Below are 144,179 nucleotides of genomic sequence, written 5' to 3' on the forward strand. Positions count from 1 at the left end.
TCAAGGTGAAAAGATGTGGATTATCCTTATTTAAATAGTTTCTCAGAATTCTATTCACATCTACCATTGAGTATGGTGTTTATCTAGTTGGCCAAATTTTACATGTCTTATTCGAGATGACTTCAGGGAAGAGCTTTACCCAGGCTTCTAAACCTAGTGATAGAAGCAAAGTCAGGGGCTGGTGAAGTGGTAGAATTCATGGAACTCCAGGATGCCCACCCCTCAATTCAACTAGAACAGCTCCCTTTCTGTTCTCCATATTGGGTTTCCACGTAATGTTATATTTGAAAAAAGCCATACAGTTTTGTTTTTTTTTTTAAGTTTGAAAATCACTCTTCCAATTTAATCTACTCATTCAGGAAATACAAAACTGCAGTGCAGAAAAGTCAAGTAACTTTCCCAAGATTGCACAGGTAGGTACTAATATAATCTCTGGACTTAAATCCCAGACTTACAGATCAGCACACTTTCCTAAGACAAGCTATTTGAAGCATTTTCTTTAAAATATGCACCTGTTATCTTCATGACTACCATGGTAAACATCAACAAACACTATTGGCATCTACTGACTATGAGTATATGGCATTGTATTTGGCACTTGGAGCTTAGAGGGCAGAGTATAGGGGTAATATCAGGGAAGGCTTCCAGAACAAAGTTTTGAATAGTGTGTGTTAGTTTTAAAAACCAGAAACCAGTTGCCATTGAGTCAGTTCCAATTCAGGTGACCCCATGTGTGCAGAGTAGAACTACACTCCATATGATTTTCAAGGCCATGACCTTTCAGAAGCAGATCGCCAGGTGTTTCTTCCTAGGCACTTCTGGGTGTATTTGAACTGCGAACCTTACACTTAGTAGTTGAGCACTTAACTATTATGCCACTCAGGGACTCCTACATATGAATTTGCCAGGTAGAAATGAAGCATTCCGAACATTAAAACTCTTTGAGGTTAAGAACCATGTTATAAATATAAAGTATATTATTCTTAACAAATTATCATGTGTGTCAGTCAGAGTCCAGTCAGGAAATAAGAAACATACTAGTTATTTAAAACAGGCAGGACTAAATCCAGGAAACTACTTACAAAGTGTTAGAAATGCAAAAAAAAAAAAAAAAATAGAGAAAGGTGAGGTAGCCCAGAAACTAGTAAGTGCAGAGATCAGCTACCACTCCTAGGGCTAAACAAGAGAGGATGAGAGACTGTTACCACCCAAGCCCAGGAATTCACTTACGGAAGGACCACTGTGAGTGCCAGAAAGGATGATGGAACCACCGAGGAAAGGCCACCAGGTCAGTATAGGACCAAAAGGAAGGGTTCATCCAGGCTGGTGCTGAGCTATTATAGCTGAAGTTGGAATTGTCAAAAATGCCAACACGTCCAGAGAGAGAGAACTGTGCCTTCTCACCTCCTCCACCTTCCCATCTCCTACCAATGCTTCCCATTAGCTGAACCTACCATAAGTCGGCTGGTAAGTGGGAACTGTGGTTTCAGGAGTCTAGCCCCGTGATATAGAGAAGAGCATGAAAAGGCAGGGATTGTGCTGAGGGAAAACAAGAAAATAACCAGCATACAGTGCTCCTCCCAGCAATTTTCCCATAGTTCTCAAAGCCAAGGTCTGCCCTCCCTCACATCCTCCACAACACACATCCTCACACTAACATACCGATAATGACAGCAAGTCCAGAACAACCCGGTAGTGAATATTTATAATTTTTTGCCTACTCAGCACCTGACATACAATTCCCCATCATACAAGAGTAAAACTCCAGATCCTTGCTTTCCCATTTTCCCATGCAGGTAGGCGGTAGCACATGACCTAGGCTCCACCCCTCAGATATATTTGCCCCTGGACTTGGAATCAAGTGCTAGTGACCCAAAGAAATAGAGACAGAGAGGTTCCATCCTGATGGAGGAGTAGCCACACCCAGGTTCCAACGGCCATGATGGCGGCCATATCAGTGGCTGCATCTGGTGTTCAGCGGCATCAAATGACTGCACCCAATGACTGTGACAACCAGGCCCTTATTGTACTGGTTCCATCATATGATTCAGCCCTTATTCTCTAGCCTTCCCAGATTTTGCAAATTACCCAAATCTTTTCAGTAATTTCATTTTCTGCTTAAACCATCTAGAGTAATTGTCAGTTGCTTGCAACCAAGAATGTTGACTAGTATAAACTCCTTCTCTGATTTGTACCAGGGATCTTATATCTTGAGTCTTGCACTTATGGTTGCCCAAGGGCTTTAGGGAGCGTCATCTCCTTCCATATTTAAAAGAAATAGGCAATGGCAGAATGGCAGATGAGCATCCAGAAGTCCCAAGGTACTGGGATGTGCTGCCTGCCTCAGGTATTTCATTATAAATCTAGGGATTTGGGAATACGCTATTTCTAGCTATGATCACAGGGATGGGGTACTTGCCTTAAAGCTTGAGCTCAAACCCAATGGCAGGGGTTAGCTGGTCTTTCCTGATTCTCCCACAGGGATTTGCCCTTTCCAGGAAGCCCTTGGCTCTGTTGCATCTCCTGCTCTCTCCCAGGCCATAACCGGCCTTGAGAAGCACTGTCATAAATTACTGAACTCCCTTGCAAATTCAGAACCTCTGACCTTCTTCCAATATCAGCCAGGATCCTCCAAGGGTCAGGATACTTGCTCTGCTCCTCCCATTCTAAGCTCTCACTGTCTTACTTATCTGTTGTATAACAAATCAACTCAAACTTAGTGGCTTAAAACAACACTAGTCATTTATTACTTCTGATAGTTTCTGTGGGTCTGGAATTCAGGGTTAGAGGAAGACTCATTAACAACTTGCAATATGCATATGATTCAATCTTGCTTTCTGAGACTGAAGAGGACTTGAAGCACTCACTGATGAAGATCAAAGACTACAACTTTTAGTACGGATTTCACCTCAACATAAAGAAAATAAAAATCCTGACAACTGGATCAACACAACATCATAATAAAAGATTGAAGTTGTCAAGGATTTCATTTTACTTGGATCCACAATCAATGTCCATGGAAGCAGAAGTCAAGAAATCAAATGACATATTGCATTGGGCAAATCTGCTGCAAAAGACTTCTTTAAAGTGTTGAGAAGCAAAGATATCACTTTGAGGACTAAGGTGCGCCTGACCCAAGCCATGATATTTTCAATCACCTCATATGCTTGTGAAAGCTGGGCAATGAATAAGGAAGACTGAAGAAGAATTGACGCCTTTGAATTGTGGCCTTGGCGAAGAATATTGATTATACCATGGACTGCCAAAAGAATGAACAAATCTGTCTTGGAAGAAGTGGGGCCAGAATGCTCCTTAGAGGCAAGGATGGCGAGACTGCGTCTTACATGCTTTGGACATGTTATCAAAAGGGGTCAGTCCCTGGAGAAGGACATCATGCTTGGTAAAGTAGAGGGTCGGCAAAAAAGAAGGATTGACACAGTAGCTGCAAAAATGCACTCAAGCATAACAACAATTGTGAGGATGGTACAGGGCCCAGCAGTGTTTGGTTCTATCGTACACAGGGTCGCTATGAGTCAGAACCAACTCGACAGCACCTAAAAACAACAACGTACTAGGCACCGCTCCCGTCTGCTCCACAATGTCTGGGGCCTCAGCTAGAAGACTCAGAGGCTGGAAGCTGGAATCATTCATTCACATGTCTAGTGGTTGATGCCAGCTGTTGGCTGGAGATCTAGCTTGGGCCATTGATGGAAACACATATACCTAGTCTCTCCACGTGCCTGGGCTTCCTTATATCACAGTGGCTGAGTATCTAGAGCCAGAAAGAAGTTGTATTGCCTTTTATGCATTCTATTACTCAAGGTAGTTGCAAAGGTCTGCCCCATTTCAAAGGGAGGGAATATAGACCTCCCCCAATTCTCAGTGAGTGTCAAAGTCACATTGTAAGAAGAACCTGTTGGATAGGATATACACTGATGTGACCATCTTTAGAAAATACTCTCTACTATAGCCACCTTCAATAATTCCCAGATTTAAAAAGTCCTCTTTGGACTCTCAGTCCTTGGACCAACTTACTCAGGACCTGCTCTTCTAAGTACACCCCCCCGCAGTGGGCCCAGTACACTTTACCCCCACTCATTTTCAAGAGGGAGGCTGCACTCAGTGAATCCCAGATGGTCTTCTGGCTCCTTCTGAAGAAAAAACAAAATAAATAAACACAAATGTCTTCTCAAGAGGCCTCCCTCCCTGGGATAAAAGTTAATCCGAAGATGCTAATTTCAATAACCCCTCAAAGCTATGTACTGCTTTATCATTCACAGGGCGTTTTTGCTTGCACAGTCTCATTTAATCAATAAACTCCAACATGACTTCTCTGATGAAAAGAGTATATAAATAAAACCACACAGTGTTAAGTACAAACGTAGCTCAAAATCGCTCACGCTTACACTTCCCCAGCTCAACTTCTGCCTACTTGAATTGTATTCATTAAGACCCAGCCCCTCAGGGGCTGACACCTCAGCATGAAATATGGTTCCACATCAGCAACCTTGTTAAGGTGGGAGAGGAAACCTGGTAAGAAGGTGGCTTACACAATCAGGAAGGCGAGGCTCCAGCAAGCATGAGTTAATGTTCCCAAGCGAAGGATCCTACAGAAGCTGGATAATTTGGAGGTGGAAAGGCACCAAATAAATGGGCTGTGCTTTTAACCCTCAGGCAAAGCATCAGTGATTCATTGCTGAAAATTGTCATAACACCCTCCTGCAGCCCTGCTTCCTCATTTCTTCAGCTGGAGGCCAAGACTGACTCGTGTGAGGCAAGGGCAAAGTCATGTTCAAGGAGCCGGAGGTGGGTGCAAACTCCAGACTGCTCCACTGTTGTAAAGATTCTAGACCCCATGTTTGCAAAGTAGAACTGCTACATAGGATTTTCAAGGCTGTGTCCTTTCAGAAGCAGATCACCAGGTCTTTTTTCTGAGGTGCCTCTGGGTATGTTTGAACCGCTAACCTTTTGTCTAGCAGTCCAGCGCTTAACCCTTTGCACCACCCAGGACCTTGATTTTGGTGGGGAAGAATCCTTTTAAGTTTCTACTATGACTGTAGCATAGGACTAGCTTGTACCTCTGAGGAAACTTGAGTTATCTTTGCCAAAATGTGAAAGGGGCTCCCCATAGTGATGAAAATAATTGTTACCTGTTGAAAGAGCTTGGTTGATGCCACTCATTGAACTAAGAGCTTTAAAGGTATTATTTAATTTTGGTTAATTAATCAAGCCATCACTACTGAGTACCTACCGTGATCTTCCAGAGCTTATATTCTCTGAGTTAAGTACTGTTAGACCTGTGACTTCGAAATAAGCTTTGTGGAGCTCCAGATCCTGACGCATTAACTGTGAAGCCATACAACCCCATGGGACTAACTTGTCTATCTACCGTGACCTGAGGGCTTGGCACCCGATGGCCAAGGGTTCACTTTGGGCTGCTAAGCTAAGAATATGGTGTATCTTTGGAATTTTATAGAGGCAACTCAAAGAAGGAAATTTGGAGCGGCTCTAACAAACCAGGCTAGATAGAGAGGATGTCAGAAGATCACCTGGAGGTAGCCATGCCTGGGTTTGAATCCCAGCTCTACCACTTAGGAGCTGTGTGACCTTGGATGAGTTACGTCATCTCTCTGTAAAAAGGGGTAAAACAAATTATGATATAATGAGCTTAAACACAACAGCTGACCTGTAGGAAATGAGTATGCAATGTTTAGTAAGGTCACAAAGATGAGGATGAGAATGCAGCTTAGTAGGATGGTCTCCAAATGACACCCAGCACCTGGAAAGCCAGGAATGATTGTTGAGTATGTTTCAAAGCAAAGTAGAGAGCAAGAGACACACACTAACATCTCTGAGATGAAGACCAAGGGTTAGAGCAAGCCAGGAAGAAGAAAGAAGTTTATGTCATGAAAGATGCAATTCATTCTTTCTTTCAGTCACCCATCCACTCAAGCACTCAGTAAATATTTCCCAGGCCCCTGCTATGTGCAAGATGCTCCGTCATGCCAAAGGGAGGCATACAGGAGCCCGTGCTTTGAGAAAACTGGGAAGAGAGGCAGCCAGGGGCACACATGTCATCAAAAGGCTTCCCAAAATACCAGTCCAGAGATTTGGGGGCTGCACAGGCAGGTCAGGAAGCAGACAGGGAGCTTGCAGTCTTCCCCCACTGTTCAAATATCCTCACAGGCATTGAATCTGTCACCAGGTTCTAGGAGTTTAAGAGGCACTGGATTGGAAAAGCCTCTCTGAATGGTCCTGTCCAGTCTACACCATCCAGAGTAAATCTAATCACTTTTGGTTCCAAGCCAAGGATCTCAAGGGTCTCACGCTAGCCCTACACATGGCCAGAATAGAGTCGATTTCAACTCACAGACATCCTGTAGCTAGCCAAAATCAGTCCTTCCTTCTGCGTCCCCACGTGACTTACTAAACTGGCAGAAACTCTCTCAGTGGAGCCCAGCCATAGTGGCCCACTGGGAGACACAACACAATGACTCCACACATGTACTGAGTGCCTACCACGTACCAGTCTTTAAAGCCTAAACCAACACCAAAACCAAACCCACTGCGGTCAAGTCAATTCTGATTCATAGCGACCCTTTAGGACAGAGTAGAAGTGCCCCATACAGCTTCCAAGGCTATAAATCTTTTCGGAAGTAGACTGCCATTTTAGTCTCTAGTCTAGACCTGGAAACAGCATTAGCAAAACAAGCCCTCTTGTGATTTATGTTCTAGTTGAGAAAACAAACAACTTATCTGAAGTCCACAATCCCTTATCTGAAACCCTTGTTGCCAAAGATTTTTCAGGATACAGAACTGTCCGATTTTAGAAAAGTAAAGCAGTTCAAATACCATATAATGTTACACCCCACAGAGTTCAGGCCAGCACCTCCTAGTCAAACACTTTAACACTTCCGTGGGCACACATGTAAATATTTACACTAAGAGGGATAAATTAAGAAGGCAAATAGTTTCACGTTGATTCAAGTCAGGTTTTGCTACAAAAGTGCAAATTTATGAGTGCCAGATTTTTTTTTTTTTAATCTGAGTTTCTCAGCCTTTGGGAGGGGTTCTGAGGTCAATCTTGGGTAAGTCCCTTGCCCAGATCATGGAGGCATCTCAAGTGAAACCTCCCCTACCCCAAGGGCTCTGTGGCCCTTTGCAACTCCTGGAGCAGGTGATTCTTCTTTTACCTTTCCTGGTCCACATTCTACCCACCCTTCACAAGGCCCAACTCAAACACTAACTCCCCTCAGCTTTGATGTGGTTAACCTCCCTCCAAGGAGCCCTGATGGTGCAATGATTAACAACTCAGCTGCTGATTTAAAGGTCAGGTGTTGGAACACCCAGGGGCTCCATGGAAGAAAAGACCTGGCAATCTGCTGCCATGAAGATAATAGCCTAGGAAACCCTATGTCATATAGAGTCACTATGAGTCAAAATTGACTCAGGGGCACACAACAACAACAATACTTCTCTGCTTTCTCATTGCATTTTGTTTTTTGCCTGCACACATTCTCACAAACATCATAGTGACTTGTGCTGCTGAACTAGATAATAAACATTGAGAACAGGAATGCAGTCTTACTAATCTTTGTAGCCTTTCAAGAGCCTGGCATCATGTCTTACACACAGGAGGCACTCAAATTACAATTGTGTAATTTGGATCTCCACAGATAGTCTAAAATACAATTTGTCACAGAAAAGAAAAGATTTGAAAGAGAGTGACTTTATCTGATGGAAAGAAATTTCCATGTCCTCTACCCCTTCCTAACTCACTGAAAAATACCTGAGCTTGGAAGAAGGGGGAAGGGAAAGGGAATGAAGTAGGGAGAGAAAAGTTGGAGTATATGCCCTGATAGGGAACACAACAGAGAATCCCTGATGGAGCAGGAGAAGAGTGGGATGTACATCTCAAATTCTCATAAAAAGACCAGACTTAATGGCCTGACTGAGTCTAGAGGGACTCTGGAGGTCATGTTCCCCACACCCTTTGTTAGCCCAAGACTGGAACTGTTACCAAAGCCAACTCTTCAGACTGGGATTGAACTGGACTATAAGAAAATTATACCGATGAGGAGCGAGCTTCTTGGATCAAGTAGACACATGAGACGATGTGGGCAACTCCTGTCTGGAGGCGAGATGAGAAGGCAGAGGACAAGAGTTGGTTGAATGGACTTGGGGAGTACAGGGTGGAGAGCAGGAATGTGCTGTCTCATTAGGGGGAGGGGAGCTAGGATTACATAGCAAGGTGTGTATACTTTTTGTCTGAGAGACTGACTTGATTTGTAAACTTTCACTTAAGGCAAGATAAATATTAAAAAAAAAAAAAAAGTGGCGTATAAGACAAGGGAAATGACCTGGGTGGCAAAAAGTTAGCAAGTCCTAAAGATGAGAAGAAGGGCTTAAAATTTGGTAGAGACATTTTTGTCCTTTTTCATTTTCAATTTTAAGGGCTTTGGGGATTTCAGAATTACAGAGATTGTAAGGAAGACAATTTTAGATAGTGATACAAGCAGTGAAGACAATTAAAGAGGATCATATGTTGGTGAGTAAAGAAAGGACAGAGAAATTTTAGGTAAGATGCCCACCCATAGGAAGTGCCAGGCCAGATCTTCCACACACATCCCCTCAAATCATCCCTCTAGGCCTCTGGGAAGGTTAGAGTTGCCTCTTCCATTTTATAAACAAAAAAAAATGCAGAATTGGTCCGGGAAGAACCTCATTCGAGGTTACCTAGAAACCTCCACCAAACCAGTACCACTAATGGTGTTGCCACATTCACATACCATTTTTGCTGTTAGTTGCTACTGAGTCAGCTCCCAACTCCTGGTGACCCCATTCACAATGGAATAAAACACTGCCCTGTCCTGTGCCATTGTCATGATCAGTTGCTGATCAGACCACTGTGATCCATAGGGTTTTCACTGGCTGATTTTTGAAAGCAGATCACTAGGCCTGAGCCTCCTTTATAGCAAATCAGTTCGTTTAACCTATATCAATTTACTTTTAAAGGAAGTATTATAGAACTATCATAAATGGAAAGACAGTATCTTTGTAATACACATAAAAATACATAGCTGTTAACATTGTTCACTGTTTGCCTCTGCGCCACCTTTGAGACCACATTTTGAGAAATGCTGACTGAGGCCAATAAGTGGAGACCAGGCCTGAGCCTGACACTCTGCCTCTCACAAAGCTCTGCCCTTCTAGATGAGGACCTTCTAGACAAAGACCAACCAGGGCGTAACCAGCTTACTGCATCTCCTGTTGCCATTGAGTTGATTCCGACTCATAGCAACCCTATAGGACAAAATAGAACTGCCCCACAGGGTTTCCAAGAAACAGCTGGTGGATTCGAACTCCCAACCTTTTGGTTAGTAGTTATAGCTCTTAACCACTGCACTACCAGGGCTCCTCACTGCATCTCACACCCATGGAATCTTCACCTTCCAAAGAACTTGTCCTCATCGGATTTGACTCTGAGGGTAGAAGACGAAAAATAACAGCCTCCAAGCACTGCGCTAAGTGCTTAACAAAGGGTGCCTACCTCATTGACTCTTCACAACCTTGAGGTAGATGCCTCACATGATAAAAGAGGAAGCTAAGACTGTTGTTGGTAGGTGCTGTCCAGTCTATTTTTAACTTATAACTACTCTATGTGCTACAGAGCAGAACTGCCACATATGGTTTTCCTGATTGTATTCTTAGAGTTTTCTTGTCTGCAGATCACCACGTCTTTCTCCTGCAGAGCTACCTGGTGGGTTCGAACCTCCAGCCTTTCAGTTAGCAGTCAAGCGCTTAACTGTTGTGCCACCAGAGTTTCTTCAAACTCAGACTAAAAAAAGAGAGAAAACCAAACCCATTACTGTGAAGTTGATTTCAACCCATAACGACACTAGAAGACAGAGTAGAACTGCTCCGTAGGGTTTCCAAGGAGCACCTGATAGGTTCGAACTGCCAACCTTTTAGTTTGCAGCCAAACTCTTAACCATTATGTTATCAGGGTTTCCAAACTAACACCAAGGGAAGCAAAAGTCACACAGCTGTGAGAGGCAGAGCTGGAGTTCAAATTCAGGTCTCTCTGCCTCCAAAGCTTGCTGTTCTCATTTAGGACTGCAGCCTTCCTTAATATCATTCTCATCATTATCCCTGGGGCACCAAGAGCTCTCTGCTCTACAACGGTATGTTTGCAGCTACTGTTGATGTATCTGCTTCAGCCCCCAAGTTGAGAGCTCCTAGAAGGCAGGGCCATGGCTTTATGCTCCAAACAGGCTGTAAGGTCTATGAAAGCAGGCATCATTTCTGTCTTGTTCAACTCTGTGTCCTCATCACATACTACAGTGCCTGATACTCATGGTCAGTGCTCAATAAAATTTTGTTGAATGAATGGTTGGATGAAAGCATGGATGGATATCCTCCCATACATCTTGCTATTCCCAAAGTCTAGCTCAGTGCTTGGCACATAGAAGGATCTCAATAAACATTTGCTAGATCAATAAATTACCCTCTTATTACTTAAAGATTAAGCATAACTGTCATTGTTATTAGGTGCCCTCAAGTCAACTTCAACTCATAATGACCTCATGTGACAGAGTAGAACTCCCCCGTCGGGTTTTCTAGGCTGTAATCTTTATAGGGGAGCCCTGGTGGCTCAGTGGCTATGAGATCAGCTGCTAACCAAAAAAGGCCAACAGTTCAAATCCACCAGCTGCTCCTTAGAAATCCTATGGGGCCATTCTACTCTGTCTTATAGAGTGGCTATGAGTCAGAATCAACTAGACAGCAACGGGTTTGGTAATCTTTACAGGGGCAGATCTCCAGATCTTTCTCCCATGGAGTCGCTGCGTGGGTTTGAACCACTAACCTTTCAGTTAGCAGCCAAATGCTTAACCACTGTACCACCAGGGGTCCTTAAGCTGAACTAAGGTTTGGTAATTTATTTTCTAGAATTCAAACAAGTTCAAATGAAATTTTTTCTATTAAAAAACAAAGGCCCCATATTCTCATAAAAAGACCAGACTTAATGGTCTGACTGAGACTAGAAGAATCCCGGCGGTCATGGTCCCCAAGCCTTCTGTTGGCCCAGGACAGGAACCATTCCCGAAGACTACTCATCAGACATGGAAGGGACTGGACAATGGGTTGAAGAGAGATGCTGATGAAGAGTGAGCTACTTGTATCAGTTGGACACTTGAGACTGTATTGGCATCTGGAGGGGAGATGGGAGGGTAGAGAGGGTTAGAAACTGGCAAAACAGTCATGAAAGGAGAGACTGGAAGGAGGGAGCAGGCTGACTCATTAGGGGGAGAGTAAGTGGGAGTATGGAGTAAGGTGTATATAAGTTTATATGTGACAGACTGACTTGATTTGTAAACTTTCACTTAAAGCACGATAAAAATTATTTAAAAAATAAATAAAGGCACCGATAGGCAATGGAAGAAGAGAGAACACTTTCCCATTCAGTTACTCAAGATCGATTTAGGCAAACTTAAAATTTTAAAAGCCTTGGATTTGAAACCAAACCTGAGAGGAAGAGGAGCCATATTTGTAGCAATGCATTCCCACAAGTATGCCTGCTGTAATTCCCAGCTTTTGTGTCAATTCCCCAGAGATTGAGGGCACCGACTAATTTTAAGTGATTGAGTACGTTCCTGGAATTCTCAAGTGTTCCTCCTGATTCAGATGGAAGGTTGTGTGCTTGGGAGGAGAGAGGAGACACTTGAACATCTATTGTTTGGTGAATGTGGATGTGGAAGGAGTGGGGAGGAAGGAGAGGGGCATAAAAAAAAGACCCTTATTTTTCAGGATTTGGAAACCAAAAATGATGTGAAACCAATTGCATGTTGAAGAGCCCATTAGGTCCTCTATCAAATCCATTCTTGTCTTTCTATATGATCATCTCAGGTAACATACTCATCAGCCGTGCTCCAGTGGAATCTCAAATGCAACAGTCTCCTTGACAAAACTCTCAAAAACAAAGAGTACTGCCCGGCGCAGAGGAGAAAACACTCCTTCTTTTTCCAAGTCACCAAGACATGCAGAGGCAGGATCATTATACACACTCAATGAGATAAAGTGTGAAAATGCCTAACCCAGGGCCTGACACGTCAGAATACATGAATTATTTTCCACAAGGACAAAAGAGCTGCATTTAACTAAATTCTGCTCTATTGTTGTGTGGATAGTAGAACTGCTCCAAAGGGTTTTCAAGGCTATATCCTTTCAGAAGCAGATTGCCAGCCCTTTTTCTCCAAGGTGCCTCTGGGCAGGTTCAAACTGCCAGCCTTTCAGCTTAACTGTTTGCACCACTCAAACCAAAACCAAACCAAACCCATTGCCCTCAAGTCGGTACCAACTCGTAACAATCCTATAGGACAGAGTAGAGCTCCCCCATGGGGTTTCCAAAGAGTGGCTGGTAGATTCGAACTGCCAATCTTTTGGTTAGCAGCCTAGCTCTTAACCACTGTGCCACCCAGAGACTCCTAAATTCTGCCCTGGCCCTGAATAATTGTTTAAATAATACGGAACAATTTGAAAACTGCCTGCACATGTTTTCTCATTTTTCCTCCCCAGTAACACTTTGAGGCCAATTGGCAATGACTCTATTAACTCCACTCAACACAGAAGGAAATCAAGGCTCTGGCAACCAAGTAACTGGCCCAAGGTCCTGTAGCAGGGAGGGGCAGAGCTGGGATGGAACTGCAGCTTTTCAAACTCCTGGGATCGGTCCTTGGATCCTCTGCCTCTCCCACTGGCTGACTTGGCCACATCTAGGACTAGCCCCACCCACAAATGACACTGGAACCCATCTAGGTAGAGTGATTTTTTAACTTTAGCTGCCCCAAAAAATGTCTCCTAAATGGCCTTTCAAGGTTCCTGGAATCCATACCCACTTCTCTTCAAGGTCAAACGCCAACTACCCATTCCCCATAGAGTTGTCCATTTTAAAAAGGCAACCAAAGGTATGACTCCAGAAGACACTGAGTCTTCAAGAGAGCCCTGGCCTGTCCTTGGTGAACCATTTGAGTCCAGGTTTTGCTTCTGGAATCCCAGTGCCTTCATCTGTAAAATGAAGAGTCTGGATCAGATGATCTTGAAAGTTGCTTCTTGCTGGGACATTCTCTGTCATGCTGACTTAAGCAGACATCTAACAAGTTTGGCCACCTCTGCTTTGTCCACTTATAAAGGACCCAAAAACATGATAAGGACAAGGGACACTAGAACCTGAAAAGAAATGTTCCTGCCAGAGGCTGGCATGCCTGAGAGCTCAGGGGCTGGAGTAGCTCCCGATTCTAATGCCATAAAGCTAATAACACTCACTCCCCACTCTCTCCCGCTCTCTCTCCTTCCCTGTCTCCTCACCCTGCCTGGCCAGGAAGGCAAACCATGAGTAGAAAAGTCCTGGCCAAGGCTCTTCTGTGGTTATCTCTGCTGGATCTGCTGGTGATTTCACTTAAAGAAAACAGTAGTGCTGGGTGTCTATGGTCCTGCTAAAAGTGTTTGGCTGTTTCTGGAATGCCAGCAAGAACTCTCAGACTGCCCCTTTTGACCTTGACATCACTACTATCCCACAAGTTCATTGGTTTTCTATGAACACAGAGGTGGTGTGGGAGGAGAAAAAAGAAAGACAGCAAGAGAGAGATGGAAGAGATTGACGCGTGAAATAAACATAAGGCATGAGGGCAAAGAGAAATATCCTTCCTGGATTTTAAAAGCCACTGAGTCACAGGACATGATTCCCAGAAGAGGGGGTGTGTGTGTGTATGTGTGCATGTGTGTGGGTTAACAAAAACTCTGATAAACATCTAATTCTCAACAATACTCAGCAATTTGCATCTTTGATTTGTGTTGCTAAACTAGGTGTCAGATTGAGAATATAGACATAAGGGGTATTAGTACATCAAGCACACATTTATATATTCCAACAGGTGGTTTTTAACCCTTTATTATTATTTTAAAATACTCGTCATTGACCGTTTGTAAGATATTGTCACTGTCTAAGGACTTTACCTGCATTATCTCATCTAATCCTTAAAATATTCTATGAAGTTGCCATGGCAGCATTGACTGTCTTGTTTGGGGATTTTATTACCACCTGCCCTGATGGTGCAGTGGTTAAGAGTTCAGGCTACTAAACCAAAGGTTGGCAGTTCAAATCTACCAGCCACTCCTTGGAAATCTATGGGGAAATTCTATTCTGTCCTATTAGGGCCACTAAGAGTCAGAATCAACTCAATGACAGTGGGTATAGGATGCTATGTTCAGTGAATAGAAACTAAGGTAGAGGCTTGCGGTGGGGTGTATTCTGAAGACAGATTTTAGCTCCTCACTTTAGAAAAGGAAGGCAAATCAATTTTAGCTTATGTGATAGCTACTGTTGAAAACTTACGAGTACCTAGAGTGTTGGGTTGAGAAAGATTCTGAGGTTAAGTCTGGGCTCAGTGAGAGTGATACAATTGATTGGCAATGCATGTCATGGTGCTGGGCGAAGTATCACCACAATGAATTCCAGATCCATTCTCCAGTGCAGGACTCCTGTGTATGCCCACAGGAGTTTGTGCACTACTCAACTCGGAGGGTGCCATTCATATAGATTATGATATAAGTGGAACCTCTGTAGTTATGCAGTCCATAGCCTGCACAACCATACTGAAAGCCCTGCTCCTATGATCCCTCCTGCAACTGATATAGGAGATGGTGAACTGTAGCAATGGGTCCTTAAAGGGTATGTGCTTCAGTGCAAAGAGCTCCAAATGGGAAGGAAAGAGCCCTTGGTGCTGCTATTAATTTGTTGTGTGTTCTGGGACAAGCCCTTTCCCCTTTCTAGTTGCCAGTTTTATACTTTGTGAAATGAGCCGTTTAGACCACATGGTCCCTGAAATCCCTACCAAATGTGTGTGGGGTGGACTCTGTTGTTTTTGCCACCCAGCGTCTCCTTCCCCTCTTGAGGCATCATACCCCAATTTTGTTTTGCGAAGCTGCTCTCTCCACCCTCCACTTACAAGCTTCACTCCAGGAGTAAGACACGACTAAGCTAAACCCACTGCTGTGTCTCATTTACACCCTCCCACCCTAGCTACCACAACTGGTTCAGAGCCAGATCCACAACCCAACCAGAGCCAATGAGTCTCTAGTCCAGGGACTCTTTTTTTTTTTTAACACTTTTTTTTAATTGTACTTTAGATGAAGATTTACAGAACAAACTAGTTTCTTGTTAAACAGTACACATATTGTTTTATGACATTGGTTAATAACCCCACATGTCAACACTCTCCCTTCTCAACCTTAGGTTCCCTATTACCAGCTTTCCTGTCCCCTCCTGCCTTCTAGTCCTTGCCCCAGGGCTGGTGTGCCTTTACTCTTGTTTTGTTTTATGGGCCTGTCCAATCTTTGGCTGAAGGGTAAACCTCAGGAGTAACTTCATTACTGAGCTGATGGGGTGTACGGAGACCATACTCTCAGGGTTTCCCCAGTGTCTGCAGGCCAGTAAGTCTGGTCTTTATTTTTGAGTTAGAATTTTGTTCTACATTTTTCCTCATTTTTGTCCAGGACCCTCTATTGTGATCCCAGTCAGTGGTAGTAGCCTGGCACCACATAGTTGTACTGGACTCAGTCTGGTGGAGGCCATGGTATATGTGTTCCATTAGTCCTTTGGACTAATCTTTCCCTTATATCTTCAGTTTTCTTCATTATTCCTTGCTCCTGAAGGGGTGAGACCAGTGGAGCATCCTAGATGGCCGCTCACACTTTTGAGACCCCAGATGCTACTCACTAAAGTAGAATGTAGAATTTTTTTTTATAACCTATGTTATGCCAATTGAGCTAGATGTTCCCCTAGACCGTGGTCCCCACAGCCCAGCAATTCCATCCCTCAGGGAGTTTGGATATGTCTATGGAGCTTCCACGACCTTGCCTTGTATAAGTTGTGCTGGCTTCCCCAGTATTATGTACTGTCTTACTCTTCACCAAAGTTACCACTTGTCTATTATCTCTTTAGTGTTTTTTCATCCCCATCCATCCCCTCCCTCGTAACCATCGAAGATTGTTCCTTTTTGTGAGTAAACCTTTTCATGAATTTTTACAGTAGTGGTCTCACATAATATTTGTCCTTTTGTGATTGACTTATTTCACTCAGCATGATGCCATCTAGATTCATCCATGTTATGAGATGCTTCACAGATTCATTGTTGTTCTTCATCGTTGAGTAATACTCCACTGTGCCCTTTATTTGTGGATTTCTTTTTCATTTTCTTTGTTTTTGTAGATTTTATTTTTATTGAGACTTTGTTTTCCTTCTTTATTTTGACGAGTAGGTTTAACTTTCTTTGTGGTTAACTTGAAATTTACCCTTATTTTCCTAGTTTTGAACCAGTCTATTATTACTTGATATCACCTTGCCTTCCTCTCCGTTACAAAGTTCTATACCTACACTGTTTATCCCTTCTTTTACTGTCTTGACATTGTGGTCATTTACAGATTAACCTCTTTGGTTCCTGGTTGTATTTCTTTTGATTTTGGATAGTTCTTGAGAGTTCATTTCCTAAGTTGGTAGTTGGCTGGTACAGTCTTGCATCTAAGATTCGGGCTGTGATCTGATGTTGTTTGTTCTCAGACCAAAGGACTCCCTTTAATAATTTTTGTAAGCTTGGTTTAGTTTTTACTTAGTCCCTTAACTTCTGTTTATCTGGAAATGTCCTAATTTCACCATGATATTTGAATGAGAGTTTTGCAGGATATATTATTCTTGGTTGACAATTCTTTTCTTTCATGGTTTTATATGTCATCCCATCGCCTTCTTGCCTACATGGTTTCTGCCAAATAATCAGAGCTTAGTCTTATTGTTTCTCCTCCGTATGTGACTCCTTGTCCAATGGGCAGGTCCAGCTGATCAGCTATGGTGCAGCAGGGCAGGTCCAGATGAAAGGGAGGGGCTTGGATTGGTTGTTTGTGGCACACACTAGGACCGACAGGGCTGGCCAGGAATCAGTGCTGTACAGATTCCGGTAGGCCATGACTGTGCTTCTCAGGGGTGTGATGTTCAGTGCATGGTGAAGGTAGGCGGGAAGGAGGGGGAAAGATGTGTGCAGCTAATATGGCTATGGGAAAGAGGAGAGAGAAACAGGAGCCGAAAACAAACAAACAAAAAGAGTTGTAAGGGTGCTTGCTGTTGGAGTGGAGAGATGAGAAACCAAGAAATGGAGAAAAAAGGAAAAGGGAAAAAGAAAAAAAATAATAACTATGCAAAAATTTAAAAAAAAGAAAAGCCTCCAGGGGTCCCACCAGTGTTGCTGCAAAGACCAGTGAGTGACTCCCAGGCTGCATATTATAGCCTGGCTAGAGGGGGTATAGATGTCACACAGTGCCAGGTATTCAGGAGACAGGAAAAGAAGGTAAGTATAGAGAGACAAGAACTGAGAAATGAAGAAAGACAGAAAGGAAAAAAGAAAAAAGAGATGTCCCCAGGGATCCCACTGACTGGGGAAGTAGCTCCTAAGACATGCAGTGCAGCCCAGCTAGAAGGGGCTCCAAAATCTTGAAAAGAAAAAGAAAAGAAACCAACAAATAGAACAAAACAAAGGAAAAAATAATAAAAGCCCTGGGGATCCCACCATCATGGCATCTCAGTCCAGGGGAGTGGTTCCCTATTCAAGTAGTACTTCACAGCCTTCCAACAAGAGGCAAAGATGGCACATAGAGCCAGATGTTTGAGAGGAAGGTGGGGGAGGTGGTGGGAGGCAGGGAAAAAAAAAAAAGAAATGGAAAAAAGCAACATTAGCAACTGACAAATGGCACCCAGTCCAAGGAGGGTGGGATGAATCCAAGTGGCCCAGGGCAGAAACAGTTGCCTCCTGGCCAAGAGACTGCATCTGGCAGGGAGCAGAGGAGGCAAGGTGGTGGAAGGAAGAGGAGTGGGGTTTAGGGAAGTGTATATCACTGGTTACTGGGTGCTCTGTCTCTTGCTGGGAGCTTTGTGAAACTGCTTCCCCATACACCCTGTCTGCAGATCTCCAAAGTAGGTGGAGTGAATCCAAGCAGCACGGAAGCTGCACTTCCCGGCCAGCAGAGCCACTGCTGCCAGCCAGGAAGGTGGAGGAAGAGCAGCAGGGAGAGGATGGGGACTAGAAAAGCATGTATCACTGGTTACCAGGTGCTCTATATCCTGCTGGGAGCTCCACCACGAACTTTTTTTTAAAGCTATCATAGAAGAGCCCTGGTGGCTTAGTGGTTAAGAGCTTGGCTGCCAACCAAAAGGACAGCAGCTCAAATCCACTATTGGACTACTGACACCTTAGAACCCCTATGGGGCAGTTCTACTTTGTCATATGTGGTCACAGTAAGTCAGGACAGCAATAGGCTTGGCTTTTGGAAACTCAGATTACATAATGGTTAGCGCTATGGCTGCTAACCAAAAGGTTGGCAGTTCAAATCCACCAGGCATTCCTTGGAAACCGTATGGGGCAGTTCTACTCTGTCCTGTAAGGTCACTATGAGTCACAATGGGTTTGGTTTTTTGTTTTTTTAATCATAGAAGTGGGTTTCATCTTTCCCACTGGACATGAACCTGGAAGAATGTAGCCTCAAGAGGTACTGGAGGAAATTCAGAGGCCAAGAAGAGAAACCCTATTTGAAAATAGAGTCCTTACCAAAGAAGCAAAGCCAAAAAGTAGAAAAGCCATTTTCTGGTTGTACTGTTGAACCCTGTATCAAGCTTTACCTGAAGACAGACATTCTCTGACATGAGCCAATAAAGCGTTTTTGCTTTAGTTTGGGGTGGATTTTCTACTAATCCTAACTGAAAAATGTATGAATGTAAAGAACGAATTTTGCACCATCTAACTCTGGCCAAGAGTCTCTGAGTGGTGCAAATGGTTAATGTGCTCACTGTTAACCAAAAGATTGGAGGTTCAAGTCCACCCAGAGGCACCTTGGAAGAAAAGCCTAGAGATCTACTTCCAAAAAATCGGCTACTGAAAACCCTATGGAATCTAAGTTACATCTATTGGTCCCATCCCACCCAGAGCAAAGGAAAATGAAGAAAGCCAAAGACACAAAGAAAATATTAGCCCAAAGAACTAAAGGGCCACATGAACCACAGCCTCCACCAGCCTGAGACCAGAAGAAATAGATGGTGCTTGGCTACCACTACCAACCACTCTGATAGGGATCACAATAGAGTCCCAGACAGAGCAGGAGAAAAATGTAGAAAAAATTTGAACCCACAAAAAAGACCAGACTTAATGGCCTGACAGAGATTGAAGGAACCCCCAAGACTATGGCCCCCTGACACTCTGCTAACTCAGAACTGAAGCCACCCCTGAAGCCCATTTTTCAGACAAAGATTAGACAGGCCTATAAAACAAACAATAACACATGTGAGGAAAGTTCTTCTTAGATCAGCCAAATATATGAGATCAAATGGTCAACACTTGCCCAAAAGTAAGATGAGAAGGCAAGAAGGGACAGGAAACCCAGACAAATGGACAAGGGGAACCCAGGGTGGAAAAGGGGAGAGTGCTATCACATTGTGGGGATTGCAACTAATGTTATAAAACAACATGTACGTAAATTTTTTGATTGAGACACTAATTTGAGCTGTAAACTTTCACCTAAAGCACAATAAATTAAAAAAAAAAAGAAAACCCTAAGAAGTACAGTTCTACTCTGACACATGGGTTCACTGTGAGTGAGGATCAACTCAGTGACAACTGTTTTTTTTTAACTCTGACCAAAACTGGTCTTGTGTCACTGACGACAGCCCAACAGAAATGGAAAGCCTGTAAGTGGTGCTTATGAGAAGCTGCCCAATATGCACCCCAGATTCCACGTAAGTACTTCTCCCACACACATACATAATGGGGCTGAGGAAATGAAATGAGTGATTACCCTGCTTACCAGGCTTTCCATTTTCAGACGAGCACCATGATCAAAGCAGTCACCTAGGGAGGAAGGCTGTGGATTTTTTTTTTTTTCCTGACTTCAAAAATGCTTCTGTACTCCTTTTTGAAGGCCTGCAAGATTCAGTTTGCAAAACTCCTAGAGATGACAATCTAGATTACAATTAAAATCTAACTTTACTGACCACCTGTCTTAGTTATCTAGTGCCACTATAACAGAAATACCACAACAGGATGGCTTCAACAAACAGAAGTTTATTCTCTCACAGTCTAGTAGGCTACAAGTCCAAATTCAGAACATCAGCTCCAGGAGAAGGCTTTCTCTCTCTCTGTCAGCTCTGGAGGAAGGTACTTATCATCAGTCGTCCCCTAGACTAGGAGTTTCTCAGTGCAGGGACTCCAAATCCAAAAGATGCCCTCTTCTTCTGGCACTACTTTCTTGGTGGTATGAGGTCTCCCTGTCTTTCTGCTCACTTCTCTCTTTTATATCTCAAAAGAGATTGGCTTAAGGCACAACCTAAACTTCTAGGTTGAGTCCACCTCATTAACATAACTTCCACTAGTCCCACCTCATTAAAAAAAACAGGATAGAAATAAGATTTACAACACATAGGAAAATCGCATCAGATGACAAAATCATGGACAATCACACAATACTGGGATTTGTGGCCTAGCCAGGTTGACAGATATTTTTGGAGGACACAATTCAATCCATGACACCACCTATTAGGTGTAAAGCCAAACTACACCCATTGCTGTCAAGTCGATTTCAACTCATAGCGATCCTATAGGACAGAGCAGAACTGCCCCATAGGGTTTCCAAGAAGTGACTAGTGGATTTGAACTGCCGACATTTTGGTTAACAGCCAAAGCTCTTAATCACTGTGTCACCGGGGCTCCAGAAGACAAGCCCCCCCAAAAAAAGTGTCCAGAACCTCAAAGCATTCATATTTAGAAGAAACAAGAAGGCAGGTATCCAATCCGCCCAAACAGTACACTCCTTCTGGCTCATAAAAATAATCTTCAAGTGATAAGTGGTTTTCTAGGCCAACTCTAAGGCTTCTCTGTCCTCCATCCCATTTGCATCTTCATGTACTCTGCAGTGAACACCTATGAAATGGTCTGACCAGCGTTGTTTTTTGTCCCTCCTCTTTTCTATATGGTCACCATGGAAGCAATGACTCCTTTGCCTCGCCAAGTTTAATTGGTCCAGGGCTAGCCACATGCCCTAGCTGAGCCAGTCATAGAATAGATTGCCTAGCGACTGTCAGTTGGTCCAAGCGTAAGCACCTGACCCAGCCAGGCCCACTTGAGCCCTTCCATGGGAGTTTTGGGACAGGACTGATGTAAAAGAGTCAGGCTTTTAGTGGCTACCTGCATCCCAAGATGTAAAAACTGGGAATTTGTTGTGCTCTTGTTTCTTATCATGTGAATCAGAAGAAGAGAGGATTTTACTCTATGTTAAGAAGAGAAGAAAGAAGCAAAGACGTGAGATGGCATGTGAGAAGGAGTCCAGAGAGCCTTAGATCCCTACTTCCCACTGTTATTGAAGCCCAGTTACATCCCAGGTTTTGAACTTCTTAGTATATAGTACTCAACTTACTTATAATAAATTGTCACTTTTGCTAAACTAGTTAGAATTGATTTTCTATCACCTAGAATCAAGAGTCCACACAAACACATAGCTCTTACGTGACCAGAGACAGGTCTTACGTCTCTGGTTCCAGTTTAAATCCCAATCCTGGGTACCCACCTATCCAGTTTAGGCCCCTCCCTTATTCCTTTGGACTTCCCTGGGTGGCACAAATGGTTTCTCCTGGTTACTAAACGAAAGGTTGGCACTTTTAATCTACCCAGCAGCACCATGGAAGAAAGGCCTGGCAATCCGCTTCCATAAAGATTACAGCCAAGAAGACCCTTTGGAACATAGTTCTACTCTGAGGCACCTGGGGTCAAAATCAACTCATCTACAGTTTTGTTTTCTTACTCTTGAACTTGGACCTGTGCATTGTCAGCCTTGAGCTTCCCCACCCCCACCCCAACTTGACACCTTGCCACCCTGATTCAACTCAGAAAATCCCACCTGGATTCCCTTGTGACATGAGGGAAATAGAACACGAAGCTCACAGGAAACCAGGCACACAGCCACAAGGGTAAAGCCATGGTAGATCTGGGTCCATGGTGCTGTGGGGGTTCTAGGAGCAGCAGTCAAACCCTAGTGCCAGTACAGGGAGTGACTCACAGGGTCTTAGCTAAGTCTTAAAGGCTGGTAGGATTTTAATAGGTGGAGAGGATTGGGGCTATTAGGAGGAAGTTAGTTTGGATTTTGGAAAAGTATTTCTAGCAGAAGAAACAAAACAGGCAGAACAGTTTGTGGAAGAATGGATAAGTGCGGCTTTAGTAGACCTCTAAATAAAATGCTTCCCATCTTGATTCCTACAGTATTTAGCAGACTGGACTAAAATTGACTTTGCCCTTCCAAAATGAATTCATCTGGGAAAGGGAAATGGTTGATTATATGTTTATTGTGTAAAAAAAGAAAAGAAAAACTGTTAGAAAATATGGAAAAGTATAAAATCACCTATACTCAGACATAGTACTCAACTAAGATTTTTGTATATGTTATTATCTCTTTTTAAAAGCATCTCAACATTGGTACAGTATAAAAGTAGATTTTAATTATTCATGTAGTTTGGCATCCTGACTTTTTTCAATTTACAATATTTTATGGACAGATTTTAATGTTGTTAAATATACATCATGATTTTCCATCATTGTCATTTAAATGGCTGCATACTGTTGTCTAGATGGCTATAATGTCTTAACCAGTTCCCCGTTAAGAGAAAGTTAGGCTGCTTCCAATTATGTGTGTATGTGCGTGTGTGCATATTTGCTTTTATATCAAAACTGTGGCAAACAGGCATTTGTGCATTGCTTATTTTCCTAGGGTAAACTGCAAGAAATGGGATTGCTTTTTTAAAGGATATACATATTTTTGAGTCTTTTGACACGTATTGTCAAAAACACTTCAAAAATGTACCAATTTACAATCCTACCAACACTTCATGAGATGATCAATTTTCTCTCACCCTATTCAAACAGTTTTGTTCCTTCTTTTCTGCCCAGTATGATTTTAAAAAAAAAAAAAGTATCACTTGTTTAATTTGCATTTATTTTATTATTACACAATTTTTTTTTTGATTATTGACCATCCATACATGTTATTTAAGAATTATCCGGGGGGGGGGGGCAAGACGGCAGAGTAGTCAAACACTTCCTGTGGTCCCTTTTACAACAAAGACCAAAAAAACAAGTGAATTGATTATATATGACAATCTAGGAGTCCTGAACATCAAAAGTAAAGTTGAATAATCAGACTGAGCAGCAGGGGGGAGGGAGAGGTGATTCAGAAACAGCGAGGAGCTGCCAGATTTGACCCAGCAGGTGCTGGCACCCTGCAGGCTGGATCTGCTGTGCACGGTGAGGCAAGCAGTGGCTCTTGGGGCGCATTTTCCACATCCCAAGAGACTGAGCGGTGGAGAGTCTGCTCAACCCTCCAGAACCAGTGAAAATCAGTGCTCAATTGGCAAAAGATAAGTACATGAGTCTAACGTGCCTCTCAGATCAAAAAACACCACTTTGGGAAAAACCTCTCTCCCATTTACCTGCCCCTTCCCCACCCTTCGCTGAGTTCAGGGCTGGCTTCAGAGATTGCAACATCCCCTGGGCCAGAAGTAGGACCCATCACTCTTGCTGAGCCATTCTTCCAGCCTTGGAGAGGGAACAAATTAACAAACAGGAAAAAATAATCTGTCTACTCCCCTAAGTTGGGAACTAAGGGCAGGCACAGCTCCTTTGCCTAGGAACAGGCATAACGGGTCCACAGACTTTGAATGCCCCTTACCCCTGCATATACCTGTGTGGGCCCATTTCAAAACATAGGCCCTCATTAGCACCATACAATAGGGTATATACCTGAAGCATAACGTCAGTTATATTAGCTATATATAGTGGCAGGTTTGTGAAATTTGACACCACTCTGCCCATTAAGCAGGGCCCTCACCTACACACATCAGGGACCTGAGAATGGGTGGCTCCACCCATGCAACCTAGCCACCCTCAACAGGGGTCCAAAAATAAGTGGGGCCTCCTAGTCCTTATAGCCAACATCATTGGGTGCCCATTGTCTGGCTGCCAAAACCTACCCACCTACACACTCTAGGGAACAGGGATATACTTTCATCCCAGACACTCAAGGGCAGCTATTAGCCTCCTGCCTTGCTCAGCATGTGACCCCCTACTGCAGCCAGATACCTGTGCCTACACCAATCTCCCCTGCCCGTCTAGGACTCTAGGTGAGAGTCTACACCACGCACTCAGTGACCGACTGCCTAGACACTTCAGCTGAATCCAGACAAGAGAAGTAAACAGAGTCCTTGGCTCACATACCTAGTCACAGATCTAATCACCTGGTGACAAGATGTGAGAGCTTCAAAGTCACCAATAATCATACTAGCTTACATGAGCAGCCTATTTGGGCATATCAAAACAACACAAATAAACAAACAAAAAACAAGATACTAGGACACAGTAAGCAAACACAAAATAAATAAATATAATAACTTATTGATGGCTCGGAGACAACAGTCAACATCAAATCACATAAAGAGGCAGATCGCGACAGCTTCAGAAAGCTCCCAAAACAAAGAATTAAGAAATCTTCTGGAGGAAGATAATTTATTGGAATTAGCAGAGGAAGAATACAAAAGATTAATATACAGAATTCTTCAAGAGATCAGGAAGGAGATCAGGCAAAACGCAGAACAGACAAAGCAATAGAGGAACTTGAGAAGATTATAAAAGAGCATAATGACAAATTTAACAGGACTCGAGAATCCATAGAGAGACAGCAAACAGAAATTCAGAAGATTAACAATAAAATGTCAGAATTAGACAACTCAATAGAAAGTCATAGGAGCAAAATTGAGGCAATGGAAGTCAGAATTAATGAGATTGAAGACAAACCATATGATACCAACTTATTTGAGGAAAAATCAAATAAAAGAATTTTTTTAAAGTGAAGAAACCTAAGAATTATGTGGGACTCTGTCAAGAGGAATACCCTACAAGTGATTGGAGTGCCAGAATGGGGTGGGGGGGTGGTGATAACATAAAATACAGAGAGAATTGTTGAAGATTTGTTGGCAGAAAACTTCCCTGATATCATGAAAGACGAGAAGAGATCTATCCAACATGCTCATCGAACCCCACACAAGGTAGACCCCAAAATAAAGTCCTTTTATAAGACATATTATAATCAAACTTGCCAAAACCAAAGATAAAGAGAAAATTTTAAGAGCAGCTAGGGATAAAGGAAAAGTCACCTACAAAGGAGAGTCAATAAGACTAAGTTCAGAATCATCAGCAGAAACCATGCAGGCAAGAAGGCAATGGGATAACATATATAAAGCCTTGAAGAAAAAAAATTGCCAGCCAAGAATAATATATCTAGCAAAACTGCCTCTCAAATATGATGGTGAAATTAGGGCATTTTCCAGATAAACAGAAGTTTAGGGAATTTGTAAAAACAAAACCAAAATTACAAGAAATACTGAAGGTAGTCCTCCAGTTAGAAAATCAGTAACACCAGATAACAACCCAAGACTAGAACACAAGACAGAGCAACCCGATAACAACCCAGATAGGGAAGTCACAAATATAAATCAAAGATAAAACACTGAAAATAGGGAAACAGAGATGCCAATATGTAAAAGATGACAGCATTAAGACAAAAAAGAGAGACTAAAAAATGTATTCACAGATCTTTCATGTGGGGAGGAATTCAAGGTGATATAAAAAATAAAAGATTGGTTTACAACTTAGAAAAAAGGGTAAATATTAAGGTAACCACAAAGGAAACTAAAAATCCTACACATCAAAATAAAAAACAAGAAAAACATAAAGACTCAGAAAATACAAAATTGAAAACACAAAAGGAAAAATGACTCAGCACAGAAAATTAAGTGGAACAAAGAAATCCTCAGAAACACACACACAAAAAAAAGACATCAAAATGACAGCACTAAACTAATTCCTATCAATAATTATACTGAATGTAAAAAGACTAAATGCACAAAAAAAAGAGACAGAGAGTGGCAGAATGGATTAAAAAAAGAAAAAAGATCAGTCTATATACTGCCTACAAGAGACACGCCTTAGACTTAAACACGTAACAACAACAACAAAAAAAAAACTCAAAGGATGGAAAAAATATATCAAGCAAACAACAATCAAAAAAAAGCATGAGTGGCAATACTAATCTCTGACAAAATACACTTTAAAGTAAAATCCACCACAAAGGATGAGGAAGGACACTATATAACTATTAAAGGATCAATACACCAGGAAGACATAACCATAATAAATATTTATGCATCCAACAACAGGGCTCCAAAATAAACAAAACAAACTCTAACAGCATTTGAAAGAGAGACAGACAGTTTCACAATAATAGCAGGAGACTTCAACACACTGCTTCTGGTAAAGGACAGAATATACAGAAAGAAGCTCAATAAAGACAGGGACAATCTAAATGCCACAATCAACCAACTTGAACTCAGAGACATATACAGAACACTCCACCCAATATCAGCCAAGTATACTTTCTCTTCCAATGCACATGAAACATCCTCCAGAATAGACCACATATTAGGCCACAAAGCAAACCTTAACAGAATCCAAAGCATCGGAATATTACAAAGCATCTTTTCTGTCCATAAAGCCATAAAAATAGAAATCAATAACACAAAAAGCAAGGGAAAAAAAATCAAACACATGGAAACTGAACAACACCGTGCTCAAAAACTACTGGGTTATAGAAGAAAATAAGGATGGAATAAAAAAAAAAAATCAACAGAATCAAATGAGAATGAAAACACATCCTACCTTTGGGACACAGCAAAAGCAGTGGTCAGAGGTCAATACATAGCAATAAATGAACGCACCCAAAAGGAAGAAAGGGCCAAAATCAAAACATTAACCCTACAACTCAAACAAATAGAGCTGCAAAAGAAGCCCTCAGGCACCAGAAGAAAGGAAATAATAAAAATTAGAGCAGAATTAAGGAAATAGAAAAACAATTGAAATTAACTGGTTCTTCAAAAATTAAGCTGGTTCTTTGAAAAGATCAACAAAATCGATAAACCATTGGCCAAACTGATAAAGGAAAAATAGGAGAGGAAGCAAATAATCCAAATAAGAAATGAAATGGCTATATCACAACAGACTCAACTGAAATTAAAGGAATCATAATACTATGAAAAATTGCACTCTAACAAATTTAAAAACCTAGAGGAAATGGACAAATTTCTAGAAACACACTAGCTACCTAAACTAACACAGAGGTAGAACAACTAAATAAATCAAAACAAAAGAAGTGATTGAAAAGGTAATTAAAAAGCTCCCAACAACAACAAAAAAAGCCCTGGCCCTGACAGTTTTACTGGAGAATTCTACCAAACTTTCAGAGAAGAGTTAACACCACTACTACTAAAGGTATTTCAGAGCATAGAAAAGGATGGAATACTCCCACACTCATTCTATGAAACCAGCATATCCCTGATACCAAAACCACGTTAAGACACCACAAAAAAAGAAAATTACAGAACAATATCCCTCATGAACATAGACAAAAAAAATACTCAACAAAACTCTAGCCAATAGAATTCAACAACATATTAAAAAAATTATTGATCATGACCAAGTGGGACTCATACCAGATATTCAGGGATGGTTCAACATTAGAAAAACAATGTAATCCATCACATAAATAAAACAAGTCAAGAACCACATGATCTTATCAATTGATGCAGAAAAGGCATTTGACAAAGTCCAACACCCATTCCTGATAAAAACTCTCAGCAAAATAGGAATAGAAGGAAAATTCCTAAACATAATAAAGGGCACTTATACAAAGCCAACAGCCAACGTCATCCTAAATGGAGAGAGTCTGAAAGTATTTCCACTGAGAATGGGAACCAAACAAGGATGCCCTTTATCACCACTCTTATTCAACATCATGCTGCAGGTCCTAGCCAGAGCAATTAGGCTAAAAAAAGAAATAAAGGGCATCCAGATAGGTACGGAAGAAGTAAAAGTATCTCTACTTGCAGATGATATGATCTTATACACAGAAAACCCTAAAGAATCCACAAGAAAACTACTGGAACTAATAGAAGAGCTCAGCAAAGTATCAGGATACAAGATAAACATGCAAAAATCAATCGGATTCCTCTACACCAACAAAGAGAACTTCAAAGAAGAAATTACCAAATCAATACCATTTACAATATCCCCCAAGAAGATAAAATACTTAGGAACAAGTCTAACCAGAGGCATAAAAGACCTATACAAAGAAACTACAAGACACTACTGCAACAAACCAAAAGGGACCTACAAAAGCGGAAAAACATACCTTGCTCATAGATAGGAAGACTCAACATTGTAAAAATGTCTATTCTACCCAAACCAATCTATACACACAATGCAATCCCGATCCAAATTCCAAGAACATTTATTAATGAAATGGAGAAAAAAATCACCAACTTCATATGGATGGAAAAGAGGCCCTGGCTAACTAAAGCACTAGTGAAAAAGAAGAACAAAGTGGGAGGCCTCACACTACCCGATTTTAGAACATATTATACCACCACAGTAGTCAAAACAACCAGGTACTGGTACAACAGATACATAGAACAATGGAACAGAATTGAGAATCCCGACATAAACCCACCCATATATGAGCAGTTGATATTTGACAAAGGTCCAAAGTCTGTTAAATGGGGAAAAGACAGTCTCTTTAACAAATGGGGCTGGCATAGCAGGATATCCATCTGCAAAAAAAAAAAAATGAAACAAAACCCATACCTCACACCATGCACAAAAACTAACTCAAAATGGATCAAAGATCAAATATAAAACCTAAAACGATAAAGATCATGGAAATAAACATAGAGACACAAGTAAGAGCCCTAATACATGGCATAAATAAAATACACACCATAACTAATAGTGCACAAACACCAGAAAAGAAACTAGATAACTGGGAGCTCCTAAAAATCAAACACATGCTTATCAAAAGACTTCGCCAAAATAATAAAAAGACAACCTACAGACTGGGAAAAAATTTTGGGGTGTGACAAATCCAATCAGGGTCTAATCTCTAAAATCTATAAGATACTGCTAAACCTCAACAACAAAAAGACAACTGAATTTAAAAAATGGGCAAAGGATATGAACACGCACTTCACCAAAGAAGACAGTCAGGTGGCTAACACATACATGAGGAAATGTTCACGATCATTAGCCATTAGAGAAATGCAAATCAAAACTACAATGAGATACCATCTGACCCCAACAAGGCTAGCATTAATTCAAAAAAACACAAAATAATGAATGTTGGACAGGTTGTGGAGAGACTGGACTTTTGCACTGCTGGTGGGAATACAAAATGGTACAACCACTTTGGAAATAGATTTGCCACTTCCTTAAAAAGCTAGAAATAGAAGTACCATACAATCCAGCAATCCTACTCCTTGGAATATATCCTAAAGAAATAAGAGCTGTCACACAAATAGATATATGCACACCCATGTTCATTGCAGCCCTGTTCACAAAAGCAAAAAGATGGAAACAACTTAGGTGCCTATCAGTGGATGAATGGATAAACAAATTATGGAATCTTCACACAAAGGAATACTACGCAATGATAAAGAACAACGATGAATCTGCGAAACATCTCATAACATGGATGAATTTGGAAGGTATTATGCTGAGTAAAATTAGTCAATGGCAAAAAAGACAAATGTTGTATGAGACCCCTATTACACAAACTCAAGAAAACATTTAATCATAGAAGAAAACATTTGTTGATGGTTATAAAGGTGGGGAGGGAGGGAGAGGAGTATTCACTAACTAGAAAGTAGACAAGAATTATCTTAGGTGAAGGGAAGGACAACACACAATACAGGGGAAGCCAGCACAACTGGACTAAACCAAAAGCTAAGAAGCTTCCTGAATACAACCAAACACTTCGAGGGACAGAGAATAGCAGGGGCGGGGTCCTGGGGACCATGGTTTCAGGGGACATCTAGGTCAATTGGCATAACAAATTTTATTAAGAAAATGTTCTTCATCCCACTTTGGTGAGTGGCGTCTGGCGTCTTAAAAGCTAGCAAGCGGCCATCTACGATGCATCAATTGGTTCCAACACACCTGGAGCAAAGGAGGATGAAGAACATCAAAGACACAAGAGACAGAAAGGGCCACATAAACCAGAGACTCCATCAGTCTGAGACCAGAACTAGATGGTGCGCGGTTACCACCAATGACCGCACTGACAGGGAATACAACAGAGAGTCCCTGACGGAGCAGGAGAAAAGTGGGGTGCAGAACTCAAATTCTAGTAAAAAGACCAGAGTTAATGGTCCGACTGAGACTGGAGGAACCCCAGAAGACATGGCCCCCAGACTCTGTTAACCCAAAACTAAAACCATTCCCAAAGCCAACTCTTCAGACAAAGATTAGACTGGACTGTAAGACATAAAATGATACTGATACTCCTGAAGAGTGGGCTTCTTAGCTCAAGTAGATACATGAGACTAAATGGGAGCTCTTGTCTGGAGTCAAGATTAGAAGGCAGAAAGGGCCAGCGGCTGGTTGAATGGACACGGGAAATCTAGGGTGGAAAAGAAGAGTGTGCTGTTACATTACAGGGAGAGCAACTAGGGTCACATAACAATGTGTGTATAAATTTTTATATGAGAAACTAAGTTGAACTGTAAACTTTCACTTAGAGTAGGATTTAAAAAAAAAAGAATTATCCCATTCATGTTCTGTTCACATTTTTATTCAGATGTTATTCATCCTTTTGTGATTGGTTTATAGGGACTTTTTAAATATCTAGCATATTAATTGGAGCCTGGTGGTGCAATGGTTAAAGCACTCGGCTGCTAACCAAAAGATCGGGGCTTGAACTTACCAACTGTTCCTCGGGAGAAAAATGTGGCAGTCTGCTTCTGTAAAGATTTACAGCCTTGGAAACCCTATGGGGCAGTTCTACCCTGTCCTATAGGGTCACTATGAGTTGGAATTGACTCAATGGCAGTGGGTTTGGGTTTTTTTGTTTGTTTGTTTAGCATATTAACTATTAGTCATGTATGTTGAATATATGCTGAAAATATATTTTCAATATATCTTTTGTCTTTTAGGAAACCCTGCTGGTGTAGTGGTTAAGTGCTACAGCTGCTAACCAAAGGGTCGGCAGTTCGAATCCATCAGGCACTCCTTGGAAACTCTATGGGGCAGTTCTACTCTGTCCTATAGGGCCTCTATGAGTCAGAATCGATTCAACGGCACTGGGTTTGGGTTTTTTGTCTTTTAATTTGGTAGTGCAGGGATTTTTGCCACATAAGATGTTCATTTTTATATTCATGATTATTTCTTTTATGGCTCTTTTATTTATTTTTTTAATGGTATTTGTCTTAGGCTGAGTTCTCTAGAGAAGCAAACCCAGTAAAGCATATAAATATAGAGAGAGAGAGAGATTTATATCAAAGAAACAGGTCATACAATTACAGAGGGTGGAATATCCCAAATCTGTGGATTAGGATAGAGACTTTTTCCTATTCACACAGCTGCAGGGGCTGGTGAACCCAAGGTCAGCAGGTTGGAAAGCAGGGCTCTTGCTTGCAGGCTGTGAATATGGATGAATCCCAGGATTGGCAGGCAAGACCGCAAGGCTTCTCCCGATTCACATAGCTGCAGGGATGGGCAAAAAAGGATCGGCAGGTCAGAGGACAGGGCTCTGCTCACAGGCCGTGAAGATCAACAAATCCCAAGGTTGGCAGATAAGCTGATAGCTCAAGTCCCAAGAACCAGAGGTTAGACCAACATGAGGCAGCCACAGGATACAGAGCCGGCAAAAAGCCAGTCTATTCATATTCTGATTCAAGCCACACCCCCAAAGAAATTCCCTTTCAACTAATTGGCTACTCACAGTAGATTCAACCATGGGAGTGATCACATAAAAAAACTGAGAATCGTGGCCCAGCCAAGTTGACACGCAATCTTAACCGTCAGAGCATTGATACTATTGTTAAAAAGAACTTCCTCAACCTCAAAAAGCTAAAAATAGGCACTTATGGTTTCGTCTAATACTTTTATAATTTAGACGTTAAATCTTTAATTTATCTGAAATTTATAGAGATTTTAAGGTGGGAAGTAGGACTTTAATTTCATTTCTTCCAAATATCCAAAATTCACACCCTTTATGAAGAATGGAAGTGCCATCTTAATCACATATTAATTCTTCTCCATAGTTGGGTCTGGTTTTAGATGGCCTGTTAGCCCTGGTGGTTCAATGGTTAAAGCACTCAGCTGCTAAACAAAAGGTCAGCAGTTCAAACCCACCAGTCACTCCATGGGAGAAAAATGTGGCAGTCTGCTTCCATAAAGTTCACAGGTTTGGAAACTCTATAGGGCCGTTCTACTCTGTTCTGTAGGGCCAATATGCATCAGAACTGACTCGATGGCAATGGATTTTTGGTATTCTACTCCAATGACCAGCCAGCCTAATCCTGTACCAGCAGCATTCTGTTTTACCTACCATCACATATTTAAGTATTTTAACATATAGTAGGGCAATTCCCTCCACATAACACTTTTTCTCAATTTTCTTGGCTATTCTTATGCATAAACTCTTTCAGAAGTACTTTAGAATCATTTTGTAAAGTTCCTTCCAAATCCCATTGGTATTTTTTATGGAATCAAATTAAATTAAGAGATTACATTGTAGGACATTGACATCTTCACAATACTTCCAGAAGCATGATACATCCTTCTGTTTATTCAATTTCCCTTTTATGTCTTTCAGTGAAGTTTAGTCCCTGGGTGGCACTAAAAATTCAGTGCTTGACTACTCGCTGAAAAGTTGGTGATTCAAACTCACGTAGAGATGTCTTAGAAGACAAGCCTGGCAATATGCTTCTGAAAGGTCACAGCCTTGAAAAACCCTATGGAGCAGTCCTACTCTGCACACATGGGGTCACCATGAGTCAGAATCAACATGACGGCAACTAACAACAAAAAAGTTTTGTCATTTTCTTCATGTAGGTCTTACACACTTCTTGTTAAAGTTATTCATGGGTATTATATATTTGGTTGATATTGTAAATGGAATATTTTTCTATTATATTTTATAGCAATTTCATGCTGGTACATAGCAAGCCATTGATTTTTTAACATATGTTTATACTATTGAAACTGCCTGGCAGGAACAGGACCTATGAAAGTGATGAGCCTCTACCAGAAACAGCCCCAAAGAGGTATCCAGAGAGAGAACAAAAAAACTCGTTGCTGTCGAATCGATTCCAACTCAAAGCGATCCTATAGGGTCATAGAACTGCCCCATAGGGTTTCCAACCACTGATTCTTTTGGTTAATAACCAAGCTCTTAACCACTACACCAACAAGGCTCCAAGAGAGAGACGGGAAGAAATGTCCTGATTCTTTCTCTCTCCTATATCCTGCCACCACACCCCACTGGCAAAACCCAGCTGGAAGCCAGATGACAGGGAGGTCTTGGAACAGCAGCCTGGTGGTTGGGTAGACTCCCGCCAGCCACACAGAGCAACACAGTGGGTGCATGGAATGAATTTGGGCAAACAAACCAAGAACCCATGCAGGGTGTCTTCATAAGGACTACTAACCACATCTAAAAGTCACGTCTGCTCCCAAACAATGATTGTTGGACTCCACCCTGATGGTCACAAGGATATGCATTGATCTGAGAATAATATTGAAGAAGAGAGAAAATGGTTTTAACAGGATTATTGAAATAAGATCACAACTTCCTGAGGTGACTACTCTGAAGGGGAAAGCCTGGATATGGATGCATTGCTTTTTTTTTTTGAAGAAGGCACATTATCTTGAAATTATTCATGAATTATATGCATGTCACTCCAACAGGCTCCCAAGGAGCAGAGACCAAAGACAGTTCACTCTCTGGAAGAACACAGCAAGATCTTATTTTCTTTCCTCCACCTTAGCACAATATGCTCACCTTCCTCAGAAGGTAAAGGGAGAGGGAGCAGTGAGAGGCTTCTCAGCAGGTGCACCCCCTCACAGCTCCAGCACAGGCCAGATAGATGCAATGGGATCCCAATAGGATAGGATCAAAAAAAAAAAAAAAAAGATCCTACCCAATCTGGAGCAAAGGAGAATGAAGAAAACCGAAGACACAAGGGAAAGATTAGCCCAAAAGACTAATGGACCACAACTACGACAGCCTCCACCACACTGAGTCCAGCACAGCTAGATGGTGCCTGGCTACCACCACCAACTGCTCTGACAGGGATCACCATAGAGGGTCCCAGACAGAGCGGGAGAAAAAAGTGGAACAAAATTCAAACTTGCAAAAGAAGACCAGACTTTACTGGTCTGACAGAGACTGGAGAAACCTCAAAAGAATGGCCCCAGACACCCTTCTAACTCAGTATTGAAGTCACTCCTGAAGTTCTGCCTTCAGTTAAACAGGCCTATAAAACAAGCAATAACACACGTACTTCAGCCATGTATACAATGAGCTAAATGGGTACACCAGCCCAAATGCAAAGACAAGAAGGCAGGAAAACTAAATGAATGGAAATGGGAAACCCAAGGTCGAGAAGGGGAGAGTGCTGACACACTGCATGGTTGGCAACCAGTGTCACAAAACAATTTGTGTATTAATGAGAGAGTAATTTGCTCTGTAAACTTTCACCTAAAGCACAATTTTAAAAAAATGACTTGCTAAATACCAACATGAACTAATGAATCTGCTATAAAAAGTAATTCCAATTCTGTATTATTCAAATTCCTCATAACCAAGTAGATATGTTGTTAGGTGTTGTTGAGACAGTTCCAACTCACAGCGACCCTATGTATAATAGAACCAAGTACTGACTGGTCCTGCACCATCCTCACAATTGTTGCTATGCTTGAGTACATTGTTGCAGCCACTGTGTCAATCCATGTCCTTGAGAGTCTTCCTCTTTTTCTCGGACCCTCTACTTTACCAAGCATGACGTCCTTCTCCAGGGACTGGCCCCTTTTGGTAACATGTCCAAAACATGTGAGATGAAGTTTCACCAGCCTTGCTTCCAAGGAACATTCTGGCTGTACTTCTTCCAAGACAGATTTGTTCATTCTTCTGACAGTCCATGGTATATTCAATATTCTTTACCAACACCATAATTGAAAGGCATCTATTCTTCTTTGGTCTTCCTTTTTCATTGTCCAGCTTTCACATGCATATGAGGCGACTGAAAGCAACATGGCTTGGGTCAAGTGCATCATGATCCTTAAAGTGACATCTTTGCTTTTTAACACTTTAAAGAGGCCTTTTGCAGCAGATTTGCCCAATGCAATGGGTCTTTTGATTTCTTGACTGCTGCTTCCATGGGTATTGATTGTGGATCCAAGTAAAATGAAATCCTTAACAACTTCGATCTTTTCTCCATTTATCATGATGTTGTTTACTGGTCCAGTTGTGAGGATTTTTGTTTTCTTTATGCTGAGGTGCAACTCATACTGATAATCATCAATAAGCGCTTCAAGTCCTCTTCACTTTCAGCAAGCAACGTTGTGTCATCTCCATATTGCAAGCTGTTTATAAGTCTTCCTTTAATCCTGATGCCCATTCCTCTTCATATAGTCCAACTTCTCAGATTATTTTCTCAGCATATATGTTATCTTGAGAAAAATCCCAAAAACCTTCCTAAAAGCTTCTTTAGGGATTTCTTATTCATCTCAGCTGTCCTCAGCACTTAGAAGTAGATGCTCAAAGAATGTTTGACGTGAAGTGAACCTATTCAAACTCAAACAATGGACATATTAACCCTTGGGGTCCTCTCCCAATTCAAATTTCCATCCTGGTATAGTTCCACGTTTCCATGCTATATTCCCCCCTGCCCCACCACCACCACCACCACTAAGCCAATAGCACTGTTGATGGCAGAGTCTGTGTTTTACCCATGTTTGGTTCTCCCACACAGTCTAACACGATACCTGGCGCAAGGCCACTGCTTAACAAACGCTCACGGAATAAATGAAGGAGTGAATGGCATGGGGCCTCAGTTCTCATCTATAAAATGGGAGCCTTGAACATTTGTGATTTTAGCAGTCTGTGCAGTAGAGGAACTCCTCTAGGTCCCTTTGCTTGTAGGAGGTAAGAACATGGGGGTTTTCCTTCCTCGTGCACCACCAGCAGTCTGCCTGTTCCCCTTCCGATGAGTCATCTGGGAGCCAGACACGATCACCCTTGGACAGATCACGTCAGGTAGTTGCTCAGGAGCAGTGGGCCCATAAATCTTGGCTGTGTCCTCCATGGTTACCTAGGGAACTCTGGAACACAGCCAGGAGTGGGGTGCTGCAGACAGAGGGCTCTGGCCAGTGTCCCAGCCTCTCACTCAACAGCCCTACAGTAGCTCCCACAATGCCCCCTGTGAAGGACACAGATATCCCTCAGCCAGAGTCCCTGCATAGCACACTGATCCCATACCAAATGCTCAAAGAGGCAGAAGGAATCAGTCAACAAAACGATTGCACCAGCAATCAGGGGATCTGAGACTTGGTCCTGCCTCTCAGACCTTTGCCGTTACACGGGCAATCATAAGCAGATCCCTCATCCACTCTCCGCCTCAGTTTTCTCATCTGTCAAATGACAATCACCTAAGACAATGGGTGTGGAACCACAGACCTAGAATTATATGTCAGTGTCTGAGCTCAAATCCTGGTCCTGCCTCTGACTGCTGTGTGCCCTTGGAAGCCCCAAATCAACCCTCCTTTCTGTTCTGTTTCCACACCTGCAAAAGAGTACTTTAGCCCTACTTCTCTCATTCATTGTCTCATTTATTGACCAGGGCTGATGTGAAGATTAAATGAGATAACATATTAAACCAATTTACCTAAGTCCTCGCATATTGTTATTGCTAGGTGCCGTCCAGTCATTTTTGACTCATAGTGACCCCAGGTGACAGAGCAGAACTGCCTCGTAAGGTTTTCTCGTCTGTTATCTTTATGGAAGCAGGTCGCCAGGTCTTTCTCCCACAGAACCACTGAGTGGGTTCGAACCACCAACATTTCGGTTAGCAGTGATCCCTTAACTGTTTGCACAACAATAAATAGAGGCAGCTGTTAATTTAATGATTGTCATTATTCTTATTGTCCACACTACTGTCCACCAAGTATTAAGCCCATTTTATAAATGAGGAGAAAGGACTTGCTCAAGGTCCCTCACCTAAGAAGTAGATCCACTAACAACAGCCAACCAGCCACATTACAAGATAGGATAATTGCAGTAATTCCTGTCGGAGTGTGTGGCAAGGATAGCTGATATCTCTCAGTTCCATTCGGCTCCACACGGAGACAGGCTCCCCACTGTGGTTGCATGATGGCCGGAAGCCCTCCAGACCTTGCTCCAGACCTTACATCATCTTCACATCCCATGGCAAGAGGGTGCCTGGGCACTCATTGGCTCTGATTAGGTTGTGTCCACCCCTGGAGCTGGAGCGGAGGGTCGGCCTGGGCCTGAGAGGTGAGGAACTCAGGGACAGCTACAGATACAAAGAGAGGCTGATGAATAATATGCTCTCATGCATGTGTATGAAAAGTCTAGAAGACATTTGCCAATATGGTAACAGTGATGTTCTCTCTGGATAGTAGAATGCAGGATGCTTTTCCTTTTCTATAATTTTCCGTAGTTCTACCATAACATAATTTACTTGATGAATTTTTAAAGCTATTTTCTTTTGTCTAGCATTCAAATAATGAAAATAATATGTATTTATTTTTAGTATATTTCTTTTAAGAGTTTCAGGCTGGGAATCAGAAGATTCTGTCTGGTTCTGTCTCTGAGTGGCCTTCAGGAAGTCACTTGTCTGGCCTGTCTCCCATCTATGACATGAGGGAAAGGCTACACAACTTCTAATGTCCCTTTCAGCTCAGATTCTCAATGCATATCTCCTTCTATGTACATACAGCAAGTAAAAAAGTGTGGCTAACCTGGGTCCTAAGGGACCTGCTTTAATGTAAAGAGAATAATTGTTCCTAAATAGAAATCCATTCTGAGTGCAAATGAGTACATTTATGGAGTTGAAAAATTTCTTCACAAGCCTCAAAGAAAGCATTCTTCTTTAGTGGAGACCAGCCAACCCACTCTACAATAGGAAAATCTTTTCCTCCTTATAGGGAAGAAAAATTAACATTACTGTGTAGGCCCACTATGTACCAGGCCCAGTATAAAGTCCATTATACACATGGCCTAATTTAAACTCATAACAGTTGTTGCCATCATTTGTTTGGCAAGAAACTAGATAATGAACTCTCCTGAAATGTTATTTAGCTGCCATGCCATTATTGAATGTGAATTCATGACTTAACACCCCATAAAGATTCTTGGGAGGAAGAAATGCTTTTTATTCATCTTTGTATGTCCCTCAGACCCTAACAACAGTGCTCAGTAAAGTGTTTTGATCATTAGAATCCTCCTCCTACCATCAGTGGTTTTTGGGCTCCGTAGAGGATGATCCCTAATAGCAAGGGCTTGACCAGCTCATTGGAACACACACTTTTGGTTAAGGAAGTGACGACCTTAGTTCAAATAAGAAAGGCAGGGGGAGGAGAAACAACAGATTAGGCCATAATCCATTGTTGGCAGAAATCCATCACTTTGAAGAGTTCGTAACACTCACCAGACCTTGAGGAAATAGGACATTAGACTGGTATACTTTGACAAGGAACAGAAGGTTAGAAAAGGTCAGGATTTAGGGGTCACTGGAGGCAACATGAGAGCATTGGGGTCTTGGGGAAGGGCTAAGTTCAAAATCAGAAAAGATCACATAGAAGGGAATGGATCTCTAACACAAAATTCACTACAAAAACAGAAAGATGGTAGGTAGGTGGGTGGGTGGGTGGGAGGGTGGATGGATGGATGGATGGACGGACAGATAGACAGATAGATGATAGAGAGATGATAGATGGACGGACAGATGGACAGACAGATGATAGAGAGACAGATAGATAGACAGACAGATAGATAGACAGACAGACAGATAGACAGACAGAGACACAATCAAAGCAAATTTCCTCTTACGTGATTTTGCCTGTGGGACGCTCTGGTTTTAGAAATGGGCTGGGCATTTGGAATCAAATAGGCTAAGTCAAAATGAAGAAGCAAAAAAAAAAAAAAGTCAAAAAAGAGAAAGTAAGACGGAAGACAAAAGTCTAACAAATGTTATCCCTTTCATTCATTCATTCACCCAATAAATATTTACTGAGCACCTGTTATTGTCTGACACCCTGCTTGGCCCTTGGTTTAGCAAAAAGAAACACTGTCCCTGGACTCATTTAGCCTGAAGTCTAGGGAGGAAGGCAGATATTAATCAAATAGTCACACGGACAAACGTGTAACCACAAAGTGAGATAAATGTTGTGAAGGAGAGGAACATGGTTTTCTGGGACGAGAGAACAAAGGAACCTCACCGAAACTGGGGTAGGGATGTAGCAAGACAGCCTTCCCAAAGAGAGTGACCCTTGAGCTGAGGTGTGAAAGCGGGAAGGGACTGGGCAAGGAATATGCCACAGCAAGTGGAGGCCAAAGCTATTTTTAATGACACCAGTGGGGGCAAGACTGGCAGGACTGGAAGTCGGATAACCTGAGTTCAATAACTGGATTCTGTCAGAATCCTCTCTATGAGACATTCGGCCAAGTCATTTGCACTTTAGGGCCTCCATTTGATCATCTGTAAAATGGAAATGTCGGACTACAATAAAGTTTCTCAAAATGAAGTCTGCAGCTCTCCTGCAACAGAGTGACTTGTAAAAAAATACTTTCCCCTGTTCCTTACCTCAGATCTACTGAATAAGAATAACCAGTGGGCATTTTAAGGCCCACTTTCGGTGACTCATACCCAATAAAGTTGACTTTTACAGGCTCAACGGCTCCATGTTCCCTCCTTTCTAAATTCCTGGGTTCTCGATGGAGCAGCACCGAGAAGGAATAAAGTGGGCAGTTCCCCAGATTGAACAAAGGAACATCTTGAAGATTCTGGGTGACACCAAAGAGTTGAACTCTCACAACTGGAGCTTGACCAACTGTTTTAGGGATAAGTCTCCAAGCTCGACTTGAAAGAAACCAGCTCCACATTGAATTCTTTTCACTACTAGATTCAGCCACTAGAATTTAATTGAAAAATACATATTCATTGTAATTTGTTCCCTGTCTTTTCCCTGCTCCTCCTCTTCATCTCTCATGGACCTGGTCCTCTCTGCAGTATCTGGGAGCAGGCGGCAATTCTTGTTTCCCTGCACTTCTAGGGCACAAATGGTCTGCCTCTGGTGCAATAGTTTGTGAGCCTCTTTGGTCTAATACACAGGAAAATTACTGTTGATACTACAATACGAGTACCCAAGAATTACAGGCTGAGTGGCCACTGCCCTGCCTCTGGACCAAGGTTGGTTTCTCTTTCTCTCTTCACACCAAACTCATTGGATCAACTACTTACTGCATCCCACTCTCCAAGCCCACCAACACCCATACTGGCTTGGTCTCCAACCTCACTGGGAGTCTCTGTGTATAGAAACATTTCCAGCAAGCCCTGGGCTTTCCAGGTATGATAGAGCAAATCTCAGAAGTTGCATCTCGGAAGCCAGATATATTATTTCTGCTACCTGATAGGACTCTTGTGTTCAAATGAAATAATGCATGTAAAGCACGTAACACGAGGCCTAGCACACAGTAAGCTCTCAATAAGTGGTAGCTATTATTTTTATTCTTCTAGCCACTGTTTTTTCTGTTTTTTCAGAGCTATTTATAACAGGGGGAAAAAAAGAGTTACATCAACTGGCAAGTGAAAGATTGGAAGGATCCCTGAGAGATCAATCAGGAAAATCTATAAATACTCTAGATGCTGATAAATCTGTTTTATGTTTTTAAAATTATACAAAATATCAACAATAACTAATATTGATTGAGAGCTTTCTAGGTGCCAGGCACAGTGCCATTTAATCTTCACAACTCTACGTGGCAAATACTATAAACAGCCCCTTATTACAAATACGTAGACAGAAGCTAGGAAGTGCCAGGAGCTAGGATTTGATCTGCCTGGATAAAACCAGTCTGTTGTTTAATAAGCTGCTCCTTAGAGCTAACTGGCATCTCTCATGCTGTCTTTGGAGTCTATATGTGTTTTCTGTCTTAAACAAAGGTGGGTAACAGTTGGCTGCCATCATGGGATCAATAACCTTTCCAGATTTAAAGACAATTATTCAATCAGGTCTCCCCAACCTTCTCTTTCGAAGAGTTGAGACAGTAGGCTGATACAAACTCTTGAGCTTACTTGAGGTTTCCAGGGAGGGGTTAGGAGGAGAAATTTAGTTCTGGGAACTGACCACACAGAAGAGCCCATGTTTCTGTTGTGCACCCACTCTAAAACAGCTTCTGCCTCCCTGGATCCTGGTCCCCAGCCTGCTGAGGTGTGTTTATAAGGTCCTGTAGTTTTGTTTAGAAGTAAGGCCAGCCTGCAGCCAAATTTAGGGCATCTGGGAGGTGAAAAGTATTAGCTGTAGGGTCAGGCTGCCTCTGCTCTAATCCCATCTCTGGGTCATTTTAGGCAAATTAATTAATCTCTTTTATCCTCAGTCTCCTCACTTGTAAATTAGAGCCAACAATATCTACAACGAAAGTGTTGTTTGGAGGATTATATGAGATGATGCATGTGAATTCGCTTGGCACAAACCTAGTGCCTAACAGCACTCAGTTTGACACAGCTCATTAAAACAGGGCCAGAGGGAGAGGGCAATGCTTACCTCTAAAAGTATAACACTCCAAAGGGCAGGGGAGATATCTGGGCCTCCCAGGGGTTTACAGTTCGTGCCATGCAGCCAACTGCCATAATACCAGGTTGCTCCTGTCTAGAAGTTTCCACAAATCCTTCCACATTCCCTACTCCCAAGCATTCCCCAGGGCAGTCCCACAAGAGGCAGAAAGACCAAGGAGTCTCCTTTTCCCCTCATCTTTTCAGGACTCCCAAGGCAACCTTCTAAATCTGTCTGTTTGGCCTTCAGTAAAGAGCTGAGAAACGCTGGGCATTTCCTGTCCCAGCATTCCTCATTACCCGATAGAGATGGGCAAAGAAAACTGCCTCTTTCTCAGCCTCCTCCCACTCCACCATGCCCATGGGGCCCAGAGTGATGCCATATCCCATTTCCCAAGCATGCCCGCCCCCTCCCAGGGTCCTACGCTGCCACCTCTTCCAGTGAATGGAGATGAGAAAGTAAAAACTATCCTATGTCTTCACATCCTTGTCTTGGTCCCTAAGGGCCTAGTCTGTCCCCTCCTAAGCTGGGCTCTAACAATTTGTCCAGATACAATTTTTAGATGCCCCCAAGGAAAAGGTTCCCACCACTTCCTTCAGGTCTTTCTGAATTTGGTGCCACTACAAGTGAAAATCCTCCAGAAGGATTGGATGGTTTGGTTCAGAGAGTATAAAAGAGGAAGGATAGGGAAATTTGAACCCCATGTCATTTATTTATGTTTCCTCATTTAACTCACTTCTCTGTCCAATGTCAGACACAGTTCTCTACACCTCTTCAGACGCACATTCCCATTATTCGTCTTAGACTGTAAACTCCGGGAGGACAAGCGAAGCCAATGTCAATTCATTTTATTCAATTCAAGTTCGGCTCCATGATAAATGGTAAAACACTGGGTTAGTTCTGCTGCCCAAGAGTGAAAGAAGATACGCCTAGAGACAGAGAATTGCAATAAGAGGAGTTCGGCAAACAAATAAGAAGTAACAGGATGCAGATCAATCAATCAAGGAGCTCTGGCGGAACTTGGCACTGAGAAAGCCCCCAATAAAAAATTCAGGAAAAGTTGGGGGAAAGGCAGCGTCCCCAGCTTTCAGCCAATTCTCATTAAAGCCTAAGACACAAAAAGTTTAAGAACTGCTGGTAAGGAATAGCACTTTCCCTTAAGAAATTTGGAGTTGGCGAGATAAGATTAATACATACAAAGCTGCAGAGGACATCCATGTAATTGTAGCAACTGCCTTTTGTTGAATGTTTTTTTTGAGCCAGGTCCTACCTAGCCTAAGCATTACAGGCTATGTTGCTGTGGATGTTGTTGCTTTTGTTGTTGTTGTTGTTAGTTGCTGTCAAGTTGACTCCAACTCATGGCAACCTACGTACAACACAGCGAAGCATTGTCCAGTCCTGTGCCATCTTCATGATCACTGGTATGTTTGAGTGCATTGTTGCAGCTATTACGTCAATCCATCTCAATGCGGGTTTCCCTCATTTTCATTGGCCCTCTGCTTTACCAAAATATGATTTTTTCTTCAACAGTTGGTCTTTCCTGATGAAGTACTCTGTTTTTGTCATACTGTGGTGGTTTGCATGTTGCTATGATGCTGGAAGCTATACCACTGGTATTTCAAATACCAGTAGGGTCACCCATGGTGGATGGGTTTCAAGAGGGCTCCTGCTAAGACTAAAACAGACGAGGAAGAAAGGCCAGGCCATCTACTCTCAAGAATTAGCCAATGAAAATCCTATGGATTACAGACTATATACTTAAAGTCACCTTGTATTTATATTAGATCTCAAAAAGTAGAAAAGCATTATATCCAGGTCATAGATGAAAAAGTGAGGGCTAAAAGAGTTTTTTTTAAAGAGTTTGCATAATTTGCCCAAGGTCACACATCTGGTCAGCCGAAGTCAGAATTCAAACTCAGGTCTCTGACTCCAGAGCCTATGCCATGCTGCAGAACTAGATGGCAGCAGAGAGAGTGGCAGAAAAGAGCCATGGGCGTAGAGTCAAATCACCCATCTACTGATGCTAGTTTACTCACAGAGCATTTGTACTCAGGCAAATCCCTTTCCTTTTCTGGGTTTCAGTGTCCCCACGTGTAAAATAAGAGAGTTTGACTACATCAGGGATCAGCAAACTTTTTCTACAAAGGACCAGAGTAACTATTTCAGGGTTTGCAGGACAGATGATGCCTGTAGAAACTACTCAGTGCTGCCCTTATAGCGTGAAAGCAGCCATAGACAATACGTATTCAAGTGAGCAAAGACGTGTTCCAATAAAACTTTATTTATAAAAACAAGCCAGGCTGTGTTTAGCCCACAGGCTGTAGTTTGCTGACCCCTGGACTAGATGATCGCTAGGCTCTTCTGCTTTTGACATTTCAGAAGCCTGTGATTCTGACTTGAGGCAATGGAGCACAGAGGGGCTAGCACCTTGAAAAGCAGCTGTGAGGAATCTGTTTCCTTAAGCTCTTTTTTTTTTTTTTAACCTTTGATGGTTTCAGTGAATGTGGTTAAAAAATAAATATCTGGCTGTGGCAATGCCAAGGCATCTTGGGAAGGCATTAAGAAAACAGTTGCCCTTGAGGTGACTCCAACTCATGGTGACACCAACTGTGTCAGAGTAGAGCTGTGCTCCACAGGGCTTCAGTGGTTGATTTTTCAGAAGTAGATCACCAGGCCTTTCTTTTGAGGCACATCTGGGTAAACTCAAACTTCCAAGCTTTTGGTTGCAGCTGAGCGAGTTAATTACTTGCTCACCCACGGACTCCTGGGAGGATGTTGGCCCCAGTAAATCTCTAACATCTCCTTACCATCCGTCTTTAATAAGGGCAAGTGACATCTCACTCTTGGGGAAACCATAAAACCAAACCAAATCCATTGCCATCGAATCAATTCCAACTTGCACATCCACCTTTAAACCTTTTAACGGAAATTCTGGAGCCATCGCGGTTCCTAGGCAAAGCGATGGAGGTAAGCCCACAGTCAGAAAGGAACAGCCAGAGTCGTTCAAGAAAACAGCACACACACCCCTAGGACCTCAACTCTGCAGCGTTTGGGGTTGGTGTTGGCAACCTGTTTATCCCATCCCACCAGAGTAGCTTCCTGGGGCACAGGGAGAACAAAACGGTTCTCCAGTTCCAGAAAAGGCAGAGCTTTCAGATTCCACACTCCAGGACTCCACGCCCACCCACCCTCGCACCCAAATCAGGGCTTCTGGGCTCTCCGCAAACATGTGATGTGAATTCAGCCCCTGGATGACTTGGCAATTAATCTCCGCCAGCCCACTGCAAAGGATAGCTGCTGAGCTCTCTCTACCCCACCAGGGAATGCTGTGTGACTAAGTTCGGGGTTAGGGGGGTCCTTGCTCATCAGTGAGTGTTGTAATTACCAGAGAGAAAAGCAGTTTTGCCAAGAGGGAACTAAAGTCCCTCACTGCTGGGAACCTCTCACCTGCTGCCTTTGGTGGCAAAAGAAGTGCCTCTGCTCCAGTAGTTGTCCCTTGCCCAAAAGAAAGGGTGCTTCTCATCACTTCCCACCTGGGCTAAAGAAGGGCAAAAATTTTCCTTCAACCCAGAGTACCTCATGAACCAGCTCTCTTTTTTTTTTTTTTTTTTATTTTAGCCTCATTTATTGGGTGCTTTGCTTTCCAGCTGTGCCACCTGCTAGGCAAGGGACCTTGGGAAAGTTATTTAACCATTCTGGGCCTCAGTTTCCACATCTATAAAAAGGCCATAATAATAGCATCCACTTCATAGGATTATTATAAAGGTGAGATGGAACAATATATATAAGGTACTTTTGGCACATTGCCTAGTGTATAGGATGGACTCAATAACTCTTGGCTGTTATTACTACTATTATTTCTCTGTGCTAGGCACTTTACCATATTCTCACATTTAATCTTTACCACAGCCCTGTGAGGTAGAGACTACTATTATCTTCATTTCACAGGTAAGGAAACTTTGCCCCAGAGTGGTTAAGTGACAAGCCCAAAGACACACAGCTAATAAATTAGCGGAACTGGGACATAAGCCCAGGTCTGTTTTATGCCAGAGCTCAGGCTCTTAATCACTTTACTATCCTTCCTGAGGTCACATTAAACCAAAACCAAAAAACCAAACACATTTCTTTTGAGTCAATTCTGACTCATAGCAACATTGTTGTTGTTAGATGCTGTCGAGTAAAGTTCCACTCATAGTGACAAAGTAGAACTGCCCCATAGGGTTTTCTAGGCTTTAATCTGGATGGGAGCAGCTGCTAGGTCTTTCCCCCACAGAGCGACATTAGTAGCTGTCAAATGATGGTAACAGGATTAGAATCCAAGTCTGTTCTCAACTCCTCAGCAGACCAAGTGCTGACTGGGGAGGCAAGGAAGCCTGACCTAAGGAGCCTGTCTATGGAACCTTCTCTCCTGAACAGCTCTGCCTTGCCCTCCCTGACCTACCTCACCCCACCCAGGATCCTGATCACATTCTGTCTCTCTGTAATTTCCTTCAGGGCTGAAGCTGAGTCTCCTGCTGCCCTTTTTTTTTTTTTTTCAATCTCAGCGTGGTGCAGAAGGATGCATGCTGTAGAGGCAGATGGGGTTGCTCTGAATACCAGTGCTGCTGACTTACCCAAAGAAAGGCCTTGGGCATATCATGGAACCTCTCTGAACCTCAGTTTCCTCTCTGTAAAAATGGGGGGCATTTTTACCTTGCGTTGTTGTGAGTATTTGAGTAGATGCACACTTAGTGCCTAGCACAGTGCCTGGCCCATTTATCGTCATCTCCCACAGCACCTAGCTCAGTGCTAGGTTATTGCATGCTTAATGTAATTCATCTTTGATTCCCTCTCAGCGCTAGTCTGACGCCTTACATACACCTTGATGCTCCTATATATGGCTGGTTGAATGGAAAACTAGAGAGAGCTAGAAAGAAAGAATGGTGCAAAACGGCATGAGCACAGGTGAGAGACTTCCTGTCATAGACCCCCTTAAGGAGATCCCTCAGCCTCCCAGAGCCTCAGTTTCCCCACAGGTCAAACTCAGTGGCAGCTTCTCCTAGAGGGCTCACAGAAATAGGAGCTTGCAACATCAGAGGTTTCTAATGTAATCAGATGGATAATGAAAAGATTCTTCTTCCCCAAGCCTCGAGTGAGTCAGAGCTCTCTGCTTGGCTTGGCCCCAGGGAGTACCGAGAAAATGAAATATCGTCGGTATCCTCATGACACCTAAACAAATGGTCAATTCCACGGGTCAGATATCAGCCAGAGGGGTTAAGAGGCATCTCCAGTGACCGAAGGGGAAGAGCAGCCAGAAAAGGACCATTAGCAAAGGTTCCTCCGTGGGGTCCTGGTACATGACTGCTATTAGGCTAATACCTGTTTTACCTCATGGTGGGATGTTTGCTTTGTCTCCATGAAAGACACTGGTAAATGGCAACATGTCTGAAAACTGCAGAGATTTTGAACCTCTCTATCGGGCTCAATAATCTCTTTCACATCCATACACCTGAATTAAGACATAAATTCTCATCTAGGTAACAAACTACTCTCATAACAAATATAAACCAACACTAAGTCTCAGATTTGCTTTTTGTTGTTGCTTTCGTTTGTTTGTTTTCCTGGCCTTTTACCACCACAGAAAAATGTCCGATGGGCTGAGTTTTCACATTGCAGCTGGTCACTGTGATTATGTAGACACACAAAAAAAAACTCTAAATTCAATGGTGTATTGCTGCCTGTTCAATAGCTGGTGAAATTAATGCCCAGGGAAGTGGGAAATGGGCCACCACCATCGAAATGTGGACTTGGAACTTGCTCTTCATTCTGCCCTGCCCTCCCCCTCCCCACCTCCCTGTCTTTCTGCCAGTTTACTGGCATTCTCTTCCTCTTCCCAATTCCCATTGGGAGTGAACCAGTCCAAGAGAAGTGCCATCATCCCAGACTTGAAGATATAACAGAAACGATGGGAAATAAGTGTACGCCACCCACCTCTCTCCCCCACTAGGGAAGATTTGTGGGAAGAGGGATAGTGGGAAGGGGGGCAGAAAGGTTGCCTACAGGGGCCACTTTATCCAGCACAGGAAAGCTGAACCACCCGGAGCTTGTTCCTGGTGATCCGATACACAATGCAATGAAATACCCCAGTCCTGCACCATCTCCATAATTGGTTGCAGAACAGACCTTTATGATCCACAGTGTTTCAATAGCTGATTTTTGGAAGCAGATTGACAGGCTTTTCCTCCTAGTCCATCTTGATCCGGAAGCTCCCCTGAAACCTGGAGCTAGCTAGAGGTCTTTAAGAGTACATTCTGGTCCAGGCCCCTGTCTCCATTCAGGATGAAGGACAGCCTCTCTTCTTCATAAAGACCCCTGGCGGAGGACTGCCCAAGTTTTCCTGATCTCAAATCACACTGTTTAAGAACTCCTGGTCTCGTGAGTGGCTTCTGTCTTCGGCAGAGGAAGGAGGACTGGTCTGCGAAGCAGGGAAACTGAGCCTGAAAATCAGCTCTGCACCAAACTGACTCTGTGAACTTGCCAATTCCCTTCGCCTCCTGGGCCACCCCCAAATGGGAAGATGGGCAAGCTAGGGCTCTGAGAACTCTTAAATATTTAAATCGCTATAAACTTGTGAATTTCTTATTTTTAAATCTTCAAATACAATTGAGATAACAAAACCCAGACCAAACCCGTTGTGGTCAAGTCCATTCTGACTCACAGAAACCCCATAGGACAGAGTGGAACTGTCCCATAGGGTTTCCGAGGAACAGCTCGTAGCTTTAAACTGCCAACATTTTCGTTAGTGGCCTGAGCTCTTTAACCACTGCACCACCATCAGTTTTCAGGGGCGTCTCTACCACAAGATTTTTCGGAGAACTAGAAATTGTGAATTTGGTGCAACTGGGAGTGTGCATGTTTTGGCAGGAGAAAATCCATACTTTCATCAAATTTTTAAATAGATGTGTGATAACCACCTGCCTCCCCCCAAATAAAAAGAGGTTAAGAGCCTAGACTGAGGAGCTTAGATGTAAATCACCCTGCATGACCATCTCATCCCTACCCCTGAATCTCAGGTAGCTGTGATTACCAAGAGCACCAGAGGGCAGGGTGATGGAAGACCAAGATGCAGCCTTGGGGACAGGAATGCAAAGAGGAACTGGGCTTTATTTTTCCATCTCCCACTGTCACTGCCCATTGCTATGCCAGGGTCTATTAGCCATTTGACCTCAGGAATGTAATAACTTTCTCTGAACCACAGTTTTCTCAGCTGTCAATGGAGAATGGTTATGCCTTTCTCAAAGGATTGTTGTGAAGAGTAAAAGAAAACGAGCAGATGCTCAGCTATCACTGGGAGCTCAATAAACATGAGCTCCCTCCCACCAATAGTTTGGGCTCCAGAACTTACTACTTGGAATATAGCTCCATCGGTAACAGTCCATCCCCTACCTTGCCCCTAGGGGAAACCGTGGCACTGCGGTTAAATGCTCAACTTTGGAATAGACCCGCAGTTGAGTTCAATTCCCAGCTCCTCTACGTGATGGCCGTGTGGACTTAGGCAAAGAATTAAACTTCCTGTACCTCGGTGTCCTATCCACAAAATGGGAATGATGGTAATAATAGGTTTCTCTCTCTCAGGGTCTTGAGGAAATGCAAAGGGAACTTGGCACAGAGTCTAGGACATAAGAAATCTTGAATAAATGTTAACTAACATAAGGTTTTCCTCCACTTTTGGGGGCCAAACAAGGTTTTCCTCCACTTTGGGGGGCCAAGCCTTTTCTCCTAGGAGTCCCTGGGTAAGGCAGACAGTTAACTCACTCAGATGTTAATGAAAAGGTCAAAGGTTCTATAGCCCACCCTGAAGCACCTTGGAAGAAAGGCCTGGCGATCTACTTCTGAAAAATCAGCCATTGAAAACCCTGTGGAGCACAGTTCTACTCTGATACACATGGGGTCACCATGAGTTGGAGTTGACTTGGCGGCAACTGGGCAAGTTTCTCTCCTAAATACCATTCACCTGATTCCGGAGTGTGTCCTTGTAGCTGAATGTGCAACATAGTTGTCAGTCAAACGAACAAACAAACAAGATCCCCCAGATCCCTTCCCCTGATGCTTGGAGGTCTCTGACCCACTCTGCAACCTCACCCCCAGATAGTCAACTAACTCATTACCTCTTTTCCTTCAGATCCTGACTCAAATATCACTTTCACATCACCCTGAGCACCCCATTTTAAATGTCTATTTTCCCCACGCACACCACTCCGTTTCCCCCTCCTTGCTTTATTTTCTTTGTAACACCTATCATCATAAGGCACCTTTCATATTTACTTATTTAAAGGGCAGGTGTCTTTGTCTACTTGACCACAGTGCCTAGAACAGAACATTTGGCATGCAGTGGGTACTCAGTAACAATGTGTTCATGACTAGATGAGTCAATGAATGAATGATTGGACAAATGAACGAATGAAAGCCTCGAGGCTTTATTATGATGCGGCCAGAGAGATTTCAGGTGGGAGAAAAGGAGTGGGGATTGATTTGATTTGAATCAAGTCCCTCTCTCCTGTCTAACCCTGGAATTCTTCCTCTTTATTTTAGGTTCTAGAAAAGTTGCACGTCTCCCTAAATCTGGGGGCTTATTCCAGGACCCCCTGTTAGAGGTAAGCACCCTCACTCCACTTTTGAAACTGAAGAGTGTCTAGGAGGAGATATAATCCCAGCGGGCCACCTTGGGGTGTAGAAAGGGGATCCTCACGCCCAGGTCGCTCCTCCATCCCCAAAGGGTTTGCCCTGAGGGCGGCGGGGCGCGGCTGGCCTCCAGCTGACCAGGTTGGCGGCGTCGGGGCTGCAGCGCCTTCGCTGGACCCGCATTGCCCCCTAGTGCCGCGCGGAGTCAGGGCGCCGGGCTCCCCCGCCTGATGTCACCGCCGTGCAGTCAGCCCAGAGGCGGCTCATTGAAAGCAGACCCTCCTCGGCGCTGGGCGGAGGAGGCGCCGCTGTCCGCCGAGCCGCCGCGGGCCGGGCCGAGCCGGGTGCCCCCCTCCGTGCCGCCCCCTCCTCCCCGGCGCTCCCCGCCAGCCCGGCCCGGCGCGCCTGACGTGGACCATTAAACTTGGAGCTGCCGCCTCGTCCCCTCTCTCCTCCTCTCCTCCTCCCTCTGGCAGGCGAGCAGGCGAGCGAGTGGCTCGGTGCAGGCAGGAGACGTGCGGCCGGGCTGGGCTGCCCGGGGGAGATGACTTCTGGCCAGGAGGGCGCCTCTGGGAAGCAGACCACGGTGGCAGTAAAGTTTCAGGGCAGCTGAGGAGCCTCCACCGCAGCCCTTCCAGCCCAATCACCCCCTGGCTATGGAGGGCGGACTCTAAAATGAATCCCAATCTGGACACCGGCCACAATACATCAGCACCTGCCCACTGGGGAGAGTTGAAAAATGCCAACTTCACTGGCCCCAACCAGACCTCGAGCAACTCCACACTGCCCCAGCTGGACATCACCAGGGCCATCTCTGTGGGCCTGGTGCTGGGCGCCTTCATCCTCTTTGCCATCGTGGGCAACATCCTCGTCATCTTGTCTGTGGCCTGCAACCGGCACCTGCGGACGCCCACCAACTACTTCATCGTCAACCTGGCGATTGCCGACCTGCTGTTAAGCTTCACCGTCCTGCCCTTCTCAGCTGCCCTCGAGATTCTTGGCTATTGGGTACTGGGGCGGATCTTCTGTGACATCTGGGCGGCCGTGGACGTCTTGTGCTGCACAGCGTCCATTCTGAGCCTGTGCGCCATCTCCATCGATCGCTACATTGGGGTGCGCTACTCTCTGCAGTATCCCACACTGGTCACCCGCAGGAAGGCCATCTTGGCGCTCCTGAGTGTGTGGGTGCTGTCCACGGTCATCTCCATCGGGCCTCTTCTTGGATGGAAGGAGCCAGCGCCCAACGATGACAAGGAATGTGGGGTCACTGAAGAACCCTTCTACGCCCTCTTCTCCTCCCTGGGCTCCTTCTACATCCCTCTGGCGGTCATTCTGGTCATGTACTGCCGGGTCTACATCGTTGCTAAGAGGACCACTAAGAACCTGGAAGCGGGAGTCATGAAGGAGATGTCCAACTCCAAGGAGCTCACCCTGAGGATTCACTCCAAGAACTTTCACGAGGACCCCCTTAGCAGTAGCAAGGCCAAGGGCCACAACCCCAGGAGTTCCATAGCTGTCAAACTTTTTAAATTCTCCAGGGAAAAGAAAGCAGCCAAGACCTTGGGCATTGTGGTCGGTATGTTCATCTTGTGTTGGCTACCCTTCTTCATCGCTCTACCACTTGGTAAGCTGGGAACTGGCAGAGGGGAACTGAGCATTTTGGAATCTTGGGTTGACCAATGAGCTTTAAGTTTTGTGTGTGTGTGGTTTTTTAGTTTTGTTTATTTTTTAATGTATTCTGTGTGTGTTTAGAGTTTGGATAATATTGTTTGTTCTGCAAAGGCTTTGCAGATTGGGTAGCTGGCTAAGAACCAACTCAGGTGTTAGTGAAACGCACTAAGGTATGCTTAGCCACTTGAAATAGAAGCATGGGAGGAAAATCTGCTATGTGGGAAGACTCACTCAGCGGCCTTGGTTTAATCATTAAAAAGGACACTGGGCTTGAACATCATACCAGCGTCCTTTCAGTAGTAATGATGTGTCTGCTAAGCCAGCGTCACTAATGCAGCATACAAAATAGTTTGTAGTTACTGCAGACGCGGCATTCAGGAAGCAGGGAGGCAGCTCGTACACAGAAAGGCAGTTTTCATTCAGCATTTCCAGGGCTCTTGCAGAGACCCAAGCGTCTGATGAGCTTTGCAGAGGCAGCGTTCTCCCCCTCCTGCCTTCACCGCTTGCTACCACCTCAGTGCACTCCCTTCATTATCAGTTAATAAGAGCATTTTAATTTTACAACGGCACCAGCCTTTAAGTTAACTAAAGCTGGAAATTTCAAAGAGAAGATGACCAGAGGGTCACACATTCTCAGTTTTCATCCAGAAATGTTCCTAACTCTGATGGTTCATGGGATGCCCCAGAATTAAATTATAGTTATCCCTTAGCTTCACCTGCCAGATGCAAAATGCTGGTAAGATGGAATTAGGTGGATCCCTCCTGCCTATAAACAAATGTATCTATCGTTTTTGGTTTGGTGGTCCTACTAATAGCTGAATGGTTGAAAAGGTTCCCTGATTTTTCCTACAGAAGCCACAGTCTGATTAGGAAATAAACCTAGAGGAGGGAACAGTGATGTGCTGTCCGCATGGCTTGGGAAACCCTAGTCCCTTCTCCGAGGCAATGATCTGCTTTGATGTCTTCCATATCCCTGGGAGACACCACAGAAAATGAATGGAGGGAAGTGGTCATAACACAGTTGTGTGCTATGATATCAGGAGAAGCAACAGCTGGTACATTCCCTGGACCACATATGCCTGCAGTCACACCAGCATCTCAGTCAAAACTGAACAGAACCAAATCCCACAAGTAACCGGCATTCAAGAAAAAAAAGACAAGTGGAAAGAAAGCAAATTATTATCAAGAGTTTCCCTTTTTAAAAAAAAGTAGAAAAAGAAAGAAAAAAAGGCTGTTTGACCTACTCTCTGTGTCATCTTTTCTAAGGCAGGCTTCCAGGCTAATGCTTTCCTGAAATATTTTCAATGGTGTTACATTGAAAAGGCTTTGAAGCTCTACCCCCCGAGGCGGGATCAAATCCCATTGCATAGAAGCTGCCTTTTCTTTCCCAAGCTTTCTGTTTCCTTTTGCAGGCTTGTTGGGGTTAAAGTGGACGAAAGTTCACACTGCACTGGGGCCATTACAAAGATTGGGGTTGTTGTACACAAGTGATTTGGCCACTTACTAGTCATGCGACTTCAGGCAAATGACTGCTCCCCTGTGAGCCTCAGTTTCTCCATCTGCAAATGGAGTTAATTAATAATTTGCTGCTTGGAATTTGCACTGATTCATGGAAGGCACTTAGCACAGAGTCTGGTGCACACCAAATGCTCCATCGAAGTTAGCCATAAGGATGCAAAACCAAACCCCAATCACCCGTAGGGTATAGCTCTGTGTTTTTCTCCTTCTCCACTAAGTTATCAATCCTACACCTATTACTAAAGACCCAGAAGAGAACCAAGTGTTTCCCATTTCTTCCTTCTCCCCCCCCTCCCCCCCAGCCTGCAGAGGCTGTGACCAGAGCATCGTCAGGAAGGATCTCTCAGCTCTCCTAGACTCCAGCATCCTGGATGCCAGAGCTGTAAATACTTCAAGGCTTAGACCTTCCCCAGCCACATGGTGGTGTGGCATGATGTGGCTTCTCTCGGGATCCTGCTCTTCAAATCATCACCACCACCAGTTGCCTTTGGGTCAGCTCTGACTCATGGCAACCCCACATGTGTCAGTGTAGAACTGTGCTCCATAGAGTTTTCAGTGGCTAATTTTTGGTAAGTAGATCCCCAGACCTTTCTTCTAAGGCATCATTGCATGGGCTCAAACCTTCAACCTTCTGATTAGTAGCAGAATGCATTAACCATTGGACCACCTAGGGACTCCTTCAAGTCATCAAGCTCTCCTTATTTTCTTCCCACCCAACACTCTCACTCATACTCTCTCTACTTCTTCTCTCCTTTCTGTCCACATCCTTCTGTGCTCTTGTCCTCCTGGCATCTCAGGTCCTTGGCTTCCACGCATGAAAAGCAAGATCTCTTACCACCCTGATGCTATCAGAGCTTGCCTCTCCTATCCTTGCAATGAAAACCTTCTGACCACCAAGTCATGGTCTCCTAGAGACCTCCATCCCTATCCTTCTTCCCTGGAAACCCAACCGCTGCCAGGTGAGGAATATGAACTCCAGGCAGGTAGGACTGCCTTGGTTTTGGGATGGACTCTGAAAGATTCCTGGGAGCTTCCAAACAGAGAAGGTGCTTAATTAATGCTTTCTTAATAATTAATTGAGGAAAAGTTTCTCAGCAAAGCGAAGATGTGAGTTTCACCTTCCTGATTTCAAATAATTCCCAAATAGAACCAAATGGTAGTAACATGGTAGAGAACAATAACTCCTTTGGAATCTGAAGAAGGTTCCAAATTCTAAATTTTTCATGAAAGGCTTTTTGCTCATAAAGGGAGAAAGTGGAGCTGGGTGAGACAGTGCTTGGCAAACGGAGAAGTGCAGGTAGGAGTAACTTCCTGTTGGAAGTAGACTTCCAGGTGCCTGGATGGCACCAGATTAGCTGTGTTTATTTTCTCCATGGGAGAAAAGGCTTGAGATTCCCCCTAGGAAAGAGGGAAAATAACCATGCCCACCACAGGATCCTGTTCAGGGCCCCCTTTGTTTTCTTTCCTCCCTTATTTTTATTTTCAGGAGTATGGTCAGGCTACCTGTGGAGCTGGGCCTCTTGTTTCCCGCTGGGCCCTCCCGACCAGTATCACTCACCCAACCTCCTCCCCATGGTTTCTCTGTGGCCTCAGACCAAGTTGGGCCAGGGACCAGTGCTCACTTATTCGGTAGCAGGATGGACTCCATCAAACAAGAACCTCTTTATTTGTCCCCTGGAATCAGGCCAGGGAGGGACAGGAAATAATTAGAATATAATATAGCAACATTTCTACTCGATGGGTCATGGACAAGATGTCCAAGAGAATGTTCAGCTGCCTGTCCGCCCGGGGGAGACCTGGTCAGGGTCTCCAGAAGTGGCTGGATATTGAGGGATGTGCAGTGCCGTGGAGGGAGACGGGGAGCAGGAAGTCCTGGGCAGCCAACTGGTAGCTGGACTTAGTGAGTTGTTTAGAAAACACTGGAAACTTGCCTCACTCCAAATCTTTCTTCCGTCTTTTAAAATGCTGAAAGGCACCAGGAAGCCATTATTGAACTAACTGCTTTCCCCTCCAAATAAATGAAGGTCAATTTTCAAAGAAACAGTTGTGCTGTCTATAGAGTACTGGAACCAAACAGGAATCCCTCTCTCCATTGATTCGTCTCTCCAGGCCTTTCATTCAGATTGGGGCTGATGAATTTCCACCTCCAGGAATCGAAAAGGGAGAGAGAGGGAGGGTCTCAAAATTGACTCAACACAGAGCCACCCCCACAAACATACATGCTAAGGCTCCAGCTCTGAGATTTCAAAGCACAAAAATTTGAGTTGCCTACAAGGAAACCAACTGGTTTGAGTACTCAATTTTTGTACACAGGGAAGCCTTTCCGGAAGACGGAAATTGTACTGAAGAAGGAAAATACATCCAACCGTTTATTAAATCATTAATATAGGGGCTTTCTAAAGCACCTATTGGAGTCCCTGGATGGTGCCAACAGTAAAAAACTCAGCTGCTAACTAAAAGGTTGGAAGTTCGGGTCCACCCAGAGGCACCTTCAAAGGCAGGATTGATGATCTGCTTCTAAAAAATCAGCCATTAAAAACCCTATGGAGCACAGCTCTAGTCTGACTCACATGGGATTTCCATGAGTCGAAATCAACTTGACAACAGTTGATTAAAGCACTTACTATGTGCTGGGTATTGTACTAGATGCTGGCTTATTGAGCCAAAAACCAATGTGGCCCCTGCTTGCAGGAGGCTTACAGCCTAGTAAGATCTTATCATTATTGAACATATACTACGTACTAGACACTCTCCTAGGCCCTCTACAGATATCTCATTAATCCTCAAAAAAAAAAAAAAAGTTGCTGTCCAGTCAATTCCAACTCATAGTGACTCTATAGCCCTGGTGGTGTAGTGGTTAAGACCTAGGCTGCAAACCAAAAGGTCACCAGTTCCAATCCCCGAGCTACTCCACGGAAACCTTATGGGGCAGTTCTACACTGTCCTATAGGGTCGCTATGAGTTGGAACTGACTCAACGGCACCTAACAACAACAATCCTCACAAATACACTGCCAGGGGAGAGTAACTGCTCCCTCTTTACAGATGAATATATTGACACTCAGCAAGGATAGACTACTTGCTCAAGGTCACACAGCAAGTAAGAGATAGAGCTTAGAGTTGAACCCAAGTCTGTCAGAATAGGCCAAAAGCTGTTCCACTGTTCCAAGGAGATGTCCGGCCTTTTTGGTGTCTGGTCCCAACCTTCTTCCATAGCAAATGCTCTCCAGGAACCCAGAGCCATCCTCACAAGGGTTATTGTGCTACTGTTGCAAGACCCGGCCTGTCTTCCACTCCCCACTCACCCTAATAAAGAGCCCACCCATGAAACGACGAGGAGGACCATCCACATTGTAGCTCGGGGCTAGAATTTCTCCACACCTCCCGCACTATAATGTGGATCCCTCGAGGTTGGGCACTTTTGTCAGTCACCACAGCCATTAGGAAAAACATTCTTTGCCCTTCATCTATGGACCTGGCTCCCTATTTTTATCACTCATTCACTGAATAAATACGTATTTCTTGAGTGCCTATTACGTCCAGGCCTTTGCTGGGTGCTGGAGATGAGGTGGAAACCCTGGTGGCGTAGTGGTTAAAGTGCTACGGCTGCTAACCAAGAGGTCAGCAGTTCAAATCCACCAGGCACTCCTTGGAAACTATCGGGCAGTTCTACTGTGTCCTATAGGGTCGCTATGAGTTGGAGTTGACTCGACGGCAGTGGGTGGGTGGTGGTGGTGGTGGGTGGAGATGGTGTGAGAGATAAACAGCCATGCTCCGTGCTCTCATAGAATTTAGTCCTAGTGGGAAACCCAGAGATTCTGAAAAGCACAGGTGCACAAATAAACATGAATGTAAATTGTGATGAGTGACTTAAAGGAAAGGGATGAGAAGCTACATAAGTATATAGCAGGGATCACTATATTTAGGCAGAATCCTGAACAGTTTGGAGATAATTCAGTGAAGGGGGGAGATTGAAGAAGACGGACCTGGTCAGAAGAAAGGTCAAGCCTGACCATCCTGAGGCAGGAGATAGTGAGGAACTAACAGAGGCTGACAAATGGAGAGGAGGCTGGTGCAAGCTGAAGCCAAAGGGGTGGGCAGAGGCCAGGCCATGCAGGGGCTTTCAGGCCACATTAAGGACTTTAGGTTTTATCTTAAGTGCACTGGCCACTATGAAGGGTTTGAAGCAGACGAGATATACTATCTGAATTATATCTTTGGAAGATGACTCGGGCTGCTGTGTGGGACACAGACTAAAGACATGACAATTAGGAGGCCTCGCAATCACAATGAAAGATGGCAGTGACTTAGATCAGGGTGGTGGCAGCGGAGGTGGGAAGAAGTAGAAAATTGAAGGACTTGGGGATGGATGGGTTGGCTGTGGTGTAGGAGAGTCAGTGAGAGAAATGTGTCCAGAATGATCTCCTGGTTTCTGGATGGAGCCACTTGGGTGAGTGGAGGCACCGTTGATAGAGAAGGCCAAGACATGAGCATGAGTTAAATCTAGCCAGGAGGATTCCTCTAGGCTTTTCCTCAGACCCATTCGTCAGGGCTTACAAGATGCCATCCAGGGATGATCTGACAGACACTCTCGTACATTGAGCAGGCAGAAATGTCACCGCTGAAAACCCAGGAGACGTAGGCAAACCTAGCTGCTCATCACAACATCTGCACCAGGGGGTGGGGAGGTTCTGATCTTAAAAACTTAAATCCCTGAGCCTCACCTATTGTATCAGAATTTCTAGTGATGGGGCTGAGAATCTCTATATTTTTAATAAGCTTCCCAAGTAAGTCTTCTGCAGCTGGCACAGCACCAGTCCTCTGGTGCCTGGGAACCCCTGGAATATGTACCCCCACAGAGAGCTCAGAAAACTTGGATAAACTTCCCTGAATGCATCCAGTCCTGCCCAGTCCCTTGGGCCAGTTCATGTGGAGGAAGGGCAGGTAGGCTGGCAGGAGGGAAGGTGATTTCTTTGAACTAGAGCTGCCCTAGAGGAGGATAAGAGAATGAGCACTGTAGAAGCACCTTCAACATAACAGGTACGCTGCTTTATACTTAATACAGCAACTTTGCAGAGCAAGCATCATCACCCCTGTCTTTAGAGTGAGAGAACCATAGTTCAGGGAGGTTCAGTAACTTGCCCCAGGCGACACAGTTAGTAAATGATAGAGCCTATCTGACTCCACATACGACATTAAATAAACATTAGCTATATTTTTTTTTATATTACTCCTGCTGCTATTGTAGTGTTCCCAAATGTTGGTCTTAAGTCTGGAGCTCAAGTGTGACAAAGTTTTCACTGGTTCATGGTAAAATGAGTAAAACAAATACAAAAAGGCTGCATTTTTTTAATTAAATATATTCAATATAAACGACTCTCCTTTTATTCTAAAGACTGTTGTTATTGTCATTGTTAGGTACCATCGAGTTGGTTCTGACATATAGCCACCCTATGTACAACAGAACCAAACACGGCTAGGTCCTGCACCATCCTCACAATCATTGTCATGCTTAAGCCCATTGTTGTAGCCACTGTGTCAGCCCATCTCATTGAGGGTCTTCTTCTTTTTTGATGACCCTCTGCTTTACTAAGCATGATGTCTTTCTCCAAGGACTGGTTCTTCCTCGTAACACGCCCAAAATACATGAGATAAAGTCTCACCATCCTCGCTTCTAAGGAGCATCCTAGCTGTACTTCTTCCAAGATAGATCTGTTCGTTCTTCTGGCAGTCCATGGTATATTTAGCGTTCTTCTCCAGCACCATCAAGTCCTGGAAACTTGTTTTTCGCCAATGCCTTCAGTGCAACTTGGGCTTCTTCCTTTAGTACCATCTGTTCTTGATCATATGCTACCTCTTGAAATGGATGACCAATCTCTTTTGGTACAGTGGCCGTGTATATTCTTTCCATCTTCTTTTGATGCTGCCTGTGTCTTTCAGTATTTTGCCTATAGAATCGTTCACTATTGCAATTCGAGGCTTGAATTTTTCTTCAGTTCTTTCAGCATGAGAAATGCCGAGTACGTTCTTCCCTTTTGTTTTTCTGACTCCAAGTCTTTGCACATTTCCATATAATACTTTACTTTGTCTTCTAGAGCTGCCCTTTGAAATCTTCCGTTCAGCTCTTTTACTTCATCATTTCATCCTTTCGCTTTAGCTACTCTATGTTCAAAAGCAAGTTTCAGAGTCTCTTCTGACATCCATTTTGGTCTTTTCTTTCTCTCTGTCTTTTTCAAACCTTTTGCTTTCTTTCTGTATGATGTCCTTGATGTCATCCTACAATTAATCTGGTCTTCCTTCAGTCCTTAGTGTTCAATGCGCCAAATCTATTCTTGAGATGGCCTCTAAATTCATGTGGGATATACTCAAGGCCGAACTTTGGCTCTCATGGACTTGTTTTCATTTTCTTTAGCCTCAACTTGAACTCGCATATGAGCAACTGATGGTCTGTTCCACAGTCAGCCCCTGGTCTTGTTCTGACTGATGATATTGAGCTTCTCCTTGTTCTCATTCCAGAGATGTAGTCGATTTGATTCCTGTATATTCCACTGGCGAGGTCAACATGTATAGTCGCTGTTAGTGTAGTAGAAAAAAGGTATTTGCAATGAACAAGCCATTGGTCTTGCAAAATTCTATCATGTGATCTCTGGTGTCATTTCTTTCACCAAGGCCATATTTTTCAACTACTGATCTTTCTTTTTTGTTTCCATCTTTCACATTCCATTCACCAGTAATTATCAATGCATGTTTGATCAATTTCAGACTGCAGAAGTTGGTAAAATCTTCAATTTCCTCATCTTTGGCATTTATAATTGCTGTGTAAATTTATTAATAGTCATAATAATGATAGTAGTTTGTGGTTTTTCTGTTTTAATGCCCTACTTGTTAAAATAAAAAATTGGTAGCCCTATGCCAATCTCTGCCAAAAGTCTTTTTTTTTATTTTAGTGTGAGTCTCTTAAAAAGTCTTAGGATCAAGGAAGACCATGGTGGCTAGACACAGTAAATATTTATGGGGAAAGAAGGAATGAAGGAAGGAGGCAGGCAGGGAAGGAGGGAGAGGGAGAGAGATGCAGAAGTAAGTCAGCCTCAGCTTTGCTGTGAGACCTCAGCAGACGGGGGCAGAGGGGTAGGGAGGGAACAGGATGGTGTGTGAAGGGTTATATCTGTCAGGTACCACAGGATGGGGAGTCGGCACCCATACCTGCTGAGGCAAAACAAGCTGCAGAAATGCCAGAAGGTGCTTGTGTAGCTGCAAAGCCATCACAGATGGGCCTATTAAGATCTATTATGCAGGAGATGCCCTTTACCTGAGTATGTGTGTGGCTCATAAAAATAACTGATGGCCACTGGCCCGCACTGGGAAATTGGTTTCTTCCATATATGCAGGATTTTTCTGCAGCCACTGTGCTCTCTGACCATGTCTGATAAGCATAATGCTAATAAAAAAAAATGCTAATAGCTACCATTTATTAGATCTTGCCAGGTGCCAGGCTTACTGTGCTACACCGTGCTGGGGGTACTCTCTATGCATTCTCTCCTTTCCTCCCTCCAAAAGTTTATGTAGTGGGCACTGTTATTGTCTCCATTGTACAAATGAGGAAATGGAAGGTCAGAGAGCTTGGCATGCCTCAGGCCATCCAGGTGATTTGACTGGTGACAGGACCTGGATTAGAATCTAGGCAGTCAATAATGCTGACGGACTTACCACTCGGGACACCCTAAATGTGGTTCTCTGAGCCTCAATTTAAGGAAGTGTAAGGAGGAACCAAAGCCTATTCTGACAAGGAGGAAAGGAAGGGCAGGTAACTGCCTATCACGCAACGGCCAAGAGGCACCTTATCCTGGTGAGAATATAAAGAGTATAAAGATAATTCAGTCTTTCCTCTGACAAGATAGGGCAAAAGTTCTCATTGATTATTGATAATTTGAAAGAGTTTCAGCCTCACAATTTGTTATGGGTAACGCCACATATATTTTAAGGTTTTTGTTATATTTGGGAAAACACAAAACTTTTGGAGGACTTTTCCATGGTTTAGCTTCTGGCTGAATACTTTCCAAACCTTGATTCTGCTCCACCACCCACATGTGTGGTGCCAGCACCATTGGGCACACTCCCATCACAGATCAGCCTCTGGCCCTGCTTCTTGATGCCATGGGCCAGGTGAGTTGGCACTATAAGTGAGGATGTATTTCTAGAGCCATTTTTCTACCTTGCAGTGAAGCTGGCTAGCAACAACCTAATTATACAGAGAAAAAGGGCTGCAAATTATTACATATATACAATAAGAACTCACACGAAATGTATCTTAACTCCTTCTTTACCGGCCCCCAAAAATGCCTCTTCTTGTTGTCGTTAGCTGTCTTCAAGTTGGCCCCTGACTCATGGTGACCCCATACGTTACAGGGTACAACTTCTCCATAGAGTTTTCTTAGCTGTAATCCTTACATGGTGGCTACAACAATGGGCTCAAACATAGCAACAATTGTGAGGACAGTGCAGGACTGGGCAGTGTTTTGTTCTGTTATGCATGGGGTCACTGCGAGTCAGAACCAACTCATTGGCACCTAACAACAACAATCTTTACAGAGGCAACTTCCAAGCCTTTTCTTCTTATGGAGCCTTGGTCATGCAGTGTTAAGCACTTGGCTGCTAATTGAAAGATAGGCAGTTGGAACACACCAGCTGCTCTGTGGGAGAAAGACGTGGAAGTCTGCTTCCATAAAGATTTACAACTTTGGAAACCCTGTGTATAGTTCTACTCTGTCCTATAGGGTTGCTATCCATCAGAATCAGGTCTAGGTTTTTTGGTTTTGCTTCCCCGGAGCTACCAGGTGGGTTCGAACCTCCAACCTTTTGGTTAGCAGCTGATTGCACACCACTTGCACCACCCAGGTTCCCTCAGAAATGCTAATGGCCCTTATAGCACCTCTCACATGAGGAGAAATATGGCAGAGGGAAGTCAGAGTGGAAAAAGTCAGTGATCTTAACCAATTGCAGTTAATGTATCTTACTTTGGAAAACCTTATGAAGTTGTCTAACTGTAAGAAAACATTGAAGGGGCTCCTGCAAGAGGGGAACACTGAGGCTAAGTAGGTGCCTTTCATCCACACCCAAATATGCTGATGATGGCTCTCTCTAGCAACCTCGTAACTGGTCTACTTACCTTTCTCCTCTACAAACTATAAACTTGTAAGTTGTGACCAAGTTGTTCCCCTCCGCCTAACATAGGTGTTTACAGAAGTTGAATAAAAAAAGTGAATGAGCAGCTCTGAGTTCCACAGAAGAATTAGGAGTGTACTGTAACCAAACAGAAGGGCTCTCCATTCCCCAGACACGCCTTGCACTGTCCTTCCACCGAGCATTTGCTTATAGTCTTCTCCCATCAGTAATGCTCTTCCCGTGCCCTCTAAATAGCCAGGTCCTACCTACCTGTGGAACTGGGTTTTGTTGACACCTCTCTCATAAAGCGTCCCCTGGTTACCACCTCTTAAAGGTGAGGGTTTATGGTGTTTGTCACATTTGCCCACGGGGCTAAGAGCTGATATGCACACCCTTAGCTACCAGACTGCAAACCCCTCAAGGGCAGCGTCCAGGTTTGAATCATCTTCTTGTCCCCCATGCCCAGTTACATATACTTAGCAAATTCTATGTAAAAACAGCACTAACAGCGCCAACTCATACAGTGCATCTGGGGCATGAGCTACTATCTCTACCTCCCAACAGCCCATCAGATGTGTGTTAGCGTTTCACCCATTTTACGAATGATGAAATGGACTTACAGAAGTTCTGTGACTTGTCCCATTCTTTTAAATCACTACAAGTGTGTTCAAAGGAAACTGTGATGGACTATTCTTCTAAAACCAAAATGCCATTAGGGGCCTGGTTATGGGGTCAATGAAGAAAGACTCCGTTGCCATCGAGTCAATTCCGACTCATAGTGACCCTATGGGACAGAGTAGAACTGCCCCCATAGAGTTTCCAAGGAGTGCCTGGTGGATTCAAACCTCTAACCTTTTGGTTAGCAGCCATATCTCTTAACCACTACGCCACCAGCATTTCCGAAGAAAGACTGGATAGGTGAAAACCAGAATGGCCTCAGAATAGGCTCCATTCTTTTCAAAAGGTTGCCATTTCACCTGCCCCTTGGGGAGACGTGCCCATTGCCAATTGACCCCCATTTTCCCTCACCTTACTAGCCCTCATCACCTTCTTGTCACTTCTGGGAGGGATATGGCCAGGGTTTGTCCCCGCAGAAACAGGACAGGAGGAAGCCATTCTGTGACTCTATGGCAAGGCCAGATTAAGGCCTTTAGAGGCCCAAAGTACTGAGAAGTGAATTCTCCCCCACCCTCAAATGTAATTTAAATTCACACACACACATACACAATCTAAAACAAATGTAAGGAAGGCCAACAACATTGTGACTTTTTTCCATGATGGCTACTGTCTTAGTTATCTAGTGTTGCTCTAACAGAAATACCACAAGTGAACGGCTTTAACAAACAGGAATTTATTCTCTCACAGTTTAGGAGGCTAGAAGTCTGAATTCAGGGTGCCAGCTCCAGGAGAAGCTTTCTCTCTCTGTTGGCTTTGGGGGAAGGTCCTTGTCATCAATCTTCCCCTGGTCTAGGAGCTTCTCAGCATAGGAAACCTGGGTCCAAAAGATGCACTCTGCTCCTGGCACTTCTTTCTGGGTCCCTCTTCCCTCTGCTCAATTCTTTTTTTTCTATCTCAAAAAATTTTGACTCAACTATAACCTAATCCTATAGATTGAGTCCTGGCTCATTAACATAACTGCCTCTAATCCTGTTTCATTAACATTATAGTGGTTAAAAACCAAAACTTGTTGCCTTCGTGTCGATTCCGACTCATAATGAGTCTACAGGGCAGAGTAGAACTACCCCATAGAGCACCTGGTGGATTTGAACTGCTGACCTTTTGGTTAGCAGCCCTAGCATTTAACCACTACACCACCCAGGTTTCTATCACAGAGGTTAGGATTTACAAAACATAGGATAATCACATCAGATGACAAAATAGTAGATAATCACACAATACTGGAAATCATGGCAAGCCAAGTTGACACATTTTGGGGGGATACAATTCAATCCATAACTGCCACTTTGATTTTTTTAATATTAAATTATTTCCCAAAAGAGTGGAAGTGCTCCAGTTTTGCTAATGCCTTAATGACACACTGGGTTTGTTTGCTGGACAATGTGGCACTCTACCCTATAAGGGGGTAACCATAGAGCCCAGTTTGTCTCACATAGTCCCTGTTTATGCCTGTTATTAAAGCATAATTATTATTAAGACCAACCAGTGGCCGTCGAGTTGACTCCGACTTATGGTGACCCCATGTATGCCACGGTAGAACCGTGCTCCACAGGGTATTCAATGGCTGATTTTTTGGAAGTAGATTGCCAGGGCTTTCTTCCAATGTGCTCTCTGGGTGGACTCAAACCTCCAACATCTTGGTTAGCAATCAAGTGTGTTAGCCATTTGCACCACCCATTTGCATAACCCCCTTTTATTCTCAAAAATGCCTCAATTTGAACAATAAGTGTCTCCTTTTAAAATCTGGAGGAAGGCTGTTTATATATTGCTAGTACCTCAGTTTCATATCAGAGCCTGACATGGGTGAGGAGAGAGAAACTGACACCTACAGCCTTTCAGAAAAATTAATAATTTAGATCAATTTAAGGAGGAAAGAGGCAACTTAATGTCTGAGTATTTTACAATCACAAATGTTGATTTGAGATTTTTAAATAAAGTGTTCTTCGTTTAGTTAACTTGCCCAGGTTACACAAGTGAGTGGCTGAGCTGGGATTTGAATCCACAGCTGGATGGCTCTAAAGGCTTAGTGAATGGGTCAATGAAGGAATGCATCCATTTCGGCACAAGACAAATGGTGTTCTATGAATGACGGGTGTTTTGGGAATTTAGAAGAGACAGAAGGGTGGGCTAAAATAAGATTTAGGGGGAGGAAAAGGAAAGTGAGCTGTGGCTTAAGGACTTATAAGGCTGAAATAACTGCAGGCAGAAGGACACCTTTGCCCCATCCAGCATGCGCTCCACCTGGTGCATCAGCCCAGGATACATTAGGATCTGTCCTTGGCTGGCAAGCCTGTGATCTTAGGATCTGTCAACGGCACACTTTTGGCTACACCCACCCACCATCAGCACATCTGAGCCCCCTTTGAACACGAAGTGCCCCTTTGTGGTATGGGCACACAAACTATGCTATAAAAGTCACACAAATGAGAGTTCAGGTCACACTGTTCCGAAACAGAATGTTCTAGCACATGCGACTGGACCTTTCCTCACAGAATTCCATTAACTTTTTCCAGGGGTGTCTGCCATGGTGTCTTGCACCCCCCTAAGCTTTCTCACCTACCGGGATGTGTTTGGGGTTTTGAATGCCTTTTTAAATTCTTCTTCAAAATAGAGTTTCCTGCCAGGCTAACGTGCATGGCTTTGAGGCTGAGCTCAGCACCCTGGCTGTGCCCCAGAAGGAGGTTAAAATGGGACCAAGGGCAAGCCAGGCTCACTGTCATTGCAGGCATCTGCCCCAGGGCTCACACCACCAGTACTGGGCCGGGCGGACATCCAGGGAGGCAGCTGGTGGGGGAGGAGAAAGTTCCACCAACTGGAACAACGAAAAAAATATTACATCCAATTCATATATTCAGGCCATCATTTGCCCTCCGGCATCAAGAGAAAGTGGCAGGGCCCCATTCCCTTCTTTCAAGCACACCTCTCAAAGCCCATTTGTAAGTACTCGTCCCTGACCCTACAGAATTTACCTTCACATGACGGTTCTTGGGCTTTTTTGTTCCGTGAACCCCTTTGGCAATCCGGTAAAGCCCCTTCTCACGATAGACACATAAAACCAAAGACATAGGAAATCATAGAAAGCCAATTACAGTGAAATACAGTTATTATAATGTCAAAAAAAAACAAATTTATTATAGAGCAATAAAAGTCCTTCTTTATTAATGTATTAAATAAACAAGATCTAGCAGCAAGTCAAATCACTACTATAATTTTGGAATAGTGACAAGTAAAAGTAATATTTCAAGATCTCTGCAACAAATGCAATGTCATATTACAAATCTGATTTCTGCTGGTGACAAATCCTGCTGATTCTACCGTGGCTTGTGGCCTGCATTCCTACCAAAGAACTTTCAGTCAAAGGTTAATTTTTTTTTTTTTAAAGTAGTTTTTTTCCATCCAATTTCACATACCCCCTCATCCAGGTTAAGAACACTGCCTTAGGGTATTATGAAGGTGCAGTGGTTAAGAGCTATGGCTGCTAACCAAAAGTTTGCCAGTTCAAATCTACCAGCCATTCCTGGGAAACCCTATGAGACCGTCCTACTCTGTCCTCTAGGGTTGCTATGAGTTGGACTTGATGGCAATGTTGTTTTGTTTTGTTTTGTTTTGTTTCGGGATGTGAGGTTTTCTGTAACTTTCTCTTTACAAAAAATACTATCTCAGTACCACCTGGAACTTGGACTGTGCCATCATGCTTTGAAACTATTTTGTATGATTATTTGTGGTAACTTTCTAATCAACTGGTTTCTTTATTTAAGGAGCCCTGGTAGGGCAGTGGTTAAAGCAATCCACTGCTGACCAAAATGTCAATGGTTCTGAAACCTCCAGGAGCTCCACGGGAGAAAGATGTGGCAGTCTGCTTTTGTAAAGATTTACAGCCTTGGAAACCCTATAGGATCACTGTGAGACGGAATCAACTCAGCAACAGTGGGTTTGGTTTTGGTTTGCAGTTTCCTTATTTAAAAAAAAAAAAGAAAAGAAAAATACACAGACTTTTATTTAAATCAAAAAGAACAAAAAAGTAAACAATGAAAAAAATTTTTTCTGTCCACACCAGACCCCAAGTCCACCTCTACCCCAAATCCTCAGTCTTTTTCACCAGAAGCAAACACTATTACCATATTTTTGTATATGCATCTAGAAATATTCTATTTATTTGTAAGCATACATATGCATACATTTGTAAACATACATGTATCTGAGCATTTGCATGTATGTAGAAGGACTGTGTTTTTTTACCCTGTGTATAATTATAAATGGTGTCATTTATAAACATCATAGTGAAGGTGGAGCCCTGGTGGCATGGTGGTTAAGAGCTCGGCTGCTAACCAAAAGGTCAGCCGTTTGAATCCACTAGCCACTCCTTGGAAATCCTATGAGGCAGTTCTACTCTACCCTGTAGGGTCGCAATGAGTTGAAATCCACTTTATGGCAATGGGTTTGTTTTGGGGTTTTGTTTTGTTTTAATAGTTAAGGTTACATTTTTCACTCAACACATCTTGGACATATTTCTATGTCAGGTTGTATAGAGTTACTGGCTTTATATTTGTGGCTGCATAGTAATCCATTTTATTATCTTATTTTACTTTCAGTTTCCCATTTGATTGATACTTAGGTTATTTTGGGTCTTTTGCTATGACTCTTGCAATGAATACTCTTTTCCATACATCTGTGCCCACATATTCAGGATAAATTCCTAGAAATGGAATTGCTAGGGCAAGGGACATTTGGTGTGTTAGGCTTGCCCTGATTATGTTTAATTTTATTAAATAAGGGATTTAAAATATAGTAAAATGTAAAGTAATGTTAAAAAGTAAGATCTACATCTACTGATCTGTCATTTAGGAGGGATGTTCATGTAGCTTATATTAAAAAGGCAAATCTCAGAGTAACGTGTAATCTCATTATTTAAAGTTCTCAGCTTGGTGACCTCCAGGGATAGGATCGGGTGAGGAGAAGTGAAATGTTAACTTTCTTATATCCCTCTGTATTATTTCACATATTGTCATGATCAAAGATTTTATTTGTGATTAAGAAAATTAAATTAAGAAATGTGATAGCACACAAACTGGGTTTCAATAGGATTCTAACGGGAACTATTTCTCATTGGTAAATGCAGCTTTTTATAATTTTAGGAGAAAAAATTATCAAGGTTGTCTTTCTTAGTCATTTTTAATCTAATTTTACCTGTTTAAAATAAATAAATGTGTGTGTGTGTGTGTGGCTGTGCGTGTGTTACTGTGTGTTGGTGGGGGGTGTATCCCACTCTGTGATCTCCCATCCTTCAACACTTAGAAATTACTTTGGCCTCTTCCTCTACTGTGTACAGTCCTGCCCACTTTCTCAGTACAAAAATATGTTGTAACGTTGTTTGTTGATTTTTTATTTTGTTTTGTTTTTCAAAATGAGAAGAACATTCTCTCTCAGCAGCAAAAAATAATTCAGACACAACAGCAAGGTATAGAAAGGAAAGGAAAAGTCACCCGTCATCCTACCATCTATACAACCATGTTGAATATTTTCCTACAAAACTTTCCAGGAAAACATTGTATTTTTATATTATATATTGTATATTTTTGCATATAGCATATGCAAACTGGATCACCCAGTGCTTTTTTCACTAAGTCAAGCATGGACCTATTACCATATCAATAAATCTAAATCTTTTCACTTTTCTATTTCTTTATTTTTCACATATTTTTTAATACTTCATTGCATCCTATAATAGAAGTTACCATAATGTACTTAACCAATCCACTTATGTAAGAGATTACTTAAATAGATAAGACATGTATAAAAGATCACATTCACAGAGTGAAAAGAATGTCCCTTTTACTTCCCTGGCCCCAGCCATCCAATTATCCTTCCTGGAGGCAACCACTGCAACCCATTACTTGTATATCCTTTCAGAGATACATAGAAAAATATATTTATACATTCTTTTGCATGGAAATGATAGCATGCTATAAACACTGCTCTGCGCCTTGCTGTTTTTGCTGAACAATAAATAGATCTTGGGGATCTTTCCACTTCAGTACATAAGAAGTGCCTCATTCTTTTTAATAGCTGTATAGTATTCAATTGTATTTTTTATCCCAACTAGGCCCCTATGGAAGGATATTTAGGTTGTTTCCAGTCTTCTGTTATTACAAGACATACTGCAGTAAATATCCTTATACTTCACCATTTCCACATGAGTAAATATACCTGTAAGAGAAAATCCTGAAAGTGGATGACTCTGAACAAATTTTTATAAATATTGCCAAATCGTCTTCCATAGAGATGGCACCAATTTACATTTCCACCATTAACATATGAGAGGGTCCACACGCTCACCAATACAATAACGTGTTACCTAACTTTCTGATCTTTGCCCGTTTCATACCTAAAATTTTTGTACATGAAGTTCCGCATCCGTCCATATGTTTAAGATAACCCACCCCCTTTTGATGTACATTTAAGTTGTTTTTCATTTCTACCTGCTATCGATATTATCATATACATATTTTTCCTTTAATAAATCTTTCCTGTATTTGCTCTTTGTTACCTTAGGGTAAAGAGCACTTTGAATTGCTAGATCATAAGGTAGGCGCATATGAAAGGCCTCAGATGCATTTTGTCAAATTACCCTCTAGGCCAGGTAATTTGCACTCCTACTAAAGGTGTTTGACATAGCTGAAGAAACTGCTTTATATAATGGATCAGATCGCTTTCCCGGACTGGGGCTCAGGAAGTTTCTGCATGTGGCTCAGGCAACTGCATGACAAGTCGGCTTCCCTTCAGAGGTGATAAGATGGCTTGAAAGCTTCAAATCCTTCTAACTAATTTGGTGTCATCTTCCCAGAGTTCAGTGCTAGCAAGCTATCCTCTTGGAAGGCAGCACCCCATCCATCAGGGCACAGGAGCAGCCAGTGGCCTCAGAATGTGTGTATCTTACCCAGGATCTGAGAACGAAAAGCAGTCACCCATGGTGTGCAAACGGATTTGATCTTTGGTACCGCTGCCAGGCCCACTGCTGTCCACATCAGTGGTTTGAGGCCCCAGGGCTGATGTCCCGATATAAAACCATAACAAAACAAAACTTTGTCACCCCTTGAGGCGCTCAGAGGATGAGTTAATAGGGAAGGATTCCTCTGGGCCTCCAGGCTCGCCCCACCTCGCTGTGGGGGCCTGTGTGGATCCAGGGAACACAGTGGGCAGTCTATATTTAGACAAGGGCATGGCAAATGCACCACATTCCACATTTTATTTGCAAAATTCAAATTGCCCCTAGAAGATGCCAGCCTCACGATTTGGAAATTGAATTGAGCATCATTCAAGAATCAAGCAGGTGGCCTGTTGAGTCCATTTGACCTAATAAAAAAGGCTTTTTGAGAGGGAGTCAGGGTCCCTGGTGAGTGAGGCGTGTCATTTGATCCTGACCTTGAACTGCTGATCTGGAAAGAGAGACAGGGTTATTTTCAGACTATACTAAATCTAGAGGTGTTGGAACCAACAGCTAAGACAGAGCAGGGACAGGGGTGAAGTTTGACCCACTATCCACAGAGGCCAGAGAAAAGCAGATGCTAAGCCAGGTGGTTCTCAGAACCTGACCAGGAAAGCCTTTCCTACCACCTGTCTCTGTCATCCACCCCTCAATTCTGGGTCCCAATGAAGAAAGGTGTCCATCTGCCTAGTCCCTTCTCTGGAACATCCTTGCTGGTTCTTCACGACTCCTGATTCAGTGGCAGCTTAGAGTACTAGAAAGAACCAAACCAAAACAAACCAGTGACCAGCAAATTGATTCTAACTCATAGCAACCCCATGTGTATCAGAGTAAAACTACACTCCACAGGGTTTTCAATGGCTGTGACTTTTTGGAAGTAGATCACCAGGCCTTTCTTCTGAGGTGCTTCTGGGTGGATTTGAACCACCAGCCTTTCAGTTAGTAGCTGAATGACTAACCATTTATGCCATCCAGGGACTCCTACTGGAAGGGACAGGGACATTGGAGTCCTGACTCTGCCATTCATCTCTCTAAGCCTCTGTTAATCCATCTGTAAAATGGGACTAAGGCCGTCTACATCATATAACTATAAACACCCAAAAACCAAACCCGTTGCCATCAAGTCAATTCCGACTCATAGCGACCCTATAAGACAGAGTAGAACTGGCCCGTAGAGTTTCCAAGGAGCACCTGGTGGATTCAGACTGCCAATGTTTTGGTTAACAGCCGTAGCACTTAACCACTACGTCAGCATGGTTTCCCATAGAACTGTCGTGAGGAATAAATTAGAAAATGGATGAAAAATACTCAACTGAGTGCTAAACACTTGTATTTCATAAACTTCAGCTACTAATGTGTGTGAAGCCGAGGTGGATTAACCGGTAAGCAAATTACTCACGGTCTTACATTAAGCAAGGTACACACGGGCTTACTTCTGTTTACTTACTAATTTGTAGGGCTCACTTTCACATGGGTTTCACCATATGAAATTGTGCACTACAGATTAGTAAGTAAGCACAAGTAAGCCCGCATGTACCTTGCTTCTTGGGTCCCTGGTGTGAAGCCACTAATATCCACTTCAGAGGAGATGGGAGCCCTGGCGGCACAGTGGTTACTGCTCGACTGCTAACCGAAAGGTCAGAGATTCAAACCCACCAGCCTACTGTGGCACTCTGCTTCTGTAAAAATGACGGCCTTAGAAACCCTATGGGGCTCTTCTACTCTGTCCTGTAGGTCGCTGTGAGTCAGAATCTGCTTGATGGTGGTGGGTTTGGGTTTTGGTCCAAGGAGGTATCTAATAATTACTTGGTAATATTATCATGATTATGGCTTATTCTGTGAATGGGCTTTATTTTTATGGAAAACAAAAGAGGGACTGATTTCTTCTCACTAAACGATTGAGGATCCCTCTCTTAAGACAGATAAAAAGAGTCAAGAACTAACTAAATAGCGTGTTGGCCATGACGGTGAGATTCTAGGTAAGCATCAGACTTTAACTAGCATTTCTCTCGTGTTTCTCTCCCTCTTTCTAAAATTGTTTTCACAGTCAATTATGAAATATTTGTCATTCTAAAAAGTACAAAAAATAACAGAGACACCCATGAACTCTCCACCCAGATTTAACAAATATTAGCATGCTGCTGAATCTACTGCAGGTCTTCTTTCTTCTTCTAAGAAATAAAATGTTACAAATGCAGCTAAGAAACCCCCTCCCCAGCCTCCCACCCCACCTCAACCACCCCCACACCCCTCACCCTCCCGCATCCCATTCACCTCTCTCCTTCTCAGGGGCAGTGGACTTTCTCTTCTGTACATTCGTGTGTACTCTAAGAAGCAAAGAGAACAGTGGTCAACAGTGAGGCTCTGGATTATGTCAGTTCTGGGTTCAAATCCCACTCTGGCTCCTGTACTAGCTGTGTTATTTTTGACAAATTGTTCAACCTCTCTGTTCCTCCTTTCTCCCCTTCCTAAAATGGTGCAAATAACACCTACTTCACTAGGTTGTTGTGAGGATGAAAGAAGACTATTCAGTTAAGCAGTGGTTCTCCACCAAGGATGGTTTTGCCCCCCAACCAGGGGACATTGGGTAATACCCAGAGACAATTTAGGTTGTCACAAGCGGGGTGTGCTTTGGGCATCTAGTAGGTAGAGGCCAGGGATGCTGCTAAACATTCTACAATATGCAGGACAGCCTCTCACAACAAAGAATTAAGCAGTCCAAAATGTCAATAAAGCAAATTTGGAGAAAGCCTGATTAAGGCGTGCAGTGACTTTCTAAAGGTTCTATAAACATTTACTCAAGAGACATAGTAATTCTAATTGTTACAATTTTATATTTGGAAGACATTGTGTTGGACTTTTCCATACATTATCTCACCAGTATAGTTGGAATCGATTCAACAGCAGTGGGTTTTTGGTTTGGATGCAATGAATTGCCCCTATTTGGTAAAAAAGAGTGGTAGAAGGCAAGCATTGTTTCTTCTGCATGTCTGAGAATATGTTTATCCCAGTGTGAAATCAAAGAGATAATGTTTTTCCAATGTAAAAATTCATGCTAATAGATTGTCAACTTGAAGACTAAGGTGCGCCTGACCCAAGCCATGGTATTTTCAATCACGTCATATGCATGTGAAAGCTGGACAGTGAATGAGGAAGACCAAAGAAGAATTGATGCCTTTGACTTACAGTGTTGGAGAAGAATATTGAATATACCACGGACTGCCAAAAGAACGAACAAATCTGTCTTGAAAGGAGTATGACCAGGATGCTCCTTAGAAGCAAGGATGGCGAGACCGCATCTTACATTCTTTGGACATGTTGTCAGGAAGAATCAGTCCCTGGTGAAGGACATCATGCTTGGTAAAGTACAGGGTCAGCAGAAAAGAGGAAGACCCTCAACGAGGTGGATTGACACAGTGGCTGCAACAATGGACTCAAGCATAACAATTGAAAGGATGGCAGTGTTTTGTTCTGTTGTACATAGGTGTCGCTATGAGTCAGAATCAACTCAATGGCAATGGGTTTGGGGTTTCTTTTATGGTGTTTAGAAGGATTGCCTCTGAAGAGCTCGAGAAACCACTGAAGCAGGGTAGAAAAGCAGGGCAGAGCTCTGCTTCACTGATTCACCCCAGACTTGGGTAGAATATTCTGCCCATGGGCATCCCTGAGATTGGAGCCCCCACCTGTGTTGTCAGAGAGCATCCACAGAGGTGGCCTAACCCAGTAGGTCTCCAAGTCTGGTTTTAGCACAGCAGCATCCACATGACTCGGGAATTTGTTAAAGATGACAGTTCTTGGGCCCCATTCCAGACCTTCTGAATCAGAAACCAGGAGTGCAGCTCAGGTGAACTGGGGTTTACCAAGCCCTCCAGGTGATTCTGAAGCATGCTCAAGTTTGTAAACCAATCACCTAATAAAACCAGATTTTACCTTCCTTGTGTCCATCTTTTGTTCCTCATGTTCCCCTCTCTCCCACACCAATTTAGAAGTAGAAGAGTGACTACTTTCTGGCTCTTCCCTTTTGCCAGGTGCTTTACACATATTCTCAAGCTTTTATGAGATGAATTTAAGGAAGATACTGTTATCCCTTTTTCCAGACGAGAAAACCAAGGCTTAGAGAGTTTAAACAATTTGTCAGGATCACACCTACAGAAAAGACTGGAACCAGGATCCGCACCTGGGTCAGCCCAATGGCAAATCCTGTCTTCTTAATGATGACATCACTCTGTCCCTTGATGATGAAGACAGAGACAGAGTACAAACAGATCAGTCCTGTCTGGGACATACTATGAGCTCTGTCAAGTTCAGTGCCCCTCAGTTGCTTTTCCTGGGGTTCACTTGCCCACAGGTAATCCCAGGAGTGTTCTGATACTGCCCCCCTAGAGGCCAAGGCTCCTCACCCTGCAGTGCTCTAGCTACATCTATTGTTCTGGGACTTCAAACCCCAGTTCTTCCTCTTACTAGCTGTGTGATTTCTAAGCTTACTCAACTCTCTGTTCTCCTATTTTTCATCTGCAAATCAGCTGTAATAATACATGCATATCAGAGTTGGTAAGAGAATTAAATGAAATAATAAATGTGAGGATATCTATCCCAGTGCCTGGTGCATAGGAGAAACTAACTCTTGGTTTTCTTTTCTCCTGTCTTCCTCTACACAGCTGTTGTGTTGTTGGGTGGCATCAAGTCAATTTTCAACTCATAGCAATCCCCTATGACAGAGTAGAACTTCCCCATTGGGTTTTCGAGGCTGTAATCCTCACAGAAGCAGATTGCTAGGTCTTTCTCCCGAGGAGCCCCTGGGTGGGTTCAAACCACCAACCTTTTGGTTAGTAGCTGAGCACTTACCCATTGCACCACCAGGGCTTCTACATGCCTACAACTATCAAAACCTACTCAATCCAGGACTAACTCTTTTAAAATCTTATTTATCAACCAATTAGCTAATATGATGAGCTAATCCTCAGTAAGAAGTTAATTCATAATAATGGTTCCCTATGTTTGCCTCCAAAACAACACTTTGCATTTCAACAGAAGCCCTAGAAATTTTGCAGCCATAGAATGATTATTGGCAGAAATGTTAGAGAATGTGGTAGACCAGTGGGGAGAGATTTTCCAATGGTGAGGGCCTTTCCCCACCTCTCTTATCACCCCAGTACAACACTGGTGGACAGGGAAGCGCTGAGAAATGACTAATGAGGCAAGAAAGGAATGTAAGCCCTCAAGGCTGCACTTGGTTTTGAAGGGGGAAAATAAATCAAAGGCATCTGAATCTCCAGTTAGGTGGGAACGATGCATGAAAGAAGTGAAATCAAAGATTAATGGGTCATTTGCCAACATTTAATACAGTTGCTTGGGATCTGCATGGTTGAATGTAATGAAGCATCATTAAAAAGTAGTTATAACAACTAATAAGACCCTAATTAAATTAGCTTTCACTGGGCAAGCTGCTTGCAAGGTCTTAATTGGGTTATTTGCTGCCATCAGCCTAGCCTGAAAACAAAAGAAAACTCTGTTATGCTTTTCAGTTATGCCTAGAAAGCTAGGTCTCTGGTCATGTGCAAGAAATGCTAAGAGGCTCTAAGTGAGGGGCAGCCAGACCACGATTATCTTAGGTCTCTAAAACACATCGAATGTGGCCAGAGTAAAATCCCTAACCAGGCCTCACAGCTCTTAGGAACCGACAATTTTAAAATGGAGAGGGCATTTAAAGATGGAAACTTCTGGAATTTCATTTTACAGTTCAAAAAACTGAAGCCATGTGAGAAATGATGTGTCCAAGGTCCCCCAGAAAGGAGTAGTGTCCCCCCACAAAACCCTCGTCTACCGTGGTCTAGAATAAGCATAACATTAGGGACTGCTGGGCTGAGGGCAATGGTGGTTCAGTAGTAAAATTCTCACCTTCCACCTGTGAGACCCAGGCTAGCTCCTGGCCAATGCACCTCAAGCAAGCCACCACCCATCTGTCAGTGCAGGCTTGTGTGTTGCTATGATGCTGAACAGGTTTCAGCAGAGCTCCCAGATTAAGACAGACTAGGAAGACAGACGTAGAAATTTACTTCCAAAAAATCAGCCAATGAAAACCTCATGGATCGCAATGGTCCAATCTGCAACTGATCATGGGAATGGCGCAGGACCAGGCAGCGGGGTTACCATGAGTAACTGCAGCTAACAACAACAGGGGCTGCCAGTACAGATTTTCACTTGCAAGTGCTGGATTCCCAGAGGCGCCGTTCTTGAGGAGATGTGTGTGTGTGTGTGTGTTTGTGTGTGTGTGAGAGAGAGATGTGTTGAGCATGGTTCTGCACATTGCAGACTGCTTACCTGCTTTCACTGTGGGTTGCGCTCTTTCCATAACTAACTTTGCGTTGCTGTCACAGTGATATTCCTAAAACACAGATCCGATCAGGCCAGTACCCTACTGAACTACCTGCAGGGTGATGTCTGAACTCCTGTGCCTGGCAGAAGAGTCTTCACAGCAGGGCTCTCATCTACTTTCCAACCTCATCTGTCATGACTGGGCTTTGTGTTCAGGCATATTGGAATCCCAGCTCTGTCCCTCTTCTCTGTGAAGTCTGTGACAAGAGCTAATTAGAAGCTACAAAGTTCAAACAAGAAGGCGGATCACTTCCTGTGCCCTTTACAGCTACCTTTTTGAAAACTGTGAGTTTATGCAGGCAGGAGGGGATAAGTGCCATCCCATGCAGTAGCCAACTGCCACCTAACGCTAATCAAAATTACATTAATTAAAATAAAATTTAAAGTTCAGTTCTTTAGTCACAGTAGTCACATTCTGAGTGTCCAATAGCCACACAAGTCTAGTGGCTATTGTATTAATCAGGACAAATTTAGAACAGTTTCATCATCCCAGAACATTCTGTTGGGCAGCGCTGAGTTAGCATTTCTCAGCTTGCTCCAAACATGGTTGATGATGCCTGGAAAGAATAAGTACACACATTTGCCCCATGAATATGCTCTTTCTTGTTTAAAAAAAAAATTCTCATGGCAATGTAAAATGGCGCATCTGCCTTGGAAATCAGTTTGGCAGTTTCTCAAAAAGTTAAACATAGAGTTACGACATGACCCAGCAAGTCCATTCCTAGGCATATACCCAAAAGAAATGACAACATAAGGCACACAAAACCTTGTATATAAGTGTTCATAAGCAGCATTATTCATAATAGCCAAAAAGTGGAAATAACCCAAATGCCCATCAACTGAAGAATGGATAAACAAAATGTGGTATAGCCATAAAAAAGAAAAAAAAAATGGAATATTAGTCAGCCAAAAAAAAATGATATACTGATTCATGCTACAACATGGATGAAATTTTGAGAACATTATGCTTAGTGAAAGAAGCCAGACATGAAAGGACAAATATTGTATAATTCCATTAATATAAAATGTCCAAAATAGGCAAATCCATACAGACAGAAAGTAGATTAGTAATTGCCAGAGGCTGAGTAGAGGGGAAATGGGAGCAACTGCTAATGGGTACAGGTTTCTTCTGTGGGTGATGAAAATATTCTAGAATTCAATAATGAGGATAATTGCCCAACTCTGTGAATAGACTAAAAGCAAATGAATTATATACTTTAAAAGGGTAAATTTTATGATGATATGAATTATATCTCTATAAAGCTGCTATTCAAAACTATACTCTTCTAATTGGGAAACAACCCAAATGGCCACACAGAGACAAATGAGGAAATAAACACTCGACACATCCATACAGTGGACCACAATGCAGCAGATTGAAAGAATTTATTAGATCTGCATACTAATTAAGAAAGATCAAGACAAATTGTAGAGGGGAGAAAAAAAGCAAGTTTCAGAATGTTACATACAGTATAAGGTGTTATGTATTAAAAAAAAATCCCAAATATTGTATTTTCTAAGGTTATATGTATAAAAGAGGAGCCTTGGTAGCCCAGTGGTTAAGTGCTTGGCTGCTAACCAAAAGGTCCTCGGTTGGAGCCCACCAACTTTTCCACGGGAGGAAGATGTGGCAGTCTGCTTCCATATGGCGTGATTCTACCCTATCCAGTAGGGACACTATGAGTCGGAATTGACTCAACGGCAATGAGTTTGGTTTTAGATATGTACGAAAGCACATTAAAAATAAAAACTGGAAGGTTATGCACCAAAAAGATAATTGTTGTCTCTGAGGTAGAGGCTGGAATTAGGGGGGCGTGATCAAAGGGTATGTTCTTAATTTTTACCAGAAGAGTGTATTCATTTATTGCACGTACAAATAACAATTTTAAAAGCTTTCTTTATTAAAATGAAAACATAAATTAGATAATCCCTGTGATGGATAAAGAGAAATACGGTAAAGAGCAAATTTAAAAGAAACTGCCTAAGTATAAGCAGGTCCCTTATCTGTTTGTTAATTGAGCCCTTATACTCTCCTAGAGAAACAAGCTAACTCTTAAACTTTGCTTAGCCCTGAACTCTCTGGGGCTGAAAACACACCCACAAGGCTGATTCCTCAGGTTTAAGGCTCTGCTGAAATAGCTCCAGAATCCCTGGATGGTGTAAACGGTTAACATGTTTGGCTGTTACCCAAAAGATTGGAGATTCAAGTCCACCCAGAGACACCTTGGGAGAAGGGCCCGGCGATCTACTTCTGAAAAACACTAAAACGCCTTTGGAACACAGTTTTGTGCTGACACACGTGGGGTGGCCATTAGTCAGAGTCAACTGGAGGGCAACTGGTTCAACTGGAAACAGCTTCACACCTGAGTATCCTTCAACTCCCTAGTTCCAAATGATTAAAAGTTGTTAGCCAAATGACATGTTCTCTCTGTCACCTGTCATCCCCTATCACTAACAAGATCTATCAAGGTAACACTTCAAAATTCTTTTATGCCTTTGAATGCCCAGAATGAATAGAATCCTGTAGCCTGAGCCTCTGCCGAGACAATAAAGGATATCACATATGACCTACTTTGGGGGACTTTTTTCCCAGGGATCAGGGAGAGGAAGAGATTTGATTTTCATCTTTTCTTCTCCAGATCATAAGAAAAAAAAAAAAGAAAAGATAAAACACGATGGAACTCTTTCACTTCTCCTATCTAAAATTCTGTGATGATTTTCTTCCAATTAGTATATTCTTACCCGGGTGACTGATTTAATCCACAATTGGCTCCCATTCTCATTCATCCCTTCTCTCTCTCTCTCTCTGTCTTTCTCCAATTTTTATTTTTCTGGGCTCTTCCTTTCAAATCAATAGTTCTTTACCACACATTAAGGTTCTCTACCCAAAAAGATTTACCAGCTTATTTACATCAGCATTTTACAGACACCATTTTTACCCTGAGAACTTAGAGCCTTAAAGTTTCTGCTCCCTTCTGAATTCTTTCAAGCAGTTTGTTTGTTTGTTAAACAAAACCCTTTTAAAGACACCAAATTACTCAGGACACCCCAGGAACAAACGTCCCCATTTGTTACAGCGGAGAGCCTTGGCAATCTGCTTCCCCCACCCCCCCCCCCCGCCACCCTCTCTTGGCCAGAGCTTGGAGCCACCATGTTTTCGTTTATCACATGTCTGGCGATGGCCCAGTATCTGCATGCTGCTCATCCTTCTAGATACAAATTCCATCCACCGTGTCGTTTGAAGAACGATCCCCAGTAACACAAGGTCTCTGTTAATCAGTTAATTATTGTGCAACACGCAGAGAATGGCTAACACGTAGCCAGAAACACATCGGAATAATGCTGGGAAACCTGGTCTCTGGACACACCGTGTTATCGTTTTGTCAAAGTGCCCCTGATAAAAGAGGATTCTTCGCTCATGATAAATGAATCAGAGAGCGCCCTGGAGCAGGGGTCGTAAGATTAACAAAGCCTTGCAATTAGCACCCAGGGAGCACAGCCACCATTCGTACAATGGACCAACCACTGTGCTAAGCCTCTCATACATTATCACCTTTAATCTTTATTATAGACCTGGGGCAGAGGTGCTCTTATTAATAGCCAAAGTTTACAGATGTGGAAATTAGAGTTCAGACATTGAGAAGCTTATGAAGATAACACAGCTGGATATCAAGCACAAACTATGTGTCGGGCACTTCTGTAGGTACTGCGGGTACAAGAGTGAACAAGACAGGTAAAATCCCCATCTTCGCAAAGCTTACAGTCTTGAGCGGATGGACATGGACAATTCATACAGATACAAATATCAAGTAATTGTAAGTACTATGTTATGTTGTTAGTTGCTATCAAGTTGTCAGCTCCAAGTCATGGCAACCTCACGTACAACAGAACAAAATGTGGGATAGTCCTGTACCATCTTCATGATTGTTGGTATCCCATGGTGCATTTTGAGTGCCTTCAAGCCTAGGGGGCTAATCTTCCAGAACTATATCGACAGTATTCTGTTGTGATCCATAAGGCTTTCATTAACTAATTTTCAGAAGTAGATGGCTAGGCCTTTCTTCCTAGCCTGTCTTATTCTGGAAGCTCTACTGAAACCTGTCCACCATGGGTGATCCTGCTGGTATTTGAAATACTGGTGGCATAGCTTCCAGCGTCCCACAACACATAAGCTACCACAGTACAACAAACAGACAGAAGGTTGATGGAGTCAAATTTTACAGATGTGGAAATTGAAGTTGAGATTGAAAAGCTTATAAAGGTCATACAGCTGGATATCTATTCAGTACCTAGTATGTTCCGGGGGCCCTGGTGGCTCAGTGGTTAAAGTGCTTGGCTGCTAACCAGAAGGTTGGTGGTCTGAATCCACCAGCCACCCCTCAGGAGAAAGATGTGGCAATCTGCTTTCATAAAGATTTACATCCTTGGAAACCCTACAGGGCTACTGTGAGTTGGAATCAACTCGACAGCAATTTTGTTTCGGTTTTTCCTTTAATGTGTCAGACACTCTTCTAGAAACTGCAGATACAAGAGTAAATAAGACAGGTAAAGTCCCTGTCTTCACGAAGTTTACAGTCTTGGGGGAACGGACATGGGCAATTCATACATATATAAATGAACAATATATCAGGTAAAAAAAAAAAAAATTTTTTTTTTTTATCAGGTAATAGTAAGTAATATGTTGTTGTTAGGTGCCGTCGAGTCGGTTCTGACTCATAGCAACCCTATATGTACAACGGAACAAAACACTGCCAGACCCTGCACCACCTTCACAATCGTTGCTATGTTTGAGTCCATTGTTGCAGCCACTGTGTCAGTCCATCTCCTTTAGGATCTTCCTCTTTTTCACTGACTGTCTACTCTACCAAGCATGATGTCCTTCTCCAGTGACTGGTCCCTCCTGATAACATGTCCAAAGCATGTGAGACAAAGTCTTGCCATTCTTGCTTCTAAGGAGTATTCTGGCTGTACTTCTTCCAAGACAGATTTGTTCGTTCTTCTGGCAGTCCATGGTATATTCAGTATTCTTCTCCAACACTATAAACCAAAGGCATCAATTCTTTCTTGGTCTTCCTTGTTCATTGCCCAGCTTTCATATGCACATGAGGCAATCAAAAATACCATGGATTGGGTCAGGTACACCTTAGTCCTCAAAGTGAAGTCTTTGCTTTTTAACACTTTAAAGAGGTTTTTTGCAGCAGATTTCCCCAAAGCGATATGTCATTTGACTTCTTGAATGCTGCTTCCATGGGCCCTGATTGTGGATACAAGTAAAACGAAATCCTTGACAACTTCAATCTTTTCTCTGGTGAAGATCAAGAAAAAGCATGAGATGGCAGGAGGGAAGGGCTCTTTGAAAGTTGAGTAACTAGAAGGAGCCAGCCATGCAGGGATCTGGGGGGAAAGCATCCCAGGAAACAGTAACAGTAAATGCAAAAGTCCTGAGGTAGGAAAGTACTTAGCATGGTTGAGGGAGAAAAATGGCAGCCATCATGAAGGAGTGAAGGGAGGGAGGAGGTGAGAGGTGAGAGATGACATTAGGTGGGATGATACCATAGAGATCTTATAAGGCCAAGGAGATCATGGTTAGGAGTTTAGAATTCTCTCTACGTGCAAACAGGAAGCCACTAGAGGGTTTAGGAAAGGGGAAATGATGCCACATGATTTATTTTTATTTGTTTTGCTTTGTTTTGTTTTTATGACAGTAAAAATATATGTAACACAACATTTGCCAATTCAACATTTTTGATAGATACAGTTCGGTGACACAGATTACATTAATCATATTGTGCAACCATCACCAGTATCCATTGCCAAATTTTCCATCACCATTAACAGATATAGCTTCCAAAACAACGACAATCCCTCTCCCCTCTCTGTCCCACCCTGGTAACCACTAATAACTTTGGTCTCTAAAAAGTCATCTATTCTTGTTGTTGTGTCAGAGTAGAACTGCTCCATAAAGCTTTCAAGGCTGTGACCTTCCGGAAGCAGATCACCAGCCCTTTCCTCCAAGGCATCTCTGGGTAGGTTTGAACCTCCAACCTTTCAGCTAGTAGTCAAGTGCTTAACCGTTTGCACCACCCAGGGATTCCTTTGTTCTAGGTAATTCATATAAGTGGAATCATACAATATTTGTCCTTTTGTGACTGCCTTACATCACCCAGCATAATGTTTCAAAATGTAAATTGCAGAACCTTGAAAACATGCTGATGAAGTTTGTAAAGAACTCTGCTGATAACTGGAGAATGGATTGTAGAGACTCGAGAGTGGAGGCAGGGAGGCCAGTTGGGAGGCCATAGTAGTCATCTAGGAGAGGCTGATGGTGACTTGGGATTACAGTCTGCTCTCCCATATAAAATCTAGATGATCCAACATGATTAATGTAATTGGTGGCACTAAATTGAACACATGTAAAACATTGAATTGGAAAATGTTGTTATATATATATATATATATTTATAACAGTAAAAAATTAAAAAAAAAAAAAAGCTGACAAGAAAACGATTTAGACTATCCAGGAGAAAGTGTGATCCAGGAGACTTCCCTGCCTTCCTGAGGAAATTGACATGAGACATCTTGAGGCCTTGTCTCACCTCATACTGAATGTGTACAAAGTTTGTGCCATTTGTTTTTCTTTAGTAAATGTTTTAATTGGAGTGCCACATATATGCAGAAAAGTATACTAATCATGAGCACAGTAATTTCTCACAAAATGAACACATCTCTGTAACCAGCACCCAGAACAAGAAAGAAAAGGTTACCAACATCCCGAAGCCCCCCTCATGCCCCCTTTCAGTCCAACTCTAGCATTTAAAGTGTGTCTGTCACATGATTTACAGAATGACCTTCTGTACATCAATGCTTTCAGTCTTATTTAACCCATGATCCCTTTTTCTAAACTGAAAATCCCATGCCCTCTGCCATCAGAAATTCTCCTACACCACCAGCCAAGGTTTAGTTGTTTGTGTTCTCTAATGGGTATTATGAAAACGGTAGGTTTTTCAAACAAAAATCATAGTATAATATTGAATATGTATTTTTAAAATGACATAAATTCCCACACCCTGATTCTGTTATGCCCCTCCAGACCTCACGTATATGTTGTTGTTACTGCCGTTGAGTCAGCTCCGACTCACAGTGACTTTATATATAACAGAACCAAATGTTGCCTGGTACTGTGCCATCTTCAGGGCCATTAGCATGTTTGAGTCCATTGTTTCGGCTGATATTTCTCTCATTGAGAGTTTCCCTCGTTTTCCCTGACCCTCTGCATTACCAAATATGATGTCCTTGTCTAGTGATTGGTTTTTCCTGATGACGTGCCTAAAGTGAGTCGAAGTCATGCCATTCTGACTTCTAAGGAGCATTATGGTTGTATTTCTTCCAAGTCTGATTTGTTCATTCTTCTGGCAGTTCACGGTATATTTTGTATTCCTCACCAACACCACAGTTCAAATACATCAGTTCTTCTGTCTTCCTTTTTTCATTATCCAGCTTTTTGTTTGCATATGAAGCGATCGAAAAGACCATGGCTGGCGTCAGGCGCGCCTTAGTCATCAAAGTAACTTCTTCGCTTTTGAAAACTTTCAAGAGGGTTTTTGCAGCGGATTTGCCTGATGCAATGCACTGTTTGATTTCTTGACTGCAGCTTTGATGGACATTGATTATTGATCCAAGTAGAATGGAATCATTGACAACTTCAATTTCTTCATTTGTTATGATGTTGCTAGATTCTGGGAAGCCTTCAAGTTACCTTGTCTAGGAGAACAGTCTGGGAATCCAGTGACATACTTCTATGATTCATGAGTCTGTGATACAGAACGGAGACATGATTTGAGAGCTCTGTAAAGGGACAAGACACTTTGGCAGAGAACTAACATTTACTAAGCGCTTATTATGTCCCCAGGACTGAGCTAGAGGTTTCAATATGTTATCTCACTTCATCTTCACTATCCTTTGGGGATGCTATAATTCTCTCCATCACACGAATGAAAAAACCAAGGCTCAGAAAGGTGAAATAATTGGCCCAAGTTCTCAGGGCTCATACGTGGCAGAGCTCGGCTTGGAACCAGCTCAGTCTGACTCGGAATTCCATGCCCATTTAACTCAACTAAAGCAACCTCTCTTTTACTCTTCTTCCTTTAAGCTACACTAAAGAAATTGAAAATCTTGGTGTCAACACTTGGTTATTACAATAAGCCCCATTTCTTCTAATGCTTTCCCTTTTCCATTTTTTTAAAACACACTGACTTTCAAATTAACAGTAAAGCTATTCATAAATGAAATGGACAATCTGGCTATAACTTTGCTCTTTCCAGAAAGCAAAGGCTCTTTCAGCCTGATGGAGTTTAATGCTAGTTCTAAATCCAGGAAAGAAATGAATGAGCACAATTTAAATGGCCCAACCCAGAGCCTGGCCACATGAGGGTCACAGGAGCTACATTGCATCACCATGTTATCCATTGTTGAGAAAAGAGCCAGCAACTAACAAAGCACTCTAGATTAGCCACATTAACATCTTGGGGAGTGTATACAATTCATGCTTTCCGCCTTTCTGGAAGTTCTTCCAAGCTCAAGCTGTCCCTGGGTTCTTTGGCTTTTCGTCATGCAGGGAATTGATTTGGTCAATTACATTGCTGCTCCCGAATTAGTAAGCATGGCCACACTTGACCATCAGTTTCACAGAGATTAAACTAGGGATCCTAACTGCAGACCAATTTTCGTAGCTAAACGTTGCTGTACCTTTCATCCTCAATCCATACTAAATTTCCTGGAATTACTCATAACAGGACTTTAGTCCAGGGCAAGAGGCATGTTTTCGAAGTCTAGACAGTTGGAGTCCTCCTGCATTACAACACAGGGTATTTCGAAAAAGCTCATCAGGTTAACAACCCCTACTTTTTTGCTTTTCCAGGTATCACCCTTCACAAACCACTTAGGCCCTCACACTTTCATCTGAATATCTCAGTATCTTAATAAGTGAAGATGGTACAGCTCTCATTTTAGACACAAGAAAGGAAACTTCACAGAAATAATGAAAGTCACAAAGTGTTTCTGGACTAGCTGTCTAATATTTAAGAAAATATCTTCTATTGAATTGCCTTTGTCTTATTGCAAGAAGCTATACACGGTCATTGTAGAAAACTGAGAAGATACTTCAAAGCAAAAAGAAGGTAATAAAAAGCTGCCCCTCAAACATAACCACTGACATGTTTTATGCATATTTGTCCAGTCATTTTTCTATGGGAGAATATCATACACACCATGTTGTAACCTGTTCTTTGTCATTTGATAGATTATGAGCATTTTTCCAATCATATTCATTAATTTAATCTTTAATGGCTGAATTGTATGGACCATTAAACCAATCACTTATGTTGGATATTTGAGGTTGTTTCCAATTTTTAGTTATGATAAATCACACTGCAATAACATTCTCATATTTAAATAATAATGACCAAGATTTATCATTTATTGTGTCTCAGGCACTGTACTAAGTGTTTTGCATGTTTTATCTTATTTAATCCTCCCCAAAATCCTATGAGTAAATAAAATGATTTCCATTTTACAGGTGAGGAAACTGAAGCTAGGGAAGTTAAATAATTTGCTCATGGTGACACAGGTAGTAAGTGCCAATGCTGAAATTTAACCCCAGGCAGTCTGACTCCAGAGCTAGAACCCTTAACTACTAAGATAAATTCTTAGCTTTGTAATTTCAGGGTAACTAAACACATAAACTTGTAAGACCTTTGAGTCACATTACCTAGTTCCCTTCAGAAAGCATTACCTCCATCGGAGTATGAGTTCCCATCATCACTTGGGTACCCGTCGTTAGCACTGGGGTGCTGAATGAGTACCCACAAGGCACTGTTCATTTTTATTATTCATTTGGGAAACGAAGTCCAGACATCTGAAAGCTTATCCATGCTCTTTACCGCAAGCATGCGACCCAGTTCCTAACTGAAACAATGATTTTCTGTAAATCAGTGCTCCTTATCCTTTTTTTTGGTACATGGGCCCCTTTGAGACTCTGATGGAAGAAAAAACACATATGCACATCCAAAGAAAAACCCAGACCCGTTGCCGTGGAGTCCATTCCAACTCATGGAGACCCCATGTGTGTCAGAGTAGAACTGTGCTCCATAGCATTGTCAATGGCTGTGACTTTTCAGAAGCAGATTTCTTCCAAGGTTCCTCCATGTGGATCTGAACCACTAGCTGAACACTTAACCATTTGCACCACCCAGGGACTCCAGAGGCACATCAAATGACCATTTATTTTGGGAAATTCACAGACACCGTTAGGACTCCTATGCTTCTAGAGGATTGATTCACCAAACTTTAAACTGAAACAAAATGCAGGCCTAATAAACTCAGTCTTTAAATGCTGGTCTTTCCAGGTTGTTCTTTTTAAAAATCTTGCTCCCGTGATAAGCCAGATAGGGGAGGCTGGCATAAAATGCCCAGGCACCATCACGGTAGATCCACCACGTGGATCCTGAGACATGCTCTCCTCCACCAAACCAGCACATGAGCAGGTGGACCAGCAGGCCCGTGGCCCGCCTCCACTTTGAACTTTGGCAGCTTTGGAAGAATGAGTCCTGGATCCTCCTGCCAAAAGCAGTTCTTCATGGACACTGGTGTTTTTTATTATTTCCCCTTACAACCTGCCCCTTTTTGATTTGGAAAGCCTCGTCCTAGATCAGTCAAACCTCCACCAACCCTACCTACCTCCTTCTGTCAGGTGCAGTGGATTAGGACGAGGTGGGAGGAAAGAGTGAATCTAGGGCCACGCGTGTCCGTCTGCTGTGAATGCTGCCAGGCCAGGCAGATTTTTCTGTGAGCCCTCCTGTGAGACCACGTGGCTCTGGTATCCTCTGGGAGTAATAGTGTCTTTTTTCATAATGATCCATCGAGGTGCAGTGACATTTTCAGAATTGGGGGTGGAACATCTGGTCCCAGCCTGCCAGCAAGTGGGTAGACAGAGGGATTAGCACACTTGAGTGAACTGCCCTTCGTGGTGACCCAGTGGAGAATTCAGCTCTGTTTTGGTGGGCAGATCACTGTGAGATACATACACAGCTGAAGCCTGAGCAGTCCTTGCCTGGCCGCCCATCCACAGCCACCTTTGGGGTCTCAGTTTATGCAAGAAGACCTCATCCTTGTCAGAAATGTGGGGAGGGATGGAAAAGAGAGCTGTTGGGGTCTTTTATTGCCCCCACTTAATTCTGCCTTATGGTTTCTATTTATTTTTCTCCATCCTATGAAAACTTACCTTCACCCTATCCTCTCGCTTTTGTTCTTGGCATTGCCCATTTGCAGATCAAGGAAGAATTTAGCAGTTAAACATTCCTTCTCTCTCACCTTCTCGGGTATCCAGGACTTGCTTTTCACGAGGCCAGGAGATGACAGAATGATGACTTTTCAATTCTAAATAATTACAATTTCTCCTGGATGTGGTTAGGAAGATGAGTCATCTGAGAACTAGTTTATTCACACCCAAACACGGCTCTGTTCTTTTTCCCCCTGTGCCTTCTACTCCTCTGTGGAATCTGCCCCATTCTCTTAAATTTCCTTTTAGTGTTCGGTTTTCTGGTGGGTTAAACTTGTTTCCCACCAAAGGTTATATGGTTATAACAGCACCAGATAGGAGAGCAGGAATAGCTCTGAGATTCTGGACAAGTTACTTCACCTCTAGCCTCAGTTTCAACATCTGTAAAATGGGGACTGTGGCTGTACCTCCCACATAGAGTTGTTTGGGGGTAATAGATGAGATAATACATGTTAGTTAGCTAGCTAGTTAAAGGGAGTAGTTACAAGGCTATAGGGTCGCTATGAGTCGGAATCTACTTGACGGCAGTGGTTTTTTTTAGTGGGTAGTTACAAGGCTTGCCTCTAGAAGCTCTCAACTTCTCTTATTACTATTACTGTTATTGAATGCAGATCACCACCATCATCTATATTTTCTTTGAACACATCATAAAGATTGAGTTGGTTTTTAATTATTGTGAGAATCAGACACTGTATAGGAAGTCAGGTTTCCTCTCTCACGACTAAATATCCTTCATAAATTACAAGCTCTCGGAGACCTATTGGCCATTGCCATCACACCTCCACCCACAAAAGAGTTGCTATTCCCCATCATTCTGGCTCCTATTTCCTCAGAATGTTATGAAGATGGAATCGTTTTTGCAGGAAAGTTCTTTGAAAATAGAGATGACAGTGCATGGTTCTTACTAAGGTTCACTTCAGTTAACATCACCTTCCCAAGCTGTCATCACCACACATCTCTTCATTCCTGCATGTAACCAGCACCTCATTTCTTCTAGGCACATCCACACTGAATGCTCCAGAGAGGTAACAAGTCTCCAGACTATGGGAATCACTGGGATAGTGGAAAGAGCAGTATCTCTAGGGTCAGGCCTGAAATTGAATGCTGTCTCCACCACTATGTAATCTTGAGCAAATTACTCTGAGCCTTAGTTTTCTCATCTATAAAATGGGCATAATATTTGCGTCCACTTCATGGGCATACTGAAGATCCAAGAGCACAGCCTTCAGTATGGATTATACCTCAACATAAAGAAAATGAAAATCCTCACAACTGGACCAATAAGCAACATCATGATAAGCGGAGAAAAGATTGAAGTTGTCAAGGATTTTATTTTACTTGGATCCACAATCAACACCCATGGAAGCAGTAGTCAAGAAATCAAAAGACGCATTGCGTTGGGCAAATCTGCTGCAAAAGACCTCTTTAAAGCTTTGAAAAGCAAAGATGTCACCTTGAAAACTAAGGTGCGCCTCACCCGAGCCATGGTATTTTCAATTGCATCATATGTATGTGAAAACTGGACAATGAATAAGGAAGACTGAAGAAGAATTGACACCTTTGAATTTTGATGTTGGTGAAGAATATTGAATATACCATGGACTGCCAAAAGAATGAACAATTCTGTCTTGAAAGAAGTACAACCAGAATGCTCCTTAGAAGCAAATATGGCAAGACTACATCTTACATACTTTGGACACGTTATCAGGAGGGGTCAGTTCCTGGAGAAGGGCATCATGTTTGGTAGAGGGTCAACAAAAAAGAGGAAGACCCTAAAGGAGATAGATCGACACAGTGGCTGCAACAATGGGCTCAAGCATAGCAACGATTGTGAGCATGGTGAAGGACCAGGCAGTGTTTCGTTCTGTGGTACATAGGGTCGCTATGAGTCAGAACTGACTCGATGGCACCTAACAACAATATGGGTTTATGGAGACCAAAGAAAATGGTAAAATCTCCTTGCTTCCACAATCAATTTTAATCTCCTTGATGAAATCTTTAACCCAGTTTCAGGCACCTGGAAAATGTTCAATAAAAACCTGCCATAAAAATAGCCAGCTGAGAGGGTATGTCAAATCAAGAATGGAGCATTTAGTTACATAAAAAAAAAGGTGGAGAAACTGGTATTTTCTGAAAACCCAATTTTTTTTTTTATTTTTTTATTTTTTTTGAGGAAAGGAACTATCTTTGTCTGGAAAAAAATACCTTACTCAGAACTGAAGGTGCAGGTGAAATTCATTTCCCACCATCTCATCTCTCTCCTCCCCACCCTCCCTCAACAAGGCTGATGCCAAGGCGACCAGAAGAGAGAAACAGAAATGCTTGTCTTAAAAAGCAATAAGAATTTGGAACTCCTGGAGCAATCTGGGAGGGAGGTGGAGAAGAGCAGAGATGGGAGAGGGCGAGGAGGGGGGTCAGGAGCCCAGCATTAAGTTGTTGTCATTAGCTGCCAGCAAGTCAGCTTCTACTCATAATGGCCTTATATATGTTGTTGCTGATGGGTGCCATCTAGTCAGCTCTGACTCATAGCGATCCCATGTGGCAAAGTAGAACTGCCCCATAGGGTTTTCTTGTTTTAATCTTTATAGGAGCAAGTTCCTAGGTCTTTCTTCCTTGGAGTCACTGGGTGGGCTTGAACTGCCCATCTTTCAGTTAGCAGCCCAGCAGTTAACCATTGTGCCACCAGGGCTCCTTATGTATAATGGAATGAAAATGTTTACCAGTCCCACACCACCTTCATGATCTTTGGAATGTTTGAGTTCATTGTTCCAGGTATTAGCATTAAGTAGTAGTCCTAAATGTTTGGCGGGGTGCTATGGATCACTTTTATGCGGCCTTTCTCACCAGGTCTTGTAAATCCTACCAAATGACTGGGTGGGACTATGGAAATAAGGTACTTGTGGCCCACCAAGTGGATTGGACAGCTTGCTAATAATGCAGGTAAGATGCATGGCACCTTTATGAGGGTGGGGCCATGCAAATAAAGTGTATGAAACCTTAACAAGGGGATTGGTCAGTTTTGCCATCCTGGTAGGCTTAAAATGAACTATCCCAGAAGTGGAAAAGGGGGACTTTACTATCATCAAGAAAGAAGAGCTGGGAGCAGAGCACATCCTTTGAACCCTGTATCCCTGTGCTGAGAACCTCCTAGACCCAGAAGAAAGAGAGCTGTAATAACGGAGACAGAGCAAGACTGTGAGAAGCAGAGAAGCAGCAGCAGCAGAACCAGGAGACATCGCAGTGAGCTTCCTGAGTAAGGTGTAAGGAGTAAGGCAGTTACAGAGGGGGTACCAACCCACAGAGTGAGAGAGCTGAGCACCTTCGGGCCCAGGCTTGCTGGAGTAGTAGAGTGCCTCCGGGCACTTATTGGCAGAGCTAAAGAGCTTTGTAACACTTGCCCAAGCGGGGCAGAGACTGGGCCAAGGGACCAAGGGGCCGAGAGGCTGAGGGCCAGAGAAGCCTACCTGCATACACGGCTGAAAAGAGGCTATCCTGATTGAAGAACTGTATCCTAAGTTGTCCCTGATCCTGAATTGTAACCTGCTGCTTCCTTAATAAGCCCCAAAATCATGAGTATGGTCTGTGAGTTCTGTATGGCCACTGAAACAAATTATTGAACCCAGCATAGAAGTAGAGTGCCATGGGAGGGACAGCAGGTGTCAGAATTGATTAAAACAAAAAAAGGTTGGAAGGTGGAGGTATATCTGACCTCTGCCTCACAGGAATCAGCCTTGGGCTGTTGGTCTTGATTCTCCTCTCCCCTTGTGTAGTTAGAGTGGGTCAGACACCTCTGCCACTCCATTTTTATACTTGGTATGGGTGGTTTTTTTTCTTGTGGAATCAGTGGCTCAACCTGGTGTAAGCAGAGGAGGCTGTCAAGAAAAAAGGAGCCCAAGGGGCAGGAAAAGCTAGAATGAAGTTAGTCCCCTGTCCCACTCCAGTAATTGGAAGACTCCAAGGGAGGGCTTTGACTTCCAGGGTTACGGAAGAAGGATATTTAAGATAATTTCCCATAGCTTTCAAGGGGCAGGAAGGCTCCAGCTGACATCTGGACTGTTGTTTGTTGTTGTTAGGTGCTGCAGAGTTGGTTCCAACTCACAGTGATGCTATGCACAACAGAATGAAACATTGCCTGGTCCTGCACCATCCTCACAATCGTTTTATGCTTCAGCCCATTGTTACAGCCACTGTGTCAATCCATCTCCTTGAGAGTCTTCCTCTTTTTTGCTGACCCTCTACTTTACCAAGGATGATGTCCTTCTCCATGGATTGGCCCCTCCTCATAACATTGTCCAAAGTACATGAAATGAAGTCTCACCATCCTTGCTTCTACAGAGTATTCTGGCTGTACTACTTCCAGGATGAATTTGTTCATTCTTCTGGCAGTCTATGGTATATTCAGTATTCTTTGCCAACACCATAATTCGAAGGCATCAATTGTTCTTCGGTCTTCCTTATTCATTGTCCAGCTTTCACATACATATGAGACAATTGAAAAGATCATGACTTGGGTCAGGGGCACCTTAGTCCTCAAAGTGACACCTTTGCTTTGTAACACTTTAAAGAGATCTTTACAGCAGATTTGCCCAATGCAATACATCGTTGGATTTCTTGACTGCTGCTTCCATAGGCATTGATTTAGGATCCAGCTAAAACAAAATCCTAGACAATTTCAATATTTTCTCCATTTATCATGATGTTGCTGACTGGTCCAATTGTGGGGATTTTTGTTTTCTTTATGTTGAGGTGTAATCCTCATCAGTAAGTGCTTCAAGTCCTCCTCGCTTTCAGCAAGCAAGGTTGCATCATCTGAATATTGCAGGTTGTTAATGAATCTTCCTCCAATCCTGATACCGCATTCTCCCTCATATAGCCCAGCTTCTCTTATTATTTGCTCAACATATAGACTGAATAAGTATGGGCATCCAGACTACACATATATAAACAGTGCAGGCAAGAATATTTAATACATTCAGTCCTTTTTCATTGAAATTATCAGAAAACATTCTCACCTGGCCACAGCAAGCCCGCCCAGCTTTCTGTTCTACATTTCAGAGTTTGGCAGTGAATTATTTTCCAGGTACTTCCACCAAGAAGGTTTCCCAGTAGGGAGGCACCTTCAAGCAGGCAGAAAGGACAGGATAATTTCAGGGCCATTTTAGGATATATCTGTGGGCCTAGACAGAGAAGCAGGATTTAAGGATTGAATTGCATCCACTCAAATATGTGTTGGAATCCTAACCCCTGTAAACCAAAACCAAACCCACTGCCGTCGAGTCAATTCCGACTCATAGTGACCCTACAGGACAGAGTAGAACTGGCTGTAGAGTTTCTAAAGAGTGCCTGGCGAATTCAAACTGCCGACCTTCTGGTTAGCAGCCGTAGCACCTAACCACTACACCACCAGGGTTTCCCCTAACCCCTATAAAAAAATTTAAAAAAATTTTTTTTTTTTTTTTACCCGTATACCTGGTTCAAAATAGGATTTTCTTTGTTATATTAATGAGCCATGTCATTGTAGGGTGTGTCTAAAACCTAATCACTTCTGAGTTACAAAAAGAGAAAATTAAATACAGAAGCAAGCACAAATGGGGGAAGATAGATGGCATATGAAGATTAACAAGGAACTGGGGAATGCCAGAGCTGAAAAAGACAAGGGTCTTCCCCCGGAGCCAACAGAGAGAGAGCCTTCCCCTAGAGGCAGTGCCCTGAATTCAGACGTCCAGCCTCCTAAACTGTGAGAAAGGAGCCCTGGTTGTACAATGGTTAAGTGCTCAGCTCCTAACCAAAAGGTTGGTGGTTCGAACTCACCCAGCAGCTGTGCAGAAGAAAGACTTCGTGATCTGCTTCCATAAAGATTATAGCCAAGAAAACCTTATGGGGCAGTTCTACTGTGTAATGCATGGGGTCACTATGAGTTGGAATCGACTTGATAGCACCCAACAACAACAACAAACTCTGAGAGAATAAGTTTCTGTTTTTTAAAGCCATCCACTTGTGCGTTTTTTTGTTACAACAGCACTAGAAGACTAAGACACAGGATAAAGCCTCACTTGGCCAGAATCTGAAGAGAGGCATGTCCTGTGCAGCTGCAGCAAGGGTTTAACCACTTCATTCTACAATATCCTGATCCAGGGCAGTGCACTTGGCTCTCGGGAGGTGCAGAGGGCTCTGGTAAGAAGACAAGACGTGACATCCTAGAGAGGGTAGACAGCAGGAGTCAAGGAAGGCTCAACCCCAGGTGTGGGCCCTCTGGGAGGAGTGCCTCCCAAACTGGGCCAGGCAAGTACAGAGACACACAGAGCTTTCCAGGGGTCCCAGGCCCAATCTAAACCTCGCAAACCAGCTTGGATATAGGTAAAAGTTTTGATTACCACCAGCCAAAGGGAAGAACAAACAGATGAGTCAGAGAGATGAGGGCAGAGAAATCAGCAGAGAGTAGCTGAGAGGAGGGATGAAAGGCCTTGCATGCAGCCTAATGGCCTAAGTGGCCCAATCTCGCCTTTTACCATCTGATTCCCCAAGGCCAGTAATTGTCCCTGTTCTCCGTTGGAGCCTTTCATCCAAACACCCCCGAGCCTGTCAGCCAACTGACAGGTTCCTGTGCTATCTCAGAAGGAAGGATTGAGTATTGTGTGGTCTGTTTGTTCTAGGCTCAAAGACATCCTGGCTGGAGGTATGTTTGTACCTTCTCCCCAGATATCTACTCTACCTCTAAAATGGGTTGAGTCAGAGAAGGAGGGGCCCTTGGAAGCTAATGTAACCCCTGCATTTCATTCATGAAGGGTCAAGAGAGGTGATGACCTGGCCTAAAGGTCTAGCAGCTCCTAGCCCAGTGCTGGTTATTTTTCTTCCCCCTATACGGTTAAGTATTCAGCTATAACCTAAGGGTTGTCAGTTCAAACCCACCCAGCAGCTCTGCAGAAGAAAGATATGGCAATCTGCTTCTGTAAAGATTACAGCCAAGAAAATTCTATGGAGCAGCTTTACCCTGTCATATAGGATCACTAAGAGTTGGAATCTACTTGACAGTACCCAACAACAACAGCCTATTTTCAGTCTCTCTTCTTTATTTTTTTTCTTTTTTTCCTGATTACGAAAGCAATATTTGTTCATTGCTAAAAAAAATCTTCAATACAAAGTGAAAATCTTCCCCTAAGCTCTTCCTCACAGATAACCACTGTGAACAGTTTGGCACATTTTCATCCAGATTTTTCTCTCTGCATATACTAATAGATGCATACAGATGTACACATGCACAATATACACACACAGAATGTTTTTTATAAAAATCAGAAAATACAAGGCATTCTCTCCTGAAATTTACTTCTTTTTAATTTAATTCAGTCTCGGACCTCATTCCATGTAAACTCAGCTTACCATGTTAACAGGCATATGATGTTTCAGTGTGTGAATGGTACGTGGTTTATTTCGCAAGTCCCCTATTGTTAGAATTTAGGCTATTTACCATTTTTTTAAACATTATGCAGTTCCTTATACTCTTATCTCTCTTTTAAGAGCATTTCGGTAGGATAAATTCCTGGATGTGGGAATACGCAGATCGAAAGCTATGCTCATTTTAATTTTTAATTTTACTAGATAACGTTAATTTTCCACCCAAAATTTACACGCCCGGCCAGAATATATGAGAATGTCTGTTTTCAGCATAAGCAATTTTTCATCTCTGCCAAACTCATAGACCTAAAATATTTTGTGGCTTTTTAAATTGTATTATCTATTTTGTAAGGAAAGTTCATATCTTTCATTAATGCATTGAGTGTCCATTGTACTTATTCTTGTTCCTTCTTTGCCCATATGATTGGCTTGGTTTTCCATTGAACTGTTTTCTCTGATTTATTCGAAGGAGAACTTTGTGTATTTGAGCTAATTTAAATTTAGCTTTGTTTTTGAAGTTTGGGACCCTGTAGAAATGTGTAAGCAAATTCATCACTACTTCCCTTTGCAGATGCTGAACTTAAAGGATGCTTAAAAATGCTTACATAATTTCAAAATTATAAAAATATTCACCTATATCTTTTAATATTTTAATAATTTTATGTTTTCATATTTAACATCTTTGACCCATTTGAGTTAATTTTAGTATAAGAAACAAAGCAGGAATCCAGCTGTATTTCTTTCTAAATAGATAGCCAGTTTTCCCAACACCCAAGTGTGAAATGGCATATAAAATTCTCATGGATATTTGGTTCTCATTCTAAACTATCTAATTCCATTGGTCTGTTTTGCCTTTTCCTGCACTTCCAGCCCTAACAGTTTTTTCATTGCTGTGATTCTATAATAGGCTTTAATATCTGTAATGTTAGGTTTACACATCTCCCTCATACCTCAGTGGCGTCACTAGCATGGTGGGGAGGTGCAGACCACACCAGATGACGCTGTCAGGGGTGTGACCCCAAAATGACTGTCTATAAAAATACCCCGATACTTAAACACAACAAAAACATGTTTTGGAAGTCCAACTTACATGTATCTATTTACCTACAAGGCTAAAACTCTATGCTAATTTACTTTTTGAACTTTCTATGTGCTCCAATCAGAGCTGTCATTATTACCCAATTACAGTGATGCTTCGGAACACGTGGTTTCGTTTGTATGCGCTATAAGCACGCACTATTGTTTTCATTGCGCTGGTGTTCTATAGTCACTGGTTTTGTCAAATTTTCTGGTGTTTTAGCTACAATATTGTGGTAATTAGTATTTGTGAACCTATATTAATAACTTTTTTGAGAACGAAGTAGTATTTCAAGGAAAAGAAGGAGTGGTATATGTGAATTATGGTTTATGAATAACGTTAGTACAAAAAACATTACTAGGGATTCTGTATGCTCTGGTACTGGAGGAGGTCCATGGGGGTGGGTGACACCATGTGTCACTGCACTGGGTGACACCACCCCTAGTGACGCCACTGCCATACCTACCCCACCGTTCCTCTTTATTTATTTTAGTTGACTTGTATATATTCTCATAGTTATTCTCCCATATATGTGGTATTGAATTATTTAGGTTGCCCTTTCCCTCACCAAAAAAAAAAAAAATCCTTCTGTTGTGATTTTAATGAGATTGTTTTGAATTCACAGATTAATTCAGGGAGAACTATTTTGTGTTTTTTGAAGGTATCTTGAACAGAAACTTCTGTACAAGACCAAGATATATCTCTCCATTTATATGTGTCTTCTTTTTATGCCCCTTTATAAAGTTTTATAGCCTCCTTTACAAAGTTTTCACCAATACTTAGTCTCTAAAACTGCCATGAGGGGAAACTGCTGTTACCAGTGAGGTCAGAGCGTGGAACTAACTCAGCTTTGCATCCAAGACAGACCCTTAAGTGCTGTGGAAACCACCCATCCATCTGCTCCCAACTCTGGGTCTAAGCCAGGAGGTAGCTCCCCTACTAGAAGTTGAAATGGGCCAAGCAATCAATGGGGAATTGACAGGCGCTGACAACATGCCCAGCCTTGCGGTAGAAGTATGAGACTCAGACCCCATCTTTAAGGAGCTCTTACACTGTCTAAACAAACAGGAGGCACATCTCTTAACAATGGTATCCTGTGTTAATCCATGTGCTATGGACTCTATTCTGATGCGAAATAAAGGTGAAGAGACCTGGTGCGGTTACAAAAGGTTTCAGGGAGGAGATGGGAATTAGGCTTGGCATTGGCACATGGCTACCATTTAGAAAATAAAAAAGAGGAAGCAGTCAAAGTATGAGCAAGGGAATCAATCAGCAACTATTTCTTGGGCACCTACTAACCCAAAACCCAGTGCCATCAAGTCAATTCCGACTCATAGTGACCATGTAGGACAGTGTAGAACTGCCCCATAGAGTTTCCAAGGCACCTACTATGAACACAAAATTGGGCTAGGCATATGAGGAAAAGTACATTTGTTGAAAAATGTGTTATGTACTTAACAAACATTTACTAAGCGCTCACTATAAACCAAGCTCTCTGTTAGGTACTAGAGAAACAAGACAAATAATGTAGACTCTGGTCTCAAGGATATGGTAATACAGAGAGACAGAATCTTAAATAAATAAATTCAATAGCCATTATATCTGTGGGAAGAATAGCAGAGACTCTTAATCTGAGGACCGTGAGCTTCTTGGGTGTCCATGGATAGATGTTAAGGGGGTCTGTGAGCCCCTAAAACTGTACGGTGCTGAATTATTCAGCATAACAAGCATTGTCAGATTCTCAAAAGGGTCTGTGATGCTCCCTCCCAAAATATTAACAACCACTGGGTAAAGTGACACAAAATTCTAAATTGTTTTACTTCTAGATACTTGCAATGTTACTGGCCAGATAAAATATATTTAAAGACACTGTTATGAATAGCGTAAGTGAACAATTCTAGCCTCCTCCTGCTCCGGAAGCGTTCTAAGTGTTCAGATGCAATGTTGAATATTGTGGAGATGATACGACTTTGGGGCCACATAGACTTGGGTGTGAACGCCACTTCTACCACTGTGTGACATTGGGTGAGTGAAGTACCCCTGGGGGCATGGATGTCCACTTCTGTAAATTAAGAATTACACAACCCAGCCCTCCCTCCTACCTTTTGAGAGGATAAAATTAGGTCAGGTATACAAACCACTTGGATTTTAGCAGGACTTCGTGGCCTACCCACGCTTTCCTTCTGCTTTCATACTTCAGAGGAGGCAGTGACCCTGGGTTTTGGTGGTCAGAGAGGGAGCTGGAGCCTAGAAAGGATGGAGAAGTGCAGCAGAGACCAAAGGGCCTCTCAGATCAGTGTGCAGCGTGAATAAAGAGAAAGGGGCCAGACCACTCAACTCGGTTTGCAAAGAATCAGTTCATTGCAGCCAAGTTGTACCGGCCTTAAATTCCAGCCTGAGTAGTTTGAACTTTAGCCTATAAACTGTAGGAGCCACTGGAGGATTTAGGGCAAGGGAGTCAATCACATGGTGAGGTGGCTGTCAGCCCAGTTTTTGCTCATCCGTGAACCCCCAAGATACCCAGGAAAATCATTTTTAAAAGTAAAGCTGTAATGTGGGCTAAGGCAATAGTTCTCTCCTAGGGATCTCATTTAAAAGCAGATTCTGATTCACCAGATCACTGAGATGCTGGATTTCCAACAAGTAATTAGGTGATGTCCACGCTCCTTATCCATGAATCACGCTTTGAGAAACCAGAAAAACCAATTGTCCTTAAGCCTATTCCAACTCAGGGTGATCCCACAGGTGTCAGAATAGAACTGTGCTGCTCTGTAGGGTTTTTAGTGGCTGATTTTTCAGAAGTAAATCACCAGACCTTTCTTTCAAGGCATGTCTGGGTGGTCTCAACCTCCAACCTTTCCATTAGCCACTGAGTGTATTAACTGTTTACATCACCCAGGTATTTGGGTCTTATTATCTTTATTACTATTGTTATTCAGAAACCCTGGTGGCATAGTGGTTAAATGCTGCGGCTGCTAACCAAAAGGCTGGCAGTTTGAATCCACCATGCGCTCTTTGGGAACTCTATGGGGCAGGTCTACTTTGTCCTGTAGGGTCACTATAAGCCGAAATCGATTAGACAGCAATGGGGTTTTTTTTATTGTTATTCATGCAACACACATTGGCCCAGTGTCCACCAGGTATCAGGCACAGTGCTAGGCCCTGGGGATAGAGAGAAAAATCAGACATGAACTCTCTCCTTTAGAAGCTCACAGTCAAATCCAAGGAGATGAGACCTAGATCTAGGCAACTGTAATTCAAGGTAGAAAGTGATAAATGCCATAATTTAGGTTCAGATAAAGTACTTCAACAATTTAGTAGAGAAAGATTACTCCCAGTTAAGGGAAAAACTGCCTAATGCTTAAGGAAATGAATGGAAGCTTCTTTTTTTATTATTAAGCAATGGGTAAGAACCCAAGCTTCAGAGATTTTAATCCTGGCTCCACCATTTGCTAGGCATGTGACCTTGTTGACTTCTTAAGTCTAAGCTTCCTCATCTGTAAAATAAGGTAAAATAATAGCAGACCTGCTGGAAGCATTGCATGAGAGAATGTTTATAAACATAGTACCTAATAAATGGTTCAAAAAAAAAAAGTTGCCGTCAAGTTAATTTCAACTCCTAGTGACCTCAGTCTGCTACAGGGTAAACTGAGCTCCATAGAGTCTTCTTGACTGTAATCTTTACAGAATCAGATCACCAGGCCTTTCTTCTGTGGAGCTTCTGGGTGTGTTCAAACTGTCAACCTTATGGTTAGCAGCCACGTGCCCCATTCGTTGCAAACGGTGGCTCTGGTGAATATTATTTTTTCCAGTATTGCTTTAAAAGTTAACGTGAGTCTGTTGGCTCCAAAGATATTGTATTTGTTGGACAATTTTATTATTTCAATCCTGGGTTAAGTGGCAAATGAAAAGGAAAAAACCTCAAAGGGAATCTCCAAATCCAAGGAAACCTTTACAAAGCTGGTGCTGAGAGAATTAGCAACTGTTTTAAACTTTGTGAGTTTTTGTTGGGCCAAACCGTTTCATTTAAGGAGGCTTTGCTTGGCTGAAGATGTAGCCAAGTTCTCCTAATAAGAGCCATATTGAAAAGGAGTTCCGCTCAATTTACAGGCTGACCAAAAAACAGCTTCACCACCCACTGTCTCCCCTGAGGTCATCAGCTTGTCTGATGTTGACTGAGAAATAAATCAAATCACATTTATAATCCTAGAGTCCCAGAATGTCAGACCCAGAGGGATATTCGAAACTACCCAGCCCAGTCACGGCATTTTATGGATGAGATAAATGATGCTTTAAGTTCCCAGGCTTCTTCACAGTCTCCAAGCCTGTTCATTGGTGTATTCCTTCAACCAATATTTAGTGAACACTTGTAAATGAAGGGACACATAAAGAATAAAACACCCACCATTTCTGCCCTGTGAATAAAGGCTCATAGACATGCCAAGGGCTAACAGAAGAGGCTGCTGGTCTTAACAACAAAAGATCACATTTCAAACGTGCCTCTTTCCCTCACTTGAGGGGAGATCTCGGGCAAGTCCCTCTGTCTGTATCTCCTTTTCTTAATTTATAAAACGGGAATAATCCCATCTTGCTGTTAGGGCGGTTGTACAGATTAAATGAATTAAGGCAGGAGAAAAGTTGGCAGTTATGTAACAAGGGCTCCATATACACAGTACTTTTTGGCTTATTTGTTTTTGTTTTTTTTTTTAATAATATTCCTTGGGTTTTTCCCAATTACAAAAGTAATTCATGATTACAGAGAAAATTTTGGAAAATACCAAAAAGGACAGAGAATGAAAATTTTCCCACAATCCCCCCACCCAGAGATAAACACTGTTGATGTTTCAGTGTATATCCTTCCAGCCTTTTGTATACATAAAAAAAAAAAAAACAGTTGCCATCAAGTTGACCCTGACTCATGGCAACCCCATGTATGTCAAAGTATAACTGGGCTCCATTGGGTTTCAATGGTTGATTTTTCTGAGGTAGATTACCAGGCCTTTCTTCCAAGGCACCTCTGGTTAGGCTCAAACCTCCAGTCATTCGGTTAGCAGCTGAGCACATTAGCTGTTTTCACCACCCAAGGTCTCCTTTGTATAGTTAATCAAAACCAAACCCATTGCCACCAAGTTGATTGTGATTCATAGTGACCCTACAGGACAGAGTAGAGCTGCCCCATAAGGTTTACAAGGAGCGGCTGGTGGATTTGAACTGCTGACCTTTTGGCTAGCAGCAGAGCTCTTAAACACTAAAAAGAAAAAAAATTTTTTTTTCCCTTTATCTGTATTGAGAGCCTCTGTTAGAGGCTGCCTGGATTCAAACTCCAGCTATATCACTCACTAGCTCTGTAAACTCCGAGCTTCACTTCTCTCAGTTTTAATAGAGCCTCCAGGTCTGGGCCCACAGAGTGCTGTAGACAACAGTATGAATGGTGCCCCCTAGAGCTGTGCAGGGCACAGTGATGCAGGGCAGTTCTGGGAACCAGGGACCATAGAAGGAATAACTGGCATAGTGACGGTTCAGCATTTAGCACAGTGCCTGGCACAGAGTAAGAGCTGGTTAAATGGCAGCTACTATTCTATAAATATGCCATGTGTTTTTTGACCAGTCAAGGTTCACAGAGGGTTGAGACCTTGTGATCACTCTTTTAGGTTTACTGAATGGGACCATAATGATAACCCACTGGGACCACATCCAGCCAAGAAATGCTCCTCTCTGTGCTGATCCTGCTCAGCATTAGCCTTTGACCCTTGCACTTCCAAACCATCTGAATTGCCCCTGGGCAGGCCCTGGCAAAGCGCAAGTGAGGTGGGTGGGCTCATAGCAACATCTGCTCCTCTCTTGATCCTTCTTCCCAAGTCCTACCTCCCACCCCCTGCCACACACCAAAAAAAAAGTCATATGATAAAATTGCCTCACCCAAGTATTGAGCCTTTAACCCTTCCAAGCCCTTTCAGGGAGCCCTGGTGGTGCAGTGGTTAAGAGCTACAACTGCTAACCAAACAGGCAGCAGTTCAAATCCACCAGCCAATCCTTGGAAACCCTATGGGGCAGTTCTACTCTGTCCTCTAGGGTCACTAGGAGTCAGAATCAACTCAACAGCAATGTGTTTGGGTTTTTTTGTTTGTTTGTTTAAGCTCTTTCAGAAGTGTTGTTTCATTTGATCCGCTTAATAAGCCTAAGCAAAAGGCTGCCAAGAGATTTCAGAGCGGTTTTCCAAGGCTGGGCCTGTTGCTCATCAAATTCACTGTATCTTAGCCTCCTACTGCTGCTATAGCAGAACTACCACAAGAGGGTGGTTTTAAAGGACAGAAATTTATTTTCTCACAGTTTAGGAGGCTAGAAGTGCTAATTCAGGGCACCAGCTCTAGGGGAAGGCTCTCTCTCTGTCGTCTCAGGGAGAAGAACTCTTTCAGTTACTGTAGATCTGGCATTCCTTGATTCCTTGGTGATCGCCATGTGGCATGTATCTTCTCCTCCTTTTGTCCTTGCTTCTCTGTGCCTAATGTGCTCTTTTTATATCTCAAAAGTCAAGAGGTTTAAGACACACCCTCCACCACTATGGCCTCATTAACATAACAAAGAAAACTCTATTCCCAAATGGGATTACATCCACAGATATAGGGATTAGGATTCCAATACATTTTTTTTTATTGTGCTTTAAGTGAAAGTTTACAAATCAAGTCAGTCTCTCATATAATAATCTATATGTACTCCTAGTTGTTCTCCCCCTAACGAGACAGCACACTCCTTCTCTCCACCCTGTATTCCCGTGTCCATTCAGCCAGCTTCTGTCCCCTTCTGCCTTCTCATCTCCCCTCCAGACAGGAGCTGCCCACATAGCCTCATGTCTCTTACTTGAGCCAAGAAGCTCACTCCTCACCAGTATCATTTTCTAACTTATAGTCCAGCCCAATCCTTTGGGAATGGTTCCTGTCTTAGGCTAACAGAAGGTCTGAGGACCACAACCTCCAGGGTCCTTCTAGTCTCAGTCAGACCATTAAGTCTGGTCTTTTTACCAGAATTTGAGATTCTGCATCCCACTGCTCTCCTGCTCCATCAGGGGTTCTCTGTTGTGTTCCCTGTCAGGGCAGTCATTGGTCGTAGCCAGGCGCTGTTTAGTTCTTCTGGTTTCAGGCTGATGTAGTCTCTAATTTACGTGGCCCTTTCTGTCTTTTGGGCTCATAATTACCTTGTGTCTTTGGTGTTCTTCATTTTCCTTTGCTCCAGGTGGGTTGAAACCAATTGATGCATCTTAGATGGCCGCTTGCTAGCGTCTAACACATATTGTGGGGGAACACAACTCGATCTATAACAGTATGCAAGATAGGTTGAGATGATAGTTGGAGATGGCATGAGAAACTCTGAGTCACATATTCATTCATTTATTGAACAGATACTTTTTCAGCACCTACTTTGTGCCAGAGGCTGGGTTCTCCAATGAGAAAATTGTTCCCTCTTCATTTCTCTTACAGTTTTAAAGATTCGAAAAAAGGAATTTTTAGGTTTCTCAAAGAGGAATCCCTCTCACTTTAGGGTTAGAATGTCTTCAACACTTCTCAACCCTTGATAATCTCCATTTCTGAGAGAGAGTAGCCCGACTCACCATTGTCTGGAACTCTCCAGAAGGTGGTAATGTTGTTTGGTTTTCGTCTTTTTTTTTTTTTTTTTCCTACCGTGAGCTCCTATTCATAGCAAATGATGAGGGTTTTAGAATAGCGACGAAAAGCCTCTTTAACAAGAATTCAGTTCAGATACCACAAATGAGTTGATTTTTAGAAAAGTGTTAAGTAAATGATGTACAGGTGGTCAAGCCGCTGTTGCTGAAGAAAATGTAGACTTGAGATGCGTGAGTGCTAACCCTTAAAGACTGTTGTAACAGCTATGGAACCTTTCCCTGAAAACTGCGTTAGCATTGGCTATAATTTCAGCAGGTTCAGGAACCACCTGGAGCCCACCCTTGGGCCTGGGCGACCCTGGGTCAGCAGAGTAGATCTCATCTTCTTCATCACCTTCCTCATCATGATGGTCGTAGGACTGGCAGTAATAGCAGCATTGGCAGTAATTATAGTTGCCTTGTTCGTAGCAGCGGCATTCATAGTAGCTGTAATAGCTACACTTATCAAGTGTTTTCAATATGCCAGAAACTTATCAAACGTAAGCTCATCTTGTCCACACGGAAAAGAACTATCACCGTCCCCACTTTAGAGAAAACTGAGCCTTACCGAGCTCACATAGCTTCTCCAAGTCACACAACTGGGACGTACCAGGGCCAAGCTTTGAACCCAGGTCTGTTATTGATGGTTCAGTGGTAGAATTGTCACCTTCCATGTAGGAGACCCAGGTGTGATTCTCAGCCAACACACCACATGTGTAGCCACCACCCATCTGTCAATGGAGGCTTACACGCTGCTACGATACCGAATAGGTTTCAGCGGAGCAGACTAAGACAGACTAGAAAGAAAGGTTTGGTGATCTACTTCCCAAAAATCAGCCAATAAATATCTCTATATAATAAACTACATAGGGAACACAGTTACGAATACTTCTTATACATAACCAAACACCTCGCGAGATTGGTTTTCTGGGTATGAAGGCTTAGGACCATAATCTCGTGGGACAACTCAGTTAACTGGCATACTATAGATCATAAAGTATATGTTCTACATCCCAATGTGGCAAGTAGTGTCTGGGGTCTTAAAGCTTGTGAGCGGCCATCTAAGATACTACTGTTGGTCTCTACTCATCTGGAACAAAAGAGAAAGAATGAAACCAAAGACTCAGTGAAAAAAATAGTCTATAGGACTAGTAGCTTACATGACTACTAGCCTCATCTACCCTGAGACCAGAAGAACTGAATGGTACCCAGCTACCACTACTGACCATTTTGATCAGGGCCACAATAGATGGATTCTGATAGAACTCAAGAAAAATGTGGAGCAGAGCTCAAATTCTTAAAAAGTCCAGACTTACTGGCACCACTGAGACTAGAGAACTCCCCAAGACTATCTCCCTGAGATACTCTAAACCTTAAACCAAAATTATCCCTTGAGGTCACCATTTAGCTAAATAACAGATCGGCTCATAAAATAAAGATTATCACCCATAGTAATGAGCTTCTTTTAAAAATCATCTATAGGAGATCCCCAAAACTCATTGCCATTGAGTCTATTCCAACACATAGTGACCCTACAGGACAGAGCAGAACTGCCCATAGGGCTTCCAAGGAGCAGCTGGTGGATTCAAACTGCCAACCTTTTGGTTAGCAGCCAAGCTTTTAGCCACTGCACCACCAGGGTTCCGTGGAAGATCAAAGGGTCAAAAAGTACTCTAAAGCACAGGTGAGAAGGTAAGGGGGCAGGGAAACTAGAGCACTGGAAATGGTACAACCAGAACAGAATGAGATGATGACACATTGTGACAAATGTAACCAATATCACTGAATCACTTGTGTAGAAATTGTTAGATGGGGAACCTAATTTGCTGTGTAAACTTTCACCTTAAACACAATATTATTTTTTTAAATATCAGCCAATGAAAACCTTATAGGTCACCATGAGTCAGGAACAACTCCATGGCAGCTAATAACAACTACCCACCTGTGAAGTCTAAGCAGGTCCCTAACCACCTACCTTCATTCCCTCATTAAACGGTTGTTGAATCAAACGAATGACCACTTGAACAGGTTCTAGTGGCAGCTCTGTGACCTCGAGCAAGTTACTTGCCCTTACCCAGCTTCACTTAAGGAAGGAGGCTTCCTAAGTCTGGCAAGCCATGACTCCAGACACAGGGCAAAGAGCATCGGGATCACATCGTGGCAAAAGAAGCGGAGCCAGGCTCGCGGACGTGCACAGGGAGGTAGTGGCAACGTCAAAGAGCCCAGCACAGCCCTGCCCCCAGCACAGAGCACAGACCTTCCAGGAGCCCGAATTTATTTCCTGTTGACGTTTGCTCCCCTCTCCTGGCAGCTCTGCCAGGCCCCGCCCCTCCCCCCGGCAAGGTCTGTTTGGGTGCCCAGGGAAGAAGATCCCTGACACCGATATTCTCTTTCAGGCCATAGTCTTAGCACCTTCCCTAGTTAACTAGGGCTTGTTGGCTCCCACCAGGGCAGGCCGGTGTGGCATGTAGAGCCCCTAATCCCAGTAGTTACTGTGCTGCTGGGGGGAGGGGGGAGGTAGAAATATGCGTGGAATCTGGGCCGCCTGGCGGTTCAGTCCCTGACCCGCACTGCCGCCCCGTGGTGGGTCTTGAGAAGCAAGCGCGCCCCAGCAGGGATGGGCAAAACTTCCCTATCTGGCTTCACAAAGACTGAATTCTAAGTATGGAAAGGACCCAGCTCAAATTACTCAGCTAAAGAAGGGAAACTGAGACACACAAAGGAAAGCAATTTACCCAAAATGATGCATCAAGTTACCAAACATAGTTTACAGGAGCAACAATTATTATATGATTAAAAAAAAAAAAATTCCATTAATGCAGAGTTATTGGGTAGCAGGCGCCTGATACTCAGAGTGCTAATAATGAATTTATATGTTTTATTTTTTTATCTTGTTTAAGCCTCGCAACAACGCAGAGAGATTAGTACTATTATTCGCCCATTTTCCGGTTCGAACCCCTGGTGAGAATTTGCATTTCGAACAAGTTCCCAGGAGATGCTAGTGCTACTGGTTAGGCACCAATCCTGAGAACCGCTAGTAGAGCAGTGGTTCTCAACATTTGTTATACATAAGAATTATGATTATTTATTATACATAAGAATCACCCGGATCACAACAGTGTGATCCCACAACTGATTATGGGGTGGTCCAGGACCAGGCAGCATCGTGTTCTGTTTCACTGTGCATGGGGCAGCCATGAAGCTGGGGCCAACTTGACAGCAGCTAACAACAACCACAATATTCCTATAGTTGGCACTTACACCCAGTTATGACTAATCCTCTTTGCAAGTTCAAAACCCTGGTGGCTGGCTTACCGCTGCACCAGGAGCCATCTCCTCCTCAGTCCCCACCACCCCCGCCAGCCACCATCACTTGGCTGATAAGCAGAGAAGTAGGATCCATGGCTGTCTGTAAAAATAGGCCAAACTTCAAATAACCAAGAAGGTGAAATGCTAGAGACAGGAAACTACGGTGCAATCCAAATTCAAAGATCAAAATTGTGGAATCTGAGGCAGCACCTGTGTGATCTTCAGCCACTCTCTGGGCCTCGGTGTCCCCATCTGTAAAATGAGAAGGTTGGGCTTGTAAGACCCCCCTCATTCAGATAATCAACAAATACGCTCCATCTGCCTTCTGCTTACAAGGCCCTGCTGGCGGGGGGCATTCTGGGAAATTCAAAGATGACCAGGTCCCTGTAAGCTCAGCCTAACAGAGGAAATAAGACAGGAATACGAAAGTGTCCGACCACAGGTGGGGAGGCAGGGCTAGGGATGCTGGGCTTGAAGTTACAAAATATTCCGTAAAGTATGATTTCATTTTTTTAAATAATTAAATATATATATAAAAATATATATATATTTAAAAATTCTGGAAGTGTAGGCACCAAAATGTGGTTTCTCTGCACTGTGGAATTATGCATGCATTTTAAATATTTTTTTTTCTTTTTGCTTTTTGGTATTTTCTCGTTTTTTCCAGACTATTAGTAATCGTATTTTTTAAAGAAAAAAATAGACTCTGTGTTCAAATAGAATGTAGTCTCAATCCCAGCTATATTATAAACACGCTGGGTGACCTGGAACAAGTCACTTAACCTCTCCAAGGTTCAGGAGCCTTACATTTAAAATAGATTTTTTTTTCAATTTAATATTCCCATAAAATGTCTTGGGGCCTCAAATTCAGAGAGATGATTTAATTGTGTTCCTCGATTCCTGACACCTTGTCATTATTGCTCTATGCTAGGCCTGTCTCTTATTTTATATTGATTTATATCCTTTCCTGCCCATTCTCTTTTCTCTCTGCTCCACGCTTCGGCAACCATTTTGTGTTTAACGTGCATTTTTTAATTTGAAAGTGTTCTCGAGAAATGTGGGTGGTTGTTTGGTGTGTTACTTACATGGTTTATGTTATACACCTCATTCTATTTCCTGCCTTTTTACTAAGGTTGGTGTGTTTAAGATCCTTCCTTACTGCTATGTGGGCATGTCTTCTGGGGCGTTTAAAGGCTGAATAATCTCCATGCTATGCATCCACCCCATTTCACCTTTTCATAATCCCAGTGAGAGACACCCAGATTTGCCCCAACTCCCTATCACCACGAACAATGCTGCCCTGAAATCCCCCTAGCATTCCCTTTGAACCTGTGGAGAATTCTTCGAGATCTGTGCTCTGGAGCAGAATTGATAGGTCACAAGGTGTGTATAGGAGTCCTGAGTGGTACAAACAGTTAAGTGCTTGACTACTAACAAAAAGGTTGGCGGTTGGAACTCACCCAGAGGTGCTTGAAAAGAAAGGCCCGGCAATCTGCTTCTGAAAGACCGTAGCCTTAAAAATCCTATGAAGCAGTTCTACTCTGCGCTATGGGATCACCATGAATCAGAATCAACTCAACAGCAACTTGTTACTGGTTACTGTTTAAGGTGTGTACACATAATTGAACCAAGTGATTCCACAGTCTTCTCCAAAACATCTGGAATTATTTTTTTTTTAATTTAATATTGCCATAAAATATTTTGGGGCCTCAAATTCAGAGAGATGATTTAATCATGTTCCTTGATTCACAACACCTTGAAGAAGGCTCCTCTTGCTCCCACACCCCCGCACGTGGCACTATCTACCTTCCAAATTTTTGCCATCCTAACAGATATAAGTGATATCTCTTTGTGGTTTTAATTTTGACTACCTAATATTTTGAGAATTGTGTAATATGCTCATTAGCTGTTTGGGTTTCCAATTTTGTAAATTGCCTGTTCGTATTCCTCGCCCATTTTTCTATGTTCCTTATGTAGTCTAGACATTAACCCTTTGTTTTAAGGAAGACATTGAAAATATCTTCTTCCATTCTACTGCTGCCCCGTTGTTTATCCATTTAAAGTATTCTCTTCACCCCTAGATCAAAAAGATATTCCTCTATATTGTCTTCTATTCTCTTTCAAGTTTTACCTTTCACATTTAGTTCTTTAATACATCTCAGATTTGTCATGGAGTTTTGAGAAGGATAAAATAATAAAGTGTTCAGCACAGTGCCTGACCCAAAAAAGGTGTGCAATTATGGGCGATTTTTTTTTTTTTATTCTTGTTTGGGTAGAATGTGGTAAGTACTGCCCTAAGAAATCCATGGATACAGGAGCTTATGTGCCGTTTAGCTAGATCAGGAAAGGTTTCACAGAGGAAGAGGGAGGTTTTTGTTTTTTTCTTTCTTTTTTTATTGTTGTTGAAAATATACACAGCAAAACATACGCCAATTCAACAATTTCTACACATACAATCCAGTGACACTGATTACATTCTTCAAGTTGTACAACCATTCTCACCCTCCTTTGCCGAATGGTTCCTCCCCCATTAAGGTAAACTCACTGCTTCCCCCACCCCCGGCCCCCAAGCATCCTATCTAACCTTTCCAGTTGTTGTTGTCGATTTGATCTGATATAGTTCTTCCAAAAAGCATCATGCAAGGCAGACATTCTTTACTAATTAAGCCAAACTATTGGGGATTGTTTGGTTTAAAGAAAACTTACGGGATGTTTTTGGTTTAAGGTTTAAAGAGTAGAGGAAGAGGAAGTTTTGAGTTTGGCCCTAAAATAAACTAATGAATTCTGTTCTGAGATGGGAAGGTGAACATTGCAGGCAGTGGAACCGGCCTGGACAAAGGCCTGGCGGCAGGGATGTTGCTGGTTGACAATGTTTAGGCGGCGCATGTTGACCAGAGGGCCCGATAACTCACCAACTGCTGTCTTTTTGCCCTTGCCCACCCCACCCCGTCCCCGCTGCAGGCTCCCTGTTCTCCACACTGAAGCCCCCTGACGCCGTGTTCAAGGTGGTGTTCTGGCTGGGCTACTTCAACAGCTGCCTCAACCCCATCATCTACCCGTGCTCCAGCAAGGAGTTCAAGCGCGCCTTCATGCGCATCCTCGGGTGCCAGTGTCGCGGTCGTCGCCGCCGCCGTCGCCGTCGCCGCCTGGGCGGCGGCGCCTACACCTACCGGCCGTGGACGCGCGGCTGCTCGCTGGAGCGCTCGCAGTCGCGCAAGGACTCGCTGGACGACAGCGGCAGCTGCCTGAGCGGCAGCCAGCGAACTCTACCCTCGGCCTCGCCGAGCCCCGGCTACCTGGGCCGCGGCGCTCCGCCGCCGGTCGAGCTGTGCGCCTTCGCCGAGTGGAAGGCACCTGGCGCCCTGCTGAGCCTGCCCGCGCCGGAGCCCCTGGGCCGTCGCGGCCGCCAAGACTCGGGCCCGCTCTTCACTTTCAGGCTCCTGGCCGAGCCCGAGAGCCCCGAGACCGACGGGGGCGCCAGCAACGGGGGCTGCGATGCCGCGGCCGACGTGGCCAACGGGCAGCCAGGCTTCAAACCCAACATGCCCCTAGCGCCCGGGCACTTTTAGGGCCCCCCCAGGCCCACCCCGGCCCAGCTTCCTTCCCTGGGGAGGAGTCGTCTTGGGGGGAGGGCGGGCGGAGGGAGGGAAGGGAATGTCAGCGCCCTGTAGACACGGGCCCCAAGGGAAATGGGGGGCGGGGGGCGGGCAGAGGGGCAGCTGCTTTTCTGGCAGGGGCATGGGTGCCAGGTACAGCGCGGAGAGCTGGGCCGAGCATGCTGAGAGCCTGGAGGACCCGACGCTGCCGGGATTCACAACTCTCTCTCTCTGTATATATATGAGTGTCTCTCTCTACATGTATTTAACCATGGGTTTATACGTGAGTGTCTGTGCGGTGTACGTGTGGTCTGCATGTGTGCGTGTGCCGGACCGCCTGCGTGGGGGCAGAGCCTGTGTGCGCCCAGGGGGCCAGCCAGGGGCGCTGTCGTCTCATGACTTTGTACCTCTCAAGGCCCTCCTCGTACTTCACTGAATGGTGGAACCTTGGGGGCTGGAAACAAAGTCAAACATTAAAGATTATTTCTCCTGTGTGGTTTTGAGTCGTCTGTGAATAGGTTGGCAATCAGGGTCTTGAATTTTCTTCAGGATTGTCGAAGTCCCCGGCCTCTTCGTGCCATCCCTTCTGCCCTCCAGAAGGCCCACTCTCACAATGAAGCAGCAGCCAATACAAATTAAGTCAAGTATCCTCCCTCAGGTCCTGGACCCTCTTGGCCTCATTTCTGCTTTTGCTATTGCTGCCCTTTGGCAGAAAGTGCCCCACTGAACTTGTCTCATAAGTCCTGCTTGCCTACTTTTGACCCTCATCAGCATCTAAGGCCTCCTGCTGCTTCTGCCTGCTGTTGGCAACACTAGTCAATGTCTGGCCTTGGCCCTATATCCCTAGGACAACAATCCTACTGAGATTCCCTGACAAGAACCAGCAGGCCCATCCCTTGAGAGGGCGTGGGACCCAGGCAGAAATATGGGCTGCGTTATGGATTAAATTGTGTCTCCAAAAAATGTGTTGTAAATCCTAACCTCAATGCCTGTGGTTATAATCCCATTTGGGAATGAGTTATCTTTGTTATATTAATGAGACAGAATTAGTGTAGGGTGTGTTTTAAATCAATCTCTTTTGCGATATAAAAGAGATTAGATGAGCAAGCCAGAGAAGCAGAGATGGTGGAAGAGAGATGCCAAGCCACATGAAGATTGCCCAGGAGCAGAAGCTCAGAAGTGACAAGGGCCTTCCTCCAGAGCCAACAGAGAGAGAGAGCCTTCTCTTAGAACCAGCACCCTGAATTCAGACTTTTAGCCCCCTAACTGTGAGAAAATAAATGCCTGTTTACTAAAGCCACCCATTTGTCATATTCCTGTTACAGCAGCACTAGGTAACCAAGACAGGCCAATTTCCTTTCACTCCTGTGCATTCCCCAGCCAAACACTCAACTGGGCTTCTAGGACTTCTCGAACCTTCGAATTCTAGGTAAATGCTCACCTTTAGTTGTTTGGGATTATCTAAGCCACAGGTTTTGTATTGCAGATCCTTTGAAACTCTGATGAAAGCTACTGCCGTGCCTTCCAAAAAAAAACACATACAAAAAAATTTGTTTTCATACAATTTCAAGTGCCCCGCATCTGCTTAAAATCCCATGAACTAAGCATGATACTCCAGATCCACAGGTTATTTCAGCTGAACTGGATTTTTAGGAATTATCGAGACCAACCCCCTAATTTTTACAGATAGGGAAACCGAGGTAAATAACTGGATCAAGTCACACCAAAGCCAAGAGTAGGTCCCAAGTCTCCTGCCTCTTTGTCCAGTGCCTTTCACTTTTCCCTGTTCTGCCATCCTGGGTTCCGCCCATCCTCTAACAGAAAGCAAGTCTCTTCATGCCCCTGTAAAGAAAAGGGGGCCCTGGGAAAAGAAGAAACCAAATCTCATTTCCAGGGAAAAAAGAATAGCTTGGGCAGCCCTCCGAAAGCATTTTATTAGCAACACAAATTTTCTTCCAAACCAACTGTGTTTGTCATCTAGTGCTGCTATAACAGAAATACCACAAGTAGATGGCTTTAACAAAGAGAAGTTTATTTTCTCACAGTAAAGTTGGCTAAAAGTCCAAATTCAGGGTGTCAGCACCAGGGGAAGGCTTTCTTTCTCTGTTGGCTCTGGAGGAAGGTCCTTGTCTTCAACCTTCCCCTGGTCAAAGAGCCTCTGAGATGCAGTGACCCCAGGTCCAAAGTACACGCTCTGCCCCTGGTGCTGCTTTTTTGACGGTATGAGGTCCCCAACTGTCTGCTTGCTTTACTTTCCTTTTACCTCTTGAGAGAGACAAAAGGTGGTGCAGGCCACACCCCAGGGAAACTCCCATTACACTGGATCAGGCAGGTGACCTGAGTAAGGGTGGTGTTACAATCCCACCCTAATCCTCTTAATATAAAATTACAATCACAAAATGGAGGACAACCATGCAAACTGGGAATCATGGCCTAACCAAGTTTACACATATTTTGGGAGGGGCATAATTCAATCCATGACACCAGCCTTACACAGAATCCTGACATAAGAGCTGCCCAGAGTGAAGTGGGGAAAGGAGGACAGAGCCTCACCCCTTTGTCCTCCTCTACCTCTTCCTCAGCCCCTTCCTCTAGCCTGCCCCAAGCACCCTAGGCCACCACAGAATGAAGTTTAAAAATCAATGGTCTAGTTCAGCTGAATGGGATTTGGAGCCAGTAGGATCTGGATTCAAGTCTTGGCTCTGTATGACCTTGGGCAACTCACCTTGCCTTTTCTGGTCTCAGTTTCCCCCTCTACCAAATGGACGTGATCATCACAGCGTATAAGGAAGCACAAGGGATTCAGTGAGATCACTGTGGTATAAACACTGAAGTGCAAATCACTGGACAGATGCGAGTTATAATTTGGACCTCAGATATCTAAAGCCACAGGCCCCAAAGGCATTTCCTGAGCTGCTCACTTCTGATGACCTCAGACATTACTGGTATTTGGAGGCCACCCAGATAGCAGAGAGGCAGTGGCTCCCTGCTGCCTCTTTCCAGGAGGAAAGTTGGCCAAGCAGGGGCTCTCATCCCCAAAAAGAACTGGGTTCTAGATCTTCCCTGAGCCAGAACCTGCATTATGCTGACTTCTCCGGGCCATATCACATGGCCAGGCCCAGAGTAGACCCAGAGTTCATCAGGAGCCACCAGCGCAGGCAGACCCTCTCTGCTCTGACCTTCCAACTGGCAGGAAAGCAGCCCTACTTTATACTCACTCTCTGGCCACCCAAACCTTGCTGGATTCCAAAGCATGAGAAGGAGAGGCAGGGTCATTTGTCACCACTAGGGCACGCGCAGGGATAAATCTGTCAACCAAAGTAAAGAGACAAGTGACTTGGCAAGATGGGGTGTCAGTTAATCCTCCAGACCTGGGCTCAGATCCCACCTCTGCCACTTAGCAGCCATGTGACCTTGTGCAGCTCCCTTCACAGGGCTAAACTCAGTATCCTTAACTACAAAATAGGGATAATGCTAGTACCTACTTCATGGGGACACTGGGAGGCTCAAATGCAATCATGAGGGTAAAACAATTAGCCCCATGCCAGGCACGTGGTAAACATCTGATAAATGGCAGTTATTAATAGAGGTATTAATTATTCAGTTCTTTACTTTCATATATGAAGTTTATAAAATATGAATATAGGGACAAAGAAAACATCTCAGTTTTGTTCATGAGATTTAGGGGTTTTAGGACTCAGGGGGTATGTTGAAGAAGAAAGACACAAGTTTATGACAGAAAAAAAGAATTTTGCTCACATAGCATGAAGAAGCATCTTATTCAAAGAGGTGGTCATCTCAAATGAAAAGTAAAAATTAAAAAAAAATTTAAAGTTGTAGAAATTCAAGGATGACAAGCCAAAATGGGTAAGTGAGGAAAGCTGAAAGTCTTAAAGGTAGCACCAAATGGAGGAGCTGGAAAAGAGCACCGCATAGCAGCTCTGAGCATGCGCCTGGGTTCAGTCTTAGCTCTACTACCTGAACCAGGCACCATATCCGCTCTGAGGCTCCATCTCCTTGTGTGTAAACTGAGGATATGGTTAGCACTTACCTCATGAAGTTGGGAGGAGGAATAAATAACATAAAATAGGAAAGCCTGGCATAGAGTAGGCACTATGTTTATTAACTACGGGGAAAAAAAAATCTTATGGGGGGGGCTTAAATACCCTCCATTCCAGCAGTCCTCTACTTTTCCCAGGTCAGCTCCTCCTCCAAGAATCTGAGGAAGGTTAGAGGAAAATGAACAGAGCAGCCCAAACTTTACAGGCCCCTCCCACCAAGTTTTCCAACAAACGTATGGAGCCCTGGTTATAAACTTCTCAACAAACCTGACTCCCTCAATATACAGAAGAAGTAGCCAACTAAGTCCAGGGCAGGGAACATACAAGAGTGACGAATATGTCAGGCTCCAGGTTGGATACACACATACAACTGAGAATGAGGCCCAGACCCAGTCCTCAGGGAGCTCATAGCCTGGTTAGAGAGGTTAACAGAGCACCAGGTAATACCATTCAAGTGTGTGACAGGAGCAGGGTGGTCCACCGCCATCCTCACTCAGTGAGTCCCAAGTGTCAAGCTCCGTCTTCCATTTGAGGGTAGGGTGAGGGTGAAGTGCCCTGAGCTCTTGGAAGAGTGTATCCCACAAGGTGGGCTGGGCATCACTCCTCCAGGTGAACAACAGGCCTCACCCTGGCTATTTGTTGTACCACAAGGTCCTCACTAGATGTCAAAACGTAGAACATCAAATCCCACTTCTCAGCTCAGACTCAGGGTTTATTTCACTGGGCTCTGGAAACAGTCTGTGCTCTAGCAGATGCGAGTGGACAATAGCTTTCCCATCTCCTCTCATGAGGTACCTACAGGACCTTCTTCGCCAGACCCCATCAGTCCGCTGAAACTTTATTCAGTCCTGAAGAAGCGGGGTAGAGGATGCAGAGGGAAAGCTGGTGTTATGGATTGAATTGGGTCCCCCCAAAATGTATGTCAACTTGGCTAGGCCATGATGCCCAGTATTATGTGGTTGTCCGCCATTTTGTGATCTGATGTGATTTTCCTATGTGTTGTAAATCCTACCTCTATGATGCTAATGAGGTGGGATTATCGGCAGTTATGTTAATGAGACAGGATTCAATCTACAAGATTAGGTTGTGTCTTAAACCAATCTCTTTTGAGATATAAAAGACAGAAGCAAGCAGAGAGACATGGGGACCTCCTACTATCAAGAAACAGGAGACTAGTGTGCCCTTTGGACCTGGGGTCCTCAAGCTGAGAAGCTCCTAGGCCAGTGAAGATTGATGACAAGGACCTTCCTCCAGATCTGACAGAGAAAGCCTTCTCCTGAAGCTGGCATCCTGAATTTGGACTTCTAGCCTCCTCGATTGTAAGAGAATGAAATTCTGCTTATTAAAGCCATCCATTTTTGGTATTTCTGTTATAGCAGCACTAGATGACTAAGACAGCTGGGTCAATTTGGAAGAATTTGCATCCTTCCAAAGTTTTCTCACTTTATACCTGGACCTGACTTTTGAAATTTAAGGGTCAAGAATTTGACACTTTTTTCTCTGGCTTCAGTAGATAGCCTTCCTGTGAAGCAATGGGTGACTTGCTTTCTGCTGGCTTAGCTGGGGTCAGAGCCTTCAGTGTACAAGTTAAATCACCAATGTGTGGATGTTGGGGGTTGGGGAGGGAGACATATAGGTGCAATCAGCTCCCCTGCCCTCTCTGGTCTCCTCCCACTCTCTCCTTCCCTCCCTCCACCCCAGCCACACTGGCATCTTTGCTATTCCTCGTGGGGAAGGGAGGAGCCTGACTCCCCACTCAGGGTCTTTGCATTCGCTGTTCCCTCTGCCAAAGAGCCCCTACTTGCCACATGGCTTCCTCTCTCACCTCCTTCATATCTTTGCTCAAGTGTCACCTTCTCAGTGCAGCTTTCTCTGACTATCTGTTGAAAATTGGCCTCCCACCACCAACACCATCCCAGCACTCAGTATAGCCCACTGTGTCTTTCCCCATAGGACTTTTCACTTTTTTTTTTTTTCCCAGAAGTAGATCACCAGGTCCTTCTTCCTAGTCTATCTTAGTTAGTATGGAAGCTCCCCTGAAACCTGTCCACCGTGAGTGACCCTACTGGTATTTGAAATACCAGTGGCATAGCTTCCAGCATCACAGTAACACGCAAGCCATCGCAGTACGACACACTGACAGACAAGTGGTGGGACTTGTCACTACCTACCATATAGCATGTCGTTTCCTTATTTGTATGTGTATTGTCTGTCTCCTCCAGCTAGAAATGTATATTCCCGAGGTTGTTAATGTTTGTCTGTGTTGCTCACTGCTGTAGCCTCAGCTCCTAAAGCAGTATCTGACACACAGTGGGTGTATTAGTTTCCTAGGGCTGCCATAACAAAATACCACATAGAAGGTGGTTTGTAAGAAGAGGAATTTATTGTCTCACAGTTCTGGTGGCCAGAAGTCTGAAGTCGGGGTGTTGGGTAGGCCATCCTCTTTCTCTCTGTGTCAGCTCTAGGGGAAGATCCTTCCTTGTCTCCTTCAGCTTCTGGAAACCCCAGGTATTTCTTGGCAGTCATGTGAGTAGATGCATCTTCATGTGGTCACCTCTCCTCTGCCTGCCTGTCTCTTTGTGTCTTCTCCTCTTTTATAAGGACACCAGTCATATAGGATTGGGACCTACTCTACTCCAGTATAACATCCTGTTAACCTAACCAATAATATCTTGAAAGATCCTATTTCCAAACAGGGTCACATTCACAGGTACAGGGGTTAGGACTTGTTATGGGTTGAATTCTGCCCCCTAAAAATATCTGTCAACTTGGCTAGGCCATGAATCCCAGTATTGTGTGATTGTCCACCATTTTGTCATAGGATGTGATCTTCCTATGTGTTGTAAGTCCTATTTCTATGATATTGATGAAATGGGATTAGTGGCAGTTATTTGAATGAGGCAGGACTCAATCTATAAGATTAGGTTGTGTCTTAAGCCAATCTCTTTTGAGATATAAAAGAGAGAAGGAAGCAGAGAGAAAGAGGGTACCTCTTAAAACCAAGAAACAAGAGCCAGGAGAATAGTACATCCTTTGGACCCAGGGTCCCTATGCTGAGAAGCTCTTCAGCTGGGGAAGATTGACAACAAGGACCTTCCCCAAGAGCTGACAAAGAGAGAAAGCCTTTCCCTGGAGCTGGCACCCTGAATTTGGAATTCTAGCCTCCTAGACTGTGAGAGAATAAATTCCTCTTTGTTAAAGTCATCCACTTGTGGTATTTCTGTTATAGCAGCACTAATAACTAAGACAGGACTTCAACATCTTTTTGAGGGATACAATTTAATCCATAACAGTAGGTGCTCAATAAATATTTTTGAATGAGCAAGTGTGTATTACGTGGCTACAAGTGTGGCAGCAGAACAGGGTACTATGGAGGCACATGGCAGGGACTCTGATTTCTAACTTGGTGGAGAGCAGTTCCAATCAGAGAGGGCTTCCTATAGGAAGCAACATCTGTAGAATGTCAGCTGGGCCCTCATGGCTGCACAACCCCAATGTTTCTGCAGTTAGCATCCCTCAGTGGATGTGGAAGTCAGTCTGCAGACCAGGCTACTGGCTCTGGCTCAGCCCCTAAGCCCTTGCCTCTCTCTAGGCCTCTGTCTACTGCCCGACAAACAGAAGAACTAGAGACAAACCTTAAGCTCTGCTGATCTGTGACTCTGGCTTTTGTTCTCCTCTCCCAATGCACAATCCTCAGAGACAAGCTATTTTTGGAGACAACTGCATTGGGATTATAAGACAAACAGCTTTGGCCCTTGCTGATGGTCTCATTCAGAGGCAGTATCTTCATAAGAGGCTTCCAGAACTGCTTGGGAGAGAGGAAAGCTTTAAAAACCCAGTGACTGCCCTCACGTGTAGAGTCAGCCGCTACTGTCAGAGGCATATTATGACCCCACCAAATACCGCCTGAAACCCAACAACCACTCACACTTGTGTAGTACTTTACTCATTCATTTGTTCTTTCATTCATTCAACTACACAGAGCAGGAAGCCAGGGATACAAAGGAGAATAAGTCCCAGTCTTTGCTCTCACAAAAAGTTCAGTCTGCAAGGGGAAATCAGACAAACTAACGCACAAGGTAAAAAGAAGTTCATATAACAGAGTTGAGCATTGGGACCATTGAATCAGACTGAGTGAGAGTTCTGATTCTCCCACTTACTAGCTGTATCTCCTTAGGCAAGTTGCATATCCTCTCTGAGGGTCAGTTTTCCTGATCTGTAAAATGGAAGTACTCACCTCTCTTAGAAAGTTGATGTGACGATCCATTATGATAGGGTACATACTGTGTTTAGTACAGTGCCAGGAACACAGTAATTGCTCGGTAATCAGCAGTTAGTACTAAGTGTCATTAAAAGTGTCATTATAGACGTACAAATAAAGGGCTTTGGGAATTCAGGGGAGACAGGGATGGTGTCTGTTCATCTACGTGGAATCAGAAAGGCTTCATGGAGGAAGTGGCATCTGAACTGGCATGAAGAAGTGACCTGAAAATGGGGCTAAGTAGAGATAGCAAGAAGAGCATTAAAACAGAGAAGAATGGGAAAATACGGAAATCAGGCTGGAAAGAGGAACCAGAAGCAGACTGAGCAGTACGAAGAGCCACAATGGTGTATGTGGACCATCAGAGGCCACCAAAGGCTTTTGAGTAGAAGAGGGAGACCATCAGGGATGACCAGGCAACAAGGGAAAGAGAATGATAGAAGGAGGGATTTCAGGAAGGGGACCATTCTGATGAGAGGTTAGAAATGAGGAGTCTGAAGGAGGTGAGAGGGTGAGTGTCCACAGGGCTGACCCAAGGCGTTTACATCCACTGTGTTGCCCAGTCACGAGGTTCCTATGGCAGGCCAAGCAGGTACAATAATCCCCACCTGGCAGATGAGGAAATTGAGGATCTAGAAGATTTCTTTCCCAGGTCATGTATCTAGTGTGGGGTTAAGTGTGGGGTAGAGCTAGAACAATACTCCACACTGCCTAACCCCAACCTAGGTATTTTTTTTTTTCTCTCCCACTAGGTCTACTAAAAAGTCCTTGAGTGGTGCAAACATTAATGCATTCAGCTGCTAAGCAAAAAATTGGAGGCTCTAGTCCACCCAGGTGATCTGCTTCCCAAAAGTCGGCCATTGAAAACCCTGTGGAGCACAGTTCTACTCTGACACACATGGGATCACCATGAGTCAGAGCCAACTCGATGGTAACTGGTTTTTTTTTTTTTTAGTAGAATGCAGCAGAAATGACCCTGTGGGACTTCCAAGGCTAGTTCACATAAGGCAGTACAGTTTCCACTTGTCTTTCTTTCTCAGGTTGCTTTCCCCTGGGACCCAGCCATCAATCAATGAGAAAGCCCAGGCCACACAGAGAGGCCACATGTAGATATTCCCACCAACTGAGGTCCCAGCTAACACCCAACCTCAACTACCAGATATGTGACTCTTTAATAAGAACCACCCAGCTGAGCCCATGCAACCCCCAGAATCAGATAGATAATAATAATAAATGATTGTTGTTGTTTTACACCACCAAGTTGGTCACACAGGAACAGACAAATGGAAAAGAGAAGACCTGGGATTTCTGCTCAGGTAGTCTGACCCTGGAACCAACACTTAGAGCCATTTTTCCTAGCACCTAACAGGTGACCAACAAATGTTCATTCTCTCTTGACAGAGCTAATAAAATGCTGGGCAAGATGTGAGGTCTGGTGCCCTCTGGCCTTAATTCACAGAGGAAACAGTGGATATGATGGGGCAAAGTAGGAAATCAAGCCAGCAAGGGATGAACTTTGTAGTTTGACTTTTTTTTTTTTTTTTCCATCCAGATTAGGACAGGCATCCTTGCGCTCCCCAATCACGGAGACCTCCAAAGCTTATTTAGTGTCATATCTGAGAACCTTGGAACTAAAGCCATAATGTTACAACAACACAGCAATGAGATAGGAATTATCATTCTCCCCATCATTAAGCTTAAAGAGGTTGAAGCAATTAGTCCACGATGACATGGCTTCTAGGTAGCAGATCCAGGATTTGAATCGTGCAGACCACAAAGCTCTCTCCGCGCACCTGCAGACTGGAGACACCTCTTCCGGATTGGGAGGAAGCGCCTCTCACCCTCCTGTTTCTCCAAGCTCCCTTCTCCTTCCCCCAACTCTGCCCTCTCTCTGATCTCAAGTTTTTAGAAAACCAAAGCCAAGAAGCATTGCAAGCTTCTTCTGCTTGCCTGTGACCATGCGTCATCTGAAGGAGTGAAGCACAAAGCCTGCAGCCTGCTTGTACCGAGGAAAAGAGATGAGTGGAGGGCAGAAACATAGATGACTATCCAAAACAGTATCTAGTCACCTACTACCCAACTGTCTTATCAATCCCATTCGAAGGGTGCATATATTTACTGAGATACTCCATGTGTGTGCACACACACAGAGAGAACACAGAGCTCTCTGACTCAGCCTGGTGTGTATAGAATCAGTCCACACAGCTCATCCAGCTCAAGGCCACCGCTCAGAAGCTGATGCAGAGCAGTCACTGGTGAGACAGCATCTGCCGCAGCAGTCAGGGTAAAAAGTGGCTGCCTTCCCTCCCCACCTGGCCCCAGTACCAGCCCATCAGGTTTCCCATGAAGAGACTCCAAAGGCAGGGTCAGTATGGCATCCCCCGGCCCAAATGGACCATTCTGCTGCCTCAGGGCTGTGATCTGTCCAAGGGAACACACTGGGCAGGACTTCCCTCCCTCAACCACAGGGATGTACCTGCAGGAAGATAACAGGGGGCATTGAATGCCTCCTTTCAGGGTCCGCCCACTGCCAGGGACACGCCCCAGATACTTTAGCACAGCTGAACTTCAGCATCATTTTTAAGGTACCTGAGAGACAGGTCTTCTTTCAACACCCATTCACTACCTATTGCTGAGGGCTCCTCTAAGCCAGCCATGCTTTCCAGCTGCTCTGCCTTGGCAATGAGATGTGTCAGGGGTGCCAGCTGAACCAAAAGTGGGACACACAGTCTGATTGTGTCCGCTGGACTGATCGCCCTGTGGCTCGCCCAAGCATCTGCTGCACAAAATGGAATGAATGGAGTGAAAGGCGTCTGCAAGGAAGAAACTTTTGTAGGTGGGTCCTGGGGCAGAGAAACAATACCCTTTTTTTCCAGCAGAAAAAAGTCATTCTCTTTCTCCTTCCATTGACTCATACTGCCCTCCAGCTGCTGCTGTTCTTGTTTGTTGCCATCCATTTGGCTCCAACTCATGGCCACCCCATGTACACTGGAACATAACGTTGCCTGGTCCTGAGCCATCTTCACAACCATTGGCATGTTTGAGTACATTGTTGTGGCCATTATGTAGTGCGTTCCAACCTAGGGTGCTCGTCTTCCAGCACTATATCAGACAATATTCTCTTGTGACCCATAGGGTTTTCATTGACTAATATTTGGAAGTAAATCACAGGCTTTTCTTCCTAGTCTGTCTTAGTCTGGAGCTCCACTGAAACCTGTTCACCATGGGTGACCCTGAGGGTATTTAAAATGCCAGGGTCATAGCTCCCAGCATTATAGCAACGCACAAGCCACCACAAGAAAACAAACTGAGAGACAGGTAGTGGCCCTCCAGCTACCACCCCACTTCTTTGTTTTCGTTTATAAAAACACTTCTTCAAACAATTGTTTATACTGCATGTCTTCACTTGCTTTCTCTGCATTCTCTCTTTAATCTACTGTAAACAGCTTCCTTCATCCCCACCACTCCCTGGGAACCATGCTTGTCAAGGTCATCAAAGACCTCAATGATACTAAACTAGGTGTCTTCTCCGTCCTCATCTTGCAGCATTTGGCACAACTGATCACACTCATATTTTATTTTTGAACACTTCTTTCACCCAGTGTGATCATTAAGGTTGTGTGTCAGCTTGGCTGGGCCATGAGTCTCAGTGGTTTGGTAGTTAGGACGTAGTTTGGCAGTCATATAATGATGTGATCACCTCCATGATGAGATCTGATATAATGCGATCATTTCCATGATGAGATGTGATATAATGTGATCACCTCTACGATGGGATCCACTATGAGTAGCCAGTCAGTTGAAAGGGAGTTTCTTTATGAGTGTGGCCTGCATCCAATATAGGTAGACTCTCTGGCAAGGCTTGTGGCCTTTTGCTCACTCTGGATCCTGCAGCTGGCTCCTGTTCGTCTAACCTCCAGTTCTTGGGACTTGAGCTAGCAGCTTCCCTGCCATCTTGCCTGCCAATCTTGGATTCATCAATCTTCACAGCCTGTGAGCCAGAGCCCTGCTGTCTGACTTGTGATTTTGGGTTTGCCAGCCCCTGCACCTATGTGAATCAGAAGAAGCCTCCAGCCTGACCCACGAACTTGGGATGTTCCAGCCTCTACAACTGTATAATCCATTTCTGTAATATAAATATATATACATATTTATACATACGCTTTACTGGTTTTGCTTCTCTAGAGAACTTAGCCTAAGACACCCAGCTTCCGAGACATCCCTCTCCTCCTATCCCACTGACCCTTCCCAGGCTTCTTGTCTTGAACCTTCTCCTCTTCCCAACTTCTAAATATTGAGGTTCCTCAGGGCTCAGTCCTTGGACCTCTGTCTTCACTCCCTGGTGACTTCATCCATTCCCATGGCTTTAAATACCACCCACACTGTGATGACAGCCAAACATATGTCGCCAGCCCAGGCCTTCCCACAGAACTGCAGCCTCATACGGCCGAATGCCTCTTAACACCTCCACTTGAAGTCAAATAGCCACCTCAGACTTAACATGTTCAAGACTCTCTTGTTTCTCCCCTCAGTGGCTCCACCTCCAGCATCTCTGGATCCCAGAATATGCACCACTGTTAACCTAGTTGCCCAAACCAAAAAACCCAAAGTATCCTTGCATTTCTCTTGGGCTCTCATACCTCAAATCAATTCATCAAAAGGTCTGGTTCCTCCTATCTTCAAAACGTACCCAGGATCCAACCATTTCTCACTGCTTCCGCTGTCACCACCTCTACCTAAGCTACTACAATTGCCTCCCAATTGACCTCCCTGCTGCCAACTTAGAAAACTGTCCACTTGCCACCCCATCCCAGCTACCAGAGTGAGGTTTTTGGAAAATAAATGAGACCATAAAAACCAGCTGTTGTTCAGTCGACCCTGACCCATGATGGCCCTATGCGTGTCTGAGTAGAACTGTGCTCCCTAGGGTTTTTAAAGGCTGATTTTTTGGAAATGGATCACCAGATCTTTCTTCCGAGGTGCCTCCGGGTGAGTTCAAACCTCCAGCCTTTTGGTTAGCAGCCGAGCATGTTAACCATTTGTGCCACTCAGGGACTTCAAACCAGTAGTCAGTTCTGACTCACAGTGACCCTGTGCATGTCAGAGTAGAACTGTGCTTCACAGGATTTTCAATGGCAGATTTTCAGAAGAAAATTGCCAGGGCTTTTTTCCAAGGGGCCTCTGGGTGAGCTCTAACCTCCAACCTTTGGGTTAGTAACTGAGTGCTTAACAGTTTGCACCACCCAGAGTTTTTAAATAAGACCATGCTGCTGTTTAACCCCTCCAATGTTTTCCCATCACACATAGAATAAAATCCAAACTCTGTACAGTGACCTGGCCCTTTTCTGTCCCTTTTCCCACCTCGTCACCTACAATCCCCCTTCCCTCACTCTGCTCCAGCCATATGGGCCCTCTTGACAAACACAGAGAGGACACTTCTTTCTCAGTGTCCTTACTCGCTGGTCCCCCTGCCTGTGCTTCTTCCAGACACTACAGGTTTTACACCCTTAGTCCTTCAGGACATGTTCACATGTCACCACTTTGGAGAGGCCTTCCCTGATCACTCATTTGAAAATAGATCACCTGTCAGTCTATATCTCCTTACCTGGCTTTACCTTTTTTTATAATACTCATGCAGCCCAGCCTATTATCTATTTATTCATAGGCTGTCTCCTCTGTTAGAACGTAAGCTCCACTCAAGCAAGAAGCTCATCCGTTTTGTTTACTTCTGGATCCCCAGCTCATAGAATAGGAACTGGCATATAGCAGGTGCTCAATAAATGTTCATTGTACCAGCTGTGAGAGCTGACGATCAGCATCTCCTTCTAACCCCACATTCAGTGACATTACTTTAAAAACAACAACAACAAAAAAAAAAACTGTTGCCATCCAGTCAATTCCGACTCATAGTGACCCTGTAGAACAGAGTAGAACTGCCCCCCAGGGTTTCCAAGAAGGGCCTGGTGGATTCAAACCGCCAACCTTCTAGTAAGCAGCCATAGCTCTTAACCACTGTGCCAGCAGGGTTTCCGACGTTACATTAGCAACTGGAAATCTGCTGTGATGCAGATATTTGCACCACAGGAACTGGCAAACACTACAAATCAGGGCTTTTTTTTTTTTTCAGAGAGATGGTTTACCAGCACATCACTGGGTCTGGAAAAGAACTGAAAGTATTGATTATTCATATTCACATGACTTAATTTGTACTCTCTGTCTGGTAGGTCTACAGATAGGCAAATTTGGAAGCAGATGGGAGCTCAGAGGCTTGCTCTTGAAACTGAACTGCTAGCTTTTGATATCAAGAGCTGGGACTGTGGATGTCAAAGTCAGGGTGGAAGAATTTTCAAGGAGCTTATTTAAAATGCAGGCTTACGGTCTACCATCTTTCACCTCCTCCGATTGATGTAGCAGCAAATAAGACCTAGTAGTCCCTGGACGGCACAAATGCTTATGTGCTGGCCTACCTACTAACCTGAAGGTTAGTGGTTCAAATCCACCCAGACATCCCTCAGAAGAAAGTCCTGGAGATCTAATTCTGAAAAATCACAGCCATTGAAAACTCTATGGAGCACAGTTCTACTCTGACACACATGAAGTCCCCGTGAGCTGAACCCGCAGGAGGGCAACTGGTTAGGACCTAGTAATCTGCATTTTTAGGAAGTAATGCATGGACCACACTTTGGGAAGCCCTATAGTTCAGCATGCACTCCGTCAGGACACAGACTAGTTTTTACCCATCTCTGGATCTCCTACAGCACCTACTTCCTTGTAGAACTCACTCTATCAAAAGCTGAGCTGCATCCAGTGTGACTATGCCTGATCCTAAGGATTGTAGTATTCAGGATACTCTTGCCTCAAGGTTTCCAGAGAGCCCAGGAGAGCTTCAGAGAAAGTAAACTCGCCTAACTCGTTATTTCACAGATTGTTGACCATCACACCTTGTGCCTGCGAGGCACAAGGGCGGTGTTGTAAGAAGCGCCCGGAGCGAGCTCGTTTCCAGAAACCAAACAGCAGTTGTTTTCATGCCTTTTAAATCACCCGGAGAGGTTTCAATTTCCTCCTTTGCAGGCTCATAAATATTTACCGTTCGGTTTCTATGTTTTCTGCCACCGCAAGGGGCTCAGATCGACCCTCCCCGGGAGAGGGCGCAGTGCGCGCCCGGGTGCGCGAGTCTCTCCCGTGGGCACAGGGAGCAGGCGCCGCGAGGTCTCCAGCTGCGCGCAGCAAAGAAGGCAAAGCCTCGCGCCCCTCGCCCCCTTGAGCGGGGCATCCTTCTTCCGTACGTGCAGAGACTGGGAAACAGTTCTTTAGACACCGCGGTGACAAGACCGCTCCACGCTCCCTTCGCTCTCCTATCCGTAGGTGCTTGCTTGGCGTGGTGTCGACTCTGCGATGCCGCGGACCCGGGCGCCACCTGCCGTCCAAAGATCATAAGCGATGGGAGAGCTGAGAACCGGCTGTTTGGGAATTCAGCTTTGCTGTTGTAGAGTCTCTCGCTATGAGTCGTAATCGACTCAACCGCAACGGGTTTGGTTTTTTCTTTGTTTTTGCTCTATCCGTCTTCTCTCGCAGTCACCGCCCCCCGCCCCCGCCCCAACTGGGCTTGCGGCTACAGCCAGGTATACTAAAATTCAGGGTCAAAGACCCTTAACCTGGAGTGGGTGTTTTGGCTTCAGGGGATGTGGGAATCCCCGAAAAAGTTATGCAGAATTTCGTGCCTATAAATGTTTTTCTGGAAAAGAGGCGCATAACTAATATTTTTATGCTCTGTGGACCATGGGCCAAGCAAAGTGCAAACCATTTATGGTAGTGGTATCCAAGCATATATATTTCCCTTCTCCTCGTGGTTTTTTTTTTTTTTTTTCGTGGATGGTACAGTCTGTGGAAGGCTGAATAATGGCCCCTTAATATATCTAGTACATATATCTAATCCCAGAACCTGTGAAAGTTATCTTATATGGCAAAAGGGACTTTGCAGATGTGAGCAAGTTAAAGATCTTGCGATGGAAAGATTATCCTGGATTATCTGAGCCGGCATGATGAAATCGCAAGGGCCCTTATGGGAGGGATACAGGAGGCACAGCCAGACAGAAGGCAATGTGACAATGGGCACAGAGGGACAGAGAGGAAGAGATTTGAAGACGCTACTTAGCTGGCTTTGAAGACGGAGGAGGGAAACCATGAACCAAGGAGTATAGACAGCCTTCAGAAGCTGGAAAGGGCAAGGAAACATTCTCCCCTGGAGCCTCTAGAGGGAACCAGGCCGGCTGACACCTCAACTTTAGCCCGATGAAACTGATTTTAGACTTCTGACTTCCAGAACACTAAGAGAATAAATTTGTGTGGCCTTTAAAATTTTTTTTTCTGCCACTAGGTTTATGGTAATTTGTTACAGTTGCAATAGAAAACTAATACTTAATCTTAGCAAGCATCAGGCCCTGAAAGTGGTAAGAGACCCCATACTCAAGTCCTTTGAGACTCCCTTAATCACTGGCCCTGCTCCTCTAAAAAAGAAACAAGCCAAAGAGATAGAAAATGCAGCTAACACTAGGGAAGTGGATTTCTCCAACTTTTCTTCTGTGCAAGAGAGTTAAGTTTACATCGGGGTCCCTTTCCTGAGGAGCTTCAGGGTTAAGTAAGAAGATAAAATTTAGGCTGCCTTATTTTCAACCTGGACTATACAGAGGTATGCCAGGGACTACACAAAGCTGTAGAAAATTTTATTTGCTAAGACAGGATTTAGACATTGTTTCTATATAAAACAAGAATTTTTTCAGATAAAGCAAGAAAGTTTCCTCTTCCTATGCTGTTGTTAGCGGCCATCAAGTTGGCCCCCAACTCCTAGAGACCGAAACACTGTCCTGTCCTGGGTCATGGTCAATTGTAGATCGAACTGTTGCGATCCACAGGGTTTTCACTGGCTGGTTTTCAGAAGTACATTGCCAGGCCTTTCTTCCTAGTCCATCTTAGTCTGGAAGTGCCACTGAAACCCGTTCAGCATCATAGCAACATGCAAGCCACCACTGACAGATGGGTAGTAAATGCTAAAGGAGGTACACTGGCCTGGAATCAAATCCAGGTCTCTTGCGTGGAAGGTGAGAATTCTACCACTAAACCAGCCATGTCCCCAGCTTCTTCTTTCTATAACCACTCGCAATCATGCTTTCCAGTTAGGCACTCACACTTTTATGCCATTGGGGATATTTTGGTAGAAAAATCTGAGAAGCTCCAGATTCAGAAACAGGAAACATTAGACAAGCATTGGAAAGTGCAGTTAGGTAAGTCTGAGTACACAGGGGACCTCCAGGCCGAGGGTGAGCCAGGAGCCTCCGTGAAGACTGCTGAGGAGGTGGAACTGCAGCTGGCCCTAAAGGATTTGCCAAGGCAAAGCAGAGGGGCACGGAGGGTAACTCTGGAGGGAGAGACTACAAGAGCACAGCATAGCCGGTTGGCCACTGTGACACACAGATCTTAGAGGATACAGGTGGGCAGGATGGCCTTGGTTCTAGAAGCCTCTAAAGCTCAGCAGGAATTTTTTTTTTTAATTGATGACCTACCGAGAATATAGAGACAAGGGCAAACTCATACACTGCTAGGGGGTGAAATGAGTTGGTGTAGATATTTCAGAGGGCCACTTGGCATATCTAAAACAATAAGTGAGTAGTCGTTCAGCCCAGCACTTCTAGGCCTCTGAAGGGCAGAGACATTCCTACAAGTACACATAGTTGTGTGGCATTGTCTGCCACAGGGGAAAGTGGAAATGATGTAACTGTCCCTCATGGGAAAATGGTTATATAAATTATGCACATCCACGTTGTGGGATACTATTAAAAAAAAAATCAAACCTGTTGCCATCAAGTCAATTCTGATTTGTAGCAACCCTGTAGGACAGAATAGAACTGCCTCATAGTGTTTCCAAGGTTGCAATCTTTACGGAAGCAGGATGCCACATGTTTCTCCCCTAGAGCAGTTGAACTGCTAACCTTTTAGTTCGCAGCCAAGTGCTTGACCACTGCACAACCAGGGGTCCCTAAAAGAACACTAGCTAGGCAATAATACTGAACCGCAAAATGAGAAAGTTATTCTCTTTTCGATCGTTTTTGATCTCTCTGATTATATCAAGCTGAAAATCTCACTTTGGCACCGGTAGATTCCTAACACTTCTCTGAACTGAACCAAGTGTGTCAGAGTAGAACTGAGCTCCATAGTATTTTCAGTGGCTGTGACCTTTGAGAGGTAGATTGCCAGGTCTTTCTTCCCAGGAGCTTCTTGGTGGATTCAAACCGCCAACCTTTCAGTTAGTAGCCAACCACTTAACCATTCGCACCACCCGGGGATTCCAGCCCCTCTTTAACACTTGCTGATTTCTCTCTAAGTAGAAAGATAATAGACTTCAGGCTCAGAGCTTTCAGCAGGCAACATGAAAACATAAATTTAATGACACCATTTTGTTTTCATTGTACAGTAATTTACTTTTACTGAAAACTCTAAAATTTTACTTTTAAAATATATTTTATTAAGTGAATGAAATCATGAAATTTCTGAAATTTTTATGTAAATAATAGAGAAAATTGCAGGAACAGCAAAAATCTTGGTGTGGATAAGCTAATTACTGAAGCTGGGAAAAGAGTACACTGTTCAACTGCTGATGTCATTTCTCAGGAACTACAGCCCATCAAACCTTTAGAAATTGGAGGCTGTGGACAAAGTTTTGGCTAAGGCTAAGGTCATACCATTTCCCACCCATTCCAACACTGTCACCGTAATGGAGCAAGGGGAATGGGCCGGGGCGGCCTTTGGTTTGCCAGTTGGAGGGAGAGGAGCTGGTTTCCAATCCCAGATCTTTAATGCTGACCCTGAGGGTGACTGAGGACTCTGTTGTGACTCCATCACAGAAGGCCTCAGCAGGGGAAGGAGCAGCAAAAAGAATGCTCAGTCAATCCCACTGTCTCCCGAATCACACCCCACCCACCAGGAGAAGAAGAATCTTCTAGAAATAGGTTTTCAGGAGCTATGCTCACTCCGCTGGCCCTGTTTATCCTCCCAAGTGGATGCAACTAGCAGAGTCAATTCCTGTGAGAAGTAAATGAGGCCACGATGACACTCAGAGCTCCCACCATGGGCTCAAATGCCTTCTCACCATTCACCCAATTCCAGGAGCCCGAAATGAACACCATTTCTAAATCCAAGATCTCAAAATCCAAAGGGCTGCTCATTATAAAATACAACAAAAGCGACTCTCTGTGCTTTACCCTTTAGAAGAATTTCCCTGGGGAAGAGAATAGAAATCATCTTGCAGGGTTCCCAATGTCCTTGAAATAGATGCCTTGAGAGCCCCAGACTGTAACGTAGACAGAGTTACATTAAATAGTGAACTAGCTGTGTTGCTACCTGGAAGTGGGGAGCAGAGAATCTATAAGAAATGCTAAGATGTCACTGAGATAAATTCGTGGGAGAGTTTACTGGTCTTACCCCTGTTATGGAGGACAGCTCTTCATGAGGAGATTTTTTTAAATCCACTCTTTCCTAACACAGACCTAGCTCTGGGCAAGATACATGTTTGGTCCCAGCCAATGTGAAGTTGATAATCACAGAAGAGAGTCAATTTCTTAAAGCCTCAGTTCTGCCTGTGCTTGGAAACATTCTCATAGAAATGCTTCTTCTCCCCTTAAAAAGAAAAGTAGGCATTCAAATAGTGTTTATGTTTTGGCCCAAAATGTGTCATGAATCAAAATTAACTTGGTACAGCTCCCCAGGAGAACCCAGCCAAAAGAAAAATCCTTGTTTTCTAAACTCGACTCCTTGAATAAAATAGAAATGAACAGTGAGAAGCTGATCCTAGCCTGAGGGACAGGAGTCCCTGGGTGGTGCAAATGGTTAGTTAACATGTTCAGCTGCTAACTGAAAGGTTAGAGGTTCGAGTACACCCAGATGCAGCTTGGAAAAAAGGTCTGGCCACCTATTTCTAAAAATTCAGAATCAACACAATGGGAACTGGTTACATCTGAGGGACAAAGCTGGGGGTTCAAGGTGTGAGGGTTACACCAGGCACAGTCAGTGTTCTCACTGCACACCGCTACTACTATCAAAGTCACCTGTCCATACGTACACAGGAGAGGGGAGACCCAAGCTCTGAACCTTAATCCGAGAAGAGCCATTAACTGTGGATAAGAAACCTCCGCCTGGAAAATAGGTCCCAGTCCATGAGGGCCTTCCAACCTGAAGTCAGGAGAAAGAGGAGTGGAACACAGATAATTGACGCTGCTCTTGCTTTTCTTTTTGCCCACCCAAGAGTGTAATAAATTCCTTTTTCTCCTTAAGTGCCTGGTTGCAAACAGTGATTAATTCATTTGAACCGTGTGGGTGAGCTGGAGCTAAAATTATTGAAGTCAGACGCCCAAGGTCTATGAAATTCCAAGACCAAATAATACACAGTGTGGGACTATTAGCGGGGAATGGGTGATTCGTTTAATTATCTTAATTTCGTACCCTTTAATCTGCCTCCCCAAAAGCTGTCTGGCTCAGAAAATCACAAAAGAGAGCTAGAGAGAGAATGAGAACATGGGACGATAAAAGATGCCTCTGGAACTTTTTTTTTGAACATTAGTTCTACTTTGGTCAGTGGAAGTGGGTCCCAACTGGTAATTTGGAATCCCTGGGAGGTGCAAACAGTTAACACACTGGGGTGCTAACCAAGAGGTTGGAAATTTGAGTATATCCAGAGGTATCTATGAAGAAAGGCCTGGCAATCAACCACCTGAAAAAATCAGCCACTGAAAACCCCAGGGAGCACAGCTCTACTCTGACACACATGGCGTCGCCAGGAACTGGAATTGCTGTGGCTATAATTGGTGATTAATTTGTTTCTATGAATTTTTATTTACTAAAAAAAAAAAGTGATTCTTATCCTTATCCTAAATGAAATCTAAAGAGTAAAGTTTGACAATCTACTTTTGGGGAGAATGTAGACAAACAAACATTTTCAGGTACTACTCATGGAAATGGAAGTAAATAAAACCCGTTAGGAGAGGGAGCACTTAAGTAGCCCCTCAGCCAAGGAATTGCAAAAGCTGCCTGCCTACTTGGTAAGAGAAGGAAGGGAAATATAGAGAGGTTAAGCACAATGTGATAGCTTGATAAATCATCCTGCTTTTGTACATATACAATTAGGTCGATTATGGAAAACTTCTGGAAGGATACACAGGAAACCCTTGTTAATATCATTTCAGGGAAGTGGTACTGGAGCTCCAAGATAGTCCTATTCTTCTGCTTGAATTTTTTTTAATTTTTGTTATTTTAATAAAGATGATGGTGATAAAAGGATATTAATTAGAAGCGATGCCAACTTTTAGCCTGCCCAGTGTACCCACAGACCCAAACAGCCCTGAGAGTAGACAGCCAAGTGTAGCAGACATTAGCATCCTAAGTGGTCCCCCTTTGTCAGTGCTAAGGAAGTGATGTCAAAGGAAGGAGAAGGGCCAGGTGGGGAAATAGCACCATCCTTTGACAAGATGGAAACGCTTGTGGCGTAGTGGTTAACAGTTCAGCTGCTAGCCAAGATGTTGGCAGTTCTAATCCACCAGAAACTTTTTGGAAACCCTATGGGGCAGTTCTACTCTGTCCTATAGCGTCGCTATGAGTCGGAATCGACTCGACAGCAACAAGTTTGGTTTTTTTTTGTTGTTGTTGGTTTTGACAAGATGGGTGCCCCTGGGTGGTACAAATGCTTCAGTGCCCTACTACTGACCAAAAGGTTGGCAGCTTGAACTAACCCAGAGGACCCTTGGAAGAAAGGCCTAGCAAACTCCTTCCAAAAAGTCACAACCTTGAAAACTCTATGGAGCACAGTTCTACTCTAAAACACATTGGCTTGCCATTAGTCAGAATCAACTCAATGGCAACTGGTTTGGCTTTCAGGGGGTTTTTGGAAGATTATAGGCCAAGCATGTCATTGGGAACCCCCATACCATATTTATCCTTTGACCCAATCTTAGTTATCTAGTGCTGCTATAGCAGAAATACAACAAGTGGGTGGTTTTAAAGCACAGAAATTTGTTTTCTGACAGTTCATGTGGCTAGAAAGTCTGAATTCAGGGCGCTAGCTCTAGGGAAGGTTCTCTCTGTGTCAGCTCTGGAGGAAGATACTTGCCTCAGCCTTTCTAGCCAGCCCGGCCATTCCTCATTCCTTGGCTCCTTGGAGATCTCCACATGGCATTTTGTTTCCTTGCCCTGTGCCTAGTCTGCTTTTTTTATATCCCACATTATGCACTGACATGGCCTCATTAACATAACAAGGAAAAACCTATTTCTGAATGGGATTATATCCACAGGTGTAGGGATTAGGATTCCTGCACATTTTTTGTTGCTGTTGTTGTTAGGTGTTGATAGCAACCTTATGTACAACAGGACAAAATACTGCCCAGTCCCACACCATCTTCACAACCACTGTTATGCCTGAGCCCATTGTTGGAGCCGCTGTGTCACTTTTGTGTGCCTTCCAACCTGAGGGGCTCATCTTCCGGCACTATATCAATGTTTTGCAGCTATTTATAAGGTTTTCACTGGCTAATTATTTTCAGAAGTAGACCGCCAGGTCCTTCTTCCTAGTCTGTCTTAGTCTGGAAGCCCAGCAGAAATCTGAGTGAAACCTGAAATCTGCCATGGGTGACCCTGCTGGTATTTGAATACCAGTGGCATAGCTTCCAGCATCACAACGACACACAAGCTCCCATAGTACAACAAACTGACAGGCATGTGGGGGAACACATATTTTAGGTGGTCACAATTCCATCCATAAGAACCCCTTCCAAGTCTGTGGGCTTGTACACTCCCTGTATGACTCACAGTAGTCCATCTCTGGTGGGAGAAGATCCAGCTCAGCTGCCACTGGAGTAGAGGAGGCAGCCCTCACAATCTCTTCTCCACTCCTCATCCCACATTCTTCCTCTGAAGTCAGCACTACTGGTAAAAATAACATCTCAGGGGCTTATGCTGGAAATTTGAGGAATAAATGAGAAGTTTCTTTCGTCCCCCGGATTTATATAAACCTCCTAATTGCCTCCATGTCTGTGGTTTTTAGCCACTAATTATTAGGTGTTTTTTTTTGTTTTGTTTTTTCTCTGTCAGCATTTCCATGAACTGTTCCTTTCTGTGGGACAAGATAAACATTTAATCAAGGCTGAATCTGAGGCATATGTACCAGAGCTAGAGGGAAGAGGGGTAGTTGATGGGATTGTGTGTCTGCGTGTGCAGTTTTTAAGCTGTGAGCCAATAGAGTAGAAAGAGCACTAAACTACAGAAACAGTAACAGTGATAATAGGGGCACTTTGTATTGTACCTGGCACTGCATTAAACTCTCTGTATCCTCTAATCCTCACCAGAAAAACCCTTGAATGGTTCTATTATAGATGAGGAACCCAAGGCTCAGAGACAGTAGGTCACCTGGCCAGGAAGAGGTGTATGTCAGCTAGGGGGTGAGTTTGGCTGCATGTAATAAAACACACACACACACACACAAAAAGTGGCTTGAACAAGTTAGATTTTTTTCTCTTACATACATACCAAATGGATGGCACCAAACCAAAAAAAAAAAAAAAGCCCGTTGCCATCAAGTCAATTCTGACTCACAGTGACCCGTAAGACAGAGTAGAACTGCCCCATCACATTTCCAAGGCTGTAATCTTCACAGAAGTAGACTGCCACGTCCGTCTCCTGCAGAGCAACTAGTGGGTTTGAACCACTTAACCACTGCAGCACCTTCTGGGATGGTACAGCAGCTCCAAACCATCATGAGAGGTCCATGTTCCTTCTAATGTTTGTCTGCATCGCCCTGAAAATGTGGCTGTAATATCCCTCCTCCAGGCAGGAAAAGAGACAAAGGGCAAAAGGCACATACTGCTGAGTCTGCCCCCTCTTTAAGGAACTTTCTAGAAAGTCCCATCTATCTGCTTGTATGGTATCACATGGCCACTCTTTCCTGAAGATAGCCACTGTATGCCAGGTACTGTACTAAGCATCTACATATATTATTACATTTATTTTTCATAACGGCCCTATAAGGAAGGACTATATTATCAACTCCTGAGTTCTAGTTTTATACCTGCTATTATATTAAACTAGAACTCAGGAGTTGATAATTATATAGCTAAGAAGCCCTGGTGGCACAGTGGTTAAAGAGCTTGGCTGCTAACCTAGAGGCTGGCAGTTAAAACCCACCAGCTGCTCCATGAAAGAAAGATGTGGCAGTCTGCTTCTGTAAAGATTACAACCTTGGAAACCCTATGGGACCTTCTACTATGTCATATAGAGTCACAATGAGTCAGAAAAGACTCAAGGACAATGAGTTTTTTTATCATATAGCTAGGTTACCTAGGTGGTAAAAACAATTGTCTTAGTTATCTAGTGCTGCTATAACAGAAATAACCACAAATGAGTGGCTTTGACAAACAGAAATTTGTTTTCTCACAGTTTAGGAGGCTAGAAGTCCAAATTCAGAGCGCCAGCTCAAGGGAGAGGCTTTCTTTCTCTGTCGGCTCTGGAGTTAAGGTTCCTTCTCTCTTTAAGCTTCTGCTTCCTGGTTCCTTGGAGATCTCCATGTGTCTTGACATATGTCTTACCCCATCTATCCTCCTTTCACTTGCTTGTTTAATCTCCTTTATATCTCAAAAAACATTGACTAAAGATACACCCTACACTAATCTTGCCTCATTAACACAACAAAGACAACCCATTCCCAAATGGGATTATAACCACAGGCATAGAGGCTTGGATTTACACATATTTTGGGGTAACATAATTCAGTCCATAACAATGGTTAAGTGCTCAGCTGCTAACTCAAAGTTTGGCAGTTCAAATCCACCCAGAGGTGCCCTGGAAGAAAGGCCTAGCGATCTACTTAAAAGATGATAGCCATTGAAAACCCTACGAAACACAGTTCTACTCTGAAGCACATGGAGTCACCATAAATCAGAATCGACTCAACAGCAGCTAGTTTTTGTTTTTTTTCTTTTTAGTTATTATTATATAGCTGAGTATTCTTAGGTAAATCACTTTCTCTTTCTGGCCCTCAGTTTCCTGATCTGTATTAGGAGGAATTGAACTAGAAAAAGAGTTCTTAACTTGGGGTCTGCAGCCCTACAAGGAATCTAAAGATAAAATTCTGGGGGCTCAAGAATTTAGATGGGAAAAAGTTACATTCTTACTTTTGGAAACCCTAGTGGCGTAGAAGGGGGGCCCTGGTGGCATAGAAGGGGGGCCCTGGTTGCGGAAGTGGTTGAGTATTTGGCTGCTAGCCAAGAGGTTGGCAGTTTGAACCCACCAGGCACTCCCTGGAAACCCTGTGGGGCAGTTCTATTCTGTCCTATAGGGTTGCTAAGAGTTGGAATCAATTCAACTGCAATGGGTTTGGGGTTTTTTGTTTTATTTTTGCTAACCTCTAATTGAAATTTAGCATTTCCTTCTGGTATAACTGTAGACAACAGACCACAGTAATATTAGCAGAATCTGTGACATTTTCACCAAAAGAAATCACACATGTTTTATAGCATATTGCAGTTGTTTCAGGTACCCTAAAGCATCATTTATGCAAAAAATAGACAGACCCATAAAACAAAATGAGACTAAAGGGGCACGCCAGCTCAGAGGCAAGGACTAGACGGCAGGAGGAGGCAGGAAAGCTGGTAATAGGGAACCCAAGATGGAGAAGGGAGAGTGTTGACATGTGTGGGGTTGTTAACCAATGTCATAAAACTATAGTGTACTGTTTAATGAGAAGCTAGTGTGTTCTGTAAACCTTCATCTAAAGTTCAATAAAAAATATATATATTTATCATTTAAGCTCATCACTACTTCAAAATCATGGTAGTTATTAGACCTGCCACTAGATCTTGTTATTTAACGTATTTTTTTTTTTTACTATGTTACAAATTTGCTTTTTAATATTTTAGTAACTGTATTTCAATATACAGTGAAACCTGTGACAGCCAAAACTTGACGGGACTACCTTGTTTTCCCAGCTCTCACAAGGTTTCCGCCTTTGACAACGTGCAGTCTTACTACTTTTCTATGGCTTTCTATTAGTGCAAAATATCTGAGTTTTCCTTCTCTGACAGGTTTCTGCCTTACACAGGTTTTGGCTTTTGCACGTTTTACAATAATTCATTTCTGTCATAAGCCTGTGCATTTTGTGTTATTTTCCTAAGCAGGAGGGCATATCCTTCACCAGACTGCTAAAGAAGTCCACAGAACAAATGATCTGAAGAACTCCTGGACCAGGAGATCTCTGCTACTCTGGCTATAAATGAAACTCTGCCGTTAGCTCTCATGGTCATCCTGAAGAAGTCCCCACGACTCTCAATTTCCTCAGTTTTCTCATCCATAAGATAGGAATAATACTTGCCTTGTCTAGCTCAGCGCTGTTAGGAGAACCCAAGTAACCTACTTGTAAGCACACAAAAATATAGAGCTTATGCATATTAAATTACACAGGGTCAACTTCTGAAGCATTCAGTAAATGCTAAGTATTATTAAATTATTCACTTTTCTCCTATTTCCCAGAGATGATGATGCTTGTCTATCACTTCCAGATAAGTGTCCTGCTGCAGCCATGTATTTTCTAGTGCCAGGTGGGTGTTGAACTCGAGTAAAATTTTACAATAAAGGGGAAAATGCATCTTAAATGAACTTGGATACTATACAAGAATACAAGAAGATAAAAAGAGATTTCACCAGTGGGTCACGTAGCTCCAATTTTCTTAGGCTGTTTGAAAACTTGAGCCAATATACTATGACTTAAAGAAAAAAATAAATGCAATAGCCCAACCATAGTCATTTGCTCTGCAATCTCTAAACACAAGGGGAATTGAATAAAGTACAGGAGAGTCAGGAAAATTGGTTTGTCTCCTTCCCAATCTGTGTCTTCAACTTATCTGTGAATAGTTAAAAAAAGAAAATTTTCTTTCTTTTTTTCTTTTTTAAGTACTTAGTATTCATTCAGTCAAGAAGTTCTGCTGAGACTGCCATCCCTTATGTTTTAAATAACAAAACAAAGATCTACAAATATCTTATCTGTTTGATTATATTTAAGAAAGGACCTCAAATTACGTTTGGGATGCTGTTGAATATTTCACAGTCCTGAATTCCAAAACACAGGGTACTGTGAGGTTGTCTGCTTCACCAAGCAAGACGCTTCCGAAACAAGCTGGTATTTTGATCTGTTTCTCCAATGATTTATGGAAATACTCTGGAATGTTTATGTTGGGGAGGATATTTGGTTTGAACCTTGGAAGCTGCCCCTTTTTTCCAGCTTCCAGAGAATTTCAGTTTGATGCTGTAAGCTACATTATGTAGAGAACCCAGGTAAAAGTTAGGCTTGGGAAAATTGCTATACTATTGAAAAAGAAAAAAAGAAAAGCATGCTTTAGTATTTTTAAAAAGTCAGCAGAAAATTCTGGCTTTCTTATTTGCAGCTAAGAAGAGATCATTCATTCATTTATTTATCCATTTACTCAGTCATTTGTTGACAAATATTTCTTGACTCCCTTCTTTTTGTAAGGCACTCTGTCAGGCTCCAAGGATACAGCTGATGTGGCCCCTGACCTCATGAAACTTAAAGACTAATGCTGAAAATATTAAAAAATTTACAAGCCAGGCTGTGTTCTCAGTATTTCACATATGTTAATATATTTACTCTTCCCAATAACCCTATGAGAAAAATACGGTTATTATCCCCATGTTACAGATGAGAAAACTGAGGCTTATTGAGGTTAAGGAGCTTATCTGAGGTCATAAGACTAGTGAGGAGCTGAGCTAGGATTCAATACTGGCCAAAATGATGCCACAATCCATGTGCTAAAACAGGGGTTGGCAAGCTATATGCAAGAGGCCAAATCTAGCCTGACTCCGGCTTTTGTAAGTAAGCTTTTATTGGAACACAGCCATTCTCATTTGCTTACATGCTGTCTATGGCTGCTTTTTGGGCCACAACAACAAAACTGAGCAGTTGTGACAGAGACGTTCTGTACCGCAAAGGCTAAAATAATTAATTATCTGGGCCTTTACCAAAAAAGTTTGCCAACCTCTACTCTAAAACGCTGCTATACTGTCTCTCTAGCAGAAAAGACAGACAAAAAATAAGTAAACAAATATGTAATTGAAAGTAATAAAAAGTGCCATGAATCCTGAAACATGGTATGAAGAAAGAATAACTGAAGTGGTGTGAGCCCCCCAGGCAGGAGACTCCTAACCTGAGATCTGAATTCCCAGACGGAATTTGTAGATTACTCAGGTCCCCAAATGTACCTTACCTCTGCTATGACCTGCATGGAGGGTGCCTTAAGTTCCTAGTGTTACGGTAACAGAAATACCGCAAATGGGTGGCTTTAAAGAAGAGAAATTTATTGTCTCACAGTTCAGGAGGCTAGAAGTTTGAATTCAGAATATCAGCTCAAGGGGAAGGCTCTTTCTGTTGACTCTGAGGAAAGATCCTTGTCTCTTTTAGCATCTACAGCCCCATTCTTCAGTTCCTTGGCAGTCTTCACACGGCATCTACCTTCCCCCTTTGGTGCTTGCTTGTTTACTCTCTGTCTACACTGCTCTTTATATAACTGAGAGGTAATAAGGTTTAGGACACTTTATACTGAAATGGCTCATTAACATAACAAAGAAAAGCCTATTTCTAAACAGGATTACATCCACAGGTATAGGGGTCAGGACTCCAACATATATTTTGGGATGACACAATTGAATCCATAACAGAGGGTGAAAAACCAGTTCCCTTTCTGAAGTGAAAAGATTTAGTTTCTCTTCAAAGGGAGACAGGGAGAATTCAGTGAGGGGAATGACAACCGAAAATGCCAGCACAGTGCTCAGCACTCAGCAAATGTCCCCTGCTACTTCTGATGACCCCTGTCCTTGTCACCAGCTGGACCAGAATTGGCCTCCTGCCTGAACTTACAAAAGTTTGGACCTCATGAACATAGCACTTTATGCTTTAAAAGACGCATCAACATTTAATATAATAAAGTAAGACTTGGAAGTGTGTCTTATAACTCAGGATAAATTGCTTGGTCCAGCTGATGAGCCCCAGGGGGAAAAATGTGCTAGCTCAGTCATTCCAATTGTGGTTAGGCACTACGTTCCCTTTCTTGGACCAAATGACCAAGGTTGAAGGCAAACAGGCTGGGCAGCCAGGCGAGGGGGAACAGGATGCCAGACTTGGCAACCTCCTGGACAACTCCCTCCAAAACTGTCAGTCTCCATTTTATAAGGTACCGTCAGTCATCCATCACGCACTCAGATGCTAACCAAAAGTTTGGCAGTTGGAACCCACCAGTTGCTCAGTGGGAGAAAGATGTGGCAGTTTGCTTCCGTAAAGATTTACAGTTTTGGAAACCCTAGGAGGCAGTTCTACTCTGTCCTACAGAGTTGCTTTGAGTCGGAATCGACTCGATGGCAGTGGGTCTGGGTTTTTCTTTGTCTTGTTTTAGCCATCCAAAGCAGGCTCTGAGCCATTTGCTTGACACTGAAAAACTGCTGAGTTTTTCTGCCAAGTACGTATCTATGTATACTTTTATAGATATGAATCACCTTCAAAGCTGCTTCTTTTTGTAGTTAGAATTATTTTTTTGGTCCATTACAAGAACATGGGCTTAGTCGTTATACTAGGCTTTACAGCCCTGCTCTGTTCTACCAGCTGTGTGCCTTGGGGAAAACTTTTAACCTATCTGAGCTTCAGTCTTATCATTTGTAATAAAAAAAAGCTGCTGCCAGTCAATTCCAACTTATGGCAACCCCATGTGTTGCAGAGTAGAATTATGCTCTGTAAAGTTTTCATGGCTGTGAGCTTCAGGAAGTAGAGCATCAGGCCTTTCTTCCAAGGTGCTCTGAGTGAATTCGAACCACCAACCTTTCGGTTAGTAGCTGCTTCACCGTTTGCACCACCCAGGAACTCCTGAAAAAAATCTACAAATACATTTTTAGGTTTGTTGCACGAATTACTTAAGTTTTAGCAAGGATGTAAGGAACCAAAAAAAAAAAAAAAAAAAAAAAACCAGTTATCATGGAGTTGGTTCTAATGCAAAGTGTTTTCAATGACTGATTTTTTTAAAAGTAGATCACCAGTCCTTTCTTCCAAGGTACCTCTGGGTGGACCTGACCCACCGACCTTTCAGTTAATAGCTAAGCACTTAACCATTTGCACCACCCAGGGACTCCTTTGTAATAATAGTACCTACCTATTTTATTCATTTATTCACCAATATGCGAGAGCTCATTATGTGCCAGGCACTATGCTAGGCACTAGGGATTTCATAGCAAACTAGATAGATAAGATCCACCCCATCCTTATGGATCTTACAGTTTTGTGAGGGAGTTATAATAATCAAGTGAATAAATAAATACTTAAGACCTTAGGGAGCAGTGATTTTAGGTTAATGGAGGAGGAACAACTCAGAAAAGAGGGTGAGAGTGGTTCAACAACTCGAAGAATGTAATCAATGTCACAGAATTGTACATGTAGAAATTGTTGGGCTGGTGTGTGTTTTGCTGTGTATATTCTCAACAACAAAATTAACCAAATTAAAAAAAAAAAACACTTTCAATTAAAACAAAAAAATAGTTAAGATTGTTACAGATGGCAGTAAATAGAATGAAGGAGATACATGGGGTGCAGAATAGAGGGAGCTACTTAAGTGATATTGAGGTAAACTGAATAATGAGAATAGGCAAACCATGTGAAGAGCTGTTCAAAACAAAGGGAACGTTGAGTGCAAAGATCTGGATATGGGAAAGGGATTGCTGTGTTTTAGGAGCAAAGGGTAGAATAGTGTCCAAGAGGGAAAGGATACAAGGCCAGAGAGATAGGTAGGAGGCCAGATCACACAGGCCTTATGGGTTTAGATGGGTTCATATTTTATTCTAATTGCAGTAGAAGCCAATGAAAATGGTTAAGCTTGTACGAGATTCATGTTTTCAAAACATCATTCTGTGTTAAAAGAATTGTAGGTAACAAGGGTAAAAGTAGGCGGGTCAGAATTACTGTAAGGATTACCTACAATTACACACATCAAATGATGAGCGCAGCCCCATAAGTATAAATTCTCTGTGAATGTTTGTTGTTCTGGAAAGTCTAAGACTGCCCTGTTCAGTACAGTAGCCACTAGCCACATGTGGCTAGTAAGCATTTGAAACGTGGCTAATGCAACCAAGGACCTAAATTTTTTATTTTATTTAACTTGAATTAATTTAAATTTTAAAACTTATACTCAATTCTTTTGGGGGGGAAGTATGTTTGGAAAAACTTAAATATATGAATCTACTTTTTAACTATTAATTTTATGAAATCTAAATACAGATTCAAGTATTTTTTAATTTAATGTTCCAGTTGAGATGTGCTATAAAGTAAAATACACACAATTTCAAAGTCTTCATGTGAAAAAGATAATGTAAATGTCTCATTCATAACTTATATACTGATGACATGTTAAAAGGATAATATTTTGGACATATTGGGTTAAATACAAGCATTATTTAAACTAATTTCATTTCTTTTACTGTTTTAACGTCATTACTAGAAAATTTTAAATTATCTATGTGGCCTTCATGCTATTTCTATTGGCTATAATGATCTAAGGGAAAACAGAAATCCAGAAATTTAAATGCACTAAATATTAAATCTTGATTAGAGTCCCTTTTGAGAAATCTGAATTTAAAGGTTAGAACTAGGAAAAAATAGAAAGTGAAAACATCTTCTGGATATACTGCACGAATATAAGAGACACATCTCTCTCTCTTTTTTTTTCCTTTTTTTAATTTTGGCATCACTATATACAACCAAACATACATCCATTTGACAATTTCTACATGACATGGGTTATGTACTTCACATTGTATCACCATTCTCACTATTGCTACCCATATTGTTTCACCACCATTAATCTAGACTCTTTGCCCCCCTAAAGTTCTTAGCTGTACTTTAGAGTTACTGTTGTCAGTTTGAACTCAATATAGATAATTCTTTATAAGAGTGCAATGCTCAAGGCAAACATTATTAATTGAGCTAAGCTGATGTTTAATTTAACAATGGCTTCATGGGACAGTTTCAGTTCAGGGTTTAAAGATTATTTCCAGGCAATAGATTTGGGGGTTCCCCCAGCCTCAATGGATCCAGGAAGTCTGGCTTCCATACTAATTTGAAGTTCTGTTCCACAATTTTCCTCCTTTTGATCAGGATCTATCTATTGAGTCCTTGATTAAAACATTCAGCAATGGTAGCTGGGCACCATCCATTTTTTCTGGTCTCATGCCAAAGGAAGTAGTAGCCCGTGGAGGTGATTAGATCTGCATTCCATTTCCTTCTGCAATTCCTGGGTCTCCTTCTTCCTCTGCTGCAAGAGCCACAACTTATTGTGGTTTTATATACATTTCATTTTCAAGGAATTTTTTTTGGCATCCCTCACTATTTCTGAATATTGAACCCTACTGCGGCAAGCTCAGAGCCCTGATGGTGCAGTGGTTAAGAGCTCAGCTGCTAACCAAAATGTTGGCAGTTTGAATCCACCAGCCACCCCTTGGAAACCCTGTGGGGCAGTTCTATTCTCTCCTATACCATTACTATGATTCGGAATGG

The 144,179-nt window shown here is 43.3% G+C and overlaps 1 protein-coding gene across 1 annotated transcript; it reads left to right on the top strand.

Moving 5' to 3' along the window:
- Positions 1-50,824: 50,824 nt before the first annotated feature.
- On the top strand, positions 50,825-111,723 carry ADRA1B (adrenoceptor alpha 1B). Its single transcript, XM_003404870.3, has 2 exons — positions 50,825-52,095; positions 110,595-111,723. Exons 1-2 carry the CDS (start codon positions 51,147-51,149, stop codon positions 111,200-111,202), a joined length of 1,557 nt encoding a protein of 518 aa, XP_003404918.2. The 5' UTR covers positions 50,825-51,146; the 3' UTR covers positions 111,203-111,723.
- Positions 111,724-144,179: the final 32,456 nt, after the last annotated feature.

Source organism: Loxodonta africana, chromosome 2 (genome assembly GCF_030014295.1).
Source record: "Loxodonta africana isolate mLoxAfr1 chromosome 2, mLoxAfr1.hap2, whole genome shotgun sequence".
NCBI classification, from domain to species: Eukaryota; Metazoa; Chordata; class Mammalia; order Proboscidea; family Elephantidae; genus Loxodonta; species Loxodonta africana.

Bases quoted from the DNA above. Each gene is read 5' to 3' on its own strand.
- ADRA1B (XM_003404870.3), top strand. From the start codon at position 51,147: ATGAATCCCAATCTGGACACCGGCCACAATACATCAGCACCTGCCCAC. The intron at 52,096-110,594 runs GTAAGCTGGGAA...TCCCCGCTGCAG, and splicing joins CTTCATCGCTCTACCACTTG to GCTCCCTGTTCTCCACACTG.